This window comes from Agelaius phoeniceus, chromosome 5, assembly GCF_051311805.1.
Source record: "Agelaius phoeniceus isolate bAgePho1 chromosome 5, bAgePho1.hap1, whole genome shotgun sequence".
Lineage (NCBI taxonomy): Eukaryota > Metazoa > Chordata > Aves > Passeriformes > Icteridae > Agelaius > Agelaius phoeniceus.
This window is the reverse complement of record NC_135269.1, coordinates 48,725,906-48,870,084: the sequence shown is the minus strand read 5'-3', so window position 1 is coordinate 48,870,084 and position 144,179 is coordinate 48,725,906. Positions and strand designations below refer to the sequence as shown.

Sequence of the window (144,179 nt, the reverse complement as noted above, 5' to 3'; positions counted from 1 at the left end):
TATTCCTTGAGATTGGCCAGTCAAAGGAGTCTGCAGGTTTTAGAAGCTACTTGGGAGTTGCATCAAAACAATTACTGACCTGCCATTGTGATTATAGACAGGCCAAATAATATTTAATAAACACAGTAAACATCCTCCCATCTATCTCACTACACTTACATACTCAAATCACTTAGGAAGAAACCCACACAGGTATGTACAGGTAGGCTTGTGATATGCTAAGTTGCTAAGTCACTTCTTATGGAAGCAGTCTGAGACTGATCCCAGGAGCCAAAGCCAAGGAAACCACCTAGTTCCAAGCAAAGTTTCAGACTAGAACATATGGGAGAGCAAGTGTTATGGTATGGCCTTGGAATTCTGGAATAGCTTGGGTTGCAAGGGACCTTTAAATGATCAGCTAGTTCCAATCCCCTGCCATGTAAAAAACCATAATATGGGATGCAGCTAAACTGAGCTGTACCAAGGACCTGTGGGGAAGTATTACACCACCAAAATATGTTGATTTACATTTCTGTTGGTGAAAGAGATTAATAGCAGCAGTGGTTTCAGACAGGGACACTTAGTAATGCCTCTGTAGACATGCAGGGAAACACAGCTTGGGTAGCAATCACCTCAGGGAAGAACTGGGCTACTCTGGGTCTGAAATTTGAGAGAATCGGGAAACAGCAGCTCCTCAGAGGTAACATGTCAGCTATTCTACTCAGTTTATACTATATTATTCTCAGTGCATCAAAAGACCTTGGAAAGGTGCCACAGATTTTTAGTTTAGCATAGAATTTTTGAGGTTGTTCTTCAGAATGACAAAATTCTGAAATGTCAAATAAATGCACATGAACCCTGAGCCTTAGCCATTGGGAGTTAATCTAACAAGTTATTCTAAAAAGCACTCTTCAAGAAGGCAGGTAGATTGAGGGAGTCCATAAGCAGGAGTAAAAATTAATTCCTTAGAATTGTAGAAGAGTGTCCTTCCTCTCTCCAGATAAATCTCATGATAATCCTCTCTCCCACAAATTGAGTTACACTAGCCAGGTTCTCAACAGTCCTGACTACTGCTTTCCTGAGGCTGGTGAGAACTATGTGTGGTCAGGCAGTATTACTATGGAGTTCTACTGTAAGACCAGCAAAAGAAGACACTCAACCCTTTGTGTATTAGAATCCATGGGATTGTGATAAACTGTTCCTTTATCTGCTATTTGTTTACAGAAATTGTCCTCTGAAATCTTCCCTTCATTTAATAGGCCCTGGGTGAATAGTAAATGCCTCTTTGGAGGAAGAATCTGTACTGAAGGTCTAACAGTTATTTAAATTAGATTTTAAGCCTAATAGATATGTAAGATTTGCCAAGATTCTGCATCGTATAGCTAAATCATACACTACTGAAGTCCAACTCTTACTCCAGTGAGAACCAGTCCATTGGCATCACTAGGTAGATAAATACTATGTTTTGGGGACTTTTTTCAGAGATTCCACACTGAGAGAGTTTAATTTATAGCTCTGATGAAACTACATTTGAACCGGAAATAGTTTGGGCATCTGTGTGACTGGATTAGAAAAGAAAAAATTCATCCTCTGTTAGACAAAATCGCACCAGAGATTTTTTCCTGGCTGTAAGCAGAGTCCCTCTTGGATCAGTTGACCTCTTTAATAGAAGAGTCTGTCCTTCCATTAAATCAAAGGGAACAGAAGTCAGTCCTGTAAGCAGGTGGTTGTCTCTGGGTGATGTCCAAGGTCAGACTTTCTAACTCTTGTCTGAGTTACTGGGGAAACTGCCCATGAAATTGGAGACATTGTGAAGGTAGAGGCTAAACAAGCCATTCACTCCCCTGCTACTGTTACCAGGACTCAAGACTAATGTGTCTTTGTGAAAACAGAAAGGCTTAAATTCTCACTCAGACTGATGAGATTTTAGACAAGCTGCACGGTGCATTCTTCCTTATGGAAAAAAGTTAATTAAGTGCTGCCGCCTTCTAGACTCAGTTTCAGTATTGGTTGAACCAGCTCATTGCAGAGAATGAAGGTATTTCCCAATGATATCTCAACATCATCTTATTTCTATCAAGCAAAAGAAAAATATATTCCTTGGGGTAAGGGTGGCTTGGATCACATTAAAAATATAAAAAAGATTAAAATATTTTAAATTTTATTAAAAATAGAAAAATATTCAAACTATGTATAAACTATAAAAAAACGAAAAATATGAAGTGAATTTTTAGGACTGGTTTATTGAAGTGGCACACAATGATTTAAAGCCACATGTAGGATAGGTGGACTTACTAAGGTGAAGTGCTTATCTCAGGGGTGTGCCTGTCCCCTTTTAAAACATTGAAATTGTATGGGAGATCCGTGCCCTTTTTAAAAATGGTTGTCTTAGGCAATAAAAAAACCAACATTTTCTGAACTCGTTATTTTGAAAAGTTTTTACATGAAAATTAGAGTAGAAAAGCATAAAAATCCAGGTGTTCTAAATTCAGATTTTGACTAAACTTCCAGACTTTTCTCAGTCACAGATTTCTTGAAGTACTGTGCTGTGGCAGAGTGCTGTGAGGCAAAGGAGATAATCAACTGTGTACTTGGAAAAACAAGGAAAATCTTGTTTGACAAGAAAGTTACTTGCAACTGCTGAAAAAGAGGGCCCTGCATTTTTTAATTCTTAAAATGTGGAAAGCCTGACAATATTTTTGTCTAGCTACTACTTTTTTACCCTGTTCTGTTTACTAGACTCACTTCTAGTATTCTAACTAATTGGTCTGAAAAATCTGACTATCTTTACTACAAATTTCTTCATGTTCCTTGTGTCATAAAGTGTTTTTGGAGATGCTGCATGGATTTCTTCAAGAATAAATGAAAGAGCAATCTAGTGAAATCTTGCTATAATAAATGAAGGTAGAGTAATTAGTATAGGACAATAGTGGGAAAATCAACCAGATAGTGTACTGGTTGTCATTCTGTCATTCTCTTTATCAAACCTACTCTTTAACAACTCTAATCAAATGTTTCCAAGTAGCCTGTTCAAATACTTAACCATCTTAAAATTTAAAATACTCTTATTGATAGAAAATCTTAATTATTTTAGCTTTTATAAAATCTGAAGAGGGCAGATTTGATAAAGGACAGTGGGTTTCATACTTTCTCTAAAGCCCTTTCATATAATGAAAGAATATTCCCATTTCCTCAAATTTTTATTTTTTTAAAATAAAACAGAATGTTTCTTTTAACAGACCTTGGAGGCAATATTTTCTGTCTTTTATATTGTTAACTATTGGGCTGTTTCCCAATGGAGAAGTAATCTCTGTATTACATTAAAGTATCCAAAAATGAGCACTCCACTCTAGGTGACTTCTCCTACACTAAACAATTCTTATGTCTTGTATGTGATGATCCCCAAAGTATGAGACATTTGACTGTCTTTTTACAATGGTATCACATTCTTGGCTTAAATCAAATGTCTGATTCACTGAAAGCCCAAAGCCTTTTTTCAGTATAGCTGAATAGTCAACTATTTCCCTATTGTATTTATCCCTTGAATATTCCTTACATAGCAGTTTACTGAGCCTATACTGAATTCTACCATGTTGATTTCAAGATGTGCCTTTTGTTTGTTAACATTACTAAAAAATTCAAACCAAGTTCTGCTGCACATTTGTAACCTGCTCTAGTTTGAGCAGCTCTGCAAATACCACAAGTATGTTCTCTGGTCAGTCATCCAAGACATTGAGGAAATGACTGAATGCAGCCTGCAATGGGTGTCTGCAGCCTGTCACTTGATTTCTTCTCACAACTGGGCAGAAAACTTTTAATAGCTACCTTATTAAAGTGCATTTTCTTACCAAGTTACACACCTATTTATCAATTTGTACTCTGTATTTCTATATTTTGTGAGCAATAATTGTATTTAAAACAGTGCCAGTAGCATTACTAAGTGTACTGTCTACCAATATCTGATCAAATCTCACCCTTTGTGAGTGCTGAAGCAAAGATTATACTAACTTTTCAGCCTTTACTGTCTGCTGTTCTCTTTCTTCCCTTGTTAAGTACCAGGCATTATTTTCTTGCTGTCCTCCCATTCCTAAACTGTTTTTCTTGTTGAATTTTATGTTTCTTGTTAAATTAAATTAATTTTCATTTTGATTTACACTGCATGTTATTCCTTTATGGTCTTACATGTATGCTTGTAGGTCCTTGTTCCTGCTTATGTATTTCTTATATTTTTGTTTATATTTAGATTTTTTTGCTTTCCTTTTTCTTTTCTTGTCTCTTAAACAGCTTCTGATTGAGCCATATTGGTCTCTTACTGTGCTCCATGTTTCTTTTACATCATGAGAGTCTACCATAGTATCTTTAATATAGTCCCTTCCAGTAACTGTGAACCCTGTTGCAGTCTTTTTTTTCCCCTTTGGAATAACTTCCCAAGAGACCCCACCTTCTAGTTCCCTCAATCTGACGGATTCTGCTGGTTTTGGACTACATTGTCCTAATTCAGCTGCTCTGATTCCTGCCTTTTTTAGATTTGTGAACTCCATAGTTTTGTAATCGCTTTAACCAAGATTACTTTCTACCCCAAATGTCTCAGCCAGATCCTCCCTACTTGTTGGAACCAGTTGTAAAACAGCTGAAAACTTCTTAGTACCTTCTTCCATCTTCCTAAAGGAAAGTTGTCCTCAATATGTTCTGAAAGCCTACTAGACTTTCTTCATCCTGACCTTATTTTGCAGCAGTTTTCTGTGTATGATTCAAGCCTCCCAGAACAAGTAAGAGGGCACCCTTTGGATGCTTGTCTTATTTTCAAAGAAAAAAACAAAAAGGGCTACCCCAAAATGTACCAAGCAGCACTCTCTAAGTCCTTCTGATTAGGTTATTTCTGGCATATCCCTATTATGACATTGCCTTTATTATTTTCTTTTCACTTTAACCTTTCTCCTTGAGATGCTCAATGCACCTCTCACCTCTTCTGGCAGTTGAGCAAGGATCTACATTTTTGATGTACAGTGTGGCATCTACTTCTTTTTCCCTGGAGCCTGTCTTTCATAAACAAAGTGTATTCCTTTATCCCAGCAGTTAGAAGAAGCAGCATGGAAACATAATCATTACTGAGCAGTCACAGGCAGCTGCTTAGTCCAATTGGGACTGTCTCTGTGTCATGCTCAACAGCTACCTCAATAACTCTAGCAGTTCTAGTGAAAAGGAAGATTGCAGTTCCTCTGTTTTGTCATACACTTTTCCTCAGTTTTTTCATCAGAAGGAAAGGTTTCAACAAGCTTGAGGTGTAGTAAAATTGGAAAATTAGCTTATGTAGCAAAAAAACCCCTTTAATTATTTACACCATACAGAATTGTGGTGAATATTCCGTCCTTAAATCTAGACCTAACTGGTATGGATCTGGTCACAAGATCTTATAATAAATGGGGATTGTATTATAACACCAGGTTTTAGGTGAGGAAGGCATGGGAATTTTCCAGCAGAGTGAGATTGATTTTTTCCTTTCAAAATCCCAGCCTTTTCCTGCTGAAGTGGGCTCTCTTTAGCTGTGAGCAAATTTATTCCCAAAGCTACAGAAATCTTCATGAATTTGGTGCATCTCTCTAAGCTAGTAGGGGTTGTTTGGATTGCTATGAACAAGCCACACCAATCCTGACATCATCCTTCCCAACACTGCAAGGGCTTTTTATAATTTCATGATGGAAAATACAACCTCTCCCTGTTTGGTAAATAGTTTTAATCCAAACAACAGGGGATGACAGCTACAGACTTTCCTTGGGATTATTGCATCGATATGGGAACAAATTCAGATAATTTATCACAGTGTCAGAAGTTGTTCATGGTGTCTCTGATTCACTTGTACTGAAAAAATACAGAATCATTGAATAGTTAATTTGAAGGGCCTCTGGCAATCACCTAGTCCACCTTCCCTGTTTAGAACAAGGTGAGCTATAGCACACTGCCCATGGAGGTGTGCCCATGGAATTTTGAATATCTCCAAGGATGGTGACGCCACAACCTCCTCAGGCAAACTGCTCCAGTGTTTGAACAGTAAAAAAATGGTTTTTTATAGTTAATTGGAATTTCCTATATTTCGATTTCTGCCCTCTCTCTCGGTCCTGTCCCTGGGAACTACTGAGAAGTCTGGCTCCATATTTTTACTCCCTGCATCAGGGATCTAGACTTCTCTAGGCTGACTAGTCCCAGCCCTTTCAGCCTCTTCACCTAGTTCATCATCTTCATGGTCTCCTGCCTTGCTGCCTTCAGTCAGTTTGTGTGTCTGTTTTACCCCATATCTTCCTTCTTGCCCATTTTTGAGGTTGACATCATTCTAGGAAAGATGATCAAGATAGGCTTCACAAACTATGTGCTACTAAGTCACATGCACCTATGTGTTTTAAATGTTCCCATGTCTGATCCTCCGCCAACAAAGGCAAGTCTTGTTGCTCCAGAAAAATGCCATAACAAGAGTTGCCAGAGTGTGATGGGGAACCAGACTCATGGTATGCAGCCCATTTTAGAGATGTGTTCAAAAAACAGACTTTTTTGGCCAGGATTCACTTTAATGTAGGCCATATTATTTATTTCAGCCCTACTTTTAAAAACCAAACAGAAATATCCCTTGATAAAATTAGTCCAAAGGCATTTCTTTTATGAAAAACGTAAGCCTATTTGAAGTAAAATATATAAAATATATCCTCTAATAATACATTCATATAAAGGTAGGAGGAGTCATATTATAATATGAAATTTTCTCCTGAGGAACATGCTAGAAGAACCTTGACTTCATTTTGAATAGAACAAAACATTGACTTCATTTTGAAAGAACAAAACATTATTCTTTCTGTAGAAATACTGGACAATATGTATCAGCAAGAACGTACCTGATGACAATTCCCTGATCCATACATGCACACAGGATACATACAGCTAAGTAGGGAAATTGTGAATATAGCTCTGCCTACTTATTTGGACTTCTGAAAATTTATTGTTATTTGCATGTCTGTTCCTCTTACAATGCAAGGTAGAAAGATTTCGTGTCAACTTCAGATTATTTGGATTTGAAAAATTTACACCAAGGCTAATGCAAGAGCTGGCTGAGAACTGCTTTTGTTTGTTTTTTTTGTTTTGTTAGTGTGCCCTTTTGAGAAACTCCCTGCATCCCAAGAAATCAAAACAAAATTCCAAAAACGATCTTTTAGATAAGAACATCATCTCTTCAGAGCATGAATGTCCTTGCTTTGTAGAATACACAGCAGCAACCAGGAATGGTTAGCTGGCTGTGGCTTCATTTTCTCCAGATGATTGAATGGTTCATACTTCAGGAAGATATCCAGTACAATATTAAATAAATGAGTAAAATACATGTTCATCCTCAGTCCCCCCACATGCTTCTGCAGGTGAATAGCCGTGACTGGGATCTATGGATGCAGGGAATGCTGCTTTGGTGTTATTACAGTCTTTGCCATCATTCCCAGTGCCCGTGACCACCCATAGTAGTTTGGACCACAAAGTTCTGGAATCAGGTAGTCAGGATGGGAGAGGAAGAATGGTGATTTATGGCAGACTTTCCCCAAGGGGATGTATAACTCTCCAGATGCCAGTTTGCAGTCTCCAGTGGCAGCGTGCTGCAGTCCCTGTGTGCAGGGGGTCTGCTCAGGCATGGGGTGGGCCCCTGTGGACATGTGCCCACGCAGGACACAGGAGAGCAGGGGAAAGTTCTGGGCAAGGAATTTCCCATTTTGCAGCTATACCTGGGATTATGAGTGAGAACACTGAGCTTTTCTCCCCTTAAAAGGCAAGATTTAGTACTTTCTCTCCAAGTGGTTGCTGTCCTCTCTCCTTACTAAAACACCTGAGAGGCTAAAAGCCTGTCTTCTTCACTTGAGCCAAAATCAAAGGAAGTAGAATGAGGCTCTCTGTGAGTTTAGATGGGTTTGGATTTACAAAAGGCATGCTTTGTACACCAAGTATACATTACTGATTAAAATGTACTGATTGAAAAGGAAATACAAGTAATAATGCCATAAGCTTTTATTCAGAAGCTGTCTGAGAAAACAACACTTGGTTGTAATGCAAGTATGCCAACACATGCAGTCTTTCTTTCTAGGTATGTATTAAAAACTATTGCCCTTAGACACTCTAACAATTTGCATATACAGAATCCACTATGTAGAGCAAAAATGACTTGCATAATGAATTACACATGCACAAAAAAGAAGGTGTGCAAAATAAACACATCAACTAGCTGAATACTAATTACCTATATGCAAAATCTGGAGACACTCAATATGCAGAACCAATCAGTTATCACAGTGAACACCTATAACTAATTTCCTCCAGGAAGAAAATTTTCTATTAGCTTTAGTGAATTTATATCCATTATAGAAAGGTTGTAGCTAAATAAATATTATTTTAATTTAATTGGATTAAAAATTAGAAATGCAAATTCTGGTGCACCATGTCTCTGAGTCCTTGTCTCCCTTTTTATGGTAATACCCTTCTAATGGTTTAAGCCTATGAAGAAAAAACACTGAAGATTTTAACTAGCAGCTTTGCAGGGGGGCAGAAAGGAGCAAAGAAGATTTAGTGGTGAAAAGAGCAAATAAATAGGTGCTCCAAGATTAAAAAGAGGGTAGAAGTGCATGCTGAGCTGTTGAAAGACCTCTCTGTGTTTAAAGAAAAATATTGTTTGGTTCTTTCACCAGTGCATGATCAAAATAAGAGGTACAAATTAGTTCATGGCTGCTGAAGCTACAAAACATCATGCAGAGAGCTGTCTTTGGGAACGTTTTAATGAGGAGAAGAGGTCATCAGACTGTGACATTGCTTTTCAGAATTCTTCAAGAACAACACAGACTTCCTGTTCCAAATGTGGTAAAGAATAAAACAACCTTAGTAGTAATCGTACAACTTTTGAACCGTGTTCCTTGGAAATACTGTACCGTGCTCATTTTGTAGCTTTAGTTAGCTATCTCAAAGGAACTCTTCCATATTTTCCATGTGCTCTTATTTCAAAAGTACAGTGAAATGATAGAGCTTCAACAAGGATTATATTTATAAAATAAAGTTTTATTCAGTCTTCTAAAGAGATTTTAATGTTTTCATTGCTTTAGGTGAAATGGTACACTGTGGCTCTGTTCATTAACATTTAGCATCAGTGCAAAAATCAAGGATTACCACATGCAGTTTGAAAGGACACCCAAAATGACTTTGAAATTAAATTCACTACAATCTTAGTTTTGCAGCATTTCAAACATGATTTTAAAATGTATAAGATAACTTAATGGCATTCCAGGTCAAATATTCCCAGGCCAATAATAAGTTCCACATAGAATGTCATTATTTAAATTTCTGGCACACTGTATATGCTGACTAGGATTGAAGAAGTCCATTGTAAATGTAATAAATAAGATGTGTACTACCATGCATTTCTTGTAAAAGAAGCTTTCTTAAGGATATTTAGAAAGACTAAGCAAAGAGAAGATACTGGTAAATCAGATAATTTTTCTAAGTTATGGGTATCTCACAATTGGAATGGCATCAGGATTGCCAATAATTATTGAAAAAAGGAAATAACTAGCAATTGACAAGAGTTTTTGCTCCTGATAAATGATGAATTAAAAGAATGTGAAAGAAATAGATATTAAAATAATGATTTCTAACCCTCCTTTACAAAGGTTTCTAACAGTAAGAAAGAATACAAATATATGTAAAATAAGGTTCATGAATCAGGTACTGTAGTTAATAATTTGGCTAAGAGTTGACTTATCTATTAATTAAAACAGAAAAAGCTATAAAACAGGCATTTCTATTTTTAGAATGATTGAAATAAAATTTCATTTGGAAAAGCATAAGCAACAATGCTATAAAGCTGGTGTAGATGGTATTGCATGTGGCATGGAAATTTTATTTTCATCCTTTTGTTGCATGTCATTTAAAATTATAGTCACTATGGCAAGAGAGTTAAGGATAACACAAACCGTAATGAACAACACCTGTCTTTTATTTTTCCACTAAATAAAGGGGTAAAACAAATTTGGTAGCTGTCTTCTGTAGTCAGAAAAAAATTCTATCATAGCGGTTTCTCTCAGCTTTTCCCAGAGCACTAGTAAATGTCCACCACATGAAGTATGTCATTCTAACCTGAAGACTGAAAGTCTAAAAAACACCCATATATTGATTTGTTAACAAAGATTTGCTGTCATTCAAAAATACATTTTAGTAATAAATATTTATTTTTATGCTGATAATCTTACAGCACCAAATCTTAATTATTGCCTGCTCATTGCACTCTGCAACATCCTCAAATGAGTCTGTTTACTTAAGCACTGATTTTATATTCTGTGGTATTGTTTTCTTGTCTTTTATGTGAGGTACTAAATAGGCAGCTGGAAATATTTCATTGTCTGTTTCATATCTAAAAAAATCCTGATGCAAATTTTTCCCACAAAGGCTAAGAAGTTTGTTGGTTTTCAGTTTAAACCTTTAATCCTGTTTGAATGGATTGATGTCTTTTTCCTTGATTTACCAGATTCTTCTGTCAGTGATTAGGGCCTGGGAGTTTCGGCTAATCTGAGTTTCTCCTCTTTTTGTATGGTCATTCTAGTGCCCATTATTCTTGTCTTTTTTTTTTCCCTTTCCAAGAATACCACTGTATTCTATTCAATGACCATTGCTCATTGAAAGAAGATGTCTTAGATAGCCAATTAGCTGTTATGCATAGAGATTTTAACCAGCATGGTAGCAGTATTTGTTACAGGACTGTAAGCAAAGCATTGAAAAATAAATGTTTAAAAAGAGAGGGGAGGAAAAGGAGATTCTGAATTTCTGAATTCTGCTTTCAATTATCCCAAACTACATCTAGAGCAATAATGACAAGTGCAAGTTTTACAAATCAACATGATAGGAGAAAAGACTCTTTGATTCAGTGAATAAGCTGTGATGCAGAAATCCTGCAGCAGTTTGACTAGTAAGTATGCTTTTATAATTAGAGTATCAATGATTCTCTGACTAAAGCAAAAATGTTGTAGGGTTCTTTGATAGCAAATTTGGGAAGCTCTTGGAAACTCATATAACTGTCATAAAACAGGACTACTGGATGTTCCTAAACTGAATGCCATCAAATCCTGTTATTAACTTCATTGACTTCAACAGATACCTAGCGTATTCTTGTGACATAAATATGTAGGTTTTGAAAAAGCTCCCCACATTTAGAGAGAGTTGTAAAATAAAGGGGTATAATCTGGGAAAATATATATCTCTGACATATCTGTATATATCTTTTTTTCTATAATCAGAGCTTAAACTACCAGTCTTCTGTTAATATGGTTTCTTGGTAAAGAAAACAAGCAAAACACACAGCACTATAAAACAAGTATTTTAATGTTTTTTGTTTACATAAAATTATGTTCTTCATTAAATAGCAAATATATATCTTCAAAATGGAATGATCCATAAGCTAAAATATCTGCAAGATTGTAGAAGCATCATGGTATATGTCACATTATGTGACATTAGCTGAGTATTTATTTGTAGTTCTGTTAGTGATTATTAATAAGATTATGGCTTTCATGCATAAATTTTATCATTTTAATCAAAATATATGAACTGTAGTTTAATTTGAGCATCTTCAAAAATATTTTATTTGCTCACAAAAGCATATTGTTTAAAAGTTTTAGTAACATTTTGTAAAATTAATATATTTATATAACTCTTCTGAATATTTATCAAACATCGATCGTACAGGAAAAGAATTGATTTTTCTATCAAAATTATTTTTGCAACTTTATTTCATATAGTTTTGGTTCTCAGTGTGAAATTTTTTTAGTAAACAAGTCTGCAATATTTTGGAAGTGGACTTATGTGCTATTTTGGGCAAGGTACTACAGCAGATCTTGAAAAAGAGAGGTCAATCCCTATAAAACAGAAAAGGTTTCTCAGGACTTTTCTATTTTAGAACATGGGGTTTTAACTCAGAATTTTCTATTAAGAAGCTACTCTGAATATCTGCTGCTACTGAAGGAAATGTCTGTTGGTACTGAAGTAGCTGCACCCACCTTTTAATATTGCTGGGTTAAATACAGTACATCTTGTTGGGTTTTTCCTTAAAATGTTGACTCAGTGAAAACAGAACATTCTAGTGAGCTACACCTGATGTGTCCTTGGAAGATGTACACATCCAGGCATCATTGTGCACTGCATTACTGCGCTGTGCATGCTTTGTGCTCTTGTCAGGACCTAAGGATGTTTTTTAATGAGAGTGAGGCATGCAGAGGGACAGTCTAGGTGCTGTACACCACTGTGGAAATATTTAAACAAAACAGTTAGCTGATTATGTAATAATGTACTACTGTTGCCATAGGGAGCTGTGAGACATTTTACATTGCTGAGTCATTGTTTGAATGACAAAAACCCTAACGCTGGGTTTCATTGCAATCCCCACACATCCCATGGTGCTTTTAGCAGGATGAGGAATGCTGAACTATACCCTAACTGAATTCCAGATGAGTTTGTTAGGTTCAGCACATCCATGGGGTTTCTCACTCCATAACCTACTGCACAGTTCTGCTTTTATCTTTAAAAATCTGTCATGTGTCACAGGTTGCAACCTGCTTAGAAGGAAATTCTTTGTACTTAAACGGGAAATGCCATTTATAAATGTGTTTATATGAAAAACACATTAATAATGGGTAACTTGAGACACTTGAAAAGGGAGGATCCTAAGTCATAGGATTCAAAAAAAGGTAGCAGCTGTAATTAATATAGAATAATCCTCAAAACTCAGTAACTGATATTTCTTCCAGTAGTGTTTTATATGTATAGATAGATATATATGTTTTAATGCAGATGTTTATTTGTATGACAACAGTGTATATGTAATCAGTCACCTAATTAGGTCCAAGGCTTCTGGAGTGGCAAGCCAGGAGCACTGATCTCTGATTCTGTCAGCAGAGAATGGTTAGGATGGCATTTAGTTTTCCCTTGAGAGTAATTCTTCTCGTCCTCAGGGCCCTCTGTGCATTCCTTCCATGCAGCCCTGCAGGTTCATTCTCAAAGACTGAAAGGTGAAAGAGGAGAGGAGAAAACCTTTCAGAAATTTCACAGAAGCAACCTAATAGACAGTCACAGTGTAGTGAGGCAAGGGCAGCATGTTGCTTGGAGGAGCCCTGGTATGTGAAGGTAAATGGCCTTATCATTGAGATCCAGTAATTTAGGAGGCCAAACTCCCATTTCGTGGCACTCATGAAAAAAGAAAAGGTATCCCAGCAGAAGAACAAGAAGGGAGCTGTCTGAGTAAAAAGTATTGGCCTGTTATCCCTGCAAGTCCAGCACAGAAAAATATTACTCAGGGAGAATAAGTGAGAAGGGAAAGATCCAGAGGGAAGGCAAATACTGAGACAAAAAGAATGCACAAGATTCTCAAAACTGGTGTTATTAACCTAATGCTGCCAATTTCTTACTCAAATTGGTAGCTTAAATGTGGTAACTATGCATCTGTGGTGGCATTTATTAAAGCTTAATCAAGGAGATTTAAAATCCTAATCTTAGGACTCAGGACTCACTTAAATATTATAACAATAGGTAGGCAGAGGCTTTGATCCTTTTCTGTAGCACTTTGGGTTTCAGTTCATGATTGCTGATGAGTTGAGAGAAGTTCCTCCATGCATGTATCATATCAAGTACCAGTCTAAGAAGTCAAGTGACATTTACCTATATTTCTTTCCAATCCACTGCAAGATAGTTTTTCTACTTATATTAGAAAAAAAGGTTACAGACAATTTTCTGTTTCTCTTTCTCTCAGACTTGCAGACACATATTCTAGTTTTAAAAATGGGACGTGTGTCTTGCATGTAAACCCTTTTTTTGAATATGAGGGATAAGGAATTATGTGTGGAGTCCCCAATCCTTAATTCCTTTCAGCTCCATGGAGATAGGCATTTCTTTTCATGTTCCATGAGTCTTCTGGAACTGAGAAGGCAAAAATAAAGCCCGTGAAACAGGAAGAAGGCAAAACTATCAGGTTTTTCTCCCTCTAAAGCAGCTTTCTCTAGTTACAAAATAATAATTTATAATCTTGCCCAGGTTAAAGTTTGACAGGTTTTGCAGATATAGTAACTATCTAGTGAGGAAGCTGCACAACTGCATATATAATTTTTACGACATCATAGATTGAAAGAGAATGATGAGAGATCAATTGTCCTGGGAAGTGAGCTCTGAATGTAGGAAATGTTCTCTTTCCTGGACCCAGCCCCAGGCAAATTTTTGTGTGCATGTTTCTGTATAGAAAGCACATCTGAGAGCAAAGTTATGGACAAAATACACCAGGCCAACATTAAAACCTCTTCCAGTTTTCTAATGGAAAAACAATTGTGCTACCATGATGTAAGAATGGTACTTCACCTTTGCACAGCAGAATACTGAGGAACAGAAAAGTCTTATGTATGTAAAACATAATAATGATGATGGTGATGATGATGATGATGATAATAGACATCATCATTATATCATATTATTAGATTCAATAGTTGTAGAGTACATATAATTTCTTGGGATTATTCAAACTATAGCAACAAATCTCTTGTATTACTTTAAGCATTGCTGCAGTACATATTTGCAGAGACTGAGAAAAAAAATTTGCACAGCTGATCTTTTGCCTGCTGAAGGTCACAAAAGAAAGATCAAAGAGATGCTTCATCTTCATTTCCAGGATTCCCCTTGGTACAGGGACAGGGAGATGGAGAACACAAAAATAGGAAAGTCTCCTATTGAAACGTTGAGAAATATCAGGAACTTAAAACTGGCCAGCAGTGAATACTTGCGTGTTCAGGCTGTTTGTGGAGGAATTTTTGTGCTCTTCATCTGATTTAATATGTAGCAACTGTGCTTCTGGTAACAGGTCTGCTGCACACATTGTTACAGACTGCTCAGAGAAAATGTAAGGCTGACAGGATTATGCCTTGCTCTCAATTTGTGTGGGTGGCTGCTGCAAGGCTAGCCCAAGGTGTAGATCATGAAGACCTGGTGTTTTTTTCCTATAGAAGGGTCACAGTTAATGTGTTAGAGTGCAAGCCTTCTTGGGACATCATGCCATAACTGTTTATGTCATTGGCAGCTTTTTCAGCTGCATATACCCATTTATCAAATGTGTTACTTTCTCTTCATTTCCTCCCTAAATGCTTAGTTTAAAAAGTTTAATACATGGAGGAAAATTACAACCAGATGTATTCTTCTGATATGCAGCCTATAACAAGTAGTGTGATTTTACATACAACGGAGAGATTTTTGTTAGTGTTATGTGCTTTTTTCTTAATATCTCCCTCCTTCAAATTTTATGAATACAATAGTGTCTCCTACATTCTGTCTTTCAAAAAATAAAAGCTTTTGGCTCTTCTGATACCAAAAAAACCTTAATAGTTAAGAAGCTTAAACCCAAGCAATGATTTTTTTAAAATTTATTTAATGAAATAGCATGCTTTTTGTACATTATTGAACTCAGTGGGCTCATTGCACTGTTTTAGATATACTTTGCTTAAGGAGAGACTGTCAAACGTATCTGATCTCAATTTGCATTCCATACAGGATAGAATGTATTTTCATTAGAGGGTCCATGGAAATTGAATTTCTTCTTCGTTCATCTGAAAGACAAATATGCTATCAAAGGTCGTGGAGAACATGGCTTTGCATTGCCTAGGAGGTACTAGGGCTCTTACTGGAGGGGCACCAAAGGACTGCAGAAGGCCCAGTTTGGGTGAGGAAGCAGCCTGAGGTGGGTGTTGAAGTTTCTGGGTGGAAGTGGAAAGGAGCATACAACAGTCATGCCTTTTGACTGTAATGAGATGCCTCTGTGCTTGTGTCACTGTCCTGCACACCCAGTTTTGATCAGGGTGTCAGCAGACTGCCAGCAAACTGGTGTGCCTTGTGAGGTGAGCTGTGGGCATGAAGATGCAGGAGGGCTGTGTGGAGCCTTCCTCAGCTTCTTTAGTCCATATACAGTCCCAGGCATTTGATGTAAACTAATCCTGATACTTCACTGAGACAGGAACTTCATGATGTGGGTGCACAAATGCAGGGTGACAGAGAGATTACTTCCTCCATCGGTTTGGGGTGGACAGGGTTCTTGTGTCTTGACAGTAGAAAGTACCAATCAAAGGATTTTGTGTTTATTTCTTTATTGTTGGTGATGAAAAGTATTGATTTCTGTTATGGAAGTACACAGTTCTCCAAGCATATATCCTTGTAGACTGTATTATAAATGTTCATGATTTTATCTTTTTTGAACCCAATTAGTTGTATTGATTAGTGGGTCATCTAAATGGAACAAAACAACCCTACCTAAATTGCAAAGTTACATTGTTCATTTTGACTCCAGATTGCTGATGAAATTTGTTTCCCTCATCCATCCATTAGGAGCCCCTTCCCCGGGGCCAAACCACCCAGCACAGTGGAATCACCTGCTCCCAGAAGCCCTCACACTGAAGAGTTGCCATTGTGCTGGTAATTATTACATCTGTTTTTGGCTCTGTGAGCTGAAAACCTAAATCTCAGCATATAAACAGAATTGGCCCAAGCTGAAAAGTAACTTTTCAAATCAAGCTACACATTCCGTGTGACTATCCAGACTGATGATTTATGGCAAATGTATTATTTTTAAAGAGATGCCTATACATATTATTCATAATCCCTAATGTTTTCATTAAGAAAATTGACAGTACTAATCAGCATTTGAATATACTAATTGGCCATGTGCAGTTTTAATTTCCACTTTGAGTGCTGTAAGTCAATGTATTGCAGTCATGAACTGTGAATTGTTGCTAATCTGTAGGATACCAGGGAGTAATTAATCAAATTATTGCAAAATTATGCAGATATACTATTGACAAAAAAAATTAGACAAAACAGTATTTTTTTAGAAAAGAAAATATTGACAATTTAGTTTGTTTTTCAGGATGAGAAATTGATTGGTCTTTGATTCAAAAAACCAGAAAATACTCCCTTTTTTGGTAGTCTGGTGAATGGATTAATATTAAGGACCCTGGGACAAATACTGTAAGGAACACCTTCCAAACTGGAAAATGCTGAGACAGCTGAGGGCATCTAGAGCTGATGATTCAAGGTTCTCTGTTAATTGTATTATAGTCTCTGATGTCTTTTATTGTGTTAAAATATTAATTTAATGAATTATTGGGATTTGATATCCTGTGTTCTTGAATCTGCCTTTGATTCTGAAGGCAGGAAGATGCACTGAAGAGGAATTTTCAAACCCCCTTGCTAACTGAAGAGCACATGCCCTTCCAAAAGGCCATGGGACTTCCATTCCATAAACACTCTCCTCAGAATTACACCACAAGGATATATTAGCTAATAAACTTAGATTGTACATTGATGGTGGCTCTGATGCATTTTAGTTTAGGTAGAAAATATGCTTGTGCTTACATGAGTGTGCATGCACACATTCAAAAAACACAGCCAAAAGTTAAAACCAACAATGTCATAGAATACAAGTGGGTATAGGCTATTTCTCATTAAGATAATAATAAAAAGGTGACAATATCTAGTTATACATTGGAAAAGAGAAAAGGTAGGTGTTACCTTACAGAAGACCTTGTTATTTTATCATATGTGCTTCTTTCCATCTTCTCTCCCCAGAGATGCTTTTTGTTTCCTCATATGAATGCAATAGGTGACCTCAGATGAAGCTAACAGTAAATTACAGGGCTCTCTCTTCAGCCTCAGAAGAAGGCAAAATAGAGTGGCCACATGCACAGACAGCCCTATTTCTGAATGTCATTGGCTGGAGACTTACTGATGCTGCCCTTTATGTCTTTTCATGCTTGTGCACTAGGCTGGACACTTCTGCAGAGGTGACACACCATGTTCATGGGGATGTAAGCAGTAGTATTTAGCTGTCCCATTCACATTCTGTAAGCCTGACACCCAACACAGCTGAACACACTTCTGACCTAGAGTGGAGGTGGGAACCCTCAGGAAACTCCAGGGATGGTGCTCAGACTCTGGCCACAACAGACCCAGGCCACAACAGATCTTCACAGCCCGTGGCTGCTATCGTGTGTCACCACCTCCTGCTTTCATTGCAAGAAACCCTAATTGCCACCAGAGTCACCAGGCTTTTCCTGAATATCCACAAATGAAATAGCTTTCTTTGGTTCTAGGTTGTTTCTCAAACATTATTTTCTAATACTTTTAAATGGTAAAGAAAAACTGGAGATAGCACAGATAGGCATCAATGAAACTGCTGATAGGAGCTTTTATTCAAAAACTTGTTTCTATGAGAATGGTAATCAGGAAAAAAAGTTTGTGCATGAAATCCTGCTACTCCCTTACCTTTGAGACAAGCATTTTCAAAAAGTTGATGGTAGGGGACTGCACATTTTCTTTGCTGCTACTCCATCCTGATTCCTCTTCATTTTGCTTTTCAATGTCTTAAAATTTAGTTTTCTGTGCAGTCATTCACACTGAACCCTGAAAAGAAGATACTTATATATTTATAACAATAAAAGAGAAAGAATTTCTTGACTTTTATGGGCTTCTGATATTTTATTAGCCAGTCTACATTCACCCTCACCCTTACTGGTCTCCCTGTGGTAGCTCTAGCTCTGCTGATCTTGTAGACAAATGATGGAAGCATCTGACTTAGAGCCTTTTAGAATCAAAGAAGATTGAGAAGGAAAAGACCTGCTAGGTCATTTTGTCCATCCCCTGCCAATACAGGATCATGACCTACTGTACAATAACTTCACTAATGTCTTGCCAAGTCTCAATTTAAACAAATCAAGTGGTGGGGATTATATTACTTTTGGTTTCCTTGGGAAAAATATACCCCTGTTTTTCCATATTTGCTATGAAGAATTGCTGGGATATTCTACTTAATATTCCTAATATCACCATAATTACAGAATAACTTATTTTATTCTTGTAATAGTTGCTTCTTTATTGGCATTTTTCATATATATTTAAAAAATATATAATATATTTTATTATATGTATTATATATTTTATTATATATATATAATATATATGTTAAAAGCATATATATATGTTAGAATTATATATGTTCATATATATGTTAGAAGTATTTATCATGTAATTACTTTCAGCTTTCTTTATAGGTCAGATCATAAGTCCCTTATTAATGCTTGCTGTTTACTTTAATTTAATTTCCTTCCACTTTACTTATCTTTCTGGTATAGGCTGCTCAAAAAGGTGTGTATTGCTCATTAGATTATTCTAGGTGTGATTCTTAGGTGTTAGCGTTCTACAGCAGGGCTTTTGTCTGAGTCATAATGTGATGCATCAGGATTTGTATTTTTTCAAATCTCCAAAACTCTTCCTTTTAACTTAATGCAGCTGTCTGACCAGTTCTCATTCCTGTTTTTATTGCACCAATATACCTTTTCCACATTGCTGAAAATCTGTTTTAGTGAATTATCTTTCCAATTCTCAAGAAAGCCAACTTGCCCATTATTTTCATCACTGAGTATTTGAACTCATCCTATTTATTTCCTTATACCCTTTGTAGAGTGTAATGCTTCTTTTCTTTTTCATAATTTCTGAATCTTATATTTTACTGAAAATGGAAATAAAATAAAAAAAAAGCAGCTAGACTTTGCATTACATAAAGTATATTGATTTTTTAAACATCAGCCTATTTTTCCTGGAGTGGCAAGGGCTAAACAGCTACCAACATAAATGCATGTTTGCGGGTTGCCATTGCTACAGATTGGAGTTAAGGCTATAATGGATTATATCTGAATATTTCCAAACCCATGTGTATTTACCTTTCACTTGAACCTAACCTTCATGAAAAATTCTTATGATACTTTCTGCTTTGAAATAATTTATATGTAGTTTTAATTTTAACAGAACTTTCAATTTTTTTTGTTTCCATTGGAATTCTTTGAATTGATGGCCTGACTAGAAAATTTTGAAAGCCCAAAACTATAAAGAATAAAAGAAAAAGATATTGCATGATTTTTTAAAAAATTTCCTGGTACTACTTAATCACTTTTGAATAAAGCAAATTGTATTTGAAATTACTGTAGAAATTAATAGGATTTACTATTTACTTTGTTTGGCTACTTGTGAGATATTGTGTAAACCATGTAAGTTGGGTTGGATTTCAGTTTCAAAATATTATTTTAACTTTTTTTTTATTTTTTAAATTGCAAAATTACACAGATAAATGAATATTTTATAAATAGAAGAATTTTTGAAGTTTCTGTATGTCTGTTATACTTAATGCTTGTATATGTAACTGTCCTTCTCTTTCCCCAATAATGTAACAAAAGATCATAGGTATATATTCCTTAATAAACACATATTCCTTCACTGTCAAAAGTAGCTCCAGGCAAAAAGTTGGCAAGTAAAGAGTTAACAAAAAGGTCAATGAAATGTGAAGACATCTGGTCCTCAATGTGTACAAAAATAATATTTGCAGCTTTTAGATGTCTTTTATGTTTCTATTGCGCAAAAATAGATTTTTTTTTGATTGAACATTTTCAGCCTTCCATTGACTGAAATAGATGACTGCCTTAGGGCATTTTTGGAAGGGAAAATGAAAAGAAAAATGCTAAATTCCTTTGTTCAGAACTGCTGCTCTGCATATCCAGTAAATTTTTTAATACAAAGACATATCAGTCAATGGGGAGTTTAGTTTGCAAAAGGACTCCAAGATTAGGTTTTTAGTATGCAAGTGTGACCACCAAACAGGCATGATAAGACTGTGGTGACCAGGAAGGGGCAGGTACACCCACCTTCTCATTTTCCATATTTCAGAAATTTACAGGTATTCATATTGAAGTAGTCTCTCCAAAATAGGAGAGAGGACCAGGGAGGTAAGGATGAGAAATAGTTCACACTGCAGGACAGCTGGGAAGCAGCACCAGCTGCTGCCATGGTTAAGGGAGCCTGATGCTGCAGCACAAGAGCAAGGTGACTTTCTGGGCACGTGGGAAGCCTTCATTTTTTGCTGAGCTTTAGTCTGGACTATGCTGTCAGTACCTGTAGAGCTGGCAAATAATGCAGGCACAATGGATCAAAGCCTGTGTATGGAAGAATTCTGTGGCTAAGGAATGACATCAGCAGTTAGGAGATATAGTACTTAATTTCATTTTATTTTTGAATCAGCACAGATGTGTTTGCTAGACTGTTCCTCAGCTTTCCCTCTTGCTTGTATCTATAAGAAGAGGCTGCTGTGAGAAGCGGTGCTGTAGTTTTTGTGATGTATGCAACACCACAGCCTTAACTGAAGGTGCACTGAAAGGAAAAGCCAGATCCTTGTTCCATCTGTGGCTATCTGGGAAGCAGCTTTGCAGAGAAGGTCCTGGAGACTCTGGTGGGCTATGAGCCCATAGCACACCCTTTCAACACAAAGAAAGTCCAACAGCCTCTATTTGGTTGCATGAGAAACCACACTGCATAACTGCATTAAGGGTGATCCTTTTCCTCTCAGCCCTGGAGAGGCTGCAGCTGGAGTGCTGCTCCAGTTCTGAGTGCTGCTCTGTACTGGAGTCAGCAAGGGGCCACAAAGATGCTGAAGGGCTTGGAACTTGTGAGTTAGGAGAGAGTGAGAGAGCTTCCATTGTTCAGCCTGGAGAACAGAAGGTTCAGGACGACCTTCATGCGTGTAAGCACTACTGCATGGGGAGGAAAAAAGGTGGAGCTAGGATTTTAGGGGTGCCCAGTGATAGGCCAAGAGGCAATAGGCACAAACTGAAATGGGTGAAATTTCAATTCCTCATAAGAAAATTATTTTTTTAGTGCATACATGATCAAACACTGGAATAGTTTGCTTGGGGAGGCTGTGTAATCTCTGTCCCTGATATTTGAAATTCAACACAGCCCTGAGCAACATACTGTGGTTGATCCTGCTTTGAGTGGGGCAGTTGGACTAGATGATCCCCAGAGGTCTTTCCAACCTCACTCATGAAGGGATTCTGTGGTTCATCATAATAAACTGTTGAGGTAATTAGAGATTTTGGAATACTTCTTTACTCCTTTTTTTTCTTTTTCTTTTCACCCCCAGGGAAAAATCATGTCATCAATAAACAAAAGGCTGCTCACACTGTGGTGTACCACTTCCCTCATTTTGCTTTCTGTTTATCTAATAGTGCTTTCTGTCAGGGCCTGGGCCCTGGAAGATCTAATGTCTCATGCAGTTCATATTACATGAAATGCTCACACTGCAGTGAATTAGTGATTGGGTTCAAGTCTCGTTGTGTTTCCTGGGGCAGAGGCAGTATATGCCACTATAAACGTGCTTTTCTTTTAAAGGGCTGGAGGTTGATCCTACAATCACTTTCTAGTGTGAGCAATTCTGATATAAGGTTTTCTTCCCCAGAGCTACTCACTTTTGAAAGGGTGACTCTTTGCAGGAACCAACCGTTGTGTTGTATGTGGCAGTTTAGAAACTGGACTGTGAAAATATTTCTTCTTCTAAACACACGATGATAATGTGGATGGTTGTTAGCCATGCAATTCCTCCAGCAAATGGGAATTGTTACTGCATACAAAATCAGTTTTTCTTTCATTATTTTTCAAGCAGTTACTTAAATATATAGATATAGTATCTGCTATCAAGCAAGTAGGAAACAGAATGGGGAAAAATGAATGCTTCTCATTTCAATTGTGGTCCTTTTTTTAACTGGCAGTTGTTCCTGTTTTCAAGTGTTTGTTTCTACTTTAATGAGGATATCAACTTTCATCCAGTGAGATGTGTGGGTCACTTTGTTAGCGCACTTGCACACACTAAGGCAACACACCAGCTGGAAATTTGGACTTTTAGCTGAATTATTTTTCCCCAGCAAATGGCTTTCCTTTTGACATATTTTAATGTACTTGCACACTGAGAGGAAGAGTGGGTGAACAGAAAACAGACTGTTTTATTAACCCAGCAGTCACCTTTGAGATTCATACGTGTCCACTTTTTTCTTGCCTTTGTACCTAATCCCAAGAGCCTGGTACCTGGCTTCCCTTGGAATAACAAAGTCAGTCACAAACCTCCAAACATGATTGTTAACTGAATGCCAACTGTTTCTTCTCATCTTTTTTTTCCCTTTTTTGTTTTTTTTTTTTTCCTTTTTTTTTCCAGTACTATGTTAGGGATTGTGTTCTTATGGGTGCCCAATAACCATAATATCAATTTGGATTTATACTGAAGTTTTGTTTTGGTTTTGTTTTTTATTTTTTTAAATAGTAGATGTACATTGTTCAAGAAATTAAATTGCTGCTTCTATTTTGTGTGTGTGTTTTATAGTGATTTTTTCAGCTGTGTGAATAGTGGGAAGGGAAGAAATAAAGCAATGCTGCAGGCACTTACTGGACTACAGTTTCAGCTCAGAGGAAAGCTACAGGATCAAAAGTGGCCAGACAAGCACCCTCGAGAAGAAGCCCATGCACATTATTCAGAGTGTCATATGCCAGTTTCACAGTATCCTGCGTTCAATGGATTTTTTCCAATGGGAACACACTTTTCATCAGACAAAGCTCCAGCAATCTCAGAGGTACCTATACTACCAGTAGATATTTACAAAGCAGATTTCAGAATGCTGTGTTATCTGCCAAAAGCTATTCTTAATTTTAACACATTTAACTCATTTTGGAGTGCGCCTAAATGAAATCAGGGGAGAGGTGAGGATGAAGCTGCTGGAATTACAATGTTCTAAAAAAAAAAATACTGCTCAAGCAAGCAAATACCAAGGTATTAAACTAACTAAATCTTGTCCCTCTGATGTCTCAAATCATGTCCTTTAAAGCATTATTCTTTGGATCAACTCTCTAATGGTCCAGGGCCAACAATTTGCCCTCTATGTTCCTCTTGGATAGTGGAATGTCTCTGGAGTTTTCTTTCAGCACCACAATGTATTTCCAGACAGCAGACAGGCTAAGATCCAGCCAGTGGGCAGTGAGAACAGAGTCCAGCAGCTTCATGTTTGCTTCCTTGCCCCTTGTCAGAGCAGGCAGCATCTCATGACAGAGGCAGAGAGGATGCTGCACCCTGGTAAATCTGTGCCTGGCAAAAAAGATTTTGGCACCAGCCATTTGGGGATACATTTTTTCCTGCATTGTTGTTGACAGCCTGGGGCAGTTCTGGACTGTGATCTGGTCCCCCATCTCCAAGGATTGGTGATGGACAAGTGGTTTGGTACAGTGGCTGCGGTGTCCAGGACAATTTTGCACAGGATATCTACTCCTAGCCCTTAGCAGAGTGTGTGCAGGGCTGCAGAGCTGCCTCACAGCTACATCACCTCTTGTGAGCTGTGAGCTACTGAGTGGAGGCTAAAAACCTGTCACTGGACAGATTAGATGATGCCACCATATTTCTTTCTATTTGAAAGTAACTGTGGTATTTTAAATACCACATGGTGGCAGCTGTTGATAAAGGCTGGTACTAGTTTGTTTTTCATTTTTAAAACTGAAGAATTATAAATGTCATTAAGTGGAGCAGCCAGGTTTCAGACATTTCAGACGTGTTACATCAGGAATGTTCTGATAACTTGGTATCTGATGCACGGAACCTTTCTTTCCTAGTTTGCAGTGGGACCAAAAATAAAAATATAAATAGAGATTCAAACTCTGAATCCAACAATGAATATTTTAAGCCTTTCTTTGACTGCTAATAAACTTTCCTTCCTGTTCTCAACACTCCCTTTCTTTTCTGGGCTCCCTCCACTCTCCCCTTCCTCCAGTATTCTTCACTGTAGCCTGGGGAAAAGAAGTTTTAGAAAAATAGTAAAGTTTTTATTTATTCCTTACAGCTTTTCTGCCCCTGTGGGCATTTGTCTGCCTGTCTGGCTAATGTGCTGTAATGAATCTGCTCTCTGCCATACACACACGTGTCGTCCTATCAATCAGGGAGAGGAAATGCTGAGTATGGTGAGCACTAACAAGCACTCGGAGGGGTCAGTACACCAGTACACTACAGTGGCATGCTACTTTCCCTACAGGCTGCTTTAATTGGGGGAACATGAAGGAGGCAGCATGTGGCTGGCACCATATTTTCTTGCCAATCTCTCTTTGGCAAACTGACCCCCTGTGCTTCACCTTTCAGGGCAGGGCTAGCCCCCCTCTGGTTCCTGCTGTGACAGAAGTCCCTCTCAACCTCGTTGGAGCCTCTGGGTTAACTGGAGCTCTGGAACTGCTGGAGGAGCTGGCTTGCAGAGGGTAGAGGGTAATCAAAGGGTGCTGCAGAGCCTGTGAGGATAGCATTTCTTTGCAGGTTGGAAATCATGATGCAAATAGAAGTGGGAAAAGATGGAGAAAAGGGCGCAGAGGAAATTTAAAGCAAGGGGGAATAGGAGAGAGAAATGGTGAAAAAATTGGAACTAGGGAAATGGGAAGGGCTGAGAAAAAATCTTGAGAAAACAAATAAGAGAAGAGAAAAATATAAAGAAGTAAAAGATAAAAAGGTGTAGAAAGTCACATATTACTGAAAAGCAAGGCTCAAAGAAAAAAAAGAGAAAACAAAAAATATTCCTGTGCCTAAATTAGGACAGATAGGAAGGAACACCTCCAGAAGAACTCAAAGACTATCAAGAGACCAGAGGTATTTTTCATGGCAGGTTTCAGAATTTGGACAAGAAATTGTGTCCAATCCATAATTAAGTGTCAGTGTTTTAAGTTATATACCTATAGATAGGTTGACTTGATTCCTTTTCACCTTTGTGGGGTGCCAGCACGCTGTTAAGGACCCACTGACATTGCCTTGTTGCAAGACTTACTACTACTGAGTACATTTTCTACTGGAGGTTTCTCAGCAAAGTCTTTGTTGGCTGTTTGGAAGGAGAAAGGGATTTGTTGAGAAGAATGGAGGGATTACAAATCTCTGAGGGGCAATAACATGTAAAGTGAGATTTTGGGGTTAACAGTATGTAAGGATGGAGATTTGTACCTTTTGGCAAGTATGAAATTTTCTTTGCCCAGAAGTTCTTGTGTTCACAGATGTAGCATGTTTGCATGGCAGTCAAGTGAAAAAACATCTTAAAGCAGTTTTTCATTGCCCAGAGCAAGCACTGATGGGGAATCCATTCTGTGTGAAGATTTACCATGGAATGCCATTGAGAATGCTGTCTTTGAGATCAAGGGTTTGGGAAGTAGCAGGAAAGGGTTAGTTTGGTACTTTAAAAACAGTAGCCAAGGCCCAAGAAAGAGCTTGAAGACTGAGACCTCTCTTTGTAACACAAAATCTTGAGTCAGATTAATTTCTGTGTTGATCAAGGCCAGTTACCTGTGTTCTGCAGGAAGCCAGGTTAACTTAGAGAAATACCCAAGGCAGTGAAAGAGCCACCAGATTTTTCCCTGCAGTATTTGTAAGCTCTATAAAGTAAGAAACACTGGCTTTAGCAAACACTGATTGAAGATTCTGGAAAAAAATCCAGATCAAAGTAAGATGCCACTTGTAACTCAAAAAGTGACTTCTGCTCTTGAACAAATGCCTGAAAAGGTGAAAGGCAATGTGTTATGAGGAACGCCATCCATCAGTTACCGGGCAAAGGCTTACACCGTGCTGCCCTTTCCTCAGGAATGTTCCACTATATTAGTGAAAGTTCATCTTAAACACTGAATTCCCTTTGAAGGAAAATTCATTTTCTCTAGGAGTGGTTTTTGTCCAATATTTGGTGAAAATTTTAGTATCTTTTTTTTTTCTTCAAACGATCAGTTAAAACAAACTAACAAGATAGAATCAAATGGAGTAGAATAGAACATTTTAGGTTGGATAAAGCTTTAAAAATATCAAGTCCACTGTTAACTGGACACTGGCAAGTCCAACACTAAACCCTGTGCCTAAGTGCCACACCTACAACCTTTTCTAGATACCTCCAGGAATGGTGGCTTCGCCACATCCCTGGGCCATCTGTTCCAGTGGTTGACAGCATTTTCTGCAAAGAAATTTGTCCTGATACACAATCTAAATCTCCCCTAGAGCAAATTGAGGCCATTTCTTCTTGGGATTCTTTATGCTGAAAACCTGTATCTTTGTCAAAGACATGAGTCAGAGACCATGATCAATTGGAAACAAGCAACATTGCAGCAAAATAATAAACAAAATTTCCATATAAAAATGAGTATAAATAAATAAATTAAATCAGTAGGACTAGTGATATTGATGTAGTTGTGTATTTGGGGCTGATCTGACCATTACTGGATGCTGTATCAATTCGTACCACCACAGATCCAGTAGGAAGCTGGTAAGAAGGTGAAGACTAACCAGAGACCAGTAAATCATTAAAGTATAAAAAAGATCTAAATTACCATTAAATATTTTGGGAGCATTAACTGTTTAACTAGGGCAAAATAAAATTTAAAGTCAACCTGCAGAAGAATCCCTCAACAGCTAAGAGACACCAAAGCATTGAGAACATACTCTCCAACATACACAGCAAAGGTATGACACAGACTGAGATTGGAAGTTGATTTCAGGTGCCTGAGTAATGAGTATAAACATAAGAGTAATGTTTTACTGCCTATACTGGGAAAAGCTCTGCATAAGAGTCTGCCTGTTAACCACTTTAAAATCCCCACTCTACTGTTCTTTTCTCAATGAGTGGCTAGGAAGTATAATATTGTTGCAGTGGCCTAGGACACTAAGGAAGCTTGAAGATAAGCTTCTCACAAACATAACATAAGAACAAACATTGTCTATAAATGGTTGTATTTCTTTTGCAAATAATTGTTTTAGGTTGCTATTTTAATTTTAATAATTTCTCTTTTGAGACCTTTCTGCAGGCAAATTTTGTATTTAAAGATAGAACAGGTCCAGTGCAGATATTGCTAGGAGGGAAGTCATGGCTTTTTAAAAGTATTCTCAAAGTCACAAATACCTTTAATGTCCTCTGCTGCCTGCCTTATATCTCCCATATAGGCAGTCTCATTTACCCAGTGTCTGCTACACTGGCATCTTTCCAGTTTATTTTTCAGATGTGCTCTCTTGATTGCAGCAACTTAATACAATAAGGCAAATCCTTTCTTAAGCTGGTGTGTTTTTTTGGTGGATTGGCACATAATTGGAAGGATTTTTGACAGATTAGGAGACACTATGAAAGGGAGAACAGAATGGCAGTTTTTTTACTTCTCTCACCAAAAAATATATAATTTAAAAGCTGAAAATGCACTCCATGTCAAAGAAGAACCATTTCAGATCCATGTACATATGCCATCTGCCTCCATAAGCTCTCTAATACCATTATAGGGCTTTGCTTCAGGCCGCAACTGCTGTGTAAGTGATGTAGTAGCAGCATACAGAAACACAAGAACACTTAAACTAGAATACATCAGATGTCTATAAAGCTTAATAATCTGTTTAGAATACCTTCACTGGGCTCTCACCTATCTCCATATTGTATTTGCGTTGACCTTGGACGAAGGAAGGAATGATGAATCTGACTCCATGTTCTCAGAAGGCTCGTTTATTATTTTATGATATTATATTAAAGAATGCTTTACTAAACTGTACTAAAGAATACAGACAGGATACTTACAGAAGGCTAAAAAGATAATAATGAAAAGTTGTGACTCTCTCCAGAGTCCTGACACAGTTTGGCCCTGATTGGCCAATGAGTCAAAACAACTCACACCAGAAACCAATGAAACAATCACCTGTGGGTAAACAATCTCCAAACACATTCCACATGAGCAAACCAGAGGAGAAGCAAATGAGATAATTATTGTTTTCCTTTTACTCTGAGGCTTCTCATCTTCCCAGGAGAAATATCCTGGGTGAAGGGATTTTTCAGAGAACGTGAATGCCACATCTCCAAAACAGGTGTCTACATCTGAATTTGATGCCTTGGCAATTTCTGCAGCCAGTGGGGTAGGTGGACCCATTTAAGATCCAATGTATCTGGCACATCTTAAGCATGTACTTTGAAGTAAGATGGATTGCACCCTCCAAGTGATATTTTTCTCCCTGTTGACAGAAAAAAATCTAGATACTTAGCTTGGATGTAGGCATCTGCATTTTGTCATAAACACAGTCAAATACCTTCCATGTCTATGTTTTTTTTTTTTGCTTCAGAGAAAGTATAGAATTCTCAAAATTTCTTGATTCCACTTTGAATTAGCTTATGAGATGATGCTTGAGGGTTAAAATTTAATTTTATGTTAAATTACCACAGTGTAGTAATTGAGGTTGCTATGCTTAAGTCTTCCTAGACCTTTTGCTGAAGCAGTTTGCAGCAGCAGAGCTGTCTGTCTCTGCAGATTTTTTCATGGCAGTCACTTAAAATATGTTACTTTTTAGTTTTGTGCTCTATAATATTTTAATTTTTTTAAAATAATGCTTATATTTATTTAAATTAAGAAAATACTTAGATTTTGTATTAGTATTTCTATCATGAGAAGAAGTATATAGAAAAAAGGAAAATTATGTGAAGGGGTACATAAATAAGAGGGAAAAGGGAATTGGGAAAAAGAACAAAATGCAATTTGGAAGATCTAGAAAGAGGAGGAGCAGAATGGAGACCAAAAGAGATGAGTAAGTGGGAAATAAATAGAGAGATCTGTGTAAGATCCTCAGGCTCACTCATTATTTTGTAGACTTTCATATTATATCTTCTCTTTTTCACACTTCACAGACTTCATCTTTTTAACCTTACAGTGTCTAAAGTCCACAGTCTCTATTCTTTCTCCCATATATCTCATAATTTTTTTAGACATTTTTATTTTTGCTATGTCTATTCTTGCACACACCTCTACACATCTGAGCACAGCTGTTAACCTACTTCTGTGTGATAATCCTGTGGTATGGAAACCACTGATGTAACTGCAATTCCAAGAGTGTGTTCAGCAGGTCCATTGCCTTCAGCAGTTAGAGAGAGCATTAATGCTGAATCAAAATTTGATTTTTGTCTCAAAATTAGAATTGCAGGTAACAACCTTTTAAAGACTTGAAGCTGTCTATTGTAAGGGTGGCTCTCTTTAAAGTCTGCCGTGATTCTTGATATGAAGGAGGGAAAGTGTGGAAGACAGATATTAGAAGAGATCCAGGCAAATTGTGGAAGACAGGTATAAGAAAAGACCCAGTCATGGTTTAATCACAGGGTGTCCTGATTTCTTCCCATGTATTCTCAGCTCAGAACCCTGAGCAGTAGTGAGCTGTCTATCCACACTTGTACATTTAACTATGCCTAGGACACGTCCAGGCAGCCCTACTGTTAGGAGAGTCCCTGGCACAGTTTTAGCCCATGCCTATGAATGCTGCCCCTCACTGAGGCTTGGAAGTTACAGGGTCCTGGCACAATTCACAATCAGCATTTTGCAAACAGCTGCATTCGTCTAGTTATCAAAGGCTTCAATGACAAAAATATGAACTCTTCTATGACTTCTGGGCTCAGTGTCCACCACCATTCCTAAGTGTATCAATTTTATGAATGAAATTATAGCTTGAGAGGGTCCCATGAAACTTTTCTTTTGAAACCCTGTGCAGCTCAATGGGTGGTGCAAGCAGGGGGGGAACACATTTACAAGAGATAAGCATTTTTTTCCCTTCCCATGAAGAATATGAATGTGAATTAACAAAGACTTTGCAATTGTCAAGTAGAGAACAACGGTGCAAACACTGCTATCTCTACCTTGAGGGTGTTCAGGCCTTTCCAATGTTAATGAAAGGAGACTCAGTTTCTTGTCAGCTGCAGCAAAGAGAAGCTCCACAAACTTGGAAAGAAATCAGCATTTTTTGAAATGCTGGCCCAGGATTAAAAGCATAACAGGATTCCCAGCTTCCTACTGACTTCAGTGGAAAGGTGAGGATCATGATGGGAGTTAGGATTCCAGTATAAATCTACACTTGGCTTGACAGTCATACTATTCCTGAACTGACAAATGGCAGCCAAGGACGAAGTAGTCAAGCTGAAGGGTCACTAGGGAAAAAAAGGAGCTTTAAAATAGCAGTGCTAGTCTCTATGACAAGAGCTATAGTTATTGAATTTAGAAGAAACCTGACTGAGATATTAAGTATTATACACCATATTAGTAATTATATAACAGATAATATTAATGATACTTATACAAGTGTTTGTTAAACCAGTAATTCAGATTTAATGAATAACAAATGGCCTTTTTTCTAAGAGGGAATCCCACGCTTAATTTCTGAGATTAATCTTATTTAAAGCAAAAATTCTCCCTCTGAATAGCTGGTAGTGTTCAGCTTAAATTAGCATCTGCTGAAGTGAGTAGTTGAGCTTCATCTGACATTTATTAGGACCAATGCATAAAGGCTGTACTGTGGCAACACTATTTAATTGTCAAGGCAATTAGTTGCCACTTTGGATATCAGAATTGTCACTGAGTTAAAAAATAAGGGAAGAAGACATGGCAGAAATAGTTTTCTTTCTAACTGGAAATTGTGCCTGAATTTTATATTAGTCATAGAAGCGAGAACTGATGACATAGATCAGACTTGGACATAACAGGGAAAAAGTTAGAATTTTAACAACGGTTGATTTACTTATGACTTCAAACCAACTCTAAATTTTATACAAAATTATGTAAATCACTGGATGCTAGGCTAAAATTCTCTGTAATGTGTATGGTTCCCTTACCTCCCTATTAAAAAATCAGGATTATTTGTTTTCTTTTCAACAATAAAAAGATATTTAGAATAAAAAACCCTCATTCACTATTCTGTGAGCCTTACATTTGCTCTGAAACATGTGTAGATCTTAAGCAAATTCTATGTGCATGATTCTTACCTTTAACTATAAGAGTTTCTTAGTTTGAAAAGGATTCATAAAGTTATATTCTTTCAATATGCAATAAACTGGCCAGTGGTCACATGAGAGAGTTCTCTTCAACTGTGCTCATTATTGTTCTTTTTGTTCTCAAATGTTTTCTAGAGAAATTTAAAGTCAGTTTTGCATATGTGCCATTAATGTTCACAGAGTAAAGCCTGAAAAAGGCAGTGTAGAAATGGGAGTTCATTTTGCTCAAGACTCTGAGTGAAGTGTCTGGAAGTCTGGCAGCTTGTACATTGGCTGGCCTTTGGATTAATGTAGGAATGCAAAGCTACAAGTCCTTAATCTTCATAAGGAATGACAACCATCTCTGAATGGCTGGAACCTGCACGTTCATCCCATCCTTCTCTGCTCCTCACCAAAGTGCAGTTTATTGGTTTCAGTCCTGTCCAGATCAACTTCTACAGTCTATATTTTTCATGTGTTGGCAATTTGTGTATCTGAACACATCAGAAAAGGTTATTGGGTGACTCTCTGCTTTATAAAGGGGAAATTAGGGAAATTTTGAATCAAACTCTAGGAAGAATTAAGTGAGATTTTAATTTTGGCTATGCTGGACACCTCTGGGCTATGTTGTGATCCATCTGCCTAGAGGGAGGATTTTGCTTATCTCAGCTGCCATTTTCTAGCCTAGCCCTAGTGGGAGTGCATCTCATCCATTGTTTCAAGAATACTTCCACCCATCTCTCAAAGTTCAGTATGCTGACCACAGATTATCCTGTCTATTTTCTGAGCAGTACCAAACAAGATTAGGATAATTAATAGCTATATTTTAATTGAATTAGCTTCCATGCATTATTTATTTCTGACCAAAGGTCTAGAACTTATGGAGACCAGCACTTCAAAACTTGGGAAAGTAATAATTTTTTTTTTGTAGGTGGGACATGAAAAGTCTGAGCTACAAATAAAAGATTGAATCATTAAAATGTATAGATCAATTGATTTTGGGTTAACCTCTTTTGTTGGAGTGAGAGTCTAACATATGGAAATGAATGAAAGATCCAGATAACCTCTAGTAGTTGAAATCAAACTGAAATATGGTTGCAATAGTGTCAAGATATTATGTTTTATCTGTGGTTACCTGCAAGTCCAGCAAAACAAGAGAGGCTGACACCAATAGGTTTTAAGAGATCTTACACTTTTCAGATCATGGTGTTTCTGCTCCTTTTATTCTAAATACTTGTAGATCTCTGTTGTGATCTTGACTACAGTGTTTCCTCATAATGATTGCTGCTATATTGACTCCCAGGAAAACTTTTTCTTAGTTAACTGAAGTATAAAGCAAACCTCAACTTTACTCAGGAAGGTATTTCTTTTTCTTTTCTTTTTTTTTCTTGTTATCAGTCATTATTCTAGGGCCAGACTTCTGAAATATGCAACAACTCATGGTAATTTCAAATCTGTGTAGCATCTTCTTGTACTATTTTGAAAAGGGGCCCTTAGTCATTCTCTGGTATTTCCTGAAGTTCATTTTTCCAGAAATGAAGCACATGGTTACTGTCAACAGTAACAGGCTGTGGTCAACCTTGGTCTTGATTTCTCCACTAGCTGGAAGGAAATAAAAAACTAAACTTGTCACTTCCATCTGTCCTGACTCACAGCTGGTTCTGTGTTGGTTTAGTTGCACTTCAAATGTTCTGCTGAATGAGCTTTGATCAGTAAAACACGATTGAGTATCTCATATTTTCCTCTGAGAAAAGAATATAAACAGCTCTTTATAACTGACGTCAGTATTTTTTGATTTGACAGGGAATTTTAAGATATTGGAATTTTTTTTCAGACATCAAATGTACACCTTAAAACAGAGTCATCTCTAGTTCAGGCCATTGTATCATACTATGTAGAGGTAGTTATTCAAAATGCAGGGAGAAAGAAATCAATCATTACCCATCAAATGCAAATACATAATAAACCACAAACAACTCAACATGAGTAAAGAAATCCAAGAATTATGTTCCATAAATTCAGTTGCCTGCTGTTCATTCTGTAGTATAGAAACACTTTTGTCCATCTAACACTTTTCACCAAATATTTTATCCTTTTCAGGAGACATCTATTTAAATGTAATTATTTGAATCTGTGAGATTGCTTGAAACTCACAAAGCTGAGACCCATAAAAAGTGGTGATGGAGCAAAGTCTAATAAACAGAAATAGCTTTGGTGCTGTACAAAGGAGAATACCTGTTGTGAATTGCAGCAACTTTCTAGTGGCCATAAACATAAGGAAGAAAAGGTACTGTTATTCTACAGCCATGATAGTTTTCAAAGCAATGCTACCTGCAGAGGTTGTCAAGAGAGCAGAAAAACCACAATAACCCCCACATCTCTAGCATTCCACATCCCACTTATTTCACCCAAGGCTGCATATTTATTTTGAGATTAATTTGGTACATGTAGTGTACATTTGCCAAGTTTTTTTTTTTGCTATTTAAATCTTCAATTCCAAAGCTATGTATTAATCCTATTACTGCTAATTGAGAGAAGTCTGCAGTCTTTTTGAGTTAGGTGAAGTTCAAGTTGTAATTGGTATCAAAGAAAAGCACAGAGTAAGAACTGAATATTAATATTTAACTCTTGCCATTTTATTATTTCCACTTGAAAATCACAGCAGTGGTTAAAAGACCTTTTTATGAGTTCATGAGGGTAGTGAATTGGAGACTATGGGATGAGATTTTTCATTCATGCAGCAAGATTGACAAAAATTGCTTTGTAAGAAATGTAAATGAAATATTATACTGGGGCCCAGTAGTACTGGTTATAGCCACAGGTTTCTCAGTATTCCCATTATGAAATTTTCCTTGTAGGTTAAGTACCTGCACTGTAAAATTTTGCTCAAGGTTAATACAGCATACAAGATTCTAACCCAGGAGCTATTTTGTTCCAAGTCTTCCATTTAGTCTTTTCCAGATAACTGTAGTTTTAGACGATGTTTTGAATTTGAGTACTTTTTAAATGATTCTGCTTTTATGGCAGAACTTCTCATAAGACATGCACACAATGGTGGATTAATTGCTTATGATGGAAAATAAGGAAAAGACCACCCAGGACAAAGATGATCCCTTTGATATCAGATCCCTAATCAGGTACATTTATTTGTGCATTCCTTCAAAGACATAAATGGTGAATTTTTTCAAAGGTCAAAGAAATTAAAAGAAGAATGGCCATTGACTTGGTGGCTTTGGAAATAATTTCTACCCCTGACTAAGGAGTATTTGGAACACCAGTAAACAAAGAATTTCTCCAAGTTTTATTTTTTCTATTTTTTGGAATTTTATGCATTGGGAATTATAGGCTCTGTCTTTAATCATACCCATAGAGCATATTCACTATTATACCCTTGGGACTGCTATAATCAATCATTTGAGATCAAACTGGAAGGAGACCAGGATGCAGGAATATTTCAGAACTGTATCTTGTTGTTGAAATATCACAAAAACCATGAGTAAAAAAGGTGTTTGAGAGGAAGAAAAATGATAAGAGGTAACGTTGGAAGTCAGAGTAAACAAGCAAAGAGATCAAAACATGGAAAGAAAGCAAAGAAGATATGAAAAATTAGGGAGAACAACACTGAAACCAGCAAAGTGGACACAGCTTGAAATACTGCATTTCCACTACTCACTTTATATTAGAGATGATAAATTGTGATAACAATTGATTATTTTTTCTGTTGAAAGTGTTTTCCATCCTATGAATATTGAAGATGGTCTAAACTGATCATTTGACCAAAATGCACAAATAGCAATGGTAGCAAATCTGGTTCCAAACTGAGATATATGATTCTTGCTCTGTGTACTATGATTTCAGACAAATGCACAGTTAATGAACATTTTTTATTTGTTCACAAATTTTCTGCCTTATTACTTTATATTAATTTACTTCAGAGTTTGTTACCTTCAAAGACCTTGCAAGTTCAGACCAGAAGTGGCTTCACGAAGGCCTGGTAACTTTGTGAGGTGCATTGACACAACTGTAGTTGCAGTCAATTCCTTATGCAGAAGAAAACTCAATTGTTCTCTAAAGCAAACAAACAAAAGGTTTCTTTTTTTTCTTTTTTTTTCTGGCAAAAGATTATGAGACTAATACTTGCGTTGCAACTAATGAAAAATATAAGCTTACAACTTTCATCATTAGTGCTGTTACAAATCATAGATCTATTTCTAAAGAACAAACTCCACTTTTTGTTTATATCTGAACCATTAACAATTGAACTGTGTCCTGCCTTTCTAATATTAAAAGAGACAAACTATAGTTACAGAATAAAGGGTGTGAATAACTAAAAAATAAATTGCGTTAGGTCCTGAGATAAACTGTCATCTAACACATAGTGAATGAAAAAAATGTTGCTACTACAACCTCCAACCACTTAGTGAGAATTTTGCCTTGAAAAATTCAATGGAACTGAAAACAAATAAACAATGTCATCCACTTTGTAGTACTGAAAATGCTGATTTTGTGGCTTAAGTGATAATATTGAGAGTTAAAATACATTTCATACATAATGCTTGAAGAATCATCTAGTTCATTCAAACTCCAGGATTACTTCCCTCTAGATTTTTTCTTCAGTTAGTAAAAATGCCAACAAGATTTGAATACTGGCATTCAATTCATACCTTTTGGGGGTTGGGGGTCATTGACTCCAGCATCCTTTTCTATGTATTTATGTTAAGCAATTTTCTGGCCTCCACTGACATTTTGACAGTATCATATAAATTGTAATGTTTCACCCCACACAGTCTGACTGTGAGGAAGGTGTCACATCTTGCAGGTAAAAATTTAAGTTGTAGAGACACAAATTCCTTTCCTCATATCATAAGGTTTAGCTTCCATAATGTCTACATGGATCCAGCTTTTTAGTCATGTAAATAACAGGCATCTAAATAAAGTTCATTGCCTTCTGTGATGAGAAGTTCTCCTTTTGTGATGAACCATAAAAGAGGAGCATGTCCAGAGGAATGAAAAAAAAAAATCCTGCTTTTTTATGAAGTCTCCCAGGGGTATCTGAAAGTGATTCGCTTTCTGGAGATCCTTTCTCTTCCTATTGTCCAAAAGACAGACTTTTTCATAACGTAGACTAGAAAAATGCCTCTTAGAGATGAATGTCACTTGTGATGAATGCTCAAAATTATCCAGGGACTCAAGTGCAGGTAGGAAATTGCACCTGAATCTTTAATGTCTTTGTGTAACAGGTAACCACGGAACTATTCTTCTTGCAACCCAGATGATCTTCCTCTACAGACTGAGTCCACTTCTCTCACAGCCAAGTGAAGCATGAAGTCTTTTCTCCCCTTCAAGTCAGTAATGTGCATTTCATTCTTTCACAGCAGGAGTACAACAAATACTGCTCTACAAATGACTGCGAAATGCCAAAGCATCTTTTAGGATAGTGATGTAGACAGCTTGATGACCTGGCTGACATTGTGCTCGTCTTACACTGACCACTGGTAGTCAAGATGAATTGGTAACATGATGTCTTCTGATCTCAAACACAAAATATTTCATATTAGATCTTGTGTGTTAACTACCTTGTGTATCCACAATGTAAAAATTTTCTACAATAGTTCTGCAGTAAAACAAATATCACTTCCCTGCAGGCTGGCTAAAGATTGCCACCTGTAAACCAAAAGACGTGGGACCAATTTCAAAACCCACTGATGGCTTTTTGACTTTATTGAGCTTTACATCCAGTCTACAAAACCAAAATTTTAAATGAAGAATCATTCTGTGTTGAGATAGAAAAATAGCGTGAAAACATTTTTAAAGCATACCAGCCAGTGATACTTTCAAGAGACTTGGTCTGACCAGACACTCCACTGATATGTATTTAAAGCATTATTAAAAAAACTGCTATGGAAGGTATTATTTTGGATCATAGGCAATAAAACTTAAGGGGAATCCAGCTCTTTAGAGCCCTGTGTCTTTTTGAATAAAATTGAACACATGTAAAATGAAAAGCTCCAAACAAAACCATGAACCTTTTCTGTGCTCTTATTTGAAATCTTTATATCAAGTCAGGCCTCAGTGTGTACAGGGCTATTTTAAGCACAGTTTCTACCAAAAGAACTGCTGATGACATTTCAGAAGTGATTCCCTCACTGCTGTGCTCCAGTTAATGGGCCACTCTTGTGATAGCAGCAGTATTGCTTCTAAAAATGTGATGATCTGCTGCAGATAGAAACATCTTTTTCTGCATTATGCCCATTGATTAAAAAAAAAAAACATACTAAAGCCTTATCCGGGGAACTCAGACTTGGAGGAAATGAGGCTTAACTGGATTTTATTCTTAAAAATAATAAGAGAATCTACTAGAAGGAATAGGCTCTTTTTAATCTTTTTTCCCTGATAATTTGGTATACTTAATATATAAATATACCTATGACTCCCTGTAAGCATAGATATACCTGCTTAAAAGACATTCTATATGTATGTGTGGAAGTGTATATATAAATGTCAAAAGCTGTGAGGAGTGGTCCATTGTCACTTCACTGAATATGACACCATAAATATGCATATGAGCACTGAACTAGTGCTCCCAAATGCTTGGTCCCCAAGAGTCTAACCTCTTCTTATTCATAATGTTTTATTACAGAAACAAGCACCTGGTAATCAAACAGACAAGCAGCCCATGATTGCTGTTGAGGTAGCTGTGATACACTGTTTAGTACATTTGCACTTGCTCAGATGCTTAGATGAGGCACATTAGGCTGATATTCCCAAAAATGCCTTTATGACTGGGAAATGCAGCCTCCATGATTTCAGTTAATTAGTGAACGCTGAATTACGTAGCAAACAGGTGAATATATAATTTTTCCTTTCCATCAGTAATACTTAAACTCCTGAAGTGTCAACAATATTCAGCTACTTAATCTGAAGAACATTATCAATTATTTTTTCTGCAATTGCTTTTTTCACAGCTGGAAGATGAATGTGGATTTTATTTTAGCTTCATGGTGTTCCTCCAAACATAAGCATATTATTTTATGTGTCTTCCTTGCTGCCAATGTTGGCTGTATGCAATGATTCAGTTCATTGGATTACTTTGTGGCTCTTTAGTTCATGTGTGTTAGCTCTTTCAGAAAGTATTTCTGAAATATTCACTGAAAAGGGAATATGCCCAGCTGAAAAATTAAATGGTGTTCTTTAAGACTTCCACAAATACAATATACATTTTTAATTCAATGTCTTTCAGTATCCAAGTCACTGCAATTTCAATTATTAGATATTAGTCAGAAACTAGATCATACAAGACACTGATGGCATAATTTGAGAAAATCCTATTGCAGAAACGTAAAAATAATTGGAACTTCTGTTCACCTGCTTGAAATCCACTTTAGTGTAGACTGACTCAGGTCTGATTTTCAAAAGGTTTTATACTTTGTTTCCCCTCCACTATTTTTAATATCAGTTTTACTACAACAGATTTTTTCTCTTTGCTACCCCTTTTCTCTTACATGCCATTGCTTAAATCCTTTTCTACCTTCAACATGTGCTATTTCCTACACATTAAACCCAATGAAGTTATATTCCCTGTCATATCTGTTTTCTACCTCTCAATCAATATTAAAATTGGAGAGTTGTTTCACAGGATTTCTTCACAAGAAAATACAATATTTTTAAAAATAATATTTGTTGAAAGAGCAAGAGCATTATTCCTTCTGTATTGTCTCATCTTCATGTTGTAGATGTGAGGTTTCACAGTTTTTCTGGGATCCAAAGGATACCATTGTGACTTTGTAACTTCTCTGAAATCAGTTGAGAGTTTTGGATTAAAATTTCTAAAATTCCTGCAAACTCAGAGTCAATAAATATATTTGATTTTTGTTTTAATAAAGGGTATACTGTAGAAATCTAGATTTTCTTGTTATCTCCTATAGGGTGAGTGCTTCCTTAGGTTGCTCTGTATTCAATAAATAAAAACCTTTTGAATATGCCTCGGTGTGAAACAGTGTTCCAGGAAGTTCAGTTTCAAAGTGACATCCATTGCTTTCCCACAACAGCAATATCTGATCACTTTTAGCATAGCTTCCTAAAAATACGTTGCATGTTTTGATGACTGTTGCTGTCTGTTTCCTCATCATAAACCTTCCTTTCCTTCCACCTCAATGTTTTGCTCCTGCAGTCCAGTTTCAGTAGAGCTTCATTGCGGTGTCATGGAATCCACAGGCAGAGAGAAAAAAAGCATAAACTGTACAATGGGAAAAGATAAGATAGCTCTTAATGAGTCTGCAGAGTAATGAGCAAGGGTCACAGATGAGTGGGGATGCTTGGGTTTATGTGGGCTCAGGAGCCTGTGTGCTGAAAGCTCCCTTCCCTGGCAGGAGATGTGATCACCTCTTGGAAAGTGCAGTGCAGTGATCATGGATCAAAATCCAAAACTGGGTAACTTGGAGTCTTGGGAGAGAAAGCTTTAAGGGAAATATAACAGAAATCTGCAGGAAACAGCAGTTTATTGGTTTCACTATTCATGGAAGAGTTGTTCATATGGAACATTCAAATTCTACTGTGTAAATGTAAAATTCTCATGATAAGAGACACTATGGCAATATTTTATTTATCATATTTGAGCTCACACTCATTTTGAGGCTGATCCTCTGTGTCTATTTCTGCACTACAGGTTTTTAGGGTAGCGTAATAAATCAGTGCTTTTGCCTGCTGTGTTGAATTTTGAGCAAGGTTTTGTATTTTTTTTGCTAAGCTTACAGTGTTTCAATAGATACCTTTTTTATCTGAACACTTGAGGTAACTTATCTACTTCAGTGAAGTCCTGCTCAATGCAGAAAAGTTCATGGAAAATATATAATATTGATGATGATGATGATGATGATCATCATCATCATTCTTGTACTTATTATTCAGGCAAGGCTCCTAATCAATACCAATAATTTAAAATGAGAACAATAGCCTTTTTCTACTGTTCAAAAAAGATATCCTGCTTACTGGAAAAGAGAGAGGATCTAAAATAAGATGCAATTCCCAAGGGAAAACCACAATTTCTGAATTGTATTACTGAAAGTAGAAAGATGAATTAATGTGACTAATTTCAGAATCAATCTTGCTGTATTAAACACACAGCTGGCCTTGGACTGCAGCATTTTAAATGAAATGAAAAAATAGTTTGATAGACTATAGATAGTTTATGTATTTTATTTATCACATTATTGACAAGATATATAACTTGTTTCCACTTTGGAAAAAGAGGTATTCTTTAGCTTAATAATGTTCAGTTCTTAGAGAGTTCAGATGCTCAGATTTTAGTCTGCCAGGGCAACATATTTTACATTCAGTTAAGAATCTAGTTGAGAACAGCTACTTTTTCTCTAAGCAGTTTTGTTGCTGTTTGTGCTTTTTTTCAAGCTCAAATCAATTGTTCTTGACATAATCAACTCCTATTTCTGTTCCTTGCTGTATTCCCTGCTGATCTAGTGCAAGTTCAGCTTATTTCGTGGTTCTTGGTGGCCTTTTATTAATGTTCTGATGTAGAAGTTGAATATTAATCTGTAAGCTATAATAATATGAGTTCCTGTTCCTCCTGATTACTCAGGAAGAAAATAATTTACATCTCATACAGGTTTGGACATAGAGAAAAGAATCTAGAAGACTTCCAATCTTAGCTACCACACGTGGTATGGGACTTGTGACAGACCTTTGCACTGGGCTGCTCCTGTGGAAGTTGTAAGGGACTGATATTGACTTCAGCAACAGAGCATTTTCAGAAGCCTCTACTGTGACTGAAACAGGTTGTAGTCAGAAGTTATTGGATAATTCTGATTTGTTCCCCAGATCAGTGCCCCAGTGTGCAAAACATTATACAGACATAGCGAACTACTTCCTTAAGGGCTTCACAGCTTTAAAAGACTTTATTGACAGAAAGCACATCTTAAACTTTAAAAGTTTCAATGTCAAATCCAGCAGTATAGAAAAAAAGTGGAAAGGACAGCAGTAATCATTCAATGCAGATACTGAAGTTGTATGTTTGTTTAAATACTTTGGCTGATATTTTACTTTTCTGCATTAAAAAATTGTTGAAGCTATATCTGAAACAAAATGTTCTCAGTTCTCTAAAATAAAGAGACATTCGTAGCTCTGGGGGTCCTAAAATATTCCTGTGAAAATGAAATCTACCTGAAAAATTAGGACTCTGTACAAAGTAAATTTAATTGACTTCTTCATTGTAGAAAAGCAATACGTAGAAATTTAGGACATTGACATAGAAATTATCTTGTGCACGGAAACTGTAAATTCTCCACTGTCTTGCCCAGAATGAGTTATTTAATCTCTGCTTTAAATGCTGTGAGGGGTTCCAGCTGAGTGAGGTGTCAGCTTGTGTGGTCAGATGCCCCTGAAAATATTGCCTCAATTTAACAGCATTGTAAGAATTGTAGCAGATAACGTTTTTCAGGAGGCAGAGGAGAAACTACTGGGAGAGAGCAGCCACATGCTGGAATGTGTCTAGTCTTCTGTGAACGGCACCCTGAGGTAAGATCCCAGAGGATCAGAGGTCTTCTCACCCTCCTCTGCCTGATGAAAATGCTCCTCAGCACTGCTCCTGGTAACACATATATGGTGGCTCCCCATTTATGTGACATACTCAGCATTATCAAGGCATTCAGAATTTGGAGGCTGTATTTTACAAAACCAATTTTGGTGGTTTATGGATTCAGCATAAATCTCTCTTTTAGGGAATGATTATTTGGGAATGTTTTAGTCTGTTAATTTTTGACTATAATATCCCAAGCCCAACTCTGCACCATTGATGTAAAGTACTCTTCTGCTTTGGATTTAGATAGAATTTTCCTATTTGTATAAATGATATTAATTTTCAGATGTTAAAATTACAGTTCTTTCAAGAGGAATTAATTTATACCTGCTTTATCTGAATTACATATTAATGAGACAAAACCTTATGTTCGGGCTGTATTTAATAAGGAAAAAGTCAATTCAGGGAGTGCGAAAGTTCAGTTTTTTCTGCATGGACACAACTATGAAAAGTAAACTACTTCAGAGACCTCTCTGGTTTTTAGTTTGGATGCTGAAAGAGCCAAGTTTAAATGGAACACTTAATAAGCCTGAATTCATGGATGATGAGTTTGTATTAGTCCAATCAACAGGTCAGTCTATGGAGTGTGGTTGGAGACTGTATTTTGTTTAGACTAACAGAAATATTTTGCACATTGTTCACCTGAAGATGGAGCTTGAGTGGTTCTGAACACATATGCAAAGTATAACTTGTCACACAGAGCTGTGGTTAATAACTTTCTCTTTGGACTTTGTACAGGGAAAGAAGCACCATCTTAAGCTTATTTAGATTCTTGTGGCAGAAAAATAAAATCTATAAACAAACTTTCTTTCTTTAATCTTCCTCAACTAACCTATGCTCCTGGGTGTTTTACAGATTCTAATGTAAGACTCCTGTAATTATTGAACTGTTCTTTTGACCTGGTTGCTTGAAGGATATTGGATTTCTCTTATCTGCAAATGGAGATTAGGAGTCAGATCACCTGAAGTGCTAAAACACTGCTAATTTTTTTTAAAAACAGATTTATTACAAAACCTTCTTTTTCCTCCCCACCTTGAACTTCAGCATTCACATTTCACTCATTGTATTATCTGTTCTGTTTGAGGATGACATTCCTGGGATAAATTTTTAGTATGCTCTTTAAGGTCTCCAGTACGATATTATTAGCTAAGTGATGTCTCTGGAAAAGAATAATTACATAGTTGGATAATTACTTAGGTACTGCTAATAATAATTTAAAGGAATTAGAGGGTGTTCTCTGTGGCTGCTGTTTCCTGGTTATTTCGGTGACTGCTTTCTTAAAGGACTTCTTGCCTATGCATACTTCAGCTCACAGTACTCTCTGAGGACCTCTTTTCTTTACATTCCAACTTTTCAGGTAAAGCCATTGATTACACAGTTCCTAGACACATAGAAGTGTCTATGAGGACCTGAAATTGCCTGCAGTGTAACTACCTAAAAAATAGGGTATATCTAATTGTGATTAGGCTTGGTCCTAATTCTGTCACTTCTGATTTGTGCCCCCTAACTGTAGTCCCAACTTACTAATTTTCTAGTGTTGTTGGAGCAGGAAAGTGGTCATCTATGGCAGGAGAAAAACAAACATATAGTGAATGAGGGAAAAAAACCCAAGGAAACAGACAAAGTCTTACCCATTTTGAGTGAAAATGATGAGTCCTAAGTTGCTTTTTCTGAAATTTGAAGCCGATCAACAGTTCTGAGTTTGTGAACAGGATCCTGAGCTTTGACCTCAGAAGAGAAGTTTTTACTTCCCTTTTTTGTATCCTCATTATTAAAATACATTCCTTCTTTGTTACAAAATGTTGTACGTGGAAATATTCCTAGCTCTAAGATCAACAAAGAAATGAGGTGTTTTCCTTTTGTTAACTAGAAGACTACTCTCCTAGAAATTGTCTCTTCACATGTAAAAGGGTACCTACCTCTCAATTTAGCAAAGATCACTTCTGACAAAAGTGAAGAGTGGGTAAGGGCACAGAAAAAAGTGAAAATGAAAATTAAATATTGTAAAATAATTCTGATTCTTACAAAGGTAAAAAGAATAATAGACACCATGCTTGTAAATAAAGTGACAGGCTTATGGGGAGGAAAACAGGGTCACTAGAGCCAGTGACCTCCACAAAGAAAGAACAAGACAGTTGTAAACATTATCTGTCCAGTTCACAAACCTTCTTCAGTCTCTGTTTACAAGCCTGAGAAAAATATTTTAGGCAAAGCTTTAAAAGAACCTGGAGGACTGTACAAAAATGCCAAGAATTGGATTAATTGGCATAATGCAAGGTGGCTGGGCACAGCTGGGGAAAGTGTCAGTGTAGGGAGAATCCCCACCAAGTAAGACTGTCTGTGCAATTAGCTATCTGAACTCTAACCCTTCCAGAATAATTAATGAATAACAGAGGGGATCAAGACAAAGACACAAAGTGATTTGGTGGGTGCTAGCAAGTAATACATCAAAGAATGCTGGTAATTGGCCCTGTGGCTTTCATTCTTTGCCCTATTTCTTTCAATTCATTGACTCAAAATAATGGGTTCAGGTTCATTATCAACAGGTTTTAGCTGCAAGAGCACAACACTTCAACAAAGCTATGATTGTAGCAGTGCTGGTGGCTAAGCAAAAGTTGTAGAGTGTAGCACACTCCCTTGAAAGGGAAAGTAGCAGCATAGTCCCAGGCTTTGTCTTACATGAAACAGTTGGTATCCACGAATTTGCTCTGAGTTTCCTAGGACCTGGTGTTCACCGAGGTTACGATGCTGGAATACAGCTGGTACGGGCAGGTACGTACAACTCTGCTCCAAATCATCCATATTCTGTTCCTTCAGCTGTAAGAAATGAAATAGAATTCCTGACATCATGTGTCACATGTACATGACATTATTTGCATACTCGTGGAGGCAGTTTAGAGACTTTTCTCTCCCTGTTTTGGCGGCATTGTTGTAAAGGGAAAATTTATTATTTTGAATCCATAAAAATATCTTTCTGATCTGCAAAATTTTACTTGAGGGTTTGAATTTGTTTGTTTGTTTGGTTGGTTTTTTTTCTGAAATCAGAAATTGAATCTCCACTGTTCTGTTTGTTTCTAGTGTAAATGCTATTGTAAAAGGTTGATATAACTGTTGAGAACATACTTAGTTAATTAGAATGGCTTTTGATAAAGAACAGAAGAAGAAGAAGGATATTAGAGCAGTCATCTTCAAAGAGTGAATGATATCTATTTTTTCTCTGCTGTCATTTTGCCATGGTCATTCCTCCCTACTAAATATTGTTATTTTCCAGCCATCGTGGTAAATACAATTGCATTTATGGTTAAAATCTGTGTGGCACTTTAGCTAAAAACTGTCCTTTTGGTTTAGTATTTGAGAAATTTGAGAAGTGGTTTAAATTTATAAGCTTACTTACAAGGACAAATGGGTATAAAATTATTTTTCTTCTTGGTTAATGATGTTACTCTGAATTTAGGTTCGTAGCAAATACACAAAATGGTGTTAATATTTTAAATAGAAAACTGTGCTCCTTATTGTCATACACAGCAACATAGAAACTTCCCATTTCCTTTGACAGTCTGTGAGGAGATAGTCTGCAACTATTTTCTGTCTAAGTCTTACGGATCAGATTCTGATCTCCATTATACTACTACTGATCGGAAAGAGCTTGAGTGAACTTTATGCAGAATTTCATTTCAAGAGGACTATGTTTTATGAATGTGAAGTCATACAGTAGAATATTGAGTAATAATAAAGTTAGAGAAAAAGTTTCTGATACAACTTGTGGTATTTAATTTTAATTTTAATCATATTTCAGAGAATAGCAATTATGTATTAAATATTCAAATACATATTTGAATTGCCAGTGTATAAATGCAGCTATAAGTGCAACAATGTGGTACATGACAAACAGCCTCAACCACTTAAGTGCAGTCATGCTGTTTGACATAATGATGTCACTGATCTGTGTGTAGTTGTTCTTTGTTGTTGTCTTCTATTACGCAGGTTCCTCCATTAGAACTCGTGCCTCATCAATGGCTTTGCTTGTGCTATAGGCAAAAGTACTGCAGCTTAGGAAAGGCTTCATTAGTGTTAAATTGAATACTTATCTTTTGATAAATTCTAAGCAACACTTCCTGGAATTTTAAGAACCTTTAAATGTTTGTTTTAAAACACTGCTTTGCACTGGGAACAGTGCTCCAAGCCGAGTGTGACAGAGCTGTTAGTCAGAATGTTTGCTCTCTGCTCTTTGTGATTCCAAGTGGTTTTGGCAGAGGTTTCTTGTGAAAATCTCAGCATGACTGAGATGATACATGAAACACTTTGAGAGTATTTCAGAATTGTTAAGTTCAAAATGCAGTTCTTTCTGAGGCTTTTCATAGCACCGAGGAAGTCTTTTCCATCTGTTCACACTAGGACATGAATGCCATGAATATATATATATATATATATATATATATATATGTATATCTTCACAATAATAACTTTTAAGGATGGCAAAGAAAGAGTAAACTGTGATTTTTTTTAGTCTTGCCACTGTTATATGTTGTTAAAATAAATATTTAAAAACTACTTGTATTGTGAAGAGCCGTGCTCCAAGTGCCTTCTGTCACACATATTTCAAGTTCCTGAGTTGACAAAATACTGATTGATCTTATCTCAGAGGTTCTTACATTTTTTCAGAAAGTTGCTCCTCTTTTTGTATAATTTTGCCTTCAAGTGAATAACAAGACTTTGGGGGAGAAGGAAAATCGTTATTAAAAATACACACACACAGACTTGATCAAAATAACTTTGATGGCTGAAATGATGAGTACAGCCGTTCTCTGCCTTTGACACATTTTTTTTGTCTGAGATTTGAGGGCACCAATATTGATTTAGAAAGCTCTGTCACTCAATTTTAAATGAATTGGAAACTTTTCCATTTTCTCCCCTATCAGCCTCCATAAAAAAGGAGATGCTCTTGCAGGGAAAAAGTGTTATTCTCACTTTGGATATCACAATGTGTTTATGATGTGGGGCTTAACTAAACAGCTCCCATTATGTGACTAGGAAAAAAAGACAGTCTTTATTTAGGGTTAGAGTTTTGACTGTAGCAGCTGGATACAAGTCTGGATCCTAGGCTGGACTGTGGGACCTGGACCCCCTTGAGGGCATTCTTTCCATCAGGTACCCTCTGCTTTTCTTCTCTCTGGAGATGGAAGTGACCACAGTAGAAGCCTGTTCCCTGCTCTCCCTCTCCTGCAAGTAGCTGCACTCCCAAGAAAAGGCAGAAAGCTGCATGTGACTGTGCAGCAGCCTGGATCCTTTTGGACCACAGAAAGTTTCCCTGAAATGCACAGGGAGCTGATACTTTCTACTTTTGATTATCAAAGTGACTCTTAGGCACTAGAAATGGATTTGGTTTGGTAGCAGAACTAACTGTAAATGGGAAATGCAGAGGAAGAGGAGCTGAGGGACAGCTGTGTCTCTCAAGCATGCTCAGTTCCTGTCTTTTAGTGAGAACAGGAGCAGCTCCAGACTTTTAAGGACGTTTAGCAGATGAGAATTAAAATACAACTCATTGCATTGCTTTCTAAAAGAGAGTGCACAAAGCCTGCAAAAGAGAAGGGAGTTTTGGTTGCTGAAGGTCAGTTTGTGTTTCAAAGGCTGACCTCCTTTGAAAAGGGTCTCTCTGCCTACTGTTCCCATAGGAAGGGACCCAGGGGCTGGATTCATGCTGGCCTGCGGTCAGGGAAGTGCTGAGCTTCCGTTCAAATCCCTGTTCCCTGAAAGAAAAGGCATTTCAGTGCAACCTTAGGTGTCTTTGACTAAGATCCAGACACTTTCTGAAGCAGGGCCTTCATTTGGCTGATATGATGTGCTTGAAAATCTCAAAGGCTGTAAACTTTGCAAAATCCAGATTCGTCTTTGCTGTATTTTTTAATCTTAACTTGGTATGGTTTATCTGGCACTGCACAGAGTCTTACAGGAACTATTAGCAAAATATGGGCTGAATTGGTCTGGGAGAGAAAATAGTATTTTTTTCTCAAATCTCTAGGTACCATAAAGGGAAAAGCATAGGATGGCAGTAACTAGACTCAGGGAATATAATCGATGTATCTAAGCTTTATTCCTAAACTTTCATACACCAAATTTATTACCAAGTCTTCCAAAGATAACAATATTCACCATGACAAAGCCCTCTGAGATTATTAGGTAAAAGGTTTCTATAGCAGGAAGATATTACAATAATGACATTTAAATTTAATTATTTCTCTAACAATGATTAAAGGAAATGTTTTTAGCTTTGGAAAGGAGCTGACCCCTCTAATCAATAATTTTTGTATCTCCCTGCAAATTGTGCTACTTTTACAAAAGAACAAGAAATCATGTCTGGATCTCAGGGAAAAGGATGGCAGGATGTGGAAGGGCACAAGGATGCTGAAAAAATAATCCTGACCAGCCACTTCTCATGGAAATTACTGAGGTGGAAGACAGAAACAGGGAACAATTGAGGAGAATGTTTCAGATATTAGATTTGCTAATGTGTCTTGCCCAACCAAGAAGAGTGTGGCTAGCCCATCTCTCCCCTCCCCCTAGGGCCAGGACTTCAATTTTTTTGTGCCCTTTGCCTCCTGGTCTCTTCCATGATGGTTTTTATACCACTTGCAAGCATTTTTTCTGGCTGGAGGTTCAAACAAGTTTTCTCATAGAAAAAAATAAACTTCTGTGAATGTTGTCTTGTTTGTAGACCTTTGAATCCATCTAAGATTTTCAAGTGCCCTGTGGGGAGCTAGGCTGTCCCTGTCAAGAGTAGAGCTCAGGGAAAGGCAAGTGCATGTCCTATTATCTCTTTTTAAGTTTTGCAATGCTGTGAGGATAGCAATGACATCTTCAGCACTTAAGAATGCAGCTCTGTTTCAGTGTCCAAGTGTTATGTCTGTCTGATGTTTTTGTCCCTGAACAACTTTTGGTATTGGATCTCTTCCCTGCTTGGTAATAAGTGCTATTAACTTCTCCCAGTGTTGTTGCTAAAAACTGTGAACTGATGTTTGAACCTCAGCCTCCTTGCATTTGGTTTTGTGCAATGCAATAAAAACTTGTTTGTGAGAACTTTCAAAGTATTTTTGTAGCTTTCAAGTAAGTAAAGAACAATTAAACCAGGAAAATGCCATGCTAATTGTACCTCATTTGTCATTACTGGTGTCCTCCAATACTTGCCTCTCATAAAGAGTTAGATGAAACCTTTAATATTACACAGAGAATAATACAGTGTGAGAGAAAAAGCAGTGGATGCAACTCCCTATGTTTGAAAGTATTAGAATGTGAAGATGCAAATATGCCCATAGCACTTACAGCAGTGTTAAAACTAGGCTTTCAGGAGGAAAAAGTGCCTCCCTTTAGGGTCTAGTATATAATTACCACTGTAAGAATAAAAAAAAAAAGCTTAGGAGTCTTAGTGTGATTTCTAGTTATTCCTAATTTGGAGGACTTAATTGCATTATATGAGCCTATCCTGATCACAGGATTTTTTAATCACAATCTGAGGTAAATGTGTCCTCAACACCAGATAAACCAGAGTTTCCCTACAAAATACAGAAAGCCTTGATCCATATTCAAGTTCTTTTCTTGAGCCTCCCTACTGTGATGAAAGTGTCATCTCATCTCGTATTAATTTTGTCTAGAGATGTATATATTATGCTATAGCTTCTGGGGCAGGTTTTCTCATATATTTTTCAGAATTTTAAACTGTTGAAATAATACCTAAAACTTCCACCTCACTTCAAAAAAAACCATATTTGTTTGTGTGTTTGTGAGAAGAAGGTGGTGTTACGCAAACTTTGTCCTGTCTGTAACAGCCTATGAAAGTCAAATACAGAAGCAAATTTCTACTAGTTCCTTAAGAAGCAAACTTTGTCCCCACCCTTCAGGGGAAGGGAAGCAGGAGCTGTGAAACCCCTGTGCTTGCTTCTCTTGGCATTACTGACCTCCACTGTATGGTCATGGCTGCCCCCCGTGCTATGGCTGAGGAGCTGGGGTGAGTACTGGGAGAGGAAATTGCCCCTTCTAGGGATTGTTCTACTTCTTGGTGTTGGAGAAAACCAGCTGGCAGGAGCTAACCCGGGTTCACGGACTGCAGGAGAGCATGCAGGACCTCACAGTACTGGTGGCAGCTCTGGGGAGAGCCCAGGAATCCCTCCAAGCCTGGCAGGCAGCTCCCGACTGTTGAGCGAGCGTGTGAGAGCAGCAACTGCCCAACAGGGCTCAGTGGTGTAGTCATTAACAATTTTAGTGCTTGTATCTTAACTTCCACTAACACTGCAGTGCATTTTTGTCACAGGGACTGCTTGGTTAAAAAGTTAGTTCAATGCCTTCAGTATTTGGACCACATTACAATTAAGTTTTGTACTTCTATAGCCATAGTGTTGTATACCATAGCTAATGAGTTTAAGTTAGACCATTAACTTAATAAACTGCCTTCTGAAGAGACAAGAAGATTTGATTTCCCTGTTCTATAAAATTAAACTTGTTGTACTACAAAAGGAGTACATGATTATTACTGCTTATTTACACGGAGCTTCAGTGGAGTTCAGTGGAAGTTTTGATGATTAATTCAGAGCAAGGCTCTTTTCAAATAATATTCACATGACAGCACATTTTTTCATTGTGCAGTTTACTGCTTTCACTGATTCATTTTATATTTAATTATTAAATAACTTTTTAGAACTATAGTGACTTTAATGATTGTATGTACAAATGTTGAGTTCATATTTATGGATGTATAGACAGCTAAATTCATTCACAACTAAACTCTCTGCCATAAAAACTTGACTTTAAATATAGGCAATTTGTCCCCAAGGGAAAGGAAAATAAAATTCACTGATCTAAAACAAAACCTTCATAATGCCCCTCTGTCCCTCTAACTTATAATTAAAATTCAGTATCGAAAGAATTTAATGATACTTGGTCTTTTGCCTCCACAGTCATGGACAAATCTCTCAAATTTGGATGTCCAAAATGTAAATGAATTTTCAAAGCCTGAGAGTGGTTTAAGAGCATGGTCTACAATAAGATGAGTGGAGATTGGCATTCTTTAGTCACTTTTGTGGTTCTCAGAAGAATATCATGAATGTATACTTTCACATCAAAGTCAGTATGCTTCCTGAAATGCTGAGCAGAACAACTGACTTTTGGAGAGCTATACATAAATGTATTCTGGCACTACTGTGGCAACTGACAGGACTGAATATTAATTTAGATGCCTAATTTTAAATCAAGATTAACCTAAAAATTCCACAGTTAATTATCTCAAATAATAAACTAAAGCTGCTTCTGGTTAGCTCATCTAATCTGTGTCATTCTAAAAGACTGACATGTGGGCTGAGCCAGTTGTTGTTGTGGAGAAGCAAGATCTAACACAGAGCAATCACTTGTCTATTTTAGACATAATCAGGACACAACTCCCTAATTTGTTTTAAAATCCAAAACTTGCCTTCTGGATCTGACATGAATTTGTATGAAAGAAACATAGCAAAAAAAAAAACCAGAAATTTTAAAAAATATAACAATGTTATATTTGAGGCCATAATTTTCTTTTCATGTTGACCTGCTATGTGTTCCCCAAGGTCAGGAATGCCCAACACCTCTGCTGAGCAGGAGATGACAAATGTGAGGAATAACACTTGTTTACAGGAGACACCCTTCTGTATTCTCTCTGGGTGACTGGTCATGTTGGGTGAATGCAGGTGTGACGGTGTACCTAATTGTAAATGTTATGTATTTAAGAAAACAAAGGTGCAAATGACAACTTTCTAAATCAGGTAGGTAAAAGGCAAAGTTTCCCTTGAGCTGTATGTTGTGCTGGTGTGTTTTGTTTTAATCTGCCACTCTGAGCTGCCTCACTTTGATAGAGTTGTACTGCCAGTACAGAGACAGTGAGCTTTCCCAGGCAGTTGCTTTCCCTGCCCCAAAATCTACAGGAACACTGTGAGGATCCTTGGGCAAAAAGGCACAGGAGGGTTGTGCTGTGAAGCCACCTTGAAGCAGTAAGTGAGGAGCAAGTGAGCAAGGGGCCAGATTTGTTTCACAGTCATTCTTTTTTGTTGGGAGGCTTCTTGGAACTGTACCAGTATGTTGCCCATCTAAATGAAAGGTAAGCAGGGCTGGTCAATATTGTGGTTACATCTGCCTGTCACTGGCCTTGTACCAATGGGACAGATTCTGCTGAGCTGTGAAAACACAGGGCTGCAGGCTGTTGTCAGCACAAGGCTGGGAACTAAACAAACTATTTTCTGCAAGCAATAATTATACCACAGTTCAGTAAAGGAGCACTTGCAAAGCCCAACAGAGTGAAGCACAAAATAACCTTGCTGATCAAGCAGCCATACCCATTGGGATCTGTTAACTTTTCATCTTGGCAGAGACTATATAGGTGTGTTCAAAACCTGCTGGTTTGATCTTTATTTCAGGAAAAATTAAGTTAGGATAGGGGAAGCTGCTTCTCAAGTCTCAGGTTAGACATGTTGCAGGAAGTACTTATTGTTTTCCTCAGTTTCACACAATGTTTCAAAGCCTTGCTCCTTCAGAGGGTGCTCAATCCAGCTGTTTGCCTTTACACAAGTGTGATGCCCCTCTTCAAGTCCCTGCAATGGCTGCATGTGCTACAAAGTCTTTAGGGGATGATGTGATATATTGTAGTGCAAAATAATTTTCCCCTTTTTTGGGTATTTAATGAATTGTGACTTTGAAATGAAGAGTAATTCTGTTCAATTAAAGTCCAACCAAACTCAGATAAAACTTTACTTAGAGATTTATTAAGTCTAAATGGCTACACAAGCTGTGTTAGAGGCACTTCATCTACCAGAAGGATCCAGTCCCTCAGTCTTTGCATAGAAATACACCCTAACTGTCCTAAGATAAAGTTCTTCACCATGTATCTTGGATCAATTTTAATCGAGTTTATTATTGATTTTGTCATACTGCTCTGAACTTCCTTGTTAAGTCACAGTCTTAAGCAATAGCCGAAAGTTTGGGATGGAGAAGGGGAGAACAAAGCATGAGACGAGACTGGTCAGACTTCTCAGCCTATTCTGGAAAAGGAAGTGCAGGACATTTTGCAAGATAATCAGGCCTTAAAAGAAAAAAAAACCAAACCAAAAAAAAACCAACCCCAAAAAAAACACCCACGCCAGAAAATTTCAGTATGTTTTACAGCAATTTTCAGAGACTGTTTAAGGGAAGCAGTGAGCCAAACACAATTCTGCAGCAAAGCAGTTCAGCAACAGATTTTACTTCATATGCTCTCAGTTGTACTGATTTGAAAATGGCCAAATAAACAGGAAAATTTGGGTTTCTTATGATTATTATATGAACCAATCGTGCCAGTGCTTTAAGTGGAAATTCAGAATCTCTACCACATAGTTTGGGGATTCAAAATGTGGAAATACTTTTGACATCACTTTGCACTTTTTCTTTTCATAACTTCCATTCTGTGGACAACATAACTTCCATTTCTCTTCACAAATTCCATAAACGTGATCAATATATCTGAGAAACATGAAATATTCTTTTATAATTTCTGCTGTTTTTGCAGAACTGCAATTACTTTAGCAGCATCTTAAACGGTATGCAAATGTAAATGCAAGCTGTTAGTGGACTGTATTGACAGCATTCAACATGAGATGTGTTTCATGCTGGGGGAAAAAAGGATAGAATGCAGAAATAACATGAGAATGATTTACAAACATGAATGAGATGGCAGACTTAAAAGATGAAGACTAGGAATGATGTGGCAGTGAAATAAAAACAAAGGTATTCATACAATTTAAAAACATCTGTAGTCCAGATGTTTACCTACACAAAATTGAACCTGTGAATTGAGTACACGTTGCCTCCTTGTTCTAAAGTAGATCTTCTAATAAAAGAAGTCAATCTTCTCTTTCATCTCAATGTTCCTAAATCTTCAGTCTCTGGGCTTGACATCTATTTTAAAAAAAGGACTAAAAATAGGAAAGTGAAATATAATGACTTTGAGCAATAACAGCATGACTCAGACTACTTTTTCTTAGAATCCATTGTTAACTCAAACTAAGGATGGACTCTGTTCAGTTTTAGTTTCTAATACTAGGCTATCTTTCTGGCAGAAATTTGGTAAAGACAGCTCAAATCTTTGTTGTATAAATTATGATGCCATAGAAACTTTAATTAAAGAGGTTCAGATACTTAGCTACTATATCTCAGTGTTCAATGAAATTAGTTATATTAAGTCATGATCTCAGACAATGTGACCAGCATTCAAAATAAGGATGGTCATTTACCTTACTCATGTGAGATAACTTCAGAACCATGTAATTGACAGCATCTGTAGCTCAACAGCATGAATATATTTAATGATGACAAAACAAAACCTGTCCACTGCAGTGTGGGAAATTTTCAAGTTCTGTTTGCAGAAATGTTGCAGGGGTAACTTAATTCCTGCTGCTGTTATCTGGCTGCTTAAGAGCCCCTCAAGTAGTAATGTCTTGGGTGAAGCTGGTGCACAGTGAGAGTTTCCTGTTCTCTTTAGGGACCTGCAGGCAGCTGAGACTGACTCTGCCACACGCCTGTCTAGTGTTTCTGGGGTGCTTTCTGCTCCTCCTCAGAGTGAATGATCTGCTTGCTGCTCAGGGCACCCATGAGCTGTTTAACAGCTGGAAAGAAGGTTACTTTATCTGAAAATAAGTCCTGAGAAAAGACAGAACCTGAAAACTGTCTTTCTCCTCCCAGGAGTAAATAATTTTGAGGGAGCCTGAGCTCCCAGAGGTAAAGGGAGGGTATGAGTTACCTTAGTGCCTACAGATGTTTGATCAGGTCTGCAGCTTCTCTTGCTTTATAGTGAAGTCTTTGCAAAAAGATGTCCAACCAGTTATAAACACCAACAAGAATTTAGCTTATCTTTATAGTTACTAACATGATAGCACATTAAAATACCTCTACTTTTTAACCAAACTGAATTAATCAAAATTATCTTTTTCTTTGATGCACATGAATCCTGTTCATTCTGCAAAATGCTCAAAGGGTTAAATAAAGATGAAACAGAACAGAGAAAGATGCAGGAGAAAGTCCTCCTCTTTCAAATCATATTTAAATTATAAAAAGCCTTTCTACAGGGTTAAAGTCAAAGTGTAGATTTCCCGTTATATTTAATAATGTAACTTCTTCCTACATAATGATAAAACTTTATTCTTGCAAATTCAATTTCTGGAATTACCATAATTAATTATGTCAGAAAATAATGGAAACAATTTATTTTCTGTTTGTTTGAATCTTGCTTAAGCTGACTATTTTTTATGCACAAACACTTTTCTATCAGTATTTTTCAAAGGACTTCATGTTTAAAGATCTTTCAAGTTAATTCCATTGGTTCATTATTTTTCTCCACATTGCTATTTCCGATTCATACCATTTCAATTAGATTTTATTTTAAGCTATGTTCCATTTTTATGTCAGCATACTGTGCTGGAAACTCCCAAAAAACCTGTGTGTCATTGAGGACAGTCATGATTTTATATCTTTAAAATATCAACAAATTTATTAGATGAAATTCAATAAGATCGCTTCAAACATATACATATTTAGCAGCTACTGAAAGTCTGAGTGCACCATTGTTTTTTTGCTCATTTTTGTCAAACAGTACAAGGAAAAGCATGAAGGAAATTAAAAATATCATATAAATATTGTTATTAAAGTTTTTGGAGCTTCACTTAATATCCCTACAGATGTGCACAATTTGTGCAAGTGAGGAATATGCATAATTGAGTGTTATGGAACATTAAAGTAAATGAGTTCAGAGAACTCTTATTTAGAACTTCCTATTTTACCACTTCTAACTTTCAGTTAGAATAAAAAATTTAAATGAAATATTTGAATGCTCTAAATGTCTGTCTGTCTTTGCTCTGTGTTGAGGAACAGAGCTCTCATTTGGAAGGGAGGATGGTGAGGGGAAAGGAGTAGCAGATGTCTTCAAGTTAGGCACTGCCTGATCAGCTGTAAGACAACTACATCCATTTATGTATGCAAATTCAGAATTCCCTTATCTAAAAATGAAAATCACTCTTTGCAGGGAAAGTAGGACTTCCAGAGACAGCTTTTTCTTCATAAACAGCAGCTTATCCACTCCTTTTGTAGAAGATAGGAAGCCACACTTAAGTAGGAATCCTTGTATTCTTTGTGTGTTTGTCACACTTAGATACATTTAGAAACTGCAAACTTGATGCACCTGGTCTGGGAGTGTAAAACTTCACATAAAATTTTGAATCTAACCTAGCCCATATGGGACAATATTAGCTTTTTTTTAGTCTCAACCTTGTTGAGTACTGTTGTTTCAACATTCCTACATTGAAAGATGCAGGTCTACAAATGTGCTGTATAACCATTATCCACATAACCCTACTGTGCAAAGCTGCATAAGGTTGTGTGGACTGTAGAGGTCAGCCCTGGTAATTGAATAACTGGTGTTCCAGGTGGAGCCTGAGGAGGGGTGCAAGTGTTGTGGTGTCTGTCTGACCTCTTCCTACATCTGTCTCACTTTCATGAGCAAAACAATTTGCACACAATTATTTTTATCTGTTAGAAAAGTTGAACAGTTGGTGCCAGCCTACATAATGGCTGGCTATTATAATGCCTGCTTTTTTTTTATTAACAAAAGAGCTCTGAATATTCTTAAAAAGTTGACATTGTTTCATTAGCTGTTGCTGGTCTATGAGTAAGCCTACTGAAAAGAATATCATGTTCTCTGCTGGATACCTCCATGAATGTTTCTAAAACATGATTTCCCACAAGCACAGAGGACCATATAGCAAGGCAGTTAACAGGCATGGAATGTGTAGTCCCAGACTGTTTCTTTTCTCTTGTTAGCTCAGAGTTGTATTTATTGTTACATCTTTCATAAATGTGTAATGCACATGTAATGCAATAACAATCAAGCACTTCAAAAGACAGAAATGGGTGTTAAATTTCTCATCCCTTTTCAGTTCCTCAATTTTATCAGAGGCTTTTATATATTCGATTTTTACCAGCATTACAGAAACAAATTTCAGAATTTATTCCAAAATCAGAATTTCACTATAGGAGCCTCAAATATTCCAGCGTATTCAAAAAAGCAGGAAATGTGACACGTTGTATTACCACCCACCACATGGTGGTTCTAACTATTGGCTGATTATGCCTCCTGAGCAGCCTGCAATGTGGGATAGAGCCTGAAATTCTCTTCCAAGTTTTCAAAATGTACAGTGTGAAGGGTTTCTGACATATCACAAGATTTAAGGGGCTGCAGCTGTATGGATCCAGGTGGTGGCAGGTACTGGCCTGCCAGGATGCCTGAAAGTAGGTGCAAGTAGTGTGATGGGTTGGGACCACATTCTGTTCCTTTCATGTGCTCCACTACTGCTTTATGCTGCTATAAGGCTATACATAAATAGCAATCAGCTCTAATGGACAGATTTTGCCTGCTGATATTTTGAAGTAGTATAAATGGGTAGAGAACTTATGAGTTATGATGTGAAAAAAATCATCTTGTATTGGGCTCACAGAAGAAGTATGAGAAAGGAAGGTCCATAAATTCCTGCTGTTGTGAGCATTCATCAGTCTGGATATCTGATGCATATAAGCAAATATCCTGGATTTCCCATGAACTTCAGTTATGCTTTCAAGAATAATAACTTATTCCTGAATTTTAGCCTCTTACCCCAGAAAAACCTTCTGGTATCTGTCTGTACAGGCACTGGTGCCAGCCTTAAATACACTCCAGCTCTGTCACATCCTATAATGAAAAATAGAGTGCCCTTATTAAAAGCAAATAAAAATGACACAGTGAAGATGAATCATCAGATTGTTTTTTAAATTCTATACTTTGCAGTAATACTCCAGCAGCTGAGGTTTCTGATTTCCAAGTTCCTATGCTAATTTTAATCCACTGCTATTCACCTCCATGTGGACTAGTATCTGTCTGTGAGCTTTCAGCCTACAGATCCATAAATACGTTGTAAGAGTTGCTAAATCAAGAGCTGCTCAGCATCCCTACAGCACCCTACCCAGAGCAACACACTCATGGCACATCAGTGGGGGGTCAAGCAGACATGCAGAGGTGGTTTAGTGATGCTGAACATTTGTTAGCTATTCCTGGCTCTTCCTGAGCAGGGTTCAAGGATCCTGGAAAACATAACTGTTGTAATGATGATCCAACAGGAACAATTTCACAGAACTAGACCTAGAACATTTTTTTACATGGACATAAACTAACTGGAAAAGTGTCTTATTAAGGACATTACTTGTTCTCGTGCCTCCATGTATATTGTCTTGCTGCTATTGCTGCTATGAAGGGCAGGCTTACTCCTAAATTCTTGACACTATGACTGAGATTAGGCCTTTAAAATACATACATTTATACACAGATACATATATGTGTGCATGTATGGACGTGTTGTGTGAACACACACATAGAACTAGGCTTTAATCTTAACTGTATCTGAATTACCTGTGTAGGAACTCTTAGTTATTTTAGTTGTAAAACTTGTGAATGTTTATTATCCATCAATGCATAGTAATGGCAGCATTAGTGAAATATTAGGAGCATTTGATGGACTTCCTGGGACCAAAAGCTGTGGTGTTGGGTGCTGGGCTTACCTGGGCCTTGAAGCTGACCACTACTGCAAGGATTGGGAGCACAGCCATGTCTTCCTGGGGTAGATTCATAACCTATATTTTTTCCTACAGTAGGCTGCAAAACACATGAATTTGAACCCAAGAGGCATCTGTGCTCCACGCAGAGGTTAAGGGTCAAGGTGGGGCTATAGTTTTGTTGTGGAATTTATCACGTGGTGATGCTGCTTGTATAAACAAAGCTTTTTAATTTAAGTTTTAGGGTAAAAAAGGAAAAAAAAGAACAACATTTCCCTAATAAGTGAAGCCAACCCAGAGACTCTTGAAACATTTTTTGGGAAACAATTGACAGAAAGGTATTTTGTGGGCATGCTCCACCATTTCATAAGAGACTTGTTCTGAGCTACTAGAACTATCTTCACATCTTATTCATTAGGCCAGGTCCCAGTAGTTTCTTACACAGCTCTCATATAGGTACAAAAGTGAAAGGGAATAAAAAGCCCAAAATACATTTTGTGTGTATGTGTTGAAGACACAGACTTTGAAAAATATAAAAAGTGTAACTTGTCATCAGGTGTAAGTGGGCTTGGCTGCCTGTGGCTCCACTGCAGCTACATTAGATGACACAACCTAAAGACCCACGTATAAATATTTTTTTCTTTCACAGTTTTGAAAGCAAAACCACTGATAAACTCTTTCTTTTAAAACAAAGAATGTGTGCAAAAATGTGTCCTCTATATTCATCAGACATGCTGTTGAATTTGATAGACCTATCATTTGTACGCTACATATATTGTTGCTTTAATGCATTCTCTCACTACTTTGATAAAAGCCTTAAGATGTTGCCACTAGTCCTTTGATGTTTCCTTCTGATGTTACAGTACCTTTTTTTTCCTTCTCTTCCAAAAAATCAGTTTTGCATAAACATGAGCAGAGAAGACATTACTAGTTAAGGATAGAAACATCATGTTCTATCAATAAAAGGACAAAATGACAAGCTATATCTAGAGTTTTATATACTCTTTTGAAGCCTTTATAGATGAAAATATTGTAAATATTTTCGAGAAAATATTATAGTGTTTCATTAATTAGAAAAGAAAAAAATATCTTGGCTGTGGTGAATTTTCTTGTGACATAACAATTAATTTTCTGATAAACTGAGAGAATAAATCTTACAATGGCAAGAAAGTATTTGCCTCTCTAGTCTTGTCTATAAACTACCAATTTCTTAACAGGGATTTATGGGTTATTATGCAGGAGAAAGACTGAATTTTTATGTTTAGTCTCAAAGCCTCATATTGTATTTTGAAAAACAAAGTTGCTTAATCTGTTTTTTGTTTTTGTTTTTTACTGCAAATAAGCAAGGTATTATTATTATTAGTGGTGGTGGTGATCGTAGTAGTAATAGCTGTAGAAGAATAAGAAATGTTTCAGCTCAAGATCCCAGTGAAGAGGTGGTGACATTTTCCCAAGGGGACTGGAATAATTGTTGCCCTCAGAATTTTCCGAGATGAAAAAGATATACTAATAGTGATAAATAGATACAGTTATTCAAATTTATCAAGGAAAAGAGATTCAAAGTTTTGCTCAAGGCCATATAGGGAAAATGTAGCAAGGGCAGGGAATACACAGCACTGTTGAGTGCCAATCCACTGTAATTTAAGTTATTGGCAAGTACTGTGGAAAGAGTGATTTTCCTGTGAATGGCATGACTGTTTTGCTGCATTCAAGAAGAACCTAGTGTAGTGGAGCCACATCATGGTCTGGTGATTAAAAAATGCCAACTTAAGCCAAGAAATGCCAGTTGTCTTACTTCTTCCAAGACATACATATTGTTTGGCTATTTAAAGTTGCATGATCGATTCTCAGCAATGTAAATAGGGATAGAATATTACTTCTTTTCCACAAAACTGTAGCATGGTACACTTAAAGACTTTTTTCATAGCTCACTAATGCAGGATGCTCTGGAAAATTACTGATAAAAGCTCCAGTCCTAAAAGCAATTGTCCATATGACTATTTTCCCTGAAATCAGTGAAAGTCCTTCACAGGACATAATAGAAACTCTAAGTAGTTGTAGGATCAGGGTCTAGAAAGGTATTGGCAAGGATAAGGATATCTTGTACCTATAAGCAATGATAAAACTGAAACCAACACTATCACCATCCCTCCTCTAATGAGATGGATGGAAATAGAGATAAAGTAAGCTGCTAGTTAACAGGAAAATTTGGGAATTGGAAATAAGCAGGTAATCCCTGCTATTTGGAATCAAGAACTATGCATTTTTAAAAAGTTGTAGAGGAACAGAAAAATGGAAGGAATAATTGAAAATTAATATTTATTAAATACATTTATTTCTTACCCTTCTACCAATCACTTTCTGCTTTTGTGTCCACCTTCTGTATTCTCTGTATTCCTAAAGCTATTGAGTTCAGACATGGGAGGAAGGAGACACGGGCCGAGGACTTCAACATCTGTTGATCACTAGTAGAGAGCCCCTAGATGCCTCCCATTTTTCATCTGCAATATATGCCCTATTTCAATACTGATTGATTTTACTGTTCAGCTATAACACAGAATATGTAATTTGTGTCAGTGATCAGGCTGTAAAAAATCTCTACATGTGATGGGTTGTATGTAGACTTCAGAGACAGTGTCCATGTCTGAAGCCTATAGTGAAATGACTTAGAATTTTACTGTACAGCAGCCATGGGCACCATGAATCATTTTAACTTGTCTTGCTGCTGTGAAGACTTTTTTTTCTCTATCTGTCACATCCCAGAGTGTCTTATATCAGACCTCCCAAATGGTGGACCTTAAAAGTAGGTTTAGGAAATTAATATCCATTTTTACCTCTCTTCTAACACATAATTCTCTTTACTGTGGTCTAAATCCTAGGACCACTGGACACGCCATACACTGAAATTGAGATCTGTAAACAGGAATCAAGATTAAAAATGTTAACTGGAATTTTCTGTGGCTCTTAATGAGTCCTCAGCCAAAAACCAAAATTACCAGGTTGCTAACTGCTCAGTATTTGAAGTATAGTTAGTAAAAGACATAGTTGCTTCCCAAGACTTCTCTTCCATGTGACACTATTCCCCTCCAATCCACAGTAGTTTTTACACAGTGGACACACACTTTTCATACTTTGGCAAAAAATATATGTCAAATAAGTTTCTGTGTGCATCCTCTTAACAGTGAAGCCATGCTGCTGGTACTGTCTTGTTTTTGAGATAGACAGGCTGAAATTTTCTTTAACGAAGGAATAAAATCTTAAAATTATTTGCCTGCCCATCTCTGTTTGGCCAAAATTTACCACCTTGAAGAAAACCTTAGCAACAAAACAAGCACATTGTTTGGATCCATAAGATGATCAAAACCCCTACTGGGAGTATGACTGTTTCTTGTTTTGCTGGTAGTCTTTTGTATGATTCCCAGCTCATGCTGGTAAAGAACTTTCTGGCTGATATACTCCTGTGGTGTTTTGAGCTTCATGTCTAACATCAGGGCCCTTTGTTCTGTACAAATACACAGAAGTCTTCTCCAGTTTTTCTTTTATTCTGTTAAGGCTGTTTAGTTTTCATTATGATGACAGACTAATCTTTCTTTTCCTTTACAGTTGCTGTGGTTTAAGCCCAGCAGGCAACTAAATACTACGTAGCTGCTTGCTCACTTCCCCTTCCCCTGCCACCCATTTTCCATGGAGGAAAATCAGAAAGGAAAGAAAAGAAAAAAAAATACAACTCATGGGTTGACATAGAGAAAGTTTAATAATTAAAGCAAATAAGAGATAATAAAATCAACAAGAACAACAAGAGCAACAATACTAATACTACTTTTGATAATTGTAATAGAAAGGAGAAGGAGAGAGGGAGATAAAACCCAGGACAAGTGATGCACAATGCAGCTGCTCACCACTTGCTGAATGATGCTGTCTCTGAGCCACAACTGGCTCTCCCCTGCAGGTAAATCTCCAAGGTTTATATACTAAGCATGGTGTTTTGTGGTGTGGAATATTCTTCTGGCCATTTCATGTCAGCTGTCCTGGCTATACTCCCTCCCAGCTTCTTGTGCAGTTCCTCACTGGCAGAGCACGAGACACTGAAAAGTCCCTGAGTATCTACTACTTAGCAACAACTAAAACATCTGTGTATTATCAACATTATCCTCAGATTTAATCCAAAACACAGCTCTGTACCAGCTACTGAGAAGATATTTGTCTCAGATATTGCCAGGACATTAGTTTTATTCTGCTTATTTCTTTTGGGGGCTTTATTTTTGCTCTCAAGTATTATGGTTAGGAATAGAGGGAGATCCAAAATACCTTCTAAATAGAAAGTGATCTTAATGTTTTTTCTATTGCTTTTTATTCTGATAGCTTTTTATGAAGGTCTATTATTTTTTCTCCTTACATTATCAGCTTAATCTAGATGGTGTAAATTTTCCATTTTTAATTGGTCACAGTGTTTTCCCCTTTCATAATTTTATTAATCCCATTTCTTGTTTTGTGGCTACTCATCCTGAGTCAGCATATCCTCCTCTTTCATCTACTCTGAATATTGCCTCAAAGCTTTCCAGTAAATAGGAGGATAATACCATTTGCAAATCTCAGGTGACTTGAATATTCTTTGTTGATATGACTATGCTTAGTTTTTTATTCAAGGTTTACCGTGATCTTACAGGGGAAAAGGGGTTTGCTGACATAACTGAAAAGGACCTTTTCATTTACCTTGTAAAATGGAAGTTTCCGCTGAACTGCACTATAAATGCTTTTGAAGAGAGAAAATCAACAATAATTGAAATAGTATTTTGGAAGTGAATATGAAACTTTAGTAGTCTACATAAAAATCATTGAAAATGTAGGTTAAATTAGCTGGGCTGGAGACTCATGGATTAATGTGACAAGCTAAATTCTTCTGCTGGAAATCCAGCCGTGAGGAAGGACAGCAGCAATTTTACACTTCAAGTAGTGGGGTTTTGTAATCTTTAGAGAAGGATACTCCTGCCTAATAAAGAGATCATCCTGACTAATTGTGGGCTGTGCACTCATGCATATGTGGTCAAAGAAGCAATGAAAAGGAAAGAAAATCTCAGACATCAGCACAGCTATAGTCTGAAGCCATGTCTACCTATGCTGTACTTTGTGTTAGTTTTCTGTAAGAAAGCCTTTCTTGCTCTGACAAGCACTTATCCATCTGCTAATTCAGTAGGATGGTCCTGAGGGCCACTAATGTAAGGATAAAATCTGGACTTGAGTGAGAAAAATAGGAATATTACCAAAATTTAACTGTCTTAGGTATATGCTCTGCATCCAGTAAACGAAAATGTAATGAGCCTGAGTAAATCTCAGTGAATTCTGTTGTTAAACTACTTTGAGATAGTGCTAAAAAACCTGTGATTGTGAACTGGATTGAGAATAACTCTCGTGTTTGTAGTGTTTGATGTTGAAGATAATTATCTCATTTCAGATTACAATAATAACAAATTGCAACAATAGGAAGAGTTCTGTGTCACAAAGCATTTAGGCTTTGTGGGCTTTTGAATGGCAACAGTGATGACAGAATGACAAAAAGACTGAAGGAAACTGCTAACACAGCCATACTGTTATGCTATTGATTTCTTCTAGCACATATTCTTCAGCTAATAGTGCATTTAAGACACAGATAGAAAGTTTCTTTCCTTTAAAGTTCTATATCGTTTCTTCCTCTTTAACTGAAATTCCAGCCAGAGTTAAGGAAATGCCCTTATGAACCATTTCTCCTTTCTTCCCCTCAAACTGACAGGATATACATGGACATCCATTATTCATGGCCAGATTTGTTCTAGTCTTTTCTTGTTTGCTGCTCTGTGTTTGGGTGCCCAGGCTCTGGGGCGATGCTGTTGTGTAAAGGTGACAAAACTGATAGAAGTCCAGGCACTCAGGTAGGTGATGATGCTGGCCAATCAATATTTCTGTACTTTTAGCTTCCTGATAAAAATCAGGTTAATTGATTCATACTTTATTTTGCGTGTGTGATGGAATCATAGTTTCATCTACCAGCTTCTTAAGCCAGACCACAGAGACTAGCATTTGCCTTCTCTCTGTAACATGGCCTACTGATTATGCTGCAAAATGCTAATTAACTCACTTGATAATTAAATAAATTCGTTAATACTAATAAACTCAGTTACTAAATCTTAGCATTAACATTCACAGCACACCATTTTGGTGCTGTGCAAACACTGTGATGTTTTCCTGCTGAAAATTCTGTGGCAAAATACTAAGGACTCTTTATAATAGCTATTGTTATTAAATATTCTTTCTTTCAACTAAAAATATTTCACACAGGTACATAGATATCACAATAATTTTTCCAGGCAACTCTAACAACTTTTTAAGTTGTACATTCCTTACCACATTAGGATTGTTTAATTTGAAAAACTTGTTCTGTACAATACAGCTTAGAAATAACGCTCTTAATAATGGCTTACCAGTAGTAAGCTTTAATTCCATATTCACACAGAACTCCCATTTAAACTAAGTGGGAGTTTCTCTAATCCCAGTAAAATCAATCATCTTTTGTTAATTAATGTTTTTATTTAGTGGCTATTAGTTGGAAACTGTTAAGTAGTTTGAGCTTAGCCTGATATTTTTCCTCCAACTCCTATTCTACAGTGTCGACTGAGTGCAAAAAGGTTTGTTGTACCTAAATTGAGATGGAAATACTGTAGAGTATAACTCTGACAGTGAAGCACGTGATCTTTTCTGCTAGGCTGACTTTTGATTCTATTTATGGTGTTTTTACAGCAGTTCTGGTTCTAAGTTTTTTTTTAAAGGCTGATTTCAGAATGTAAAGGCTGAATTTTGATCTGTTGCATATTAGAAATGGCATTAACATTTTATCTTTTTTTTTTTTACTAATTGAGTTAGTGCTGAATGGAACATATTGTGAACTAAGATTAGTTTAAATACACATCAAAAGGCAAGACTGCTTTCTCAGTTCAGTCCTGAAAGTACCAATTATGCTATTTTTGTGAGCTTTCCTGTCAACTGCAGAGTACAGTAAAACTTAAGTGTTTGGAGCTTTGCATGTTGTAAGTGCTCCCCAAATAAATTTTTTGCTTGCCTTGTCTCCAGCAGATGCTCATCAGTGTTAGTCTGAAATGCCTGTTTTCTGATCCAAACAAAAAATTATAGTACAGCAAATATTCCTCAAAATCAATTACAAATTTTTAAGTGAACATTTATATTCATGATAACTTCTGGTAATATTAGGTGTTTTTTCATTTACAGCTAGGCTCTTTATTTAACTCTTATTTTTAGGAATAGTGAAAAACTCAAATTCTTTGAAGTTATTAAAGTATTTCAAAGGTCACATGCTTAATGCATTGTAAATCCACTGCTACTACTCTCAGTCCATAAGTGGAAGTGTATTGCCAAAAGAGGACACAGATTTCTGGCTACATTCAGGTAATGAAGGAAATTTTTGCTAACTGTGTGAACAGCATGTCATCAGCATCCTTGGGGCATGAACACGCTCAGACTCATTGCCACTTACAGCCAGAAAACATATTTAGACACAAAATAGGCCAGGTAGATTTTTAAAAAATTATTTTACCAGCTGATAAGAATTTTTTTTTCTTTTTTTTAACTTTTTTTTTAAACTTTTTTTATAACTTTGTCATATAGCTATCCTTGAAGTGCCATTCCTGTTTTTAACAGAAACATCACCTACTGCTGTCAGCTAACCCAATCTGCTCGCTTTGTATGAAAGCACACTCTGTGGCCAGATCCTAAGCTGGCTTAAAATGATGTTGCTGCCTTGACTTCACAAAAATCGTGTTGTGAAGCTGAACCTAAGATGCCTACTTTGAAAGCTTCCCCCCTTGCCCTCTTTATCATTCTGAGGCTGAGGAAATAGAAATAGAAGGCACATTTCTCAGACTGAAGCTAGTTTTGTCTGTGCCTTTACAGAAGCTATAACCCTTCACAGGTTTAAAATATCTTGTCCAACAGATCAGCCTCCCTGATGTGACTGCCTCACCAAACCACCTTGTGGCACTGGCTTTATTTCCTCTGCTCTTGCAGTGCATGGGCTGGGGGGGGTGCATATTTCTTTACAGTTTGTTGTCAAAATGAGGGAGGACTGAAACACACAAAAAACAGGGTACTAATAAGCAGTGCTGTCATCTGGTGGTGAAATTGTTACCACTTTTAATAAACTGACCGTGCTTTTCAACCAATAGCTTCTTTTCTTATTTTGAGGATGTTGATGTAGTCCCCTTGGCATACATTCATGAATATCTCATATTAGAACAAGGCAAACCCAGCAATTTTGTCCAAAATGACTAAACTTTTTAAACTTTATTTTTGTGGAAGAATAGCACACCAGAGGTAAGTTTACTTGTTCAGGCTTTGAAATTTTCTTCAGCTCGCACTGCAAAACCAGTGAAATCCAAAGGAATGAGGAAGTAAGGACAAAAAGACATGCCCCTCCCTCAGACACATACTCAAAAGTGAATGTGCTGTTTTCTGCTCTTACAGTTTCACCACCAGTACTTTTCTACATTATAGTTGATGTCCATATCTTTACATACCAGGAAAATACACCTTTTAGATCTAGCTTCAAGGACTGTTTTGCTAGATGTAACTGAACAAGATAGATATTACTGCCATCACTAAATCTCAAAAGATACAGTCTGCTCAGCTGGGCAGCCAGAAAAAGTGTACAGCAAAGAATGACAAAATTGTTACTTCATGATCTCTCCTTGTACATTTTAAGGCTGATTCCTTTCTGAGTTCTCTTAACCCTTAAAGTGAGACAAAATTGAAAAAAAAATTATAGCTGCAACATGAAAAAAAATTAGAAATCGAAGAACAAACCAAAGTATTTTGAAATTATTGTTACACATAAATGTAGTGCACATACCAACTGCATTTCTCCAATGTCAGACCTAAATTACAAACTTTACAGATGGATAACAAAAAAGACTATATGGGTGTTTATAATGCAATCATCTTTTGTCTTCCCTGAGTGCTTTCATTGGAACTTAAATGGTTAAAAATGCTGAAATTAAAATATAAGCTTTTGTGTCTGCAAGAATTTTCCTTATAGTCTATTAGCCTGTTATATATGAGTCCTATATTTTGGAGTAGATTTTTTTAGATGTATGACATTTACCAGAAAATCTTGAACTGTTGAATAAAATACATCATTCTGGTTACAGATTTTCCATGCTGCTATAACTGTAATATAACTGCTATTTCTATGGGTCTGTGCTAGCCATTGGAGTTGACAAATACAGGACTTTTAAAGTTGCTATTTTGTTTCTCCTGCTAGGACTGAACAACCCACACTGATGGAAACTCATTGACACTAACATTTTTAATTCAAAACGAGATGATTGTGCTTTCTATACTCAAAACTGATTGAATTTGGTTGTGGTATGCTCTTCTCCATTTAATAGCAACTTAGTAACTGACCTAATTTGAATAACTTCTGGAGGCAAAGACAAGTAGTTAAATAAAGGTATCAGGACCTAGCTCTTCAAATGTAGCTCGCCATACAAAAAGTTTCTTCACATTCTTGAAATGCTCTAGTCATATTCACTGTCCTGTAATAACACCAACAATAAAGAGGAACTGGAACAGTAAAGATTTATTATATTCACAGATTTCATGAATCAGTGAGAGCACGGAGAGGGTCACAGTGCAGAGTCAAAGTAAGGATATTAGCCGCCGTTTCTTAATTTGATTGTGAACCATTATTATGCTTGTGTGGCCTATTACCTGTAGTGGTTGGTTTCATTCACAGTTTAGATTTTCAGCTTAAATTCCAAGTTAAATCAAAGGGATGGTTTTGTAAAAATACTTCCTGTAGTTTGCTTTGCTTAACTTTATAAGATGTTTTTATAGTGCAATGTTAAAAACTTGATTCTTTTCTACCAGTGAAGACCACAAAGTCATGGAGACTCATTGTTATTTTAAAACATGACAAGCTGGCCTTAAGACCTTAGGGATCCTTTCTTCAGAAGTCAAGCTGGTGATGGATAAGGAGCCATCAGAGCTGTGTGTATCTTAACTGCAGGAGTTCAATTAAGAAGCCAAGAGTGTCTCAGGTACACGGGTGCAAATGGAAGTGCTCTCTTTGATAATGTCTCTGTAGTTGCTCAGTGCAGGTAGTTGGCTTCCCCCAACTCATTTCTGATTGCACAAGGAGGTTAGCAGAGGAATACCTGAAAGGACTGAGCTCCATCAATGTTCAGTGAGTGCTAGAGAATGCAACAATGGGGAAATGTTATCAAAATCCCAGTGCCTGCATGGGGATTTGTTAGGAAATGGTTAGCTGTAAGATCTAGTTTCTATTAGCCACAGCCCTGAGAGCTCTGCTGCCTTCCTCCTCCTGAGAGAAACACTGTTCTGCTGCCTATGCTGTGCAAAGAAAGTTTTCTTACCCAGCACTGATTTCTGAAAAGTCTGTTTGGCAGATTGTTTTCCTCCCACATTCCTCTTGCTTTTTGTAATACTTGGACGTGTGATGGAGAATTTCCAATTACTCCCACCCTACCCCACCTTTATCAGCTAGTTTTAGACATTGAGATACTAAAAGACACAAGAAGTAGCCATTGTTGAAGAGGTGGTCTTTGTCAATGAACTTTTAAATGTTTCTTCTTCAGTCCCTTCACCCTTGAAAGAATATTCACAAGTTCCTGACGAATATGATGTCAAAGGCTAAATAAATGAAAAATGGTGCATTAGAGTCACATGAAATTTTTTTCTTAACTTGAAAGCTACTGTAAGGCATCAACAAAACACAGCTCTAAGTTTCCAGACTACACGTCTTTTGTATTCTTTCTTCATGCATATTAATGGGAAGGTCTCATCTAGTCAGATCAAAGTTCCTATAGGAAAAATATTCACATTTAAAAATTAATTACTGTGTTTAGCTTAAGTAATTAATTGGCATAATCACACATGCTTTTATAAACTAAACATTAAAGTGAACAGCTACAGTATTTGGTGATAGTCTTTGGGATAGAACAGAAGTGTATAATTCCTAAGTTAAATTGAGTTTTCATTTTATTATTAAATAATTTTACTAATATTTTTCCCTCAAAAAGTTTAATAAAGAGAGCAGGAGAAACAAACAACTGATATTCATTTGTAAGAGATGTTAAAAAGGATTATTTCATAACTAAAAATGCTTTTTTTTCCTAACATTTAAAATACATTTGAAAGTCCTAAGATATGGAACAAAAATGGTCTGTGTTGTGACTGTGTTTCTTATCTTAAAATGGAATTAAAATTTCTGGGTAGTTACAGAACATTTTAATAATTAAGAGTGGATAATTAAATGCTTATTTTCTAGTACAGTGGCTGAAAAGAACATGAAGTCCCATCACTCATTTGCAGAGAGGTGTTGTGTTCAGGATTGATGATGAATGATGTAATCCTATCAGGGTGAAAAATTTTTCTTCAAAAGCTATTAAAAATACTGAAACAAAATAATATCCAGTATAAATGGCAAACTTCAGTGAAGTCTGCTGAGTTCTGTCCAGTATACTATGATCATCTTTAAGCATATTATTTTGTAGCAAATGTTTAAGCATTTTTTAAATCCAGAGTTAATTTATATCAAAAGTTGTCATTAAAATAGCCAGCTCTCAAGTCCAGAAGCCCATAAAATCTAAACACAGCAAGAGTTATTAGACTCCTCATTCTAATTCCTCTAAAATCATGGACTTTTGTATTGCATTCAGTAATTACCCTAGTACACAGCTTTGAGTTCAAGAATATGTTTGCTAAAAGTATACCCTGGATTTGGATATTCTATCTCTCCCGGAAAGTCATCGATAGTTTGTTTGAAGAAAGCAGTAGTTAGAGCACTTCCTTTTGAGTACTTCACTGTTTATGCACACAATTTTTGCTATGTCTCACTTCAATTTGTGGCTAGTGGCTCTTAACATGCTTTTTGTGCTAGCTTCCACATTCAGAATGTCCCATGAATTTCACAATTTTTTTTCACAAACTGACAACAAGAACATAACTGAGCTTCTTTAAGCTTTCATTGAAATATCCCTTTCTCAGTCTCCAATTACTTTCATAGTTCTTTTCTACATACTTTGTACTTTTCAACAGTGTTTCAAAAGTATTTAGGGTAGAAATATTTTTAGGCTTCCATTATTTATCTCTCCTGAGCCATAAAAAAAAAGCAGAGTAAAGCCAGGCCCCTATTCACTACCTTCTTTATGCCATTTTTCCTTTCTTCCTATAGCATCAGTGGGATGCTCCTGCTGAGTTGCTGGCTTGTTATGACCCCAGGTTCTTTACAGACTCATTGCTTGAGGTGTTTACTTCATTGTTGCATCCTACATTTCTTCCTCCTGTGCGTGCAGATTCGTATCACTTCGACTGGGAACACTAGTCTAAAAATATTTATGCTTTTTAGTTTGTTTTATTTTTCATTAGTCCCAAATCACTGATGGTAAAATGAGTAATACAAGAGTGAGCAGCCCCTCTTTCTGAGCCTTTGCTGATCACTCTCTTATGCGTGCTCATCAGCCAATGCTTAATCCAGTTAAAACACGCTTTATTGATACTGTGCAGTGCTATATTTTTAATTAGAATATTGAGTGATACTAAGTCAAAAGGCACACAAAAGTTGAAGTGTATTATACCTACATCGTTACCTTTGGCAGCCTAACTTAAAATCTCATCAAAGAGCAGAAGTAGATTTGTTTGACAAGGCTTATTTTGCACAGAACTATGTTGACTAGCATTAATTATATTCCTATATTTTAATAATTTATTAATTGAATCTCTTTTCAGTTTTCCTATTATTTCTCTTGGGAATGATGTTGGGCTAAGCAGCCTGGGAATACAGATGTCATCTGCTTGCTCTTAGTGGAAGAGCATCTTTCTACACCTAGAAAGATGTAGCACTACTGCTTAATGGAATCAGTGGCATTGTTCATTCCTTCTTTAGGTCCCCTAAATAGCTACTTTTTCTTAAATTTGACATTCTATATATTCTTTTACTAGCAGAAGAAAAAATCCATCAGCAAATTGTGAAGTAAAACAGTTTATGTAATAAACTACTGAAAGTCTAGCTATGCCATTGTGCAACATATAAGAAATGAAAGCAAACAATGTCAATATGGGAAAAGATGTTACACAACTGTACTGCAGTGTTACAACATGATGATGTGTACTCAAATTAGACAGAGCAATTGAAGAAGTCTGAATATGCATCTGTAATTCTGAAAGGCTGTTATATTCTTGTTCCCAGAACTGGCTTGTCAGTGAGATATAAAATAGAAATAGGTACAGTCAGTTTCCTGCGCACTGGGATCTTTTTCTGGATTACAAAATCCATCTCAAAGTTTTCATTTCTGTTTTGGCTTTGTGGAACTGGTGGAATTATAATATTTGTATTTGTGTTGGAGGCTTTTGAGTCCCTTCATGCTTGAAGTTTCTGGTTCTGAGTAGACTTTAAATTCACCGTGTTCAGGAAAGCCAGATATTAAACCAAAGCAGTGCCTAGAAGGGAGTGGATAATCTATTAACTGCTAGGTTTTATGCTGTCCTTCATTCCTCAAATAATCTTAGATAATTAGCATTTACAGTACATTGCTAGAGCTGCTGCAGGGCAATATCTGGGAGGAGAACCAGCCCTTCATCTGCACAAATTCATCACCTTGCTACACTTTACAGATGTGCTATCAGGAGCACTTGGCAGGAAGGGCCAGGTAAGCCACTACACCATGGGCTAGAGCAGAGGTACCAGTAGAACAACACTAAGTCCTGGGCTGTGTCTGAGGTTTGTCTGAGTCAGGGTCTGGATCATTAGGTGGTCACTGAGTGCCCATCTTTTGCTAGCTATTAATAGAAATCAGGCATACCAACAAGCAAGGCCATCCATCTCACAAAACAATAGGATGGCAGAAAGGCATTTAATAGAAAATGGTCTGCTGAGAGCTCGAAGATCTGCTTTATCAAATCACACTGCTTAATTTTTGTCAGAGATGTGAATCCAGGTTCCAGAGATGTGCCAGATTATTGGATACACTGTCCTGAAAGCATTTCAGGGTCTTCCTTCATGCTTTACTGCTTTAAACAAAGGACTAAATATTCATTGACCCACAGAGACAAAGAAAAAGAAGGTAACCCTATATTCAGACTGTTGTGGCAGTAAAAAGTGCATCAGCATCAACATCTGAATCTTAAAATTCCACATAAACTCTGGTAAAATATTGTCACAGATTATGGGAATTCCGCAAAAGATTCTAAAGTGAAAAACTGGTCTCCTGGCACTGCTGGAGTATATCATATTAGGATTATTGGGAAAAAAATTTAAAATTCTTCTACTGGAAAATATTTTTTCCTTTTTTGTTTTTTTTTAAGAAGGATTGTGTTTTTACTTTATGTAGAACTGATCTTTCAGTCTTTTGCTTTTTGCATTTATTTTACTGAACTTCTAACCTGACACCATTCTTTTTTCACCAGACTTGATAACGGATATATATATTTTCTATATGCAGACTATCAATTCAAATTTCCCTGTCTCTTTTTAGATTTCTTTTGCTTCTTCAGGTTCTCAGGGCCTTGTCTAGAAAGGTGTTGAAAATCTCCAAGGATGGAGATTCCACAGCCTCTCAGGGCAACTGTGTGTGCCAGTGCTTAAATGCTCCTTGTGCATCATTAAAAGGAAACTCAAAATCAGGTCAAAGTTTAACATTTGCGATTTTTGCAATACTTACTTAAAAGAATTAAAGTCATCTGCAATATTCAGAAAATCTAAGTTGAAACCTACCTTCATACCGCTGATAAAAGATATAAGAGAAGTCATTCAATATCCCAATGGAGAATAAATCAGTCATGCTTGGAATGAGACACTGGACTATCTGGTTTTATAAAATTATGAGGATTTGAGTTTTTACTCCTAGTTCACACATATTATACGGACAGTTCTAAAAATAAGTTCTACTTTTGAAGAACTTGACTTGAAATCTCAGTATTCCCTTTCTCACAGTATGAATTTCCCCTCCCCCACAGTCCACTTTTATTGTACATTAACAATATGATTTTAAAAATAGGTTTCCCATTCTGCTTTGTCTTTACATTGTGGTTTGAGTTTAAAAAGTGCTTTACTTTAGCAGTGAGTATTAAGAGTTATTTAGACTATATGAAGATGAAAATCAGGGCATAGATCTATTTTTAACCTCAAAGATTCTGCTTTGTAATGACTGTGACTGGCACAGTAAAGGGGTGGAGGGGTTTGCAAAACCACAGCAACATAGATCCTGTCAGCAAAGCTTTAGTTCTTTTTCTGCCTGTGTAAGTTCAGGACAGGATATAATCACTGAAAGATTATCACACTAAATAAGCACTTCTGAAAACTGTTTTTTACCTAATCAGCAGTTAGCTGAATGTCTTACACAGATCTTCCCTTTGCCCAGTGGGATGGCCCTGTGGTGGTTCACTAAGAAAACAGGATGCAGAGAGATTTTGGTCTCCCACTAGCAATCTGCGGTCCAGAGGAAAAAAAACCAAGCCATTGACTTTTCAGCAGTTTTCTTGTAGCAGATCTATAAAAATTCCTTATTAAAAACACATTTAAAACAAGGTAGTATAGATCCTGGACACTGCAATTTTCTTATGTTTCCCATTTAATTTGAAGGTATACAATATTCTTGATTTCATGCTTCAGGTAGGCCTGTAGAAATTCTAAGGCAGAAATTCATTGCTTGTTACAAGGACTTCAACAGCTTCATTAGAGATAAAAAATTAGTAGGGGTGAAATGCAGTAAATGCGATTGTGGCCTGTGTGTTATCCAACTCCCATTTATGCCACATAAAGAATCTGTGTTTTCAAAGCTGTTGACTGCAGAGTTCTGTGCTGCTGGAAAGATTTTCATCAGTTTAGGTGCTGCAAGGCTCTGGGCAGTGTCACCCCGTGTGGATTCTGTCAGTGAGTGTAGAGTCCAGCACAATCATGAATTGTCCATGAAAGCTTCTGAAAGAACAGCAGACACTGAGGGTGCAGAGAATCCTTGCTCCAGCCATCCAATGGGACATATTTGTTTTCCCTTAATATATTTGATTTTGCTCAAAAATAATATTATGGTTTAACTGGCATGCAATAGATTACATTGGACTGTCATTTAAGAAAATGCTTGAGTATCTAATTTTCATTATGATCTTAATTACGAAGGACTAAATAGATGCATAAGTATCTGAATTATTTATGATTTTACATGTATCCTTACACATGATAAATTAGAACTTAAACTAACAGGGCATTACACACTTTCTAAAACTATCACAAAAATCTAAATTAAGACAAATAATGATGTAAGTAAATCCCAAATATATATGAAATTTTTTCAACCTTATATATTATGCATACCTTCCTGACATAAATCAGGGGAAAATCCAAACAGTGTATTTAAGATCTTATACCAGTATTTTAATGGAATATTATTAAATAACTTTCGGGTTTGTTTACATCAAAGTAATTAATCTCATATTCATTACTGCATGGCTTAGTCTTTTTTATATGAATTTAGTTTAAAGAAATTAGTTTAAAGAACATAATTAAAATTATACTGGAACGATTAAAATAAAGTAGGTACTGCAATATGTACAAAAACATGACTTCTTCAGATGAAAATTGCTTTTATGGCTATCTATCTCTGCTTATGTATTTTAGGGGAATCAAAAAGAAGTTTGCTTGAATGACTAAATATTTTTCAGAAAAAAAGTCTTCAAAGTTTTCAAAGCAATTTTTGTTATTATTTAACAAATATTAATCATGCTTACAAAGGCCACTTGAGAAAAATTTATGGTAAGACATTTGTTACCAGTCATGCCATAGGAAGAGAAGAGAGCCACAGGGCTGAACTGACAGTAAGGTTTGTGTATGAAGTGCTCCTCTGGTAGTTAAATTGCAGAAATGTGACATTGATCTGAAAGGGGAGCTGTGTGAAGTGGCAACTGTCAATCCCTACAATCAAAGGATGACCCAAATTCTTACTCAATCGGCCATTTTGGCATGATCACTCAGTTTATGAAGCTCAATCCACTAAAAAAGTGATCTGTCCTCAAGAGGCACTCCAAGAAGTCTGCACAGCTTGTGGATAGTGAACAGTAATTCAGAACTACAGCTTGTACTCTATTGCCAAACTACAGCAATGCCTCATTTTAGTGACTGTACTTATTACCAGGTGAGACAATTGAGGATTGAGGTGTGAATAAAGGTCTATTCCTGTTATTATTTAAAATTGGTTGGATGATATTTCTGTGTGCATTTATTTACTCTTTCATGTACAAAAGAGTCAATATTAATTTTAGGGTTCATATATGCATGTGGATTTGATTGCAGTGATCTCAAGAGAGATCACTTTTAACTGAAAAAAATGTGTAGCATATTTCTGGTCTTTTCTCAGGAACATGGTTATCTTTTCTAAATCTGTTTTTCTTCATAATTATTCAGAGTGTTTGTTCACCTGTGTAAGGGGAAAATGGTAAAGAAATAAAAAATATGTGTGTAAAAGTGAAAAAAGTAATAATTCTATCCAAGTGTTATTAAAGCTGAATCTATTGATTTGAAATATTTTTAAGTGAGTATATGCATAAATCCTGATACTAACAACTCGAAACTTCAGCAATTATTTCTTTTCCTTCCCAGGTACAAACACACTTGGAAAATCAGTCTAGATACCACATACAGCAGAGCCAGAGGCACCAGGTGAAGCAGTACCTGACCCTCGACACCAAGCTGTCCAGCCAGGCGCTGTCGCACGCAGCGCAGCCGCTGGGGGTGGCCTCCATCCTGCGGGGCGGCCCCATGGCCCCCGCCAGCGCCGGGGACAGCCCGGTCACCAAGCTGCTGGCCCTCGGGGGCCAACACGAGAATGCGGTAGGAGGCAGCTGGGCAAAGAAAGAATGGGGAACTGGGCTCTGTCTACTGCTACAAATTGTTGCATCACCCTCCTTGCAAGTGGGCAAGACGTGACTTTCTTAACTTTCGAGGGGTTATGGCACTTGCTTTCTGTGTCCTTTTGAATTATGTGGGTTGTTCTCTCACGTGCCTGTGAGTAGCTTACTGCAGGATCAAGCTTTTAGACTGCTTCCAGATAAAATGTATTGTTGCATCTTTTTACATATACATCACATGTTGCTGTACATTTTCTGAATATGCACTTTGCAAAGAAAAACACCCTTTTTACAGATGGCAGTTGTTTCTGTCTGAAGGTATTAACCTAGCTGCATGAAAAATGTTAAATACAGATTACCTTCAATACATAACTGAAAAAAAAATCACTTATTCATTTTTTCAGTTTGCTGCTATATTTTTATGTGGGTTATCTTGAGTAAATTGGCAAAGATATGCTAACTTTAGTGCCACCATTGATTTTAATAGAGGTTCAGCTATAATACAATATCAGATTCTTAGCCAGTGTGAGATGTAGGTCATTATGGCTTTTAATACTTCAATAGATTTCAAAAGAGACTGTTTATTAGGTAAGAGAGGAATTCCTACAGAAATGAGAAATGGAGATGATGTATCATGTCTTGGACTTTAATAGAACAGAAGAATCTTACAAATACACCATGACTCATTCCAGCATTTGGATGTAACATAGCTAAGCATGAGGGAGCCCATAAAGCTTCCTGGAGAGTTCATCTGGGGCCTCTCCATTCCTTCTGCATTGACAACTGACATTTTGAGTCAGGTGTATGGATTACTGGAGCGACTTTAAAATGCTATTTTAAATGGCCTTTGTGGACACCTATGTCACCACCTCCATGCTGGCAAAGTGCAGTGTGCTGAAACTGTTCTCAGGCATTTGGGGTCTGATCAGGTGCATGCCCTGTACCACTTTCCACCCTGGTGGAGACTGGGAGGGTGATACCTGGCACTGGCAAGATCCTGGCAGCTTTGCAATGATTTGGATAAATCTCATTCAGACTCAGGGGGATGGATTGCTGTCACAATGGGATTTCTTAATGTGGGTGTGCCCTGTGGTTAAGAGTAGACTATAGATATATTAGTAAATAATATCGAGCCAACACCCAGGTTGGTGCAGTAAACTGCTCTCCTTCATATTGCTTCATTGCCAGCATTTCTTGGTATCATTTTGGCCCTGATGGTGCTTTCCTAGATAAGTCTAGGCACAACTGCTGGCACAGTAGTTCTGTGTTCTCTGGTTTTAGAGAGGTAGAGGAATGCATGCATGAGTTGTGCTGGGCCATGTGGCCAAAACTTCTGTGTTGAAAGGTCCCATGTCTGTGTGATACTTTCATTGCACAGGACCATCTACAACTTCTTCAGCTTCCAAGAGCTGCAGATAACAGACATGCTTAAAAGTGACATGCTTATCATGGGATCTCTCCCAAAATTATATTGTGAATGGAACCAGACTGTAATCATCATTGAAAACTCATGTTGGACTTTGGCCTAGATGTATCTATAGGCCTTCAAAGTACTCATTATTTCATCCCAAGTAATTATTGAGCTGCCTCAGTAGTTTTTGGCTCAGATTAGATCAAAACAGAGACCAGAAGGCTGTCTGGAAAAGTATCCAGTGTACTGCTAAACAAAGAAACCTCTACCTGCCCAAGAGGGACACGTGTAACACCAAACCTGGAGTGACTCATACAGTTGCAGAACCACAGGCTCCTTTCAGTCTTCCTGCACCAGTGCAGCAATGCACTGTGATCAAGATGACATTTGATCAAGATGATAGGTCACAGTTACAGCTTAACAATGCATTCCTGTCATCTGATCGTGGTGCTGCAATAAGGGGTTAAATACAGGCATGGGCTGGTGTTTAAGAGAAAGATGTATCTTGCTAAACCACAACTGTTTTCACAAGAAGTAAAAAAATGTGAATATTTTATAGAAATGTTTGAATTATATTATTCAGAATTCAGAATTTGAGTTATTATTCAGAAGATATAAACTTCTGAAATTGTTTTATTGCTGTAATAGATATTCAAGATGAATCCTCTGTATTTTAAAAATAACTTTTCTCCATTATTATTTGTACTGATTTGTCTTAAAATATTATTTTATCAGATGGAAGAAGTTATTGAAGACATAATCAATATGGAATCAAATTTTAATGATGAAGGGATAGGTTGTTCTGAAACTCCTTTACTAATGCAAAGAACTGTAAGTATTTTGTTGGCCTTCATTTTGCTTTTTATACTAGAAAGCTTCTTTGAGTGATTCAAGCACATCACAGTTCAGAGACTAAGGAATAGTATCAGTGGACTGTTCTTTCTCTTGAGCTGATTGCATTTTTGTCAATAATTATTACAGAAAAGGGCACCAGTGTGGTGACACATAGTTGTTTTAACTGGTCTGAATAGCATTTGGGGATCTAGCCCAGCAAAATGCCTGGTGCATGACCCATTGGAGTTACTGATGTCTTTGCAGTGCTAAAAATAATAAGGATAAAAAGTCTCTGGACCCTAGAAGGCCATTTAAAGCCTTGCTTAAACATCCTTCTACCGCAACTAAGAAAAAAGTTTAAAAACCCCCATGTAATAGTTTCTATGGTGCAGTGGTTTCTCCAGTATCTTATCCTGAAGCAAGGCTCTAGTTCTGGATTTTCATACAGACAAGTTGCATTTAGTTGAATAATTTCAAGAACAAATAAGAGGAAAGTTACGTCTTCACAAGAATTAATGTAAAAAACTTCAGTTTTATGATGTCTCTTTGTGGATAAACGTGAGAGGACTAACAAAGGCTATTTATGTTTCCATATATGTTACATATTTGAAGAGGAAGGATGGAGCTCTTCAGGACACAAATCCACAAAGAGTGTTATTATTTATGAAAGTAATGCATATCAATACCTGTAATCAATGCACTTTACAGAAGGATGTATGTTGTCCTTTCTACCCTAGCTGATGTCCAGAACTGTTTGTGCTCAGGGCTTTAAACTGTGCACCGGTAAAGGGGAGCTTCCCCCGATGGAGGCAGGGGGATTGTCGGAGGCTTTGACAATCCACCAAGGGCACGTCAGGATAGGTGCTGGCTCTTTATCGCCCTCTGGGGGAACAGCTTTTTCCGGCTAAAAGAACTTCCCTAGCTCCAAAAATACCTCAAGAGACAAGATCGCTACCCTTCTGTGTTGCCCACTCTACAGTCCAGCATTAATGCCAATTAAAATTTTCATGAACATCTGCTATTTGCATGCCAGATACAGAACTATTGCAGCTGGACTGATTTACACATATGTCTGTACAGAACATAGCAAAGAAATGGTCCCTGGGGAGTGAATTAATATTTTGGCTCAAATTGATGTGAGGCAGGGGAGGATAATTTCTGGTATGATAGCGTGGGATGGTGATGAGAGGCATGAATTCTGGGTTTTGGGTTGAAGTCATACTCCCTTCAAAACCTTTTAAAATTGGATGATGTTAATCTGTCCTAATTCCAGGTTCATTAGCCTTTATCTTCAGCCTTGAAGGACATTTGTCTCTAAAATTTATTGAATACCGTACTCTTGATGAGGAAAAAAATCTGCAATGTCTTTTAGACCTTGATGGTATTGTACTTGCACGGATTTGGGACTCTTGAAGTGCCTCTGGGACAAGTATTTGGTATTTGGACTTTCATTTGTGCTGAGGAAATCAGCAGGCTGCTAGGTAAGCCAGGGAGTAGCACACATTTCCAAATTGCTCTGTTCAATACTGTGGCAAAATAAAGCCTGCCTTCAGCAAGGCAGGCAAACTGCACTGGTGTGAGGAAATGTCTCTGCTTCTGCTGTCTTCTCTTTCAGCACTGTGTGCTTTAAAAATATACAAACAAATTAGGCATATGGAGATGATCTCAGGCATTTAGCTCATGCCACTTGGTTTTAAGCCATCTTTCAAGCAAAAAACATCCTAAATCTGCCAGCAAAATTTTGGTCATAAGCTGTGCAATAGAGAAAGATAGAGATGCAGGTAGAAAATTATTTTTTTATATCCAGTTTTTCATTATCATATTAAACAAAATGAAATTTCTTTATCTGAGCCAAACATGTATGTATTACAAGAGCATAGGACTAGGAGGCATGATCAAGAATGAGAGAACATCTAATTTCCTTGAGATGTGCTGGGTTTGTCCTGTACTTCAGCAAGGACCCACAGTAGCTCTGACATCTGCACAAGGTGCCTGCTGTGGTGGCTGACACAAACATAGAGTGAGATTACAGAGGAGACCGAGTTGCCTCTGTATCTGGCTGATTTTGGCTTTCTCTTTAAAATTCTCCAGCATAATTCCTAAGTATTTTTAGAATTTCTTTATAGACTTTCCTTACTTGGGACTTGTCTTGATTTTGTAAACTGTGCAGAGTAATCTCTGAAATTCTGAAATGGACTGACTTGGTTTTCAGAATGTGGTAAAAGGCTCAAGTAATTTTTCAGCAAAATCTTTTCTTATAAAAGATAAATTCATGATGCCATTTTTCTGCCTCAGTGTTCTCAATTGCTTACTCAGTGGCTGAGTAACCTTTCCACTTTTTACAGTGCAACCTGTTGTGTGTTGCAGTGAACTAATGTTTACTTTAGTTAAGTGCACCCATGTACCATTTTAATGGCACATTAAATGAAGACATTGAATTCTGTGAGACCACTCATGTGAATAATTGCTCAAAGGCTCATTGTCTGACCCTGAATTAATGAATTACAGTTATGCATTAGTAGAATCAGAGAAGTGAAAATAAGAACATTCCTCCATCTCTCATTAAAATAATTACAGCTTCTGAGGAGTGGATTATCTGGCTTGTGTTTGGACCCAAATTTACAGTTTCATGAAACTGTCTGGTTTTGGGTGGTTACTTAAGAATTGCTTAAACTAAGGAATATTCTGGCTGTCTTTCTATTGCTCTTCAGAATACCCTAATGGCAGAAACCTACTTTTTATAACAATCTTTTATAAATTCAGCTAAAATGTAAGACTAGTTTTCCCTACATGCAAGAGGCCTTGATTCCTTTGAAAGAATTTGTAAACCAAATTATATATTTGTTGATAAAGCATAACTGAAATAAAATCATAACTATTGTTATGAACTATCATGTAATGAAAACTGTTTGTTCATTATGGAGAAGGTAAGACTTAATTTAAAAAAGACACCATTGAAGATGGCATCAATTTAAAGTAATTTTTCCTTGTTGTAATAATTTAGTTTTATGAAATTTTAATTAACAGACAGCAGAGTGTTTGTTTATTATAAGACAATATTTTTCTCTAAGTATATATTAGGAGCAGCAGGTTCGTTCCTGACCATAAAAGAATCATTAAAAAAAATGAAACAACATATGAGTGAGTTTTAGAAGTAAACAACTGTCATGTAGGTCAGATGTGGTGAGAGACATTTTAAAAATAAATACTTTTCATTTTTATCATTTTTATCAAAATCCTTACAGTCTATTTACCATTCTGTAGTGAATTTAAAGTATATTAGTACTTCCAAATGTTCAGAACACAGGAAGTGTAGATGTTTAGGTCTGTTAATACAAAGCATATATCACACTATCATTAATAGTCTAGGGCAGGTATCAAAAAGCTCTGCTTTACATTGCTTTAATATCAGCAAAGAGAAAAAATTAAGAAACATATTAAAGCAGATGTTGAGAACATTAGTCACAGTGAAGAGAGGAAAGAGCAGAGTTAAAAATTAGGATCTCTGTGCTTTTCAAGGTGTAATTTAACAACATGGGATCTTATGAATCACATCTTTGTACTAAATGTTGTTTTGCTTTGATAATATACATATACAGCCCTAGGACTCACCAGTAAACCCAGTAATCTAGCAACCACAGTGGAGATCTGTATGAAAACAGTTGGCAATTTATCAGTACTTTCATTCAGAAGTAACTGTTGCAGTCCAAACAATCCCTGTACAACTGGGATAATGCTCTCTACTTGACATGCAGTCCACTAAAACTTATGGCAAAAGCATTAGGAGATTGACTGGCTTGCAATGAGAATGAAGTGAGAGGAAGTTTATGTTCTGCAATGGTATGGGCCTCTCTTGCACAGACTTGGGTGGCACCAGCAAGAAAAATAATTTAATCTTGTGAATGTTTACAAGGATTCTAAGTTGACTTTTTTTTTTCTGGTGCACAAAACTTGAGCTTTCAGCACTATTTTTGAAGAAGCCTGGGGTGAGAGGCTCTGTAGCAATTAGATGGCTGGGAATGAGAGCTAAGAAGTAGTTGCAGAGCAATGCTTCAGGCACTGCACTGCCATGAAATTGGATTTCAAAAAGCCACCAGGAGAGGCCCAGCTGCTGATATGTTGAATCAGTTCAGCTCCATGTTGCTGGAGTAGTCAATACTGAATGACTAAACTAAATGGAGCAGTTGATTTCAGATTGGAAGAAAATTGAAAGCTACTTCATGGAAAACCTTTTCATTCAATTTTTTTCCACATCCAGTACCAAATAAAGCCAAGAAAAAACTGTTTCCATGTTGATGTAGGAAGAAATTATTTACTGTGAGAGTGGTGAGACATTGGAATGGGTTGCCCAGGGAAGTTGTGAATGCCCCAACCCTGCAGTGTTCTAGGCCAGGCTTGATTAAGGCCTTGAGTAACCTGGTTTGGTGGGAGGTGTCCCTGCCCATGGCAGGGAGGGTGGTACTATATGGTTTTTAAGGTCCATAACAACCCATTAACATTCTATGATACTATGATTTATTTGCAATATTTAAGAAATGGTTTTTTAACTATCCCCTTGAATGACCCTAGCAGCAAGAATGTTGAGAAAAGAATTAAACCAGTACCAGAGAAGGGAAGCCAAAGCACCTGGGCATGCTGGAAGCCAGGGGTTGTGTCAGCTGTGAGCTGGGGAAACAGCTGGGCTGGGGGAAGGTGGCAATACACTGTAAAGGTGGTGCCTTGCAATGGGTCACCTCTTCAGGGATCTTCTGATCACTGCTTCACTTTAATTTCATACACTCATAGTTCACTATTTTACCAAGCCTGGGAGCTACTCTTTATTTCCAGTCTGCCTGGGAGTCAAGTCAGTGGGATTGCTTCACTTCTGCCACTCTTGCAGGAAAAGAGCTGGTGGAGAAAACCCTCAGTGACTGCATGGCTTACTTGTATTTGTTTTGCTCCATTGGCATTTGGAAAAAACCTTGTGTTGTACAGGTACGGAGTAGAAGTTAGATAAGGATAGGACAGATAGATGTTTTTCTTTAATTTTTATGATTCTATTAACTGCAGCTGGTATAAAGTTCTGATTAAATCTGTTAACTCTGCATTTGATTTTAGGGAGACACTATTTATTAGTAAAAGCATGGTTCACTCTGTCTGCAAAATCTCACTGCTATTACAAGGTCATTGAGGTCACAGTTTCTCATCATGACATTATTAATTTGTATTTGTATTAGTTATTTGTTAAATATGGATGGTGACCATCTGGATGGATTGCAAAAGCTGCTGTCTGTCCCATTCTCAGGAATCATAGAAGGAAGAAATTCAAGTAGGTATACTCCAAAGTGTTTTATTCAACAAGTGCTGCAATTATTCAGTCATGAAGTAAAGACAGCTTTCCACTAGAGGTGCATATAGCATTGCTGATCTAGGCAGCCCCCTACTGCATAATCACGAGTACTTTTTTATTTTGTGAATACTGATGTAATTTGGCAACCCTTATAAGTTGATAAAATCTGCTAAAGTTCAAAACCATTTTACAGAAAGGGCCAGGGTAAACATTAACAACCTCATTTGCTTAGGTTGGCTAACTTGAAAAGGCTGCATAACATCAATGAAAATGCTTTGTCAATCACATTCTACACTAGATTAGTCTTAAAGTCCAAGGAAGAATCAAAGTTCACCTAAGTATATAAACTTCTGTCTAGCACTCTCTGGTATCATTTACATGTTTAACAAAAAAGAAAAATGAAGGAGAAGGAGCAGTCAGTAGCTATTAAGGAAATAATAGACGCCTCAAAAATAAAACTGGTGAGCAAATATTTTCTTTGTCTTCCTTCAATACTATAGAAGTGTTAGGTAGGAAATTGTGTCTTTCAGTTGCTTCAGTTGCAAAAAAACTAACTATGAAAAGCACAAATTCAGAACTCCTCAGGCCTGTTTCCTGCAGCTGGAAGTATCTTTTGTTATCACTGCCACTGCTGTTTTGAATGTCATGCGAATGTCAGATGAAGGCTTGCTTTTGCTATTTCACACAATTTAGTAGTTTGAGGTGGAAATGGGCAGTGTACAGCCCTCTTGCCTGCACAATTTACCTCATGCTGTAGAAAAGGTCTTCACAGAAAAGGGCATACATTACTTTGGGTCAGGAGAAGAACTGTGATCTACTTTTACATAGCTGCAGCATTCAAAAGCTGTGCAAAATGACCAAAAAGCTCAGCTCTGTCTCTGGCACACTAACAGACCAATGCCTGCTAATCCTTCTCTATTTTGGGGGTAGAGCTCTGGCGAAAGGGAGCTAAAAGACTCAATTTTCATGCAACTGTAGTAAAGTTTCCATAACTCTGAAACTAAGAGAAATATTCTTTTTTTCTTCTCTGGTTTCCTCTTTCTAAAAGGTAATTTTCTTTTCTCTTCTCTGGCTTCCTCTTTCTAAAAGGTAAACAGACAGAAATGAAAGTATTATTCAAAAATATACAGTTGTTTGTATGTAAGTACCTTTTACAAACATGGTCTTTATCGCAGATCTTAACATTTGTTTAATAGCAGTAAGAGAAAAGGATAGTTAAAACAGGTTTCTAACTCTCCCTGTATTCATTCCTTATTAATTCCAAGCACCTGTGCAGCAGGGTCTGCCAGAAAATTCCTGCTGTTTGGGGCCACCAAGAAGATTTTGTTTTATCCCAAAGCCTCTGCTGCATCTTGTGTTGTTCTCTGTATACAGCAAGACTTGAAGTCCCTAGGACGTGGCAGGCCATAAAGAAGATTATATTTAGCTCACTGCTCTCTGCAGCATACAGGTTATGATGCCTTCTGGAGAGAAAGTTTGTGAATTTCTGTCAATGGCATTTACATAGGTTGAATAAAAGACTTGTGAGCTCAGAGGCAACAATGGTGGCTACTTTGCTCTCCAGGTGCAGTCCAGCTTTTTACTGCAAGACAAAACTACCTTGTGGAAAACAAGGATTTCTAGTCCATTTTGATAAATACACTTCCAAAAGTACAACTTTAATGATCATCTTAGCACTTCCTTTTCCATCAGCCTAGGCCTTCAATGCCCTTTAATATGTGTGCAAAGTAGTTTATTAAGTAGCTATTTACACTATATTTAAATTTATATTTATACATATTTATACTTACACTAGAAATATGCATTTATGAATTTATCCGAAATCAAACACTACAGAAAAGATTTTCAACCAAAATGAAATTCTGCATGGTACACCCATGTGGAAACACTAGAACACAGAAACCTTACTGCAGTATGTCCAGAGACTTCGGTGTTAGATGACATCTCAGAGGACACAGTATAAAGCATAAAATATATAGAGGATATGATAGAAATAAATATCTTTTTCACTCCTCCCTCAGCTTTATTTTTCCACTTTTTTTGTGCTTTTCATTGCTTTTAGAGGGAGAATTTAAATGATTTGACATATGCATGTACATGCTGTAACCAACAAAATTGAAGTAAGGTGGAACCAGGAATTGGTGCATTAGCTGGTGTTACTTGTGAAACAACAGTAAAATAGCTAACAGATCTATAATTTAATTGGCATCTTTTGTTTTCAGAACCTGGGGTTTAGTGGGCAGTACTCTTGTGAATTGATTTCCAGCTGCAAGCTGGATGATGACATTATCACAGCATCACTTAACTTCTGGACTGTGTCTGTTAATTTTGTGATCAGAAAAGTAAGAAAGAGCTAAAAACATACAATTAAAAGGTAGTAATTGAAAGGGCATATATGTCATGCAAAAGGTCGATTCTCCAGAAAATTCCTTTGCTTGGTCATATTTGATCAGACATTTATCTAGACAATGGACTTCTAAGTATATGACCAGGGCAGAAATGTACTATGACTGGAATATGAAGAGAGTTCATTTTTCTCTGATGAATAATGAACCACCTTGATGATCATTATTGGATGATAAAAAATGAACCAGTTTTCATGCATAATATATAATATCTGATATAATATATCTGAACATTAAGTCCCTGGTTGAGGATTGTGTAATTATGAAACATATTAAAGATAAATATAGAAGAGGATACAATTTTTTCAGATGAAAACAAATCTGAGAAGAATAGTATTTTCTGCTAGTCTCTTTGCATAATAAAAAGAGAAACTGGAGCATTTTTTAATTGTTATTGCTGAAGACCATTTGTACTCAAATATAAGTATGTTTTATTGCAATTGCAAAAGAACCAAGAATATTTAGCTGTAAATGGAATCTTATAGATTCTGAGAACAGTACACTACAACTTCTTTGGCAATTGATAGTGCAAACACATCCTTACAAATAAAAAGGATAGCACAGCTTATGTTCAACTTTCTTCAAGCAGCACAGCAATTGAGAAAGGAAGCTGAACCCTAGTCTTTCCAGCACAGTACTTGTATTGACAAGATTATGCATCCTGTCTGCAATACATTTGAAAAGATGAAAAGTCACAATTTATTAAAACACACATTGAAGATGCAAGAACTGCCCCGGTTTTCCCCTTGTCAAAACCTGCAAATACCCATTACACCAGGTATTGTTATTTAGAAAATGAATTTGTTAATATGTGTTAATATACATTTATTGATCAACTCACTAATTGGTCAAATCCAGTGCATATTTTGAGGTCAATCTGTGAACCTGAGAGATTGAAAAAGGGTTTTGTTTACCTGTCATGAATAAATTGTAAAGGTATGACAAGCAATCAACTGTGTTTTTATGTTTGGTACCCCAGTACCACAAACACAAACTTTTATGGCATATGTGAAATGAACTGTGGACACAATTTAATATTGAAATTTTTGTATTTGGGATGCATGTATGGGATAATAATGTAAATATTGTGCAAAATTCCTACTTTTGTGGGTTCTTTTTTCCTTTAATTAAAATGATTAAGCAAGAAACACATTGAAATAGATGGGTGCTACATTTTTTTGTGGCTAAGAAGAAGTAGCCTCATTTTACAAAACTGTTCCTTGAAGTGTCGCTATCAATTAAGCTCGTGAAAACATGATTTAAGTGGGATATATTTAGGGGTGGGAAATGATAAAATGTTGCACTAATCTTTTGTTTTAGATGCAGTCTGAGTGAGTACCAATTTTTTCCAAGAACCAAAACAAATTTTCCCTTGCAGATACAGTACTCAACCTTTCAGGTTAGGCATAGTCTCTCTCTTCTTGTGACAAGTAAAGCCACATGTGTAGTGGTTCCCTGTTAGGTTTGCCAAGTCTGCAGGTGCAGTACAGGAGATCTGACCATGTGTAATAGGGTGAATGATCCTCAGAATGCTCTGCACAGCACAGCAGCTGCTGTGGAAACGGGCCACACACTGCTACTGCAGGAAACAGGCGCTCTTGGTGGGTTGTTTGTCTGCAGTTATTAACCCTGGAAAAAAGGATAGCAAAGGAAGATCCTGCTAGCAGGACTATTCCTGCAACTTGCTTCCCACTTGCCTCTTTTCATGAGCACTTCTGATCCAAGCAGAATGAAGATGTGTGGTAGAGGCAGTCTGGTCATGATCTCTATCTTCTCTGGGGACATTCTGACCTTTCTAATCCCACTTGGGCTTGTGAGTGTGACTGTGAGGAAATGAGCCCCTTGGAGAAATGGCAGCAGTATAACAAGACAGGCTATGCTGTTGTCTGTTTGCAGGTTCCTCAAGGGAAAGCAGGCTGGCTGATGAACTGTTTTGACCTGCCAGGACAGTCCAGATACCTTTGATGAAGAGCTCTTGATGTCCTAGGGTTTGGCCATTTTAGACAACTAGAACACGTCAGGTGTCTGCTTTTTAAAGATAAACACACCCTCCTTCATCCCTGAGTAGTGACATCCTCTGGGTATATGGAGAGCTGTTTCCTACTGGAATTAATCTTTTTTAGCTAGTCCTGCATATCCAAGGTTTGCTGTTGACAACCTTGTGTGTGAACACATTTTAGTAAAATGCAGTATAAGTTATTTAGAAAGTAACTGAACAGAATTCCTTTCAGGCTAAGGAGCAAGCTAAAGAGACAATAAAGTTTTTCTTTTTAAATAAAAAATATATTAATGAAGTGCACCAATAACCAATCCTTGATCTCAGTTTACCTAATATTTTCATAAGTGATCTTGGAACAAAAAGATACATTTATGCTGATGAAATTTACTGAGGTACCAAAAGTAAAAATATTGCCAATACAAAGAAGGATGAGGATATCATAGAGGAAGAATTATATGACTGTGATGACAGAATGGTCTAAATGGAAGAAATGTAATAGTACTGAGTGGAAGGTCATTCATTTAAATACTAATAACAGGAATGTCTGCAGTAAGCTGAGAACTCATTAACTGGAGATGACAGAAAAAGATCTGGCTACATTAGTTGTTCAGGGGATAGTATAAGCCATCAAAATGATGGGACTGCATAAAGGAGATAAATATGATCTTAGTATCCATCATGAGACTGATTTCCAAGAGACATGAGGAAATATCCAGTGAGGGATTCACTGGGCACGAAACTCTTTGAATGCAATAGGCAAAAAAAGGTGTCCAGCTTTCAGAAAAACTAATTCAAAGCAGAAAAGGTAGAGAGATGCTCCTGTTAGAACATATCATTGCATGGGAATGCTGCCTGAAGAATCACGGCCTGGCCCATTTAGCAAAGCAAAGTCTCAAGGGAGCTATGTTCACTCCCAGTAGTCACCTGGGGGGGGACACATTAAACAATGGCATATGTCTTAAAGGAACACAAAACAAAATAAAATTTGTCTACAAATGGAAATAAAAGATAAGATTTTTAACAATAATTTGCGATCAGTCAACTTTTTAAACATAGTCCAAATAAAAATATTGGGGATGTGAAACCTAATTGATTTTAGACAGAGCATTATTGGCTCATGAACTAGATTATGTAATGATATGTTAAATGAACTCAATGTCCAGGAAATGCTTTTAAGTCCAAGACATGGACCAAAATGGACATTACCATTTTCAGCAGAATTCTCAAATTAAGAAAATTCTAGCTTTGGAAAAGGGTTGGGCTGTTATTTTCTAGCTGTGCAACACTGACTGTGATACAACCATGATCCTTACAGACTTGAATTTTACAGTAAGGCAAACATATTGTGCAAAGATTAGCCAAAATTGAAAAATACTTGAATAATAAGTGATCATGCAAATGAACACTGTTGTGACATAGATCTGTTCAGGGACTAGAAGTCAATTGGCATAGACAACCTGTATTGATATATTTTATTGCTGCATTCAAAATCCTTCTCTTGGAAAATATGGAAATGCTAAGTCTTCCTTAAAATTACATGATATTTACCAACAGCTATCATGATATAAGGTTTGGAATACCACATAATTCCATTTCATAAGGCAATGTCTTTCACTTAATGTTTTCCTTTATAAACCCACCCCAAACTTGGTATTAGAGACTGCAAATTGTGATCAAAGCTGTCCATTGCTAGTCATCCATGCTGTTAATAAACCTTTAGTATTTGCTACACAATCCTGCCTGCACAGCAGTTCAGACCCAAGTGTTGAACATAGCAATCTTCTCGATGAGACCTCCATAGGACTTGCCCTGGGCACTGTCAGCAGCACAAGGTCACAGGCCCCTGTGAGGTGTATTCACTCAGGTAGTCCAGCTGAAGTTTGCTTTTATAATTGGTCTAACCTTCAAAGTTGAGTATCTTTCAGGACTGAGCCCCATAAATGGAAATTCTCATGTTCCAGTCTTTGCACACAGGCATTGAAGATCCCATGACACTTTATACAAAAGGAAGAATGTTAACCCCAGTGTCCTTGCCAAATGCTAACTTCGTTAATTACAGGCTGCTTTCTTCAATGCTCCTTGCAGTTTTAATTAGAAATTGTATTATTCTCTATACTACATTGTCACTGGTTGTTCCCAGTTAACCATTTGCTGGGCTAAAGGGTGTTGATCTTGTGTCCAAAGCTGGCTGTATTTCAGAAGTGGGAAAGATGACGTATTATATTCTGCCATTTTTAATATTTATGTTCTCATTCCTTACAAGCCGCTTGCATTTAAATTCCTTGAAACATATACATAAATATAAGTATCATGAATGCAAAATATAAGTATCATGAATGCAAGGTTTGGAAATTATGTGACTTACAAGGACTTCTCAGAAAAACACAGGTGTGAACCAATATGAGACCTGCAAGATAAATGATTTGCTGGTACCTAGGAATTTTCACACTGTGTTTCCACATCTAAATTGAAAAAAACAATATGCTTCTGATATGGTGGAATCAGCTGGATTTTTAAATTATTTTGGGATTCATGAAGTTTCACAGTGCTGTAGAATTGTAAGATCATCATTGTACACATATTGTATAATTGTGCCATTTTAAGTGATTTGTACCTTTAGTAGCATTGTGTTGAATTTTTGTGAAATCAGTGTGTATATGCATATAAACTTATCTTTTAATGTAGGCCTGGAGGCTATTTGAAGCCTCAGTACTGCAAAAGCTTTCCTTGCTTAAACACTAGAAGCAATATATTGCATTATGATATATGGAATTTTGGTACACATCCAAACAGCTGGATATATTTTGACTCACAATTTCTATAACATATTGTGCTATATATTTTGATTTTATAATTTGAAAATTAGTTGCTTACAGATGTCTACATTTCTAAAAGAACTTCCTGTTTTGTCAGACAAAAAGTATGTTTCCTCATGTTGTATCAAAATCAGCCAATTTTTACTGTAAGACTGCTCTCAGTGTGTAGTAACATTAGCAAAGAAATTCCTTGGAACTTTCTATACTTGATATCAATGCAGAGCAAATTCAGGTAGACAGTTTCAACAAAATACTTTGACACATTTTTTAACTGTATATTATAAAAGTCTCTGGTAATCAGAAAATGTATTAATTTTAAAGGAAGTCTTTCTTATGTGATTTTTAAAGTAAAAGTTTATTTGGAGATTTTCACATTAGGAGCCCAGTGAGATTTCCTGAGAAGGTACATATGGGAGACCTGCAACATTCACCCCAAACTTTCTTCAGAGTCAAGAATAAGAGACAGAGATCATTCAGTCCATTTTGACACACTGTTTTGGTGTCCAAAACAGGTCATATTTATCAATCTCTATTTCTTCTCCTGATCCAGAATCCCAACACTGAGAATTATTCCTTGCACACTAATTCATAGCAGATTTTTTGTGTTAACTATGAATGAGTGTGTGAAAGGGAGACCACCAGTGGCCATATCGACAAAGCCACTTATCTGTCATAGTGGCCATTGCAATATAATTCAGATTTCTACTGAATTCACAGAAGAAAGAGACAGTTGATAGTGCAATTGGCACTAACTTTCCATAACATTTCTTGTCGCATGTGTCAAGTTGACAGGCCTGTAGTTCCTCCATCTTCCTTCTGGCCCACCTTGTAGGTGGGCATCACATTTAGTCCAATAACTGTGACCTCCTCAGTTAGTCAGGACTTCTGGTAAATGACTCAATGGCTCAGTGAGCTCTTCTGCCAGCTCCCTCAAGGCCCTCAGGTGCATCCTCTGTGGCTCATGAACCTGTGTATATCTAAGTGGTGGAGCAGGTTGCTCACCATTTCTCTTGGCTTCTGAGGTCTTCATTCTGCTGTGTCTCCCAGGTTGGGTAGCTGGGTACCCAAGGAACAAGTAGTACTGCTCTTAAAGACTGGGGTAAAGAAGGCATTAAGCACTTCAGCCTTTTCCTCATCCTTTGTCACTGTATCTTCTTCCACATCCAATGCAAACAGGGGGATTCTCCTTATCCCTCTTTTTGTTATAGAATCATTTTTCATTGTCTTTTACAGCAGTGGCCAGATTAAGTTCTAATTAGGTTTTGGTCCTTCTTATTTTCTCCCTGTATAATCTCACAACATCGTTGCTGTCCTCCTCTTGAGTTGCCTGCCTCTTCTTCTGCTATGCTTTTCTCCCCTCAGTTCCAGCCAAAGCTCTCTGTTCAGCCAGGCCAGTCGTCCTCATTGGCTCATCTTTTCACACATGACGATGTCTTGCTCCTGCTCCTTTAACATTTCCTTCATGGTACTGCCTTCCTGGACTCCTTTCCCCTCAGGACTGCCTCAACCAGTCTCCTGAACACACCAAAGTCTGCCCTCTGAAAATCCAAGTCTTGCTGACCCCTCTCCTCACTTCCCCAAGACTCAAAAACTTTATTGCTTCATGATTGCTGTGCCCAAGGTGGCCTCCACCTGTCAAATCTGTACAAGTGCTTGTCTGTTCACAAACAGCAGATCCATCAGTCACCTTCCCTAGCTGGTTTGCTTACCAGCTGTGTCAGGAAGTTAGCTGTCACACATTCCAGGGATCTTCTGCACTGTTGTTTCCTTTAGGCTGTTGTACTTCCAGACAACCTCTGGTAAGTTGAAGTCCCCCTTGGGAACAAGGGCAAGACTTCTCTCAGCTGCTTATAGAAAATTTCAGTTGCCTCTTCATCCTGCTTGGGTGGTCTGTAACAAAGTCCAACTAGGAAAACTATCTTGCTGGCCTTCCCTTTGATTCTTTTCCAAAAACATTGAACCTTAGCATCCCCATCATTAAGCTCTAGCTAATCAAAACACTCCCTAAAATACAGAGCTACCCCACTGTCTCTTCTTCCCTGCCCATTCCTTCTGGATTAATGCTTAATGTGAATCCTTCTAATCAGTGAGATGATAGGATTGCAGTCATCAGTAGTTAAATGACTTTGGTTTGGGCTTCATTTTCATCATCTCCATATGGAGCAGTGGTTCTGTTTTCCTAATGGCTGGTAAATATTGTGAAATGACAAGGGGAAGAATGCTAGAGAGCATCTGCATGAAACAAAGGTGGTATGGTACATTCAGCAGAGATGCTCTGCAAACAGACAAATTAGGGGGCTGGACAGTCAGTGAATGAAGTTTAACAAAAACAAGTCTTGAATTCTGCACCTGGGATGGGGCAACCCCGCACGTGTGTGCAAACTGAGGAATGGGATGGTGGAAAGCAGCACCACAGAAAGGGGCCTGGGGGTCCTGGTTGATGGCCAGCTGAATGTGAGCCAGCACTGCCCTGGCAGCCAGGAGGGCCTCCTGTGTCCTGGGGTGCATCAGGCACAGCATCACCAGTGGGGCAAGGAAGGGGATTGTCTGGCAGTTGTATGGAATTGCCTTTACCAACTGTGCAATTGAACTCAGCTGAAATGTCTGTCTGTGGTTTTAAGTTGAATTTATTCATGCTCTTTTGAACTGTCACACAATTTTGAACTTTGAGGTGTCCTAGTATTATTTTTTCCTTGCCAGCTAAATTAGCCAGTCATGAAATTTTCTCTTGGATTTGGAAATTGTTATTTAAATTCACACCTTTGTGAATAGACTTCAGAAATTTAACTATCTTTCAAGGATAAATTTAAAATTCTGTCTGAAAATTAGAACTAATCAATTAAGTATCTCATGTTTGTGTCAACCTGTAGTTTACATGCCTGTTTTTTTCATTAATGGCATTGATGATCTACTAAATTGAAGATTGTCACCAGTGTCATGCAAATTATTGAACTTATGTACACAGCCAGGCTGTGTACATAAGTTCAATATGTGAACTGTGTGAACTATGCAAGTTCAATATGTGAACTGTGTGAACTATGCAAAGAATGACAGATATGTATTTCTCATTTGTTAGATTATTTATTAATTATATTATTATCAGTGGTTACTATTTCCTAGCATTTCACAAAAACAGTAGCCTAAGTCATATAACAGCCTTGCCAAAGTCCCCTGGAACCTGGATGTGCAGGAGTGGAGGAGTCACATTGACTCTCAATTTTTTATGTCATTCTGTTTATATATCATTTGAATAAAGGAAATTCATTTACATGAATGTAGGAAGTAATTAAATATGATGAGAGCTAATATGAGTTCACTCTTGTAATGTCTTTGTCCTATCACTGGAACAAAGAAAATGCACAGGTAAAACTGCAGTGACTTCTGTAACACTTGTCAGTTTACCCCTGAAATGAAACAAAGGTACCTAATGTGAGAATGCTCTTAGCATTCAAATCCTGGATCTTAAACATAGCTTGTTCTGAGTAATACTCATCTGAATTCCAAAGATTCTTTAAAAAAGTATTTTCATTGAGAGATCAAATGTATAAGCAGATTTTTAAAACTGACTTGGTGTTGTGATTTATAATGGTATTCAAGAATTTTCAGTTTTCCTAAGTAATAAAGCTCTTGTTTAAAAATGAGCATGTTACTTATATGTGTTCAGTAAGAATTCTGATTGCTTCATTTCAAAGTTTGTAATAGAACTGGGAGACTTTACCTCAAACTTGATTCTCAGATTATCTAGTAAAGTTATTAGTTAATTTAACAAAATCATTATCTAAAAATAAAGCTAGTTTAAAATTCCAGTTTTAATGTAAAATACAGGGAGCACTGCCATGGAAAAACTTCACACTGAGCATGTAATTGGGAAAATTGTCTCCATTCACAGTAACTTGTGATGAAGCTCACAGTCGCTACAAAAAGAGAAATTACAATAGTCTGACAAATGAGAAATTACAAGAGTCTGATTCTTAGCAGACCTATGGCTGGTGTCTTGATGACCTGCCTGGAAAATTCCAGGTTGTTTCAGGATCCATAGCTGATGGGCAAATCTGTAAAAACACATTTTCTTGTCTATGAAAAACAATTTTCTTAAATAACTCTTAATTTCTTTTCAAGCTTTACTGTCTCAAGTCAGTGTTTGTATCCACATATTTTTCACCCACTTTTTAATCCTTTTGGGGTTTTTTGTGTTTTTCTTTTTTTACTTTTGGATTTATTTTCTCTTGGCCATGTGGACCCAAACTCAGTTTCTAAGTCCTTGAGTGTTGACCACAAAAAAACCCCCAAATGTCAGTACAAATTTTATATGCATGATTAAAAAAGCCAAAAAAGCTTTTCTTTTACTGCAAAGGATCAATGCTGAAAGGCTGGTCATAGAGTCATAGGAACTGAGCAAAGCCTGGATTTCTCTTCAGTAAACTTCTGCATATTTTACAGTTATCTCATATGTGTAAAGTTATTCAAATAAAAGTAATTGTACAATTACCTGAAATCCACATACTTTAGCCTTACTTTTCTTAGTGTGCATTCTATGGGCTTATTTAAATAATATTATATTATATTTTTTAAGGGAATAAGGATACTGGTATACATGATTTTACATTATTCATCTTAAAACCATTAGGTTATCTGGTCTATCCTGACAACAGTACAGTTCCTTTCTTCAAAGTATATTCTGTGATGTACTGTCCACTCTAATTTTAACTATTATATATGACTGGGTCCCTGACTATATTGCTGGACCAGGCCCTGTATGAGGTACCAATTCAGAGTTTAGAGCTGTGGTTAAAAAAAATCATACTGGAGAGTATGGTCAAAATCACTGTGGTAAAGTTGACTTTCAACCTAATGGATATTTGAAGTGCAGACATGGCAACATTGGATTTAGAAAATACAATTTGGAAGCAACTGTAGATCTCAAACCCACACTGTAGATCTGAAGCCCACACAAATGGCACCTATAGAAAAACAGCAGACAGTGACTCTTTGCTTTCAATTTTAGTTAATATTGCATAACAGGAATCCTTCCATTTAGATATATGTACATATACTCCTTCTAAAGAAAACCAGACTCATATCCAAAGATATTTTCTCCTTGCATGCATTGGTTTTTTAAAAAAATCTTTTAAGTCTTTTACTTATTTTAATTTTTTTTCCTTATTCTTCTTTCCTTTCTTACCCCTCAAGCTATCTAGCAGCATTTTGGATATATATAACAGTGACCAGGGAATGGCACCAGCTAATATGGGTCTCACAAATGCTTCTTGCCCAGCTAATCTACCAGTAAAAAGGGAGCTCACAGGTAAAAACTCTGAGATTTTAGTATATAACTGCATTAAGTAATGGTGTGTGTCTTAAAAGTTGAATCTTATCCATGAAAAAGATATCCATAATTAAATTCCTGAGAATTTTCAGTCTCTGGTTTCATTTAAGGAAAAGAACAAAGATAAATGAGAAATGTTTTCTTTCTGTTCTTCTCTTCAGAAATTCAGAAACCCTCTATTTGCTCCTGTTTTTATGAACATTGTGCTTCTAAAAAACCTTAATATTTTAGAAAACAGTATATTCTTCCACATGTTGGCTTCTGACCAACAATATAAATTATTATCATCCATTAAATTTGTTCCAGGGTAGAACAAATAGTCCTTTTAAAACTTTACAATAAGGCTATTCAAGGTAAAGCTATATTAGTGGATTACGAACTTTAAAAGTTACATTCAATTAATCCAAAGAATGCTAAAAATCATGTACAGTTTGTTAATGTCACTCAGAGGAAACAATGAGTTTATTCAATATCTTACAAATCTGATTAACTCTTGCATTATGGGATATAGAAAATCCATATTCACCTTAGTGTATTGTAAGTTTTATCCTGATGTAAAATACAGGAAATTGGAGAAAAATACCCCTCCATAGCATTTCTATATTCTTAGATTTTAAAAAAGTGCCATAAAAAATGTTAAGCAACCTGCCAGACTTGCTTAAAATTTAGTACTGGTAGAATAAAGATTTGTCTATGATCTGTTTTAATAATAAAAAAAGTAATGCAGTAAAAGGACTGGAAAGCTGGTCTCTGTGACAAGAGGCCATTTTCAGAAGATGAAAGAAGTACTGGAATTACATTTTAAGGACTATTTTAATAAATGTTACTTTCTGTCAGAAGCAGATACAAGAGCAATGGCAAAGGAGAGACAAAAAAAGGATAACCACAATCTCAGTAAGTATATGTTCATCTTCCATCTCATTAAATGGAATGTATGGAGAATGAAAAACCATGATACATTAGCTACCACCTCTCTGCTCTTCTTCTAGACCAGCCTCTCAGCAGGCCAATTCAGACTACAAAAGCAGCTGACTCCATAAAGTTTTCTTTCTTGAAATTAATTTATGCCTCTGACTTTTGTCATTCAAAATACTTTGCATATTACAATTAATTTATTTCCATATAATTTTCTGCTATTATTTTTTCATAGTAGCACACTTGATGTTTTCTCTAAGAACTACAGTGCAAAGCAGACAAGAAGGAAGCAGGTTATGAGAAAAACAACACTGAAAATTCAGTCTTCACACCTTATTTACTGAAGTGCCAAAGCAAGAGGCTGTATCTCTTTATGGGTGATGGGGTAGGAAAAAAAATTGTATCAGACAACTTCTAAGTGGTTGCTAAACTCTTAAAGTTATATGGACAACAGTGCAGATATGTGCAGATGATAGGCATGTTGGTTTTAGAGGAACAGTCTTAGAACAGTGAAATTCATAGTTTGATGTCTAAATATTAGAATTACAAAAATAAAAAATATTTTAGTTTATATAGAATAGAAAAAAAAACCCCATCAGTTTCATTACTGGGAGATTGCCTATAAAATTACACAATTTTTCCCTCTAAAGCATAATTTGAAAGAAAAAGGCTGCAGGATTCTTTTTGGAAAGTGTTGAATAAAGTAGTTAAAATTTTCAAGTTCTCATTTCCAGTTCTTCCAACAGAAATAGTATGGGAGTTGGATTCAATGATCCTTATGAATCACTTCCCACTTGAGATATTCTATGATTCTATGAATTTAAACCTAAATTAGTAATTAGTAAATAGCCACTATTTATATCTTTATTATCTTACTTCTGTCTTGTTTCTCTGGCTATTTGATTTCCAGTAATCAAAGAGGGATTTATGGATTTACTTGCATGAAATTACATACCTGACAGTATGCATCCACTGGCACAATGTGCTAGCAATCACTGTGGACAATATTCTGCTACTTGGAATTTCCAGAAGGCATCCTTATATCTGTCTGTAATTTTTTTTGTGGGTTACAGGCAGACCATGAAGATTTTGAGACGTGTTGCTAGCACGTAACCTCTGAAATGCCAGGGCGGCTGCTCTCTGCCTTGTTAGGGCAGAAATGGGGAGTTTTGCTGGACTAAGAAAAGGGATGGGTAGGAGTTATCTGGAGCTACAAGGGGAAAGAGAGGCTCATCATAGGTACATTAGGGATGCCATGTCTTACTGTTTGCTGTTTGCTTTGGCTTATCACAGTCCTTCCTGATCCCAGACGAAATGTCGGAGAACTTTCCCTCCACTGGCAACTAAACTGAAGGGCACTGCAGACAGGCAGCATCCAGGTGTACCCTGCAGAGCTCAAAGGCTCTCTGGACATAGCTCTGCTATCTAAAGGCTTGGACATAGTCACTCGTTGCATATAAAGGCTTCATCAGTGTGATTCACTCTTTTATGGGGATCAGGTTTCTTAGTGATGGTCTGAAAAATCAGTTTTTGAAAGTTGATTGGAATGATACAAACTTTCAATTTTCAGGCTGAATTAAGGCCTACATTTCACAGAAATATTTTTGTACATTCTTATAACAAGGAGTAATAAAGGCACTGCAAAAATATTCCTTTTGAAGGACTGTATATTGAATGAAACCATGAAAAGGGAGTTCGATTTAAGAAGTGGAACCCCTTCATGCAACAGACAGAGTTTAAAACATTGCCTACCTAATGTTTCTTAACTTTGGGGTTTTTTCCTCCCAAAAAAAGAATGTTATATTATAATCCTGTGCATGCAGTTTGAAAAAGAATTTTCTGATTTGGCTTATGTATAATTTGATTTTTGAAATATTACTGATAACTCAGGATATCTCTGGAAAGGTTACAGGCGCACATCAGGAAAGTTCTATTGCAACATGTATCCAAGCTTAAAAAAATCTCCCTTTCTAACTCATTGACACAACCACTGGAAGTTTCTTTTCAGGAAAAAAATGCAAAAATACAAAGAAAAAAGAGTTATGCAAGTGTTCACTTGTAAGGATATCTTTTCATTGCCTTGTTTTATAGCTAATGCTTAGTTGACTACTTTTTGATGAATATCTTACAGAGTTTTCTACAGTGTAAATATTAGAGCAACAGCTATTATGCCATAGGGCAGTATAGTTAAAGCAAATTCTTCAATTTTCTTTGCCATGCCATTATTTTGCCAACACAACTGAAATATACCTTTTAAATTTTCCAGTTGCTCTGTGTTTTTGTACACTTGGCTCTCCTACAAGATCCAGCACATTCATTCAAATGCAATGCAGGGGCTCCCTGAGCAGTACACTCAGGAGGATTATAACCCTGTCTTCTGAATTTGTGAATCATCACCAAAAAAACTGAGATACTTTAATTTGTTAAGTGAAATTCCTGTTTCTATAGAAAACAAGACAAGATAATGCATCCCACCAAGGTAGAGTAAATAATCAGAGTAAATAATAACACTCAGGTTGTTCCTGGAGCTTGAGCCTGCTAGGGAGGAAATAACTGACTGCTGCACAAACTGAGGAGCCTCACACAGACAGGAAGCAAACCATTTTATATACAGGAAGAAGAGGACTAAAAGTGATCCAGGTGGTGGGGCTGAGACTGAAAGTGACATGCTCATATGACTATGAGAAGATTGAAGTCAGCCTTGGAAGACCCACTAGGATGCCCTTGGCTGAACACTTGTAACTTAGCTCTACTGGGCTTTTTGTGTTTATATTCAAAATTAGGCCATTAGACTTTAAGTGTACATCTCCAAACATGGTGGTTTTTTTCATTTTCTCTATTTTTTAAAAATGATCATAAATATTTTTTGTGCTGTCCATCACCAAAGGAAAGGTGTGAAGTGGTTTTGGGACATAATCTTGCTCTGTTGCAGTGAGGGGATACAGCTGTAGTTATGTACTCTCTGTCGGTTTAAATGCTGATAATTGTAAATAAGGGATAATGAAGCTGTTACCTTGTGATTTGTAACAGGAGCTCTGCCAAAATATCAGTTGCTGGGTGAATTGTCTTGTATCCCTGTTGGAGTCACCAGCAAGACTCCACTAAGCTGAAATCTCTGTTCTGTGGGAGCATGGTGGAGAGAGAATATATAAATATCAGGAAAAAAGAAATGTTAGGTCACATTTGGACAATATGAGACTATTTCACTCTCTAGAAATTGAATTCTAAATGGAGGAAAGCCCTGTAGTTCAGGTAAGATACAGATGGTACTAATGATAGAATTTGTCCTGAGAGTAAGTCAGAGACAGGTAGGAGCTCATGTTGGGACTGCTATTTGAGGAAGATTTTTTCTGAATATTGACTAACATGTTTTTAACTAATTAAAATGTTTTATGTGTAATTACTCCAAAAATATTTCAGTGTAAAAATAGTAAATGTTTCTTTTTAACAGTTGAGAGAAGAAGAAGGTATAATATTAATTACCGAATCAAGGAGCTTGGCACACTCATCCCCAAGTCTAATGATCCGTGAGTTCAACTGTCTTTCCTATAATAATGTTTATAGTATTAATGCAGGAGAAAAGAGACAGTTGTGAATACTGGCTATAGGATTGAGAAATGGGATACAAAATCTTCCATACCAGGTCACTGGCTCAGATCAGGCTGTTGAAGTAACAAACCTTTGACAGGTTTTTTTGTGCCTGTTGAAAAACTTACGTGGAAGCATAATAATGTGAAAGAAATTTCAGGGTGTTTAAGAAAAACTGCCACTTAAAGGGAAAACAAACAAACAAACAAAAAACCAAACAAAGTCAACCAACAGAAAGTCCATCTCTCTGTCCCTGAGCACAATTGTGTGGTGTCTCTGGAGAAGGAAGTAGTGGTGCTTTCAGCTCTTGCCATGGCCCTCTAGTGGGATAACACAAAATTTATGTTGTCACTGTCTGCCCTCAGACTAAGAGAGAAAAAAAAAATCAATTTAAGAGTCTGTAGACTGAGCATTTTTCAAAAGTCCTCAACTCATTGCAGGGAAAGCACCAGTCCTAAAATGCAAGGATAAAAGTAATAATTGCTATAATTGCTATAATAATATCATTTTATACTAATGCATATACTTACAGAAACACAAAATGCATATTGCTTGAACTATATGTGCATTCCCTTAAAGCTTATATTTGTCATCAACAGGAAAAAAGCTGCCTTGGAGAAAAGCCCATTGCAGGATTAACAATAGCAATTCAGAGTGATTTTTAATGCAGAACTTTAGCCTTAGATTTCTCTTGTCACTCAGGGAAGACTTAAGACAATGCAGCATCATGATTGTAACTTGCATAAAATTGATTATACAGATTTTGTCTTTGTCATTTGCATGTCAATACAGATGTGCATGATACTTCAAATGAAAACATCTATTGATATTTCAGCTTTTTTAACCTTAGGACTAAGAAACTTTTGATTACATTAAGGATTTCTGCAACAATACAAAACTGTGTGAGGCTTACACAAGTAGAAGGTTGGTTTTATTTGAAGTGAAGCCACCAGAGAGAAAGTTAACATACTCCATCCATTTTAGAGAATTCACAAACTCAGAGCCTTCTGTAGCATCCACCAAAGATTGGATAAATGGGCATGTTTTTTTGTTATTAATATGGAATTAGGTGTTAAAACTGAATTAAAAAGCTCTTGAACTACCTAAATAAAGTTTTGGTGATCCATTGAAACAGAAACTGATAGAAGTGTTTTAATTTTGCCGGTGCATCTTTCAGTATTCAATACCATTTGGGCAAGTAATTGAAAGATTTCTCAGAAAAACAGTGGATGGCACTGTTGGTTTGCAGCTATAAAGCAAAAATAGAAACTGGTAATACTGCAATTAGAGATGGGCATGGGGTACAAATTGCAGTTGCACTTTTTGATTGCCTATAAAGGTGTTTCACCTACATGTATTGGTCTGGATTCAGGTTGACTTTGTGAACTTAATCAAAACATTAATACCTAGAGTAATCATTTAAGCTTTTCTTAAAATGATTTACCTTGACCTGCAGTTTTGCTTCAGTAAGTGGATGATGGACTTCACCCTCAGTTTTTGGTGTTGTTGCCTGATGAAAAAGTTTCAGGTATAGATTCTGAAATGATTGCCTTATCTTGTTTTAGTTTGCAAACCCGTGACTGAGTTCAGCAGTGTGACCAGACCCAGAGTGGTTTATGTTTACAAAAGCACAAAGTGAACTCAAGCATCTCACATTCTGAAGGCTGCTTTCTTCAAAAGCTGATAATCAGTACTCCTTTGGAAAGCAGACCTACTGAAAAGCTTTTAAGTTGGTGCTAAGAAAAAAAAAGGCATCAAAACCTGCAGGGCTTCTGAAAAACCAGTTTGCAACACAATTTTTCTATAGCTTAGTGCAAGGATAAATTAATGCAAAGAATGTAACTAGTGGTTTTGTTTTTTTTTTTTGTGTTTTTTTTTTTTTTTTTTGTATTTGTATTTTTAGGCAGAAATATATTAATTTGAACCTGTTGTTTTATTGGCTGAGCAGAACAACATTATTATTACCGTTTGGTATGGTCTTGTTTTGCCAAATCATAACTCAGCATCCTTAATCTCTCTTTCAGTTCTTGCTTTTTACTTCATAACACCTTACTGTGCCCCCAGCCTGCCCCCTCTTCTTTGAAAGAAAGAGATTTATCATGGCTTACAGTACTTTATCTGTAACATTTTATCACACATAGCATTTTTGCCTCATATTGATTTTAGAAGATTCTTCCTCAAGTGGAAACTTAGTTGTAAAAGGAGAAAGCTTACTGATGCTTAGACTAATGACAGTGAAGAAAATCAGCCTCTGCATTGAAGAGCAAATACTACTATAACTAAGCCACTGTGGTTAGCATGCCTGTCCCAGATGGCTTGCTTCAAGAAGATTACATTCAGAATCAGAAACAGAAAAGGACATTTTTTTATGCCATTTGGAAACCTTTTGTGATTTATTTTTCTTAGAAGTGCTGTGTGGGATTTTTATTTCACTTTTGTTTTGTTGGTTATGTAGTGAGCTTGTTTGGCTCCTGCAGAGCTTCTGCAGGGACTTTCTTTTGACTGGATTAAACCCCTATTCTTTGCACTTTTTTTCTTTTTTTCTTAATTTAATGATGAAAAGTGTGGATTACATTGCATAAATGAATGGGTGTTTTAAGTTCACTTCATCAGCATTAGAAAATGAAGATAAGTGTAAGTTACAAAGAACTATGACTCTTTTGTTTAACTTTCAATGCTTAGATATCCAAGTGCTAGATGATTCAGAAATGCAAATCGGTTTTAAAGAACAAAATTCAAAAATAGAATTTAAAAATGCCAGAAATACTCAGTCATATTTTGCTGAAAAACTCATAACCCGCTCCTTTAATTATACCTGCCTTTCTATTTGTATTCAACCTTTCAGAATCCACCTTTTAGGTGGTTAACAGGATTCCTTATTGTGATGGAGTCTGCCCATGCCTACACAAGAACAGTTTAATGGTAGTTGGACTTTAATTCCCAGAAAGCTAAATGAGAAAAAAGAATTCTATTAATGTTGTGGAGCTGGAATGTTGAGAGAACTGCTGAGGATTTGGGCAGAAGCAGTGGGTTGCTCTCACTCTTTCCTTTCTGCTCTCTGCATCTACCAGTGCCTGACCTCTGTGCTGTCTGTGGACAGACCCTCTAGCAGCCAGCACAGACACATTCCTTGCAAAGGAAAAGCTTGTGTACACTCAGGTGTTATAAAGTGGAAACTTGCTGCCTCTTTCAGAATAAAACACTTTGCAATTGTGCAAGTCCTCAAAACAAGTACAAAGTCCTTCCAAGTACTTCTTTGAGCAAATTTCTTTAGTTTAAAGCTGATTTCTCAGAAACAGGGAGAGAAATGTTCTGCAAACAGTTTCAGCTTTGCAAATGTATTTGTTATTAGTAACTGGCCTGTGTCAGGCAAACTCTGTAACTATCACACTCTCTCAAACACTGCTTTTACTAATTAGTTCTAATCTTAGATGACCACGTGCTCCCATCCTTCCATCCTTCTTACAGGAGTTCAACTTCTGTAAACTAGTGAAGCTCCTTTGACTTCAACAAAGTTAAATTAATGGAAATGAGCTGAAGATCAGTCTCTTTTCCATGTTTTGTCTATCCAATATAGGAAACTCTACTTGATGAGAGTTACATGTTTTGTTCTGGGCATTTGAGTTTTGTAGAGAGATTCAGATGATAAAGTTAAGAGGGGACAGGAGTCAGAAACTAATAAAACATAATGTGTTTTTTAATTTTTTTTTAAATTTTCCATTAACATGTTATTATTTTTATTGGCCTCTGTTAATTAAACTCACTAACATATCTGTGGATTGCTAGAAACTTCAAATTACTCTACCACACGGACACACAGGAACAAAGAAGCAATCCTCCTTTGCAGAGGCCATTTCTGATGACCGAACTGGCAAAATATCTTACTGCTCTCAAATGACTTGGCTTGAATGTAAAATTTCCCATGTATTTCAGAATTTACAGGATGGTGCCATGCATGCATTTAATAAAAATAATGACTAAGAAAACAAATGCCAAAACAATAACAACAAAAAACCACCAAAAAACCAAAAAAAAAAAAAAAAAAAAACCCAGACCAAAGCAAATAAATAGAACTGAAAGATCAAAATGAAGAAAATAATTCCTGCCATATCTGAAGATTGGTGTGTCTATAGCTAAGTTTTTCGAATCAAAACAGTTAAGAATGCAAGTATTTTGTCTGTTTTCATACAGAAACTTCCAATTAAATTAGTAACAACTGCTAGTGATTCCTCAATTTCTAAAAATGTCTTTGTAGGGCTTTCCATTTCAGTTTTTATTTCTAAGTGTAACCTACAAATCTCTAAAAAGCAAAAACTACAATTTCCTAGTGACATTTTTATGACTTTTCAGGCAGTTTTATTTACATCCAATTCAGAATTCATTGTTTTCAGAGAAATAACAGAAACCAAATAACTGATCAGAGAATTTCTGAATTCCTTTTATGCACTTCTTGTTCTTTGAGTTAATCCATTTTCAAATGTTGTTTTTTCTTCCCATCATAGATGAATCTGCTTGGCTGCCTACTATGTAGAGCTAGATGCACTTCAGACTATTGGTATGCAGGAATCTCCTGCATACCTCTACCTTTACCAGCCCAAATTTACCTTCATCTTCACCAGTTGCATTGTTGCTCTTCCAGCCCTGCACATCTGCACAGAGCCTCTGCTGCTCTGCAGCAATGTCCTGTGACTGCTGTCTCTGGGCTGCAATGAGTGAAGAGTGCCTGTGATGCAGAATCAGCACAGACACCTTCAGGATTTTCCTTAGGTCCTGGTAAAGAGAGACACAAAGTGAAATACATGTTGACTTCTAAGGTGATCAGCTGTTCCTTTGCTATGTTGCCTTCAAACACTGGAAGGTTCAACTTCAATATTCTTCATTTAATAAGAATATTCTTCATTTAACCAGTGTATGTACATATGAGAAGTGATGTAGAACCATATGTGGGGTACACACACATGCACAGACACATACACATGTGTACACAGGTTAAAGAACAGTCTCTTAAATAACAATAATGACCTCTGCATTTTTTTCCTAGCTCTTCTTTACAGTTTTTCCTCTCAGATCTGTAAATATTACCACAACAGATAACTATCCATATGTATCTCATGCAAAAGCTGACCAGGTCCATCTCTCTGGCAGTTTGAATCCAGGCATTAATCTTTCAGTGAAGATTTATTCAAAATTATGAAAAAACATTGGCATAGAAATAAAAACCAAAACTATCAGGGAAACATGAACTAAAAGTAAGCCATATCACAAGATTATATGAAGTGTAACACAAATGAATTTCCTCAAGAAATATTCCAAATAGAATCATGAATATTTGACTTATTCATATGTCAATCAGAAAAATCAACCAAACATAATTTTGTCTTATTTTGAATTAATGAATTTTTTTTGTTAAAATACTATGAAATATTTTCTAAATATGTGATATATTCAAACTTTTCTGCTGCTGTTACATTTCCTCAATTATTTCCATTTTTCCAGCAAGGGGTTTATTCCTAATTTCATAGTACTATATCTTTAGGTTTGGACCATCAGTTCAAACCTGTCTTAGTTTTGTTTTTAGCACTTATTAGAGACTAACCTCCTCATCAAGGCAGATTGTGTTTCTTCATATAGCATATATAGCTCATATCTGAGATGGGAGTGGAGAATCCCTGTTTGAAAAGTTCTTGTCCTGCTAACTTTATTTATTTCATTTAGCTTCTTTATTCATGAGTGGTCTGGCATAGATAGACAGACACTTGACTGCCTTTCAAACTCCACTGCAATTTAGTCATAAACAGAGAACTCTCAGTATTTTTACCTAACTTTCTAAAAAGGTGTGGTGGAAATGAAACTGTGACATGGTGATGGCAGTGAAAGATTGTCCAGACAATATGCATGCTAAAAGCTTCCCTAACCTTTACAGTTTGAACATAGGTAGCCATTTGAGAGGAGAATGTCCTCTCCTAGGAGGGTGCCTATGGGATGCTGGCAAGAAATTCTGTCCTTCCACCTGCTCAAGAGGTACAGGGACAGGAAGGAGAAGGCAGAGGCACTGCCAAGAGATGATTCAGCCATCATCATGGGAGAGGTGTATGCTGCTCTTGCTACCAGTCCCACCTCTGCTCTAGCCTTTTGACCAGGCAATAATATCTAAATCAGAATACGAACCCAAGACAGTAGGGTTGTAGACAACAATTATTTTCTCTCCAAACTCCTCAACCTTTAATCCCAAAAGCAGTGCATTTCTGGCCTGCAGCACTGAGAGGAGGTGAGGTCCCTGTATTCAGGAGCCTCACAGTTTGTGTGTTGTCCAGAAATAACTGACATTTGAATTTGAGCACTCTTGGATCACCCAAAAAAATTTTACTCCCAAATCTCTAGAAAATTATCTGAATTCTGTGGCATGGTTAAACACTGTGATGCTTTATCACAACTAATTTTGCCTTTGCTTCTTAGTGTTTTAAAGTTACCAGCTCCATAAAGTTTTGTCCACAGTAAAGCATCTGGAGAATCTGGGTGGTCTGGGTCCCTAAATCCTGTACCTGCCTGGCTTTTGCACTGTACCTTCAGGAGATAAATAACTGCAGAAATTTCTAAAGGTGCTCAGCCTCATGAGGGGAAGTGCAGCGGCAGGCACTGATCTCTTCACTCTTGTGACCAGTGATGGGACTCAAGAAAATGACATGAGGCTGAGTCAGGGAAGGGTTAGGTTGGAAATCAGGAAAAGGTTTTCACCCAGTGGGTAGCTGAGCACTGGAAACAGGTTCTCCAGGGAAGTGGTTATAGCTCCATGCCTGGCAGAGTTCTAGTGTTTGGACAGTGCTCTCAGGCACATGGTGTGACTTGGAGTGTCCTGTGTAAGGCCAGGAGTTGGATGGTGGGTGCTTTCCAACTCAGCATATTCTATGATTTTATGAATAAGGGAAAGTGATAATAGCTGGGCATATTTTTTTTCTCCATAAATGACAGCATGTAAATATATGTCTTTGGAAGAGGTATTGAAAAAATGCTTGTCCCTCCCAACATCAGATTCTTACTTGCTCTTAAAACAGCTTTGTGTTGGTTTGGGACCAGAAGCTTGACCAACCTTCTGCTCAGCCGAAGCAACTTGCAGTGAAGTAGATAGTTTGGATAGAGCCCATTTAACTGTATATTTAATGCAGTGAACCCATTGTGTATCGTAAAATACTGAAATTAATAGAAATTAAAAATTTTTAGCAAAATTCATTATTGTTCCAAGACCTTACTTAAAGGAATGTATGATTGATAAATGGTTACATGAAAGTCTTGGACAGTTTAATTTGAACAAGTGTTCTGTTGCTAGTGAGGCTGCTTGTAAGGTGGAACTCAAGCCATGATTTCCTGAATGATGCACAGATTCAATCTAATTGTTTTACAAAGCTTTTATTTTGAGTTGGGGTCTGCATGTAGCTATAGATTTTAACTTGTGTTTTAAATTGTTTCAAGATTTTTGGACATGATTTTTGTCATTCCCTAGTCATTAGGGTTATGAAAGTGTGATTTTTCTGGTCTGTCATCAATGAGGAGTGGCATTCAGCACAGATCATTTTTTCTCTACAAGCATAAAAGCAACCTCATTAGTAGAGTCAGGTAAAAGAAGTAGTATATTCAAAATGATCTTTAAAAATTTAGGCTTAAGTCCTCAGTAATGTATATTTCCTAGTTCATTAATGCAGAAATACTGCACATAGATTTTAATCTCAGAGTTAATAATAAAAGCAATTTTCACTAAAAATATAAAAACTGTAATGGTAGAATCATGATATTGCATTTAGCTCTCCCACAAAAAGTCACTTTATTACTTTCTTTTGACACTTATTTTCATTCTGGGATTAATTTTACTATATAAGGGCTTCTTAACTATTCTATTAAAATTTCCATTCAGAAGCAATAATATCTAAGAGTGAATAATAGTCATGTAAATCATTATTTCATATTAATGTAAAAGATTTTGTAAGTTCTTATGAATTCTGCTGACATGCACAATTGTGAAAAGGTTATCTCTACATTCTGCAGTGATATGCGCTGGAACAAAGGAACTATTTTAAAAGCATCGGTGGAGTACATCAAGTGGCTACAAAAAGAACAACAGAGAGCCAGAGAATTAGAACACAGGCAGAAGAAATTAGAGCATGCTAACAGAAGACTTCTGCTCCGAATTCAGGTTTGTATAAGCGTTGCCATGAACTACAAAGCTTTCTCAGTACTTATCCCCCATTAAATTTTATTAATCTATATAATTTTTCCTCAAATTACGTTTATTAAAAATAAATTGACTTTGCCTTTGTATTTCTGTGTATATTGGGGAGGGGGTATTCTTTAGATTTCTAGGAAATTTCTTTGATAATTATACTTTGCATAAAGTAACTAGTGGAAAAGTAATAAAGTATTTGTACAAACAGTTCCATTATGCATGTGTTAGAAACAAAGACAAAAAAAAAAAAAGAAATAAGCATATTCCTGCAGCCAAAAATCAATACTGGTCACAAAGTTCCCTTCAGTATTTTAATTTTCCCTTTCAAACTATTTAATGCATTACTCTTCCCTGTAAGACTATTTTATGTGATATCTTCTTTTTACACTAAGAGGTAGAATATAGCCCTTCATGGCTTAAAAAGCAAGATTCTAATATAGAATCACCTATGGAAATGGGATGGGTAGATAGGTAGATAGACATAAAACCAATCATCTTACATATGTTGATTTACTTATATATCTGTATAATATAAGCATTATCAAGTAAAGAATATTTTTTTTCTCTAAACAACAGTTTTATAATGAACTATCAAGCTGCAACATTTTGCTGCTACCTTCATTGGATTCAGTGTGCAATGGTTTTAGAGAGGCTGTCCTACCTCTTCTGCTCTAGAATAGTTGCTTAATGACAAAAAGAAATATAAAAGCACTTGGCAAATTTTCTTCGATAAAAAAATTAGTATTTTAAAATTTAATCTCACAACTAGGCAACAGGTATAATAAATTTTCATGCATGATTTGTATACTTTCTGCAATTGTTCTGAAGAGACTCTTTTCTCTTTTAAAATTGTTGTCTAATTATTTTTGTTTGAAATGTTAGGAATTGGAGATCCAGGCACGTGCACACGGCCTTCCAGTCATGTCTTCGCTCAGTGCTGTCGATTTAGCTGCACAAGTCATCAAGCAACAGTCTTATCCAGAGGAGAACTCTGTAGACTACTCTCAACAAATGCCTCTGGTACATGGACAAAATTCTGATGTCTGCGATGGATCTACAGCCTTTTCTGATCCCCTTTCTCACTTCACGGATTTGTCCTTCAGCGCAGCTTTAAAAGAAGAACAACGACTAGAGGAAATTTTATTGGACGACACAGTGTCACCATTTGGAACAGACCCACTCTTGTCCTCCACATCTCCAGCTGCATCAAAAGAGAGCAGCAGGAGAAGCAGCTTTAGCACAGATGATGGAGATGATTTATAAAAGCAGAAAGGGTCTCATACTTCTCGAAACACTTGTTAAAAGACTTAGTTAAGCGTAAGCGTGGTGTTTGCTCTTATTTTAAATACCTATAAGGAGAGACACTGTAAAAATCAATTACTATATGACAAGGATTTCAATCAGCCCTCACTTCAGAAGAAAATAAGATGGACATGAACCCATATCACTCTGCCCCAAATTCACCCTCTGTTCACAGCCAACATTTGCGTAAATCTCTCTTCACTGGGAATATTTTTACTATCACTTCATGACTTTTATCAGTACTATGAAAATGGTTACCCCTAAAGGAATACCTATGTTGCAAAACTGTATTCAAACTCTTTTCAATCTGCTCACACGTTTCTCTGCTACAAATATGAGATTTAGTAATTTGCTAATTTCTTTATTTTTTATAACAAAAATTCTACAAAATGTGAAGCAACAGAGAACTATTTAAGCTGGGAACTGTAGAGATGTTACAGGTTTTAAAATCTAAAAACATCAGATTGTAATGCTTTCAGAGAAGCATGAAGTTTAAACTGTGTGGGCTTCTCTTTAAAAGGAGAAAATCCATTAAGCTTTCTATGGAATGGCTTTAGGTTTTTTTAATTTCATTTGTAGGAAAAGAACATATTTTAAGTATCTATTTTAAGGACACAGAAGAAAAATGGAAACTAACACAATGACAGTGATTCAAATGAACTCAGACAGAAAAAGACACAGCATTGCAGCAGAAAGACTGTGTGGATATACAAGACAGCGCAGACACTCCACGTTACACTTAGCACAATTTAAAACAAGCACTACTTGTGACAGTGCTATGTCAGCTATTTATTCCAAGAATATTCAAACTGTGTCCTTTTTTATATGGAAGAAATTGGATTTCAGATACAATACTGGGCTGCTGGATGACACTTTCAGTGTCCTTTGGCAGCACAATGAGGTTTTTGCAAAGGGACTCTATCTGTACATGTGCTTTTGATCCATTTGGAAGCAGAGGGAAATTACAAGATTCCCATTGCATGAACTCTAAACAACAAGAATTTAATTTCATATTTGCCTTTGGACTCCCTGCAGAAAAGCTTGAAAGGAAGACTTGTCAAACTGAAGGCAATACTCAGAAACTGATGTGATGCACTACCTCTCATAACCAGCTTACTTTGAGAGGGCATCCAGAAAACTCACTTCTATACATAGTGAAAGTCTGGAGAGTGATGTACACTCCTAAAGAACATTAAGTGCAATCATTCCAGTTGTAATATTAAAACATAGGAAAATAAACTGGAACAAGTTCTTCATAGCTCTTCCTCAATCAAAGCCAAAAGATCACATTAGGGAGTAGTTATGGATTAACCCCAGGTGGCAACCAAGCCTCAAGCAGCCACTCAGTCACTGCCTGGCCAGAGTGACCGGAGAGAGAATTGGAAGGACAAAATCTGGAAGGCTCTTGGGTTGAGGTAAAGACAGTTTAATAGGAAAAGCAAAAGCCATGCACACAAGTGAGGCAAAACAAGGAATTAGGTCACTGCTTCCTATGGGCAGGCAGGTGTTCCATCATCTCCAGGAGAGTAGAGCCCCATCACACGTAATGGTGACTTGGGATGTCAAATGCCATCACTCCAAACATCCCCCCTTTCTTCTCCTCCCCACTTTATATACTGAGCATGATTTGATATGGTGTGCAATATCCCTTGGTCAGTTGGGGTCGCCTGTCCTGGCTGTGTCTCCTCCCAACCCCCCATGCACCCCCAGCTTCCTTGCCAGTGTGTCAGTATGAAAAGCAGAAAAGGCCTTGGCTCTGTGTAACCCCTGCTCAGCACCAACAAAACCATATCTGTCCAGCACAAATCCAAAATACAGCCCCACACTAGCCACTGTGAAGAAAATTAACTCTACCCCAGCTGAAACCACCACAGGAGTTCTGTAATGATTCAAAATATGTTTCAAAAATGTGTATTCATTCTGCTGTCACTGAGCCTGTCTCACTTCAGAAGTGTCACAGGTTTGGAAATAGTAAGAGATCAGGGGATTACTTTTTGCATGAACATTTTAAGTTTTTAAAAACATACTATCCAAAACCAGAGCAATTGCTTCTTACCATTGCCTCTTTTGTTATTGGTACCTGGCTCCTCCTAGCAGTCCTTGTGAGCTTTGTGCTCCTGCCAGGCCATAGCACATGCCTGACCAACCCTGGCAGTGTCACAAGAGTTTCATAATTGGAAAATCAGCAGCTGGATGATAAATCACAGATGGCCATGAAAGATGATGGTGTTTCCAATTTCACAAGAACATTTATAATTTTAGGAATCTCAAAGTTTTCTATGAGTTTGTGCAAACTACTTGGATGTAAGGTGACGTGTAAGCACAGACCCGACCATTAGAAGAGGCTTTGATACACTCACACTTCATAGATAAAAAAACAGAAAACAGATGTGTTCTGGTAATTTTCTTTTGTTTTGGTTTGGTGTTTTTGTTTGTCTTCTTATTTGTTTGTTTGGTTTGGTTTAGCTTTTTTATTTTGGGGTGAGGTTTTTTTTTGTTTTGTTTTTGTTTTTTGTTTTTTTCTGTTTTTTTTGCACTTTTTCTTTGTTTTGTTTTTGTAGCATATCAGAAAGACAAACAAGTATTAACCAAAGATAACAGGATATAGGAGTGACTGCCATTTTAATTGGGTTAATTAAAAGAGGAAGCACTTTGTCATAGTTTTGTCAAAGACAATTGCTAATATTGACATCTGAATATAAAACATGATGAATTAAAAGTAACCTTTATGCCCATATTATGTCTAGTCTAGTATGAGTATTGTCCATTTCAGCAGATGAAAGGAAGGGTTATTTGGTTAATATCAAATGCCATTTGTCCTTGTACTGCATTTTCTACTACATTAGTTTTAAATACACCAGTGTGGATTGCTCATAATGGAGAAAAAGAAATTAAATATGAATGTATTACATGATTTTCCCATTGAACTTTTACATGTGAGTTAGACCATACTTCTGAACTATACTGACTTTAAATAACATCCTGAATTTCATCACTTTTATAAGCACTGTTCTAAAAAAACATTATAGTGCATCCATTAAATTTTTTAAAGTTGATTTTCATTCTTCTGACAATTGCTTCAGTCTAAGGCACCAGAATTTTTCTCTCTGTTCTTGCATGCGAAACTTAAGATGGTCAATGCTCATTTTGCAAGGCACTGTACTGCATCTATCATTAAACACATTCAGGCTGTTGTCCTGCACACAAAACCCCCAGCTCCCTTGCCCAAAACAATAAATACATCAACCCTCCTAGGTGTTTACCATGGCAATGGCATTTCACCAAAATTGCATTTTTCTCTAGGAGGAAGTCACCATAATTAGTATTTCAACTAATAATTATAACCTGGATTAAAGGCTCACCCTCGAAATTAAATGGTGGTACAGACTGCAAAACGAGACTAGGACATTCTGGGAATTAAGAGATGCTGCTGAAGGTATCTAGGAGGTGCATGTGCTGGTAGTCACATCCCAGACTTTCTGAATTAAACACTCCCTCTCCACCACAGGCTTGGAAACCATGCTGTGAACCTGGGAGGACTCCTAGGGCAGAGCCAAGCCCAGTCCCACCAACTTCTGCAGAGGAAAGGGATTTCATAACTACAGGGCCAGATCCTGACATTTTCTGTCTGGCAGAATTTCTTTGCTGTCCATGCAAGTTATATTGGGCAGAGTTGTGGTGCAAGAAAAATAAAACTTTTAGTTATTTCCAGCAGAGATCTGTTTAGTGAAATCTCATGAAAGAGATGCATAATATGCCTCTGGCTCTGGGCCTAGAAAAGAACTTGAAGTCTTGCAGATCTGGGCCTCAAGCAGGGCAGGGGGTAGAAGAGCTGGCTATTTTTGTCAAGATGTATTAAATGAGAAGGTATTACTTGTTTTCAGTAACAGCTGTTCAAAGCTGGTGGACAGATTCCTACAGAATCCACAAAACAGCAGACTGATAATTACACAAAAGGAAAGGGAGTTGAAATATTAACATCCTGTTTAATTCATGACATGGATATAGATGCTATACTAAGAAAATAAAACTAAATTATTTCATTGTGCACAGCATGATAGTATGAAAAGGTACAGTAAGTGCAAACAGTTTTAACAAACAGAAACACAGTTGCTTTATATAATAAAATAATGAAATATAATTCAGTTGCTTAATCTTAATAAGAACATTGATATTATAATGCTTTCTGAATTTAATAGAACTGTATATATAAATGGAAGATGTAAAATTATTGTAATTTAAAATTATGTTAAGTCTCTTAGATAAGTAAGTAAAGGCATTTACATTGCTATTATGAGACTGTAGAATATTTTTATAATAATTGCTATTTTTCATTGTTAACCATATAGTATCTTGTTTTCTAAGTCATTGTATGCAGACAGAATGTACTTTATTACGCACTATATATGCAATCTTTTTACAATTACATTTTATACTTGCGGGCATTTTATGTTTATTGTATGAATATAATTAAAGGACTGAAATGAAAACATCTTTTTCATGTCCCTTGTGAAACTTCCCTGTCCAGACCCTCAAAAATGCCACCAAAAGGCAATCTAGTAACATCCAGTAAGAACATCTGAGATACCTAACAGACAAAATACTTCACAACAGCTAAACATTTAGTCTATTATGATACATCATGATCCAGTAGCATCCCATTAATAAAAATAATTGATACATTCTTTAATATGGTCTCCTGCCATCTGCTTATTCCTGCTGCTAAGGCTTTGATTTATGGAAAGTGTTTTCAGAATGTTGCAAAATTGCTAGCAGGCATGATGATATCAGTTAAATCACTAAGAAGCTCTACAAAAACCTTTTAATGTACTAGATGTTCCCCAGACAATCTAGGATAAACAGAATATTGTATTTTAAGATGTAAAACATTTTTTAAAGCTGATAATTAGGTACATTTGGCACTTAAAGATACTCACTTAAGGAAGTTAGTTAAGGATTCAGATTTCATTTTGAATTTCTAATATCAAAAGTGCTGCCTTCTTTAGAAGATATTTGGTGGTTTCTGTGCATGAAATGATGTAAGATTGTTGACTAGGAATACAAATTTCAACTAGTTTTTTAATAGTTTATTATTTCATGTAAAACAGTGCACAATTTTGTGTACATCAGAGAAACATTTTATTTGTACTAAACATTTCAGTCTATTTATTTTTTCAAATAATTAAGACACCCCTATCAGTATTAAAATTGAATATTATTATAAATATTATTTAAAGTTCAGTGATTATCTATGGAAGAAGCTTTGCTTTTTTCCATATTTATTATGTACTTAGGATTTGACCATAAAAGGTACTCAGCTCCTTTGTGAAGGGACTGAAAGCCCCCACTTTGCTTTGTGAAAGCCAATGCTTATCCTGTTTAGGACTCAGAGACTTATTGATTAAATAAACAACGACAGAAAATAAAATCCGAAGTTATTTCAGAGATTATAAAAGCCCTATGTGATATACGGCTTGATTAAAAGTAGTGATGTTTGCAACTGACAGACAAACAGATTTAATGTCAGCATCATTTGTGGTGACAGCCAATGGGAGATTAGAGGAAAATGTATGAAGTTGTGATAATAATCAGATCAAAAGTCTAATTATAAAGGAGACTGCAGCAGTGAAGTATGCCAAGGCTTATTGGTTAAATCACTGGTACCCATCAAGTTAAATATATACCAGTTTCATTAATTGGCAACCACAAGACAAGTGTTCTATATTGAGAGTGGTGATGATTTTGATATAATCCACCACATTGTGGTTAAGTATATGATTCATGTAATAAGAAGAAGGTGCCTCCAGGCTATTGTTCCTACCATGGATTAAAATTTACATATTGCTTCTCCTTATGTCAAAACATCTGGTGCCTGCAAATGCTAACATTTCGTTAAAAAGTTTCACAAGATAGGAAAAGTGGATTGGAAACACTGCATGTGAATCATTCAAGCATTATAATGGAATAAGAAGCTGAGTTATGAACAGACAGATTAAACAGTAGTATAGTCAAAGAGATTCATATGCTTATGAGTTCAAGACAACACTTTGTATAAGAAGGAGAAATGCTTCAAATCATAGAAATAACCAGTGAGGTTTTTTTCAAATGTCACTGAGATACAAAATCTCAGTCTCTCCAAACTGCATTTTCCTGCCCAAATAAGATCCCTGTGTCTAAGCATATGTACTTAGGTGCTAAGATTGTGTTTAATACACTCATTTAATTCATTCACTTTAAGATGTTGGCATCCTTACCTGCCATGAAGTTTCCTGACTCTTATATTTACTTTCCTATTTTACAGCAGCATATATAGGGGTTGAATCTCAAAAGATTTCACTGGCAAATTATCTTAATTGTCTTGCCTCCTTAGAAAGCCTATCAGTCCTTGCATTAGCACCTCGACATAGACTTGAGACCTTTTCCTGTTGATTTCCAGGAGGGACTTAAGATGTTAATTTTCAGTTACTGAAATTTTGTGGAGTTTTTTGGATTTTGTTTTTTAATGCTAGGTTGTCAAGAAAGCTACACACCACAGATTGCTGTGATTAGCAGCCACATTACTGCTGGAAACTTTCATCTGCGTGAAAGGAGGCAATAAACAGTGTTTTCTGTGAAGGACCTTGATTCAAGTCATATCACATCTATTAATTTTCTGGAATCAATGCATAAATATTTCTAGATGGATGTTTTGCTTGCAAAAGAGGAACCATTCAAAAAGTAGTGGCTCTTCAAAGTGCTTTTGAATTATTAAATCATACTCCTTGGATTAGAAATTTACTTTCAGGCTTCTAGAATTCTAGAATGTAACATTTATGTGGCCTGAATCACCACAAAATCATACCTCTGGTATGTCTCAGGACCACGTGTCTGTGAAACTGAGGCATCAGGGACAGCATTTGCTCCATTGTGCAACCAGTCCCACTGCCAGAAGGTTCAAATGAAACAAGCCTCTGGTGGTGAGCCCACGGTCCCATCTCTCCAGGGAAGGACATCTCCTCCCTGTCTCACTTTCCATCTGGATTTCTTCTTCAGATGGCTGGTGACAGGGCTCCGAATAATCCTGCCTCAAATCCAGAGCTGGGTCACTTTTCAGTCCTGCTGACATCCAACAGGTTCAAAATCTGCAAGTATAATACTGACATTACACAATCTGGTATTGGCCCATGATACAAGCCAGGATTTGGCAACATAGTTGAGCTCTTCTGCAGACCTCCCAGACTTCTGAGCCCAAGGAGATTTGAATAAGAGGGCAGCCAAAATCTCAGACCAAGAGCACTCCCTCCTACAAACCCTCTGAAAACATTAATTTTGTTAAGGGTGCTTAACAGGAGTTTTGGTTGGTTTTTATTTTTAAGCATTTTACTGAAAAAACATGTTTGTACATTGAATTTACTTCTAATGAGCTTGTGTTCAGTTCCCAAAGATTCAAAACTGTTTAAGTTTGATACTCAGAATTTGATAAAAATATGTGAGCTAAAGTATTTTATTATACTATTCCAGGAGTAGGTTGAGTTAAAGGAAATGTTTCGTTTCAAAACATAATGTGACAACCTTAAAAGTACTTAACATAATATCCTTTTATCAATTAATTTTTCTGTGACATGGGCACCTCGTGTCATTAGGGAGAGGAACCTCACAAAAAGAAATAAAATTGTATTTCTACAGAGCCACTTGGAACATAAAGGCAATAACAAAACTAATTGCAGAAATACCATTCCATCATTTCCTCTGGAAAATAGTTTCTACTGTAGAACAGGTAATATACAGAGCTAGCTTGCTATAAAAACAAACTGACAAAAAGCAATTTAGTCTTACTGCAAAGTAAAGTAAGGATGGTCAATTTTAAGCATGGACCAGAGAACTGGCTCCTGCAATAAGCACCCAAGGGACAGTGTCTCCACTTGGAAATTTAAACTCCAAATTACTTTAAATTTGAATTGCTCTTTTGCAGTGGGCAGAGAATCCTTCAGGCAAGTGAAAGCAAAACATGAGACAACTGAAGTTAAAGAGCATAGAAAACAAAGGAAGATACATCCTTGATCCCAAAATGTCACAAATGGGATTTGGTACACCCAAAGGAAGATCTCTGCTCAAGGGCAAATATCATCCTGAGAAGCAGGCAGAGGAGTACCAGGCTGGGCTCTGGCAGAACCTGTCCCTTCCCAAAGGAAAAGAGGGGAGTTTATTTCAGTGTATTTGCAGCTTTCGGTAGGGTAAGTTATAAGTACCCCTTCTTGCCCACCTCTCATATTATTCTCTCCCTCTTCAAACTGTGCCTTATTCTGAAAGATAAAAAATATTCTCCCCTCCCTTCTTCACTGTTTTTCCTCCCCAAGAGGCTGGTGAAAGTGTGAGGAGCATCAGCTCCTGCTGCTTCTCAGGTAGCAGCTGCAGCTCCAGGTGAACCTGCCAGACCAGTCAGTGCTTTAACATGTTGGTAGCTCTGCAAGAATGTGAATACATTACTGGTGACAAGTATTTATGTGATTATTTCAAAAGGCCAGATTGGGTTTTTATATATCTTGATCTTAAAATTACCAAGCAGTAAAATAAACACATTGCTTCAGAAGAGCTAATTTAGTTTTGATGCTCAGTGTATTAAAAGCCAGTAAGAAATAGATTTGGTTCCCTCAGACCCCTGAAGTCCCAAACTGGATGGTTGTTGGCTTCAGGCACTCTTATTGTTGCTAGGAGGTGCTCATGGCCTGTTAACCTTGCTGGTGGGACCAGATATTCATCAAGAGCATGTTGGCTTAACTGAGGATTTCCTTCTAAATAAGGGTTCATGCATGCACATTCAAAATTATTTTTTGGATAGTTAAGAAAAATATGGTTATTACTGCCACCATCAGCCTCATGTCCTGTGTTACTTCACTGTTCTGAACAGTGAAGTAACACAGAGAATTAAGTAAATTACACACTAACATATTTGCAAAAATGTGCCTATTTGGACTTTCCCCTTCAAAGCCCATTTCCTGAAGCAGATGTCTGAAGTTTGAATACAGGCTCTGAATTACTTCATCTTGGAGAACTAAGTTCTCAAGCAAACTGAGACCAAGTGATTCAGGACTATTCATTCAGTGTGATGGTAGCTTTTTAATTTTCTTTCTTTCTTTGCTTAACTGTATGGTAAAAGTGTTTATGCTAGATGCCAGTAGCAGCCAAATAATTTAAAAGTAGAAACAGAGACAGTGATGTGATTTACAGCCAAATCAGACTTCTGGAATATATGGAAAAATATGAACACAGATCTTGTGTAAAGAAATAATTAAGATCCTAAGTGTCCCCCTCAAATTCAGTCTGCTGATATGTGGAGCTAAGGTGTTACTCAGAGAGCAGCACAAGGAACTGATCTTATAAAAAACCTTGCAGCAGTATCACACTTTCCAAGACTTGATTTTTTTCTCATTTATGAACTAACTTCATAAAGTTACATCACTTTTCTATTTCATTATTAGAGCACATCTGCTATCAAGAAGGCTGTGGAAGCCTTGTTCCCATTCAGTGCAAGGTCCTGCATTATCTCCTTTGTCTATAAAATGCAGGGATACTTAGGTCCGTATTATAAATAATAATACATGTATGCAATGGATGATTCTAATGATGCAGTTCAGTTTCAGGTTTTTACTGCCATTCATAAACTGCTTCAGCAGACTTGTTGTAATTTATGATATCAATAGAGCCCCTTAAATTACATCCTACATTCTGCCAGGTATTGCCCTATGAAAGAAAATGGCTTTGTATCCAATATCAGTGTAAGAGGAGTGCTAAAGGGAGAATGAACCAAAAGTCAAGTGCCCTTTATTGAGAGCGAAAATTGCCTTCATGGTGTGCAATATGTGAGAACTGAGCACTTGAAAACAACTGCTGCAATCCTCAACTTAACTGTTTGCTTTGTAACTGTGTGGAGCTCCCTAACACTGGTTTGTGACAAGCTTGTCAGAGTCACAAGAAAGGTGAGTGCATCTTTGACAGTGCTGTACTTTTTGGACCTGCAGCTTTTACCTCTGAGAATGTCAGGGTCAAAATACCTGCTGAACATTTTTGAATTGTCCAGTCTGATTCATGATCTTCTGTGTCTTGCAGGGACTGTATACCATGCCACGACCTGCTGGGGGGAAGCAGAGCTCCCAGGCTGAAAATATTAATCCTGAAGGCCATGTCGCCCAGAGTAGTGATGGTCCTTGTAAAAGAGCCAAATATTCTTGGCTGTAGCATGAATCTGCACTGACAGTTTTGAGTGTTTCCAGTCTGGACCCACGTACAAGTACAAGTTGTCTTGTCTGCCTTTGTCAGGCAAGGGGATAAATCCCAATGCACCCATTAGAAGATGGATCACAGCATGGTAGGCTATTGCCTCCACAGTTTTTTTTTTTCCCTTTATTCGTCTTCCTCCTGTAAAACCCTCTAAGGAGGTCAAGAACTGCAGGTGGTGAGGGGACTCTTCAAAACTAGCAGAGAGAACTGGCCAATTTAGCACTGAGTTATTTTAATTCAGGTGCTTTCTTCTTCTGCAATGTGTAAACCTTCCTTGAGCAGAGGACTCCTGGGGGTTGTGGCTGGAGGGGATCCATTACTGTCTTGGCTCCATCAAAGCTCTTCTGGGGACAGGCAGGTGACGTGGAGGCACTGAATCTTGCTGGGGGGACAGCTCATGTGGTTCCCCACCACATGAATGCTTTTATTCCTGTCTAAGGAATTATATTCCACTGCTCAAAATCAACAGAAAATGAAGTTTTAGAGAAGCTATACTTACAGAGCCAGACAAGCTTCTGATTTCAGAACTGCAAGCACATTCAGTTGTTTGTGCTTCAAATGCCATTTGTGTAAGATATTAAAGCTGGATTCAGAAGAAACACTATAGGCAGGATACTGGCCAAAATATTTGAAATGTCAATAGGATTTTTAGTGGGTTTTTTTTTTTTTTTTTTACTATTTGCATGTACTTCTAATTTTTCAAAATATTTAAATGGAGTTTACCTTGATTGTTACCTCCAAGGAAAGGCAACTTTAGAGATGTTCTTTTGCACAAGGTGCAAAGCACAACCTTAGCAGATTTATATATGGATAGAATATCTTGTAATTTTTTAGGGTGTTCAGCTGATAATGAAGGGGGAATAATCAGGTTTATTTTGTCTAAGCAACAAAGGAGACATGAAGAAAAGACTTGTTCTGAACATCCCATGTAAGTTTGAAAATACTTTGTCTTGATCTGAACATTGAGTGTTAAATAAACTGACACCTTGCTATCAAAATGCAGCAGAGGCAAACAAGACAAGACATGTGAAAATTTCTTGGCTTTTTTGATAGTACTCTAATCCTATTGTACCTAACAATTTATATAGCAGAGCATATCAACTCACAGGAATGTTATCTAGACTACTTTTTATTGCTTTTACTGTTTTATTTCTTTTTTTTTTAGTGCAATTTAATTTTAGTGGCACTGTGTAATTTTCATCAACAAAAGAAATTAAATATATACAGTAGAAAATGGATCCCGTTTTAAAATGCTCCAACCTGTCAGATGTCCATTAACCTATATATATTCCATGTAGGAAGTAGAAAGCAATAGGAGATTTCACATTCTTTGTATTTAATATTTACCTGTGGGCATGTATAAAAAAATTCTAATAAATCCACAGCTACTTACAATTTACAGAATGGGACTAATGCTGGTAGTTGATCCTAAACTGACACAAACCAGATATTCTCTTAATGTTACTCCAAGGAATTTTAAACTGACTCTGTTAAAGCCAAGGTTATTTGCCTTGGGGATGCCTAATGGAAGGGTTATTATAACACTGTCCACAAATAGGTGTCTTGAGAGAGCCAGGGCCATAATACTTCATTGACAGCTAATAGATTGTGCTATTGCTGTATCATAGTCATCTTTAAGGCCAAAGGTCACACCTCTTCCTTAATATTTAAATAAAGATACTTGACTGGAGCAGAAAACAGCTTATTGCCAGTGATGGCTGCTGCTCAATTTACAAGAACCTTTACAAAGTCATGCTAATTCCTGGCCTCCTTAGAATGCACGATAACCTTTCATAAATCCATCTTTTCCAGATGTCCTTGGAAATGACAGTTATAAAACTACAAATGATTTGTAATGCAAAATGGGACTGACAGACTTGGATATTAGTTCTCAGTGTACTAAAATGACTAAAGACTATAGCTAACAGAAGACTTAAACTGCATCAATAAGTATCTGCCAAAACAGCTCATGAGTATCTTCAACATGTTCAGTAAAAGCTGGAAAATAAGAGTACTCATGATTGTAATAGGACAAGTGGCAAATTTCCCTCTAAGGGTCTCAGAGCAGAACTTTGTGTCTGTGGGTCAGTCTGGAAGGCAGATTTTGAATTGCTCATGCTTCCAATTCAGCATTTCATTTGTCTGTATCTTCTCATTCATGAACAGGACTTTTCATGAACCAAAGACAGTTTTTTATAAGATTTAATTCTATTTACATTTGCACACATCACAGTTCAAATTGATTATAGAGTGTATTTAAATTTAGAAAGTGCTGCTGAAAATGCATTTTGTTAAAAAATAAGTACTCATTCCACCTTTAGGGAGAATATCCTCTTCAAGGTTTTGAAAGTATATATATAACTAAGGTTTCTGAGTTTCACTAAAATACACCATAATTTATATTTATGAATAATTTTGTTTTCTGTTACCACAGGGGAAGCTTTATAATACAGGAAAAAAATTAAATATACCTGTATAAAGATCCATGAATTTTTCAATAATTCCAGATGTCTACAGAAATCAACAGAAATAATAATCGTTGTCAGGTTTGGCTAGAAATGCAGTCTTCTAGCTAAGGATAAAATTACTTTCTAATACTTAAAAAAATTAGGAGGAGACAAACCCAAGTCAGACAAAGCATTAGGGTGACAGCAGCAGCTCATGGAACCAGCTGTAGGAGAGCAACCTGCATTATGGCTTCTATTCCTTACCCTTCTGTTTGATTTCCTCTCTTAGTTTCAATGTACTTGCTCATTTTTGTTCTCAGATCCTTTGTCTAAAAGACTTTAATCCTGGGAAGTATTAATCTTTGGAACTTGGAAGCATTCATTGAGTTAATGAAGTATTAGATGAAGTAAATAAGAGATGTTATCCACCAGGTTAAGGATGTATGCTATTACAAAAGTAATTTTGTTCATCTTTTCATATTCTTAAATCTACCTGGGAAAATAATAATATCTGTTAGAACAAAACACTTGGATTAATTGGTCACAAAATTGTTCGTCACTTTTTTTCATTTGGAAACTAGTTCACAGTCCCAGTTTCTACAGTGGTATTTTTAATTCCCAAGTTTTATATGGATTATAAAAACATAATTGAGCCAATTGTCTGTTCCCACATGCATTACCTCACCTGTACAGTTTTTATTTCATGCCAACGATTGTTTGCCAAGACATAATGATTCCTGCTCCCAGACTGAATTAGTGAAAATTAATAATCAGTCACTCTGTAGGTTATGAAGAAAAACCTATTCATATAGATATTAAGGAGTAGCATTAATAAAAAATAAATTTGAAAAATAACTCTTCAGTTTTTAATCTATTGTTTGTGAATCATGATCTTATTTTTCTCCTCACTCTATTTTGTTTCTTTCCATTAAAAATTCTGATTTTGTATTCTGAAGCTCAGACACCCTCTCCATGATCTCTCCTGTTATGATGAGTCAGGGAGGCAAGGGAATAAAGCCTCTGCAGTAATGACTTTGCTCCATCTATTCTTTCTATGGCTTTTGGTGTGACTTTTGGGGATGTCATGTGCAGGGCCATGAGTTGGATTCGATGAGCATCCTGGGTCCCTTCCAACTCAGCGTGTTCAATGGTTCTGTGATTCTGTCACTGTTGATGCAGCTGGGAGGTCTTTTCTCAGCTGTCACTATTAGTTCACTCTCACTGCAAGTCCTTTCCCTTCTCCTCTGGGACCTTCCAGCTTGCCTCTCCACAGAATTTATTGCAAGCCATAGCTAGACCAACAATGCCAAGAGGAGGGGGACATGGATTTCGGCAAGTGCTCCGAGTGTCTGAGGACCACCATGAATTTGGAAGGTATGTGCATGCTCATGAGAGGAAACAGTGTGTGTTGGCATAACCTTGTTTGCAAAACAGCTACAGGAATTTGAGATGAAGCCACATTTCAGATGTTGTTAGCCACTCTTCAGGCTTCTTAGCAGGAAATCCAATAGTGGACTCAGGTGCAAGGAAAACCAGGTCCACTTGAGTGAAGCTCTGTAGAGGCTGTAGTGAAGGTGAACAGCAGTAGCCTCAGAAACAGCCACACACACCTTGCAAGCAAATGTCTCCCTTCTGTGGTGCAAGCATGTGAAGCACATACAGACCAGGGAGACAGAGGAGCAGAGGTTTGGGAATGCCACAAAATATTGCCCAGATGTTTAAAGATATTTTTAGGTGCGCAATAACACTAACATAAATTTAATGATTACTGAGGCATTCTTTTATTTTTACACTGGAATATTCGTGCCTGGTGGTTTTAATAGTGATAAAAAGGATAAAAATATTTTCTAGGTGTTTTCCCTGACAATTCAAGTAATGATGATGTACACGGTTAACCTATTTCCCCCAAAAGTATACTCCCTTGCAAATTGCTCTCATTTGAGGGACGTAAGAACAGAGAGTTTGGCTTTATAGATATTTAAGAAAAATGCACTCAAAAAGTAAGCACTCAAAAAATTATTCTCTGTTATTTTAAGTTTACAAAGTTCTATCTGCTTGCATTATCACAAAATGAAAAATAAAAGTGTGAAAAATAGCACAGTGAGAGAATCCTTTGGTTTGGGATTCCTAAATTCCAGAAAACAATCTCTGAACTTGCCACATGTACTTGGAGATGAAAAAGAAAGGGAGGGAGTATTGGATGGCTACATATGAAACGGTTTTACCCTGCCAACCTGTTCTAAACCAGTAATTCAATTTCAGTAAGAAAATTGAAACCATGTGCCTCTTTGTTGGAATGATTGGTAAATTACACTTGGTTAACCATTTTCCTCCTGCTCCTCCCCAATATGGTATCTTTCCTTGATTTTTAAACATTTTTGCAGGACTAGCAATGAATCTTTTCATGTTTAAAAGATCAGCACATATTTTATGCACAAAGATTGCAATGCCAAATAAATTTCTGCAGTAGACCACCTCCAGCAATACTCTAAATAATATTTAGAGAGGAGTCCACCTACAGGGGAAAAGTAGCCCAGACACCTATCTGATCAGAGATGATGAGGCAAAGATGATGAAGTTATTCACTAAAGTAGACTCTGTAGTTCTTCTGCCATAAGCAATATATTCAAGAAACTGATTGATAAGACTTGTTTTCATGCAATAAACATTTGAAGGATGAAAAATGAATATTGAAGATACACCATATAAGAGTAAATGTGATCCAAACACAAAACCAGGTAGCTGAGAGGAGATAATACAGCATATAAACTATACCATTAACTTGTCTTTTGTCTTCCAAAAGAAAAGAGAAAACAGAAAGTTAAAAAATTTGAGGTTTTACTCCCTTTTTAGTGTCGTTGCTAACCCAAACCACCATGTACTTGTTTCCTTGATGTACTATTGTCACTTAGAAAACAAAGCTGTATGAATAAACTTTATGTTACTAAAATGGAATCTATTGAAAAAGATAAATGCTCTCATTGCAGATTCCAAAGTACCAGCTGTCTGATTCATGGGCTTGCTGAAATACCTACAAACAAGTAACAAGTGGGTTATCTTGGCAAATTGCTGAGAACTGTGGGTAAAACTCATGAAAGAACTGTGAATAACCTGTGTGGTGAATGGGGTCGAGAAATCACATCATCTTCATCTATCTGAGGACAGCTTAATTAATTCAAATGAAGAAATTAAAGGTGTATGAAGGGGATTAAGGCAAAAGCTGCAAAAGCTGAAAATAAAATTAGATCTGCAAAATGTTAGATCTCTCCTAGCCTCAAAAGAGATCAATTAAATCTTTACAAGAGAAAAGGCACTGAAGAGGTCTCCTGTGAAGCCAGCAAAAGTCTGAAGTGTAATATTTTGGAAATACCATAAATTAGGGAGAATACAATGTGTTATTTTTATATACTGCAGAACTCCACAGCTCCACCTCCTTTTCCTGTTAAAAATGCTACCCAAATAGCTTAATACTCAAAACTCTTTGACACAGTGTCCTGGATTTTAACACCTTCTGCCCATTGTATTTTCCATGTCTGCAGCAGCTCCAGAAATCAGTCCCTTCAGTGTTATTATTCTCCATAATCAGAGAGGAGTGATTGATTCCTTTATAAATTATGTGTACCACATGGCAGACTGGCTGGTAAACACTGTGATAGTAAACAGGCCTTCTCTTTAAACCTTTATTTTTGAGAACCCTGCACAAAGAGTTTAAATTTCCGATTAACTGCTTGCTCCTTCTCTAATTAGCATTAACACTAAAAACACTATTCACTCTTCATATTTGCTCATCTCCTTATCTTAGATTAACCACTGTTTAATATGTGGTTAAAATTATTCTGCACATCATCAACTGATCTATGTGAAACAGCACAGAGAACAAAAGAAGCTTAATCTTCCATGAAGCTTCAGTCAAGTGAAACTGTACATAATCCAGAGACAAGTTTCTTTTTGATAACCTGCACTTAATACACAGTGCATGTCCCCTTTCTCTCTGCCCTTGCATTATTTTGAATCTGCTTATTAAAACAAAAAATAGCTCTGATTAATATTATTAACATTTTGCTAGATTTCACACACTTTGGGCCTAATTGTGCCAACTCTGCATTGGGCATGACAGCTGAGCTGCCCCATGGACACAACACCATGCTTACAGATATGGCAGCAACAGGATCAGTACATCCAGAAGAAAGAGGACTTTGTGAGATGAGACTTTCAATAGTGACTGTAGCTACAAATGCCTTCTGACAAATAGTTGTCATTTGGGCTACTAAGATGAAAAAGAAGTTGAAAAAAAAAAAAGATATCTCCCATAAACAAGTAAAGAAACAGGACATAAATATATGGAATTACTAAGGTGTGACAGCACCTTCTTATTGGGGAGAACCTAAGTTGCATCACCTGTATTTTTCCAAATTCCTCACTTAAGTAGGTCAGGGGTCTCAAGTAACAGGAGCAGTAAAACTACCCAAATTTTCTCTTGACTTGAAATATTTTATATTTTAAAAAAATCACATGGGATTAATAGCAACTTTAGTTTCTAGTGTCACATCCCGCAGTGCACTGCTGCAGAACGCGGTAAATTAAAGCCTGAAACGGAGAGAAAGGCACCTTTGTCCCTTTAGCCTGTGGCAGCAGCGGGGTGCCGGTGCTGGCCATTGCCGCAGAGGACCGCGGCCCCTCCGCAGGGCGGAGAGCTCGGGGGGTGCGGCAGGCGCGGCGCGGTGCGGTGCGCAGGGCCACGCGGCTCCGCTTCGGGCCAGGGCCCTGATTGGCACGGGGTGCTGCGGAGTGCGGGCCGGCTGGGAGGGGAGCGGGCGCTGCGGGGCTGTGCGGGGCGGTGCGGGGCAGTGCGGTGCGGTGCGAAGCTGTGCGGAGCGGGGCAGTGCGGGGCAGTGCGGTGCGGTGCGGGAAGCGGGGAGCAGCGCGTTTGGTTCGTGCGGTGCGGTGTGGTGCGGGGAGGTGGGGGCGGTGAAGTTCGGTGCGGAGCTGTGCGGTGCGGTGCGGGGAGGTGCGGAGCTGTGCGGTGCGGTGCGGGGAGGTGCGGGGAGGTGGGAGCAGTGCGGTGCGTGCGGAGCTGTGCGCGCAGGGCGGTGCGGTTCGCAGCATTGAGGTGCTGTGCGGCGCGGTGCGTGCGGTTCGGTTCGCAGCGGTGCGGTTCGGTTCGGAGCGGTGCTGTGCGGTGCGTGCGGTGCGGGTCGGTGCAGTGCGGGTCGGTTCGGTTCGGTTCGCTTCGCAGCGGTGCTGTTCTGTGCCGTGCGGTGCGGTGCGTGCGGTTCGGTTCGCAGCGGTGCGGGGCAGGAGGAGGCGTGCCGGGCCGGCGCGGCGCTGCCGCCGCTAGAGGTCTCTCTCGTCCCAGCTTTGCCGGCCCCGCGCCCGGTAATTATTCGACTCAAAGGAACAATTCTGCCTTTTCGATCGGAATGCCTCATTTCGAGCGGCGTGCTAGAGAAAGATATAGTGCCTCCTTAGCTTGTTCTCCTGCTGATGAGTAGATGTTGGGTTGACTGAATGAATCATCCCGGATATTTTAATACACAATGGATATTCTTTAGCTGAGAAGTTTGAGCTTTCACCTTGGCTTCCAAAAGGTTGAAAATTTGACCAGATAAGACAATATGCCCCGGTAAAAAAGGGCCTTACTATCGAGAGAAAGGCAGCATGAAACTTCAGACTCTCATGAGGACACCTAGGATCTGGTATATACTTAGATGCCATAATTGCAAATGTGAACCTTTTAACAGTCATTTCTATTCCTTTTTTTTTTGGGGGGGGGGGGAAATAAAGGCATATTTTTCCCTATAAGTTGACAGTAAAATTCTAGTGTATAACTACTTCCCCTTTCTCGTGCATTTTTCTTTTTATAAAAAGTGGGATATTAACTAGGTAGTCATCTTTACTGTAACCTTATTATGAAAAAAATCCCTATCAAACTTATTTGTTTACCATGTTCTTACTGTTTTCAATGCTTGGATGATGTTGCTTTCCTTATACTTCCTACGCAGATAAGGCACAACACTATCCAACTCACATAATGTTATGTTAATAAAAGCAAAGGCTGTGAAGCAAACTGAACAAAATGCAAACACAACCCCATCACCATGATCAAGGCAAATCATATTTGGAAAAAGCACAGCAAAGCAAATTGATGTCAGCTATAAGGGAATATAAAGATCCATGGAACAGAGAGAATTTTCTGATTTCTAAGGACGGTGGAGGAAGACAGGTGGAGGGAATCTTCTTAGCGCAGGATGGGGAATGTGGGAGGTAAAGAAGAACATACTGCAACAAATCATTGACAGTAACATGCTGAAGGCAGTCAGAATAAGGGAGGAGATTCCTGTTAAACACAGAAGGAGACACTGTGCAACGGTGGGGAGGGGGGGGAACAAAAAGGGGTTTCAATTAGCAGTAGTAGGATGATGCAGCATGGCCAAAATTGGGAGACAAAAAGAAGCCAGAATACTCTATCAGAAAATACATGAACTGAGTGAGAAAGCACTGTAAGGAAATGTTACGGGGCCATAATCATACCATTCAGGCTATGATGAGAGAATTCAAGGTGAGATCTATTTCCTACTAACAAACTGATAAGTGGAGTTACAGTGCGAGTACATACTCCCCACAATATCTTATTGGGATTATTAAAATGTTAGTGTAGGTCTGGATTCTGATTTCACTTATACTGCTTCCACTATAGTGCAGCTGGAAATCTCACAGGAGTTACTACTTATTTACAGTCCTGTGAGATCACACTCAGGATTCTAAAAAGCAAAGAGTTCTCAATATTCCTTTTATGACTCCAAATTGCTTGTTCAGTGACCAAAACCATCTTTTTCTCAAAGATTTTAAAAAGCCTTATTTTCAATTTCCAGCTCCACCTCCTTCACTGTTCCCAAATTTTCAGAGTGAGTGTAGAATACTCTCTGCCCAATGCTGCCTTGTGGCATTCTGTCTGTCTAAGCACATAAAACTGTGCAGGTGATAAGCAGTAGAAAATCATGCACTCATAATTCTTAGGATACTTGTGGTGTTCAAATCTTTAATAGACTAAAACCTGGACCGTGATACTCCTACTTGCAGAGCCAGACACTCTGACCAGGCTCTGGTAGGCTGATACATATTGTGAGGCTCTTGGCCTACTTTATTGAAGCTGCTGGCACCTGGTGAGACACTGTTGTTTCATCACTACAGAGGTGAACTGAATTATTCAGTTCACCAACTTGTGTGTTTCAATTTAGATGTTCAAGTGAAGAAAGAAGTAGATTTTTGAAATCAGAGAAGGCAACGCTGAGAGTAAAACCACTAGCTTGTAGAAGAGCATGATAACTAAACTTGGAGCTTTTCTGTGATGAGAACCTTCTTGACTCAGGGTGGAGAGGTAAATCCCTCCTTCCTTGACTAATGGAAATCCTAAGAGACTGAGAAGTTTGCATAGTTTTCTGAGCCTAGTGGCTGCAAGTGTCTTTCCATTATGTAGAAGGAAGGTGGTGTTAAGAAACCTTCTTCATCTCCTTCTGCATGAGGAGGTCATTTTTGTTTTGAAATCCTGGTAGACATTCAATGCAGTTAATTTCACCATCATTTACAGTAGTTCCACACGGATCATTGTAGCCTGAGGGCTATCATTACTGCTAGGGCTTACAGAAGGGGAAAGAAAGACCAGATTCATTATTCATTTGTACTGAAGGGAGAGGGAATGAATCCAGAGAGACAGAGTGGTCATACACAGAATCCGGTTTTCCCCATTCTCAGTGTGTTCACTGGGCTGTGCTGCCTTTGGTGTGCATCAGGGATAAGAAATACATTAAGTACAAGTGTCTGCCCAATAGGCTGTGTAGCTCAGGCCCATCTCCTGGGGCAGAGCAGAGCAGAGCCACTACTGCTTTGGAGCAGGGACTGCAAAGAGACGCCAGAGGCCAAGGGCCCAATCCTTCCCTGTCTGGGGAAACATCCCAGCCTAGAAAATGATGGGGAAGGGCTGCCTTGTCTTCAGCAGAGCTGGACACAGCTGCCATGCTGACACATAGAGCAGCATTTTCTTCAGCTCCTGACCCAGAGTATGTGCTCCTTATTTTGTCTCATAAATCCATTGCTGTTAACTGCTGCATTAAATAGACCCATGACCTCAATATTTTTAGTTCATCTTTTCCTGGACTCTGGCTTGGCTATTACTATAAATTAAGAAAATAAGAAAGGATTGTATTATCTCTGGAAGTGTCCTTGTTCTGCAGACCCCTCACCTGCTCTCAGTAGTAGCTACAGCTTTCAGTGAGCCTGAATCTGTGATTTCCAAGGTTTTAGGTTTTGGGGATTTTTTTAGAGTTTAGGTTTTCTTTTACATTTACATAGGGCAAAACACACCTGGTCAGCATGGCAGGTTTATAGATGATGTTCTTTAACAGCAGTGCTGACCAAACTGTTATCCTATGTTACCTCTTTCGGGAAGATATTTCTCTACATTTTGGTCCTCACAAGAGCTTCTATGTTGCTTCTTCAGGAGGATGTTTCTTGGAATGTTAGACCCCACCATGGCTTTGGTGGAGATTTCTGGGAAAGACTGTAACTGTAAATGTTCAAGGGTGGCTTCTGAGAAGACAGCCATCATGTATAAACTCACTTTACCCAGAGGAGAAGGTAGGCCTTCTCTCAAGTTGCTGTGGAGAACGTGTGTGGTCTGGAGACATGTCTGCATTTTGTAAAATAAAAAAAGGACAGAGAGGTTTGCAAATCAAAAAGCTCAAATGAAAATGGTACTGGGTAGGGGAAAACATACTTGCATTTTGGCAGGATCAGGTCAGGTATTCATCAGTGACTTTCTTACTGAAGTATGGGTTAAGTTTTACAACTAACAGCCTAGAAAAGAGAAAAGTCTATGTGTATAGAAACTTCTTTGCCTGGGAAATACTAGATGTAATAGGCCATGTATAACCACCAGAGATCCAAGATCCAATACCTATGGAGAACTTGAGACAGAGTCCACCTTCATCCCATTGGCTGAAAGTATTACAAATATTTGCATTTAAAAAAAGTAGGTTTTGTCATTGTCATTAATTGTTAGTGGAAGTTACCCGTTCTGCCTCTGCAAAGCAGAAATTGCCTTCTGGTCACACTGTTAGGCTTTTGCAGCAGATTAGAAGGATTTTGAACTTTGCTTCACAAGGGTATTAACACCAACTATCAGTCAGTTTATGTATAGGTCTGCAGAGATAGTAAGAGAATAATATTACAGCTGACATCCACTGTGAATATAAGGAAATAAAATTCTTATGATATTAATTCTGACTTAAAGGAAGTATTTGGAGATGTCTTGTTTCCCTGTATGAATTGTACTGTGGAGACTCCTTACCCATCACTTTGTATTGTTTTCATGTTTGGGATATTATCAGCCTGTTAGGTTGGCATTAAATTTATATTTAAAGATAAATTTAAGAAGGAAAGAGAATCAGACAAAATGAACTGCTGAATTCCTATAGAAACATCTCTCTTCAGTTTCATTTCAATCCAAAAATGTATAAAGAATGCTAGAATACTTATTTAAACTGTGGATATATGTCTGCACATTTCTTGGCACTGAGCTTTCAAAAAAACTCTTTGTCAGTAGCCATCTGATACATAAATGCCTTTGTTTACAGCAAAATGCTGGCATAAATAAATAGGAATATTGAACCAGAACAACTGCCTTTAGCAGCCAATGCTGTAAATCATACACAAGCTGTCATCATGAGTTGAAACACGTCTGCATACTTAGTACCATGTTTAGCTTGCTTAATCAGAACAATATGTAAACCGTTAGTGCATGAGAGCTTGCCAAGACAAAAATTATTTACAAGTTGTGTTTTGTGTTTCTGGAAACTTTTAACAGAGGAGAGAGGAGAGGAGAGGAGAGGAGAGGAGAGGAGAGGAGAGGAGAGGAGAGGAGAGGAGAGGAGAGGAGAGGAGAGGAGAGGAGAGGAGAGGAGAGGAAGAGGAAAGGAAAGGAAAGGAAAGGAAAGGAAAGGAAAGGAAAGGAAAGGAAAGGAAAGGAAAGGAAAGGAAAGGAAAGGAAAGGAAAGGAAAGGAAAGGAAAGGAAAGGAAAGGAAAGGAAAGGAAAGGAAAGGAAAGGAAAGGAAAGGAAAGGAAAGGAAAGGAAAGGAAAGGAAAGGAAAGGAAAGGAAAGGAAAGGAAAGGATTTTGTCTTCATATTATAAAAAAGACATTGGGTATAATAATAAAGCAAACATGAAATGTTTTCCTTGACAATGCAATAGTGTGGACCAGATCCCCAGCTGATGTAAATCAGAAGAGTCAGCAAAGCTGTACAGGTCTATACCAGCTATAATTCTGCCTGTGAAGTTTTTACTTTCACTTAAATTAAGAGGAATATAAACAAATAGTTAAAAGCCACAGGTATTTTTCAGCTTGACTCCATCCATCAGACTATGGTGCCTTAATGATATGTATTCTGACCCTAATAGTCCTTTAAACTGTGGGTGGGTTTAGCCTTTAAAGAATATGTACACTGGAGCAGATTCTCAACTGTATAGACTGGATGTTTGATTTGAATTGCTGTTACTTTAGTTTGTATTCCCAAGTCTTTGTTTACAAGAAACACTAAAATCCTTTTATTTAACTGAGACTAATAGGAAGCATGGGCTGCCCATATTCCTCTCTGTACAGCCCTCTGATGTCACCTTAAGCACTCCCCCTGATTAGGCATTGGTATATGGATTTTCCTGGAGACCCTTGTGTTGCTGTTGATGGGAACACTTAATAGGGAAATACCTCCAGTGACATAAGGTTGTGTCTTTAGCATTGCTGGGGGATGGTGATAAGGACTAAGTATGCTATTAGCAGCAATGCATGAGACAAAGTGTGTCTACAGAAGTTTCTGATGGCCTTTCAGAGTCGGTGCTAAGGGCTCTATTTGCTGCCAGAATGATATGCCCTTGTTTCAGGCAGGGGTTGTTCTCCCGAGAGATGCAGCAATGCTGCAGCCAGGCCATGGAGCAGGCCTGCCACTTGTAAAGCTGTGCAGATAAAAATGGACAAGAGACATCCATCGTGCATGTTCTGGCTGGGCATCAGCTGCTGAAGAGGGAGAGCCAAGATCATCACATTTAGGGATGACAGAGTCAACGACATGTCCTAGTTCAGCCCTTGGAGAAACACCATGTATTCCCCTGCACAGCTGTCCAGGTCAGCCAGAGGAGAGCAGCATTTAGGCTTCAGATTGGCTTCCCTGGTGTTGGAGCTTGGAGAGAAGTGGGAGGGAAAGAAATGAAACTTTCGTGTTGCCATCAGCTGCACAAGGACCAGGCATTCATCCCTAGACAGAATACCATGATCAAGAATACAATTTCCCCTGCTATGTGACCTGAAGAAAATTTCAGCAACCACTCTCATTTTCACATGATAATTTTTCATCTATTTTTATAAAGAGACAGAACTTCAGCAAGATTCCTGCCTTGAGTATTTGCTATTTACAAATCAGATTTTCTTTTGTTTCTGAGCATGCTGTTCCAGCAGAGAATCCTTTGTAAATCTCTAATTGCTCTGTAGGCCACACACTATCTGATCCTGGTGGTCTGTGAAGAACAATAAAAGTAGACTTACAATAGCTTTCTTTAAATAATGCTTGGCACTTGACCATGAACATGCACGCATTCTTAGGTTTCCATTTATTAAAAATCTAGCACTTTTTATTGAGAAAATTAATGGTTCAAAATCACAATGAAATACCACTATTACAGCTGATCTTACCTAGAAAAATATGGCACTAAACCTAATGAGAATGAACTGCTCTCTCTCCATTTTGCATACACTGCTGACATCCATATGTGGTGTTACAAAAACTGTCTTTGGCCTTTTTAGAAAAATCTGAATGTGTATTTAAATGAAAACATAAGTGAGTTACAATCCTCTGAAGTACTTTATTCAGTTAACTCTTTTTCTTTCCTCAGTAGAAAGTTTTGAATTATATTGTTTTGCTCCCTGAAAATATCTAGTGTGATTACTATGATGATGCCATTTGTGCCACTCTGGGTACATTTATGTCATATTTTTCACTTATAACTCCTTGTTTCAGATTTTTATGATTAAACCATTAGGAATCCAGTCCCGTAAAAAAGACTTAGACCAGAGTACTGGAAAAAAAACATATGCATGTGCTTGAGTGCCCAGCATTGTCCTTATAGTAAATATATAAATAAGCATGAATGCAATGCTGTGACCTTCTCTGTTTTTTTTTGACAGGCTAACTGCAATGGGACAACTTGGTTCATGGAATTAAGGTTGGGTGTATTGTATAAGTCCAAAGCTGGAGTTTTCTCTGAGATGAAACTATAGGAACTATAGGATCTAAAGTTCAAATGTAGCTGGCCTAAAGAAAAAAATGGAAGCAAATTGTTTCAGCTGTTATGATGTTGCATAAATGAAAGATATGGGAATGGTGTTATATTAGATGCCTTTTTTGGTTTATGAAACAAAAAAAAATTAAAATTAAATTTTGCAGGCCATTAGTCTTTTAAAGGCAGAGAAGTTTTAAGAGCTATTGTGAAAATGCCAGATAACTAATATTTTTTTTCAATTGGTCATTTATACACAGATACACCCACAACCTAATTTTAAAAATAATATATTTCATAACTGCTCACAGACTGTTCTGTATGTGCAGCAGCCAAATAGACATGAAATTCTGAAACTGATTTAATGGAGCAGTTGTAGTCTATTGGGGTTAAAAATCTCCTGTCTGCAGGAATTTAAATATGCATTTAAATAATAGCCCATAGTAATTCAAAGAACTCCTATGCTGTAGAGAAGAAATAGAATAGTTACTAATAGGAAGTCAGCTAAGTTATCATAAAGATATTTGAAAAGCCCCTTGGCATGTGGGTTCATAGGTTGGGGAACAATGCCACGGAAAACCACAGCGCTCCTACCTGGGCTGTCCGCCTGGCTTGCAAAGAGGAGATTCAACAGCCAGATTTTTAGCCTCCTGCTCACATTCCTCTGTGATTATTCATTCGCACAATGAGTCCTATTAAAACCAAAGGGACTCCTTGGGAGAATAGCATTACTTGCCTGTGGGTAATGGGTTCTTGATTTGACTCCAAGAAAGTAAGATTTAGCAACATTGTGCTGCCCAGCTGTGGTAAAGTGTTTTGGCAAATTCACTTATAGTCTTGGCAAATGAGACATGCTGAAAGTCATTTACACTGCTTCCAAATTAGCACATGCTTGATCATCTGTGTTTACCAAAGAGGCTGTCTTCAGTGGGGCAAATATACCAAACAGAAGGTTATAGCCTTTGACAGCATTTGCGGATGCAGTTTTCATAGATTAATATTCAGTTTCCTACTGTTTTCTCCTTTCTGATGTATTACATAATTTAAAATCATCTCTGAGCTTCTGAGTATTTTCTGTTCTCATCCACTGAAGTCCTGAGCCTGCTAATAAACAGTCACACAAATATCTCACTGATTACAAAGATGCTAGTCACAACAGTTAAGTTATTTATAAGTTTAAACACATGAAGAACTGTGCCTGTAGGACTAGTGCTTTAATTTAATTTTTTGATGTTTGTTTAATACTTAAAATTGATTTAAGTAGCTTTTGTCATTATGATTGAACACAGGTGAAGAGAACCATTTTTGGATGCTTATCTTCCTTTCATCTTTATTAAAGTTTTTCTTTATTGAACTGGAAAAATATTAAACTTTTCACCTTAGACAGCAGGTTGAAGTATGACATTGTAATTGTAATCCAGATGGGAAACACAAGAAGACGGATAAAAGAAAATGAACTGCAAAGGAGCCCAGGCTGAAGAGGTTGACAATGCTGTAACAGTACCTTCAACTTAGTTTCAAGCTGTTTGTTTTTGCACTGAACACAAGTTTCCATTGTAACATTTTTCTGTATGAAAAACTATGGTGATACTTTGGTTTCCATGGTGATGTTTTTCTTTTTTGTACACATTTATCCTCAAAAAGCAGGAAGCCCACCCCTTTTTCTCTCTTTTAGCACTTAATAATTGAAGTCAAAGCTGATTTATTTTTTATGTCAGGGTGTCTTAAACACATTCCTCAATCAGCAAAAACTCCCACAGTATTACAGTCATTTACTGTAAGCAGTTTATTCCAAACACTACTTCAGGAAAAAAATTCCAGGTTTGAAAACTTGAGAGTGCCCTACCTTTTCTCCCCCAGATTCAATTGACTCCAGGGTGTATCAGGGCTAAACTTTCGAACTATTTCAGGGCACACTGCCCTACACACAAAGCTTTTGGCTTCATTAATATGATATGCAAGAGACGCAGCATTTTTGTTTCTTGCTAGTGACCACAGAATATTTGGAAGAGCAAAATGTCTTATGAAATTAAGCTTTTTGGAAACAGAGTTGCTCTGTCTTCACCTGGCTTGCAACACTTTGCATTTACAGAGCAGCACTGTTATTTTTGACTACTCCACAACCGAGCTGAAAATAGTAAATAAACTAGGATGGCCCCCATGTCAGTTTTCCTATGCCTCAAATCCATCCTTCACCTGGTATTTTGCGAACATTTCTCAAGTGAAAAAAATTAGAAACTCGATCCAAAACAATTTTTCCATTCTCAGGTTCCCAAGCTGATGCATTTTATTAGCAGAGTTTTGTATGTTAGAGGAAAGATACCCTGGTGAAATATGTTGTCTAATTAGTTTTGAATCAAAAAGCACCAAGGATATTTGACATAATTAAATATACAAATGCTACTTGAAACTAAACAGTCCTTGCAGAAATTGAGGTAACATCCAAATGATACTTTCAGAAATGTATTAAGTGGCAGTGAGCAAGGTCTGGATGCTATAGATAGCATCTGGAGTGGGTGGGTCCACCTTAGGCGATTTAGTATGTGTCCTCAGTATTTACAGCATTCTGCATGATTCCCCGTGTTTCCCAGCAAAACTGAAAACAGGGTTCCCTAAATCTATGACAAACTGGTGCCATAAACCAGTGCCAAGATGCCTGGCCAAACTGGTAGAATAGACTGTGATTTGGGATGATGTCACCATGGTGACATGGTGATGAGTACGCTACACAAATGCAGCCATTTTTTAACTCAATGGCTGTGAGTCATTGCTGCATTACTCCAGGCTCAGTGGGCTTTGCAAGTGCAATGCAACTGGAGATGACTATCAGGAAAATAAGAATTAAAGAGGCCCTAGGAAGAGTTGTTGAAAACTCACAGGTACTTCTGTCAGTGTTCTCTTTCTGGCCAGCAGAGCTGAGCTGAGTAATGGCCAGGCCACTCAGAGCACAAGGGCTGCAGTGCTGTGGGCAGTGGGGGCTCCTCACTCTGATGGGAAGGGCATGGTTTTCTGGCCAAGGACCTGTTTCACCACCTCTTGTCAATCCTTCCAGACCTCTGGAGATGGGAGATCCGCGTGGATAAGAAGAAATGCTGACATCTGCACTGCACTGATGGAACTGCTGCCTGCACAGAAGGGAAGGGGGATGAGACACCTTTGCTTTTCCTTCAAACATCTCCTTTCGGGTGTAGGATGCTGAGACGAACTCTTTCTGAGTGGCCTCTGTGAGGACACTGTTTCTTTATGGTGCAGCTCCACTGAGGCTGGTTTTCCTCTTCTTTGGGGGATCAAATATTCTAATTTTTTGTGGTTTTTTGTTTATTTTTTTGATTTCTTGAGAGCAGAATTTGTATACCGTTATCGATTTAGAAGTAAAGAAACAAAAGATGTTGAAAACAAAGATCATTCATCAGATTTATACAAAAGTAAAAAGACAGCTAGACAGATGCACACACACACACACATATATATACATAGTTCTCACCAACAATGGTAACAATATATTGGCAGACAACAAAGAACTATGGAACATCATTAAATGTTGGACAGACCAAACGCAGGATTAAATATACATATATACTTCTATGCATAAAAACTAGAATATGTGCATGTGAAGTGACTGGCTGAGGTTTCTGAGAGCAGTGTCTAGGTTAAATATTATAAAACTTTTTGAACTCATCAATATTCTCAGTTTAACTCTCTCAATTCTTTGTTTTCATATAACCTAATAAAGACAATATTTTTACTTTGTGGTAACATGTTGGCTAATGATACATACAGGTAGTTCAGTCTAAGCCTTGGGCATTTCTTCTGGATTTATTTATCTTCTATTGTAGGGCAGTGGTGGTCTTTCATATATGCACTAATAATGTTTACATTTCTAAAATGGAATGCAGACTTTCACTTGAAGTAAAAGATCACAAGGTCAAGGAAACTCAGAGATTAGATCTTCTGCCTAAGAAGGCTGCAACCAGTAATACTTCGGAGATCTTGATAGCTAATGTTAATACCCTCCCAGAGAGCCAGAGGCCAAGGCCTTTTGAGGACCAGCATTTTGTTTAAAACTGCCTTCTACAATTTCTTTCAATACCCCACTCACAGCAGCGCAACCACAACTACCACAACTAGCTATTGGGAGTATGGCCATATTTCAGGTTCACTCTACAGCTTCAGTCTTGTCCAGACCCTGTGGAGAGGGATGTCATTCTCCTGCCCACTGCTCATGGAAATGCATTGGTGGCCATGAAACAAGAAATGCTATTAAAATCACTGGTAGTATAGGCAGGTCAAACACATCATGGTGATTTTTAGTGGAACAAACTCACCTATCAGCAGCTTGGAAAGGAAGAAAGTGGAAGTCAACACCTTTGAGACTGGGCTGTTTGGGTAGTAATGTCCCTAAACAATTAAGTCTGACAAGCTGCAGAAAATCTCCGGAGGTAGGTTAACTCATGAGTTTTGAATTAATTGGTGGTTACATTTAATTCATTCAGATATGATGAGACTAAATTAGGAAAAATACTGGGGCTGTTCAAGTATTCTTTCCTAGGAAGACTTTTTGCACTGGATAAATATTGAGAATCATCCCCATAATGTGCATGTCATTTCCAAAAGGAGCCCAAATCTCGTTTTCCTCTCAGCTCCCGTACTGTACTTTGGTATTGAAACTTGTAGGCCCTGTTCAGCCTAGTTTACTTTTGTGCCTGTGCCCAAATAAAGAATTTGAGTTTCATCTTCCCTGTTGGACCCATGGTGTCTGTAATAGTTTAAGACTATAAAAGAGGCAAAGTAAATGGAAGAAGTTTCATCTGTTATTAGAGAATCAAAGATAGTTGAAAGATATCAAAGATGTAGAAGAGTTTCTGCTGCTTTTACTTTATTTCTTACAAAGGGAGCAAACAAACAAAAAGCAACCACCAACTGGAAAATATATTTTAAAAATGAGAAGGAAAATTTTGCCTAAATGATCAGCTTTTTAACTGAAGTATTTTGACTATTTTACCTGAAATAGTATTTCTAGTTTTCAACTGGAAACAAATGTTATTTTTGAGCAATATCAATCTGCTTCATATTTTGAGAGCTTCATGGAAATGGTAGTTCTTAGACTCTTACACCCTCCTTCTTCCCTTTCTAATGGTTTACAGTTAGACCACTTGTCTCATGGTCAGCAGTGGCCACTCCTTAGTAATTCATTATTACAATACTCAAGAGAGAATTTGTAAATTCCCCAACTGGCAAAACACCCCTGTTGCTGGGCTTTGTGTAGGAATTTTTCTTTTTGCAGTGCTGAGAAAGGAAAACATTTTATTTCCTGTGGTAAGTCTGCAAAACTACTTGCTCATTCCCTGTGTCTTTTTGCAGAAAGATCTTTTCTTTGTCTTTCAAAGTGCTGTGGATTTTGTGTGGTCCCCTGGTATCCCTGAAATCTAAAATCATCTTTCTCTTGTACTGAAGGGGTGTAAGGGATACTGTGTGTGGATGTTTCAGCTGTGTAACTCTATACAGACCACAGAGGTGTCATCCAAACATGCAGCCATTTATTGGCTAAGCAGGAGAAAATGGCTCCTATAAATGGTGAATGAAATGGGGACTATTAACCTTCCTGGAAACAAGTCCATGGCTACAGAATGTGTGCAGCCTGATCGAGATGAGGAAGACAAAGAGGATGCCTGAGGAAAATCAGTGGCATTTATTTAGTTGCAGTCATAAAGAAAATGGAGCCAAAATCAGTCACTGCAAACCCAGACAACTTCAGACTTGAGTTCTGATTCCAGCCAGTTTCTAAAAATAACATGAAAGCTGTGGTGAAAACTGATAAAAGCTTGGAAATACCAAACTACAGCTGGTCACCGGGCTTGATTCACTGCTTTATTAAAGCCCCTTTAAACATCTTTGGCAGGGCAAAGGGGCTTTAAAGTGAGTGTGAATTATATGGTTAAATACTTGCAGGTGATTTATTGTAGCTTGTATTGCTGTATAGGGTTATGAAATATATATTTTCTAGTCCTGTTTTCCTGTGTTGTGCAGGTCTGAGGAACTCATGTGTTTGCAGGATAGCTGCGGCTGGAACACACAGAATGAGGCATGCTGTGGGGGGCTCAAGCTTAAAAGAAAACCTAAGACTTCTCAGTATAGAAGTTTGCAATATACCAAATTATATTGATATTTATGTGGAATTTTTTGCATTAAGCACAAATCTAAAAAATTAATAAGAAATTTAGACCTCATTCTGTGTAGGTTTCTAAGTCTGGCAACAGTAATTGTACATTTATACATGAAGTTCAAGATATATACTCTTCAGAGAGGTCATTTTTAAAGTTGGTAAAAGCCTAAATTTCACTCTATAAAAGCTATCTAATTAAATTATTTCGCCTTAGTTATAACACGATTAGGTAAATTGCCTGGGCAATATTTTTCTCTGGATTCCACCTAATCTAACTGAATCTCTTTTAAATAGCTAAATTGGTGATTTTCTAGATCAAGGGTAGTACTCAGATCAATGACAGTTAGTTGTGTATATTGATTACTAACCATGCCTATGAAAATATCATTTGTTACTTCAGGAATGATAGTAGAAGGAACAAGCTAACTCCAAACTGAAAGGAGATCAATGTGTTGTATGTAGATAAAAAGAAGCATCTCACCTGAGAGAGCATCAATTTTTCATGGACTGTGGACAAAGCATGAAAGAAAAAGGAATTTTGTGGGTAACACATTTAATTACTGAGGTCTTATATTATTTTCTTTTAGCATAAGAGTGAACTAAGTTCATTTTTTTTTAGTCACAGAGAAGGAGGAAATTCTCTAAGCCATGCTGGAATACATGAGGGCATATCCATTAAAAGTGAAGATATGTGCTGTGGTGTTACACTCATACTCAGTGGTTTAGAAACAGAGACTGGTGTATCATGCTATAATAAGTACTCCTAGGCAGACATGCTAAACCAGCCAGGGATGAACAGCTTATGCACATAAACCAATTGTGTCCAGGCCTTCAGGAGAAGCTCACTTCTTTCCTTTTCCTCAGACATATGAATTTAGAATGAAAGTATTCGTATTTCAAAAGTACACCTAATTAAAAAAGTGTAACATATTGAAATATTAATGACAAACATGCTTCCTTGCTAGCACATATTTCTGTTTCTTACCCTACTCCGAGCTTAACACTGAGGTGGATTGGCAGATCATGGCAGATTAGTTTTTCTGCTGTAAATGTGCAATAGAAGAAGGATTTAGTCCACATGGCAGCTGCACTTTCTGCAGTTTAAGGAGAGATGGGATATTCTACAAGGAAATAGATGTGAAGGACAAAGTACAAGTTGTGCAGAGCTGCTCTGATGAAGTGCAGAGCAACCCAGGGCAGGGGAAAGAGTTTGCCAAGCAGAGGAGCTGCAGATGTCCCCGAGCCACAGTGGAGGACCCTCATTCTCTGCCAACAGGTCCATGCTGCCAGATGGCTCTGGGCAGTCACAGGGAAAGCCCACTGCCTGCTTTGCAGTGAAGGGCAGAGAAGGAAGGAGTGACCTCATGGACCTGGAGAGTGATCTCATGGAAACTTCCCAAAGCCAAATTCCATAGTGTTTTGGAACTATGACTTTTTGTCTGTCTTAGTTGTCCTTTCTGGTACCCAGGTGGCAAACTCCCACAGGCTGGGCTGTGTTACTAGACCAGGAGATGGTAATTCTTCCTTCTTTTGTGACACTAATAAAGGTACTACACTACAGGGACCTAACTCATCCCTGATAATCATAATTCCCTGATGAACTCCAGACTTACCTACTGGGATCTTCAGGAAGTTACTCAAATCTAAAGTAACAATTTTTTTTTTGTGGTGCTCTAATCTTGAGGAAAACATTGCAGCTATTATAATCAGTCAAGAAGTCATGAACTGGGAGTCTAAATTCTTAGCCTGTTTCTAATTACTGTTCTGTCTGATCCTATGACATTTCTGTAGCATTTCTTTCACAATGTGTTGTAATGAAATGCATGCAGTACAGTGGCAAAAGATCTGCTTTCTTAATTTTGCGTGAGTATTCAGTTATTTTTCTCCTCCAAATAGGGAAGGGAAGGGAAGGGAAGGGAAGGGAAGGGAAGGGAAGGGAAGGGAAGGGAAGGGAAGGGAAGGGAAGGGAAGGGAAGGGAAGGGAAGGGAAAACTTTCCAGAGTGAATTTAGAATATTGACTGTTGTCTGAGCTTAAGGTACAAGATAAAAGGGAAAATCCTTTATTGATTCC

At 37.2% G+C, this 144,179-nt stretch overlaps 1 protein-coding gene across 1 annotated transcript; it reads left to right on the top strand.

The window, feature by feature from the left end:
- Window positions 1-50,172: 50,172 nt before the first annotated feature.
- Window positions 50,173-115,402, top strand: TFEC (transcription factor EC). Its single transcript, XM_077178965.1, has 8 exons — window positions 50,173-50,257; window positions 76,529-76,759; window positions 78,923-79,018; window positions 96,761-96,875; window positions 97,734-97,790; window positions 101,263-101,338; window positions 109,437-109,584; window positions 110,497-115,402. Exons 2-8 carry the CDS (start codon window positions 76,688-76,690, stop codon window positions 110,875-110,877), a joined length of 945 nt encoding a protein of 314 aa, XP_077035080.1. The 5' UTR covers window positions 50,173-50,257; window positions 76,529-76,687; the 3' UTR covers window positions 110,878-115,402.
- The last annotated feature ends 28,777 nt before the right edge of the window (window positions 115,403-144,179 follow it).

Excerpts from the sequence above, each read along its gene's own strand:
- TFEC (XM_077178965.1), top strand. The coding sequence starts at position 76,688 with ATGGCCCCCGCCAGCGCCGGGGACAGCCCGGTCACCAAGCTGCTGGCC. Across the intron at positions 79,019-96,760 it reads CTTTACTAATGCAAAGAACT|CTATCTAGCAGCATTTTGGA; the intron begins GTAAGTATTTTG and ends TTACCCCTCAAG. Across the intron at positions 97,791-101,262 it reads AAAGGATAACCACAATCTCA|TTGAGAGAAGAAGAAGGTAT; the intron begins GTAAGTATATGT and ends TCTTTTTAACAG.